The sequence below is a fragment of the Mytilus trossulus genome, chromosome 10 (genome assembly GCF_036588685.1).
Source record: "Mytilus trossulus isolate FHL-02 chromosome 10, PNRI_Mtr1.1.1.hap1, whole genome shotgun sequence".
NCBI lineage: Eukaryota > Metazoa > Mollusca > Bivalvia > Mytilida > Mytilidae > Mytilus > Mytilus trossulus.
Window position 1 is genome coordinate 17,867,434 of NC_086382.1, and position 144,179 is coordinate 18,011,612.

The 144,179-nt window shown below is 33.6% G+C and overlaps 3 protein-coding genes and 1 long non-coding RNA gene across 7 annotated transcripts; 1 reads left to right on the top strand and 3 right to left on the bottom strand.

The window, feature by feature from the left end:
- Positions 1-23,173: 23,173 nt before the first annotated feature.
- On the bottom strand, positions 23,174-77,938 carry LOC134686051 (uncharacterized). 3 transcript variants are annotated; one of them, XR_010101517.1, is made up of 8 exons: positions 77,474-77,697; positions 75,623-75,671; positions 74,556-74,636; positions 33,756-33,856; positions 29,770-29,932; positions 28,484-28,757; positions 26,892-27,038; positions 23,174-23,413 (listed from the first exon to the last, which is right to left on the bottom strand). It is a non-coding gene; the product is annotated as an uncharacterized LOC134686051 (long non-coding RNA). The 3 variants fall into 3 exon arrangements; XR_010101518.1 differs by lacking the exons at positions 23,174-23,413; positions 77,474-77,697 and adding an exon at positions 77,890-77,938 and having other exon boundaries at positions 26,845-27,038; XR_010101516.1 differs by lacking the exon at positions 23,174-23,413 and having other exon boundaries at positions 26,845-27,038.
- Positions 43,308-59,521, top strand: LOC134686362 (uncharacterized). Its single transcript, XM_063546034.1, has 6 exons — positions 43,308-43,311; positions 43,955-44,326; positions 53,021-53,404; positions 54,955-55,908; positions 57,286-57,379; positions 59,220-59,521. The coding sequence occupies exons 1-6, from the start codon at positions 43,308-43,310 to the stop codon at positions 59,329-59,331; spliced, it is 1,920 nt and encodes a 639-aa protein (XP_063402104.1). The 3' UTR covers positions 59,332-59,521.
- Positions 46,278-49,376, bottom strand: LOC134686364 (uncharacterized). Its single transcript, XM_063546035.1, has one exon. The coding sequence runs from the start codon at positions 49,374-49,376 to the stop codon at positions 46,278-46,280; it is 3,099 nt and encodes a 1,032-aa protein (XP_063402105.1).
- Positions 77,939-85,272: 7,334 nt separating the features above from the next.
- LOC134686974 (solute carrier family 22 member 6-A-like) lies at positions 85,273-114,028 on the bottom strand. 2 transcript variants are annotated; one of them, XM_063546871.1, is made up of 9 exons: positions 113,897-114,028; positions 105,689-106,003; positions 103,510-103,934; positions 102,996-103,229; positions 95,337-95,468; positions 94,344-94,426; positions 89,916-90,033; positions 88,287-88,359; positions 85,273-85,878 (listed from the first exon to the last, which is right to left on the bottom strand). In XM_063546871.1, the coding sequence occupies exons 2-9, from the start codon at positions 105,989-105,991 to the stop codon at positions 85,678-85,680; spliced, it is 1,569 nt and encodes a 522-aa protein (XP_063402941.1). In that variant the 5' UTR covers positions 105,992-106,003; positions 113,897-114,028; the 3' UTR covers positions 85,273-85,677. The 2 variants fall into 2 exon arrangements, with proteins under 2 accessions (XP_063402941.1, XP_063402940.1); XM_063546870.1 differs by having other exon boundaries at positions 85,278-85,878; positions 105,689-106,006.
- Positions 114,029-144,179: the final 30,151 nt, after the last annotated feature.

Sequence of the window (144,179 nt, forward strand, 5' to 3'; positions counted from 1 at the left end):
ATCAATCCATTTTGGGAATGGGGGACAAAGGGAATATTTTACTTTTAAGACTTAAAATTTAACTTGTACAAGAGACTTGTTTTTTTTTTTGTTTTTTTTATTTAGTAAAAATGTTATGCCCCCAAGTCAAATCAAAGACTTAAAAACTGGTACTCCAAAAGGAAAAGATAAGTGAACTAACTGTGGGCATTTGTCTTGGTGAACTAGCACCTTAAAGTCCAGCTAACCCACAGGCCAGCTGGCTAGTACAAGCAGACAGGTTTTTAATACCATTTGGCATTTTTAAACTTTGGCATTTTTCATTTGGCTTTTTGCTTTATGTGTTTTAAACTATTTGGATTTTTATACCATTTGGCATTTTTCATGTATGTTTTTTTTCAACATATTTTTTCATCAACACACCCAAACACTTAAAAATGAAAGTTAAATATACACTTTTGGCATTCATAATGTTTATCAATCAAGGTAGCATTCTATTTTTAAAATTTACATTACACAATTTGGCTTTCTGTAACTTTGGCTGTTAATCTTTTGTATGAATGCTATGATAACCATTATGTGTAGAAAATAAGACTACATTTCTAAAAGTGGCTCAGGATCATATTTTTATGTTTGGTATCAAAATTTCCTTCATATTTCTAAAATTTAAGTTCTTCCATATCTGGTACATCTTATAATATCATATTCATCTACTAACCAAATTTTCTCATAGGGACTTAACACGAGGCATAAGGGGTATTATAGGTGGTTGGTGGTTAAGGGTGTCATGAAAGTGTGAACGAGCGAGAAAGAGAGGGAGAAAAATAAAAAGATGGGGAGGGTGAGGGTATATGAATGTAATTGGAATTTAGAGAGGGAGGACATCTGTGAGAGAATGTGATTTCATAGTAAGGGTAGGATGTACTAGTCTAATGGAAGTGCACTTTTTCTGTTTTTCTCATGTAGTTTGTGTTTCCTTCATGTATCTGATAACTTTAAATATTGAAATTGCTGCCGTCTAAAACTTAACAAGTTAACAGCCTTTCTTGTTACTGTTTATGTGCTGCTTATTTATAACTATTGTAGCATTTCTCAGTTACTAGATAGAGTTGTAGCTTTTCATCAGTTTTAGCAGCAGCTAAGTGGTCTATTTCGGATTGACCAGGTTGTGAGACTCAAACGTGTTTTCTTTGATTATGGAGACATTTTCTTTTCTTCCCATAAGCTGATAAGTTTCTATTTTAATCATTTACAGGCTGACCAAACATGATTTTGCACAAATTTAATAACAGCTAGGATAGTTATATAACTGTTGTTCAACTACTGAGTCTGTTTTTGATATGCTCTCTAAATAAATGCATGTGGCATATTTATATATAGTATGCTAAACTGTTGGTAGGTTGGGATATTGCACTTAATATGACCTCTGCCATACATTGTCCGACCCCATGAGGAAATTTCCTCATGGCCGACAAGCATTCGGTTTTCTCTGCAAAGTCCCTTGCGTGATACAAGAATAAGAATAAGAATATTTTATTTCCAATTAAAGGGCCCTATAAAGAGCTTTCAAGGCATGACATTACATACAAGTACATATGATTAGACATAAATTAGAGACATATAATATAAGAAAACAACATTGTTTAGTACTATTAAAAATGCTATAAAAGGCCAGGACAGAACCAGACTACAATTTTGATCTTTAAAATATACCATTTAAAATCATATACCACTCAAAATATGTATATTTGTGGCTAATTTGTATTGATTGTTTTTGAACTTCTGCTTATCTCTAGATTTTTAGATAAATACTTTCCTAAACATTTATACACATTTTAATTTTCTTGTGAAAATAGCCACAAAAACTTTGAAAAATTGTCTAACGATTGAAAATTATTACAATTTAGAGATATTTCAGTAAAAAAATAATTTCTGTTATCAATATATAGTGGACATTCAGTTACAAAGTGTATCTCATCTTCAACTTTATTTAAAGTACAGTATAAACATTTTCTGAGTGTCCTATTCACATAAAGTTTTATCAGTCTCAATCCTTAATGGATGAGCGCTTATTCTAATTTTACTGATTGATTGTCTAATCTAAAATCTTTTAGATCCAAATATTTTTCAAAACAAAATAGAGTTTTACACAACAAAGCGAGGATTGTCGAAAAAAAAATTGCGGAAGGTTAGGAGTAATCAGGTAAAGTGGCGATGGCGGAATTTATAAGAATCATCTCATCGCTTCATCTACTTCAACTAGGATTGTCATCAAATTGAAGTTTAAAAATTACTTTGACGAAACGTGCATCCGACGCAAAGACAAAATTTCAATCCTGGTAACTATGAGGAGTATATTTGAAGCGAAAAAAGAAGAAATTCTATGAATTTTGCCGACAGGCTACATGTAGGCTACGGCAATCTTGAGTCTTTCAAATATTTTATCACTCGGTTAGCACTTTTGATCCTGGTCTTGGGTGGTAGTTGTTCATTCAGCAGCTCTGTGTGCTCCACAAGGGTTTGTTACAATTTGCCGGCTTCATATCTACATAAGAAACCCCCCCCCAAAAATCACACTTCAGTTTACATGTCATAGTGCCGTGCTAGACATATTAATAGAAGATAGAAGCATATCCAGGGACCTTGCCCTCCCTTTTCATGAGAAAAATAATTGTTGATTATATAGGGATTTTCTGAAGCATGACTGGAGTGGGCTCCCTTGGTTCAGTCAGATAACTCCCCCCCCCCCTTTTTATGAAAAGTTCTGGATCTGCCACTGAGGAGACAAATTATCCAGTGGAAACAAAGTACATAGTACATGTAAGTGAAAGTCTTATTGAAACAATGATTTGAAACAAAGTTGCAAAGGAGGTTCTACCCTTGTATTTTTTTTTCGGTTTTTGTATAGATAAAAAGTAAACCCAGCAAATTGTAACAAAAGCCCTCCCTGTGTTCCAAAGTTTTTGCAAAAAGAAAATATTTAGAAATAAAGAAAATCTAAGGTTGGGAATTCTGGAATAAAGTGGTAGGTATAACTACAAGGCCACTCTTAGAAATATTTTGGTTTGCCCAAACCCTACATTCAATGGTTGAGACAGTGGGTAGGTAGCACAGGCACTTGTCTCAGAAAAAAAATTCCTATATACCTTATTATAACACAAGGTACTTAACTTGCATTTCAGAAAAATGTTAGGTGGTGACGAAGTTCCGTTATATGCCGCGGTATAAGGCTGTTTATCCCAATAAAGCTTGTTTTATCGTAAATCTAAATTGATTTATGTTTACAGGTGGGCGACTAGGTGTGGGGCGACTTGCCAGTGGGGCGACTTGTCCTGCTTCCCTCTGCAGCTAGAAAAAGTCTCCGCTAAAAATGTCACATAGTTACCAAAAGTTTTTTTTTTAATTTTAAATCACTTTGTGATTGCAGAACCTGCTGCATTGGTGTTGTTTATCTAGAAACATGTGAAGCATTACAAACCTGCATAGATTATACACACAAATGGAATAGACTCTCACTTAAAAGAACTTACAAACAAGACACAGGCACTTGTCTCAGTAAAAAAAATCCTATATACCTTATTATAACACAAGGTACTTAACTTGCATTTTAGAAAAATGTTGGGTGGTGACGAAGTTCCGTTATATGCCGCGTTATAGGCTGTTAATCCCACTAAAGCTTGTTTTATCGTAAATCTAAATTGATTTATCTTAACAATGGTGTATAACATGCCTACATTTATTGTCAGAATCATCCGTAGCAATCCTACCAAAGTATGTCAATCGTAATAATTTTGCAAACCGCTGAAGAAGCGCAACTACTACCAATCCAGATTAAGCTAGTGTCTGAGGGTAAGCTTACTAGCTACCAGCGCCAGCAAGCCCGCACTAACCAGGCCATTCTTTTCAACATGTGGGAACAGTATATTGCAGACAGCATATCAACAACCAGACTACTACACCAGTGTGGTCGGGTCAACGGTCCAGTTGTGGAATCAGACAGCTATTAAACTTTCAAATGACAATTCATGTATCCATGTCTTCATGTTCTTGTTCCTCATGTTTCTAGTGCCGACACTTAATCTAGTACTTCTTCAAAGAAGTGGTAAGCGGAAGAAGGGATCCCGTAGACCGCCCTACGTCACGATTCATGAATTATGCATATTCTATTTATAGGTTATTTATAAACGATTCTGAAAATACTTATTCTAAAAATAGAATATTCTCAACATGTACAACTATTAAAAAAAGGATTCAATATCATTAACTTTCATGTAGCACGGTGAATTTGCTTTATTTATTTATATCACATGAAAAAAAGGAAAATGTACCGCATTACAGTAGCATATATCATTGTAGCATATATCATTGTGCAAATATCATATACAGATTCCTTTTTAAAATGCACATGATACATTACATATAGATATGATAAACAGTAGTAATTAGTGCCTTAATTATGTTAATTAAAGACCTGCAAATGTCACATGCATGTGGTCCCATGGTTTTGGATATACTATGGAGTATATAATATTTTTATTATCCGTTTAAAAGAGTATTTTTATGTAGGCAAATTGAAAAAAAGATGTAGCTTACACATGTTAAACATGTTACACGTACTAAGGCTATACAGGAGTGTGAGAGGGTGTTTAAACTGGTCTTCGTTTAAAGAAACGAATCTGTAATCTGACCCCTGTTGTCTGACCATTCTACTATAGCTGGACGTTCTATAGGAAACATTGTTACTTGTTTGCAATAAAGCTACTGTTAGGGCGTTCTACATGATCCCCTGGTCGTTCTACATGATCCCCTGTTGTCTGAACCTTATATATCTACTACAGAACGTTCTATAGGATCCCTTTTATTGTTTGTTTATCATGTATACACTAAAGGACGTTCTACAGGATCCCCTGGGCAGTCTACATGATCCCTTGTTGTCTGAATATTATATAAATATCTACTGTAGTATAGAACGTTCTTTAGGAACAAGTTTTTGGTCAGGATTCTTCTGAAAAAGCTCATACCAAATTTATGAAATATATTCTTGGTGTAAACAGAAAGTCAAGTAATATAGCTGTAATGTCAGCGATTGGTAGATTTCCTATGCATTTTACTATAATTTTATCAATGTTAAAATATTGTCATAGACTGGAACGTTTGAAAGAAGGGATTATATTCAGAGAGAGATTGAATACCAAATTTTGACCAATCAAGTGGTTCTTTATGTCAGTATGTTAAAAAAAAACTATGTTAAAGTTATTTCACAGTTTGGAATAAACTGAAGTATCAAACAATTAACTCCGAAAAAGGGAAAAAAATGTTTTAAGAAAGAAAAATATTTAGAATTACAGGACTTAAAAAAAAGACAGTCAATTTGTAAATTAAGAATAAGCGATCACTCTTTAAAAGTTGAGACAAACAGATATTCAAAACAACATATAGAAAGATCTGAGTGTCTTTGTTCTAATTGCTCACTCGGTAAAGTTGAAGATGAGCTTCATGTTTTATTAGAATGCCCTCTTTATGATATTCAAAGGGGCGATTTTTTCCAAGACATTTCTAACAATTGTTATAATTTTATAAATTTGAATAAATCTTCTAAATTTTTATGGCTCTTGACCCAGGAAAATGTTACTCTTATGGAAGAACTGGTCTGTTATAATGGTGATTGTTTTGAATTAAGGAGATCAGGTATGAACACTGACACTAAGTCATGTAAACTATTTGAGAATACATACATATATAATGTAATTTTATTATTCTTTTATTCACAATATATATATGTGGTTTTTGGCTTGATTCTGACCAATACTTATATTCAATATATATATGTATATGCCTCTAGATCTATTATTGTTGTTGTTACCAATTATGCAAATCAATTGTATCTGATTTTATGCCCTTTATTTATAAAAAATATATAGGATTCCATATTGTTTGTTTATCATGTATATACTAAAGGGGGTGTTCTCCAGATCCCCTGTTGTCTGAACATTATATTTAAACTATAAGGATACCCTATTGTTTGCTTTTATGTATCTACTAGACTAAGAGAACGTTCTATAGAATCCCCTGTTCTTTGTTTATCATGTTTATACTAAAGGACTCTCTACTGGATCCCTTGGTCGGTCTGTGGGACCCCCTGTTTTCTCAACATTATATATAAACTATAGACCGTTCTATAGGATACCCTATTGTTTGTTTTTGATGTATCTTCTAGGCTAAGAGAACGTTCTACAGGATCCCCTGTTGTTTGTTTTTCAAGTTTATATCATAGGGCGTTCTACTTGATCCCCTGGACGGTTTACAGGGTCCCCTGTTGTTAATGAAAATTATGCATTTAAGAAAGCTGTTGTTTAATTATCATGTTTACACTATAAGACTTTCTATAGGATCCCCTGTTGTTTGTTGTTTATGTTTATACTATAGGGCGTTCTACGGTATCCCCTGGGCGGTCTGCAGGATCCCCTGTTATTTGTCCTTCAAGTGTTTACTATAGGGCGTTCTACAGGATCCCCTGTTGTCTTAATATTATATATATACACTATAGGACGCTCATAAGACCCCCTGTTGATTGCTTTTCAAGTGTATACTATAGGGCGTTCTACAGTATCCCCTGGGCGGTCTGCAGGATCCCCTGTTTTCTCAACATTACTTATATAATATAAGACGTTCTATAGGATCCCCTGTTGTTTGTTGTTCAGGTTTATACTATAGGGCGCTCTACAGTATTCCCTGTTGTCTTAACATCATATATCTACTATAGGACGCTCATAAGACCCCCTGTTGATTGTTTTTCAAGTGTATACTATAGGGCGTTCTACAGTATCCCCTGGGCGGTTTTCAGGATCCCCTGTTTTCTCAACATTACTTATAAACTATAAGACGTTCTATAGGATCCCCTGTTGTTTGTTGTTCAGGTTTATACTATAGGGCGCTCTACAGTATCCCCTGGGCGGTCTGCAGGATCACAAGTTTTTTCAACATTATGTATCTACTATAAGACGTTCTAAAGGATCCCCTGTTGTCTGTTTTTCAAGTGTATACTATAGGGGTTCTACAGGATTCCCTAGGCGGTCAACAGGATCCCCTGTTTTCTCAACATTATATATCTACTTTAAGACGTTCTATAGGATCCCCTGTTGTTTGTTTTTCAAGTGTATACTATAGGGCGTTCTTCAGGATTCACTAGGCGGTCTACAGGATCCCCTGTTTTCTCAACATTATATATCTACTATAAGACGTTCTATAGGGTCCCCTGTTGTTTGTTGTTCATACTGTAGAGCGTTCTACATTATCCCCTGGGCGGTCTGCAGGATCCCCTGTTTTCTCAGAATTATTTATCTACTATAAGACGTTCTATATGATCCCCTGTTGTTTATTTTTCAAGTATATACTATAGGGAGTTTTACAGTATCCCCTGGGCGGTCTGCAGGATCCCCTATTTTCTCAACATTACTTATCTACTATGAGACGTTCTATAGGATCCCCTGTTGTTTGTTGTTCAGGTACATACTATAGGGCGCTCTACAGTATCCCCTGTTGTCTTAACATCATATATCGACTATAGGACGCTCATAAGACCCCCTGTTGATTGTTTTTCAAGTGTATACTATAGGGCGTTCTACAGTATCCCCTTGGCGGTTTTCAGGATCCCCTGTTTTCTCAACATTACTTATAAACTATGAGACGTTCTATAGGATCCCCTGTTGTTTGTTGTTCAGGTTTATACTATAGGGCGCTCTATAGTATCCCTTGGGCGGTCTGCAGGATCACAAGTTTTCTCAACATTATGTATCTACTATAAGACTATCTAAAGGATCCCCTGTTGTCTGTTTTTCAAGTGTATACTATAGGGGTTCTACAGGATTCCCTAGGCGGTCAACAGGATCCCCTGTTTTCTCAACATTATATATCTACTTTAAGACGTTCTATAGGATCCCCTGGGTTTTTTTTTCCAAGTATATACTATAGGGAGTTTTACAGTATCCCCTGGGCGGTCTGCAGGATCCCCTATTTTCTCAACATTACTTATCTACTATGAGACGTTCTATAGGATCCCCTGTTGTTTGTTGTTCAGGTTTATACTATAGGGCGCTCTACAGTATCCCCTGTTGTCTTAACATCATATATCTACTATAGGACGCTCATAAGACCCCCTGTTGATTGTTTTTCAAGTGTATACTATAGGGCGTTCTACAGTATCCCCTGGGCGGTTTTCAGGATCCCCTGTTTTCTCAACATTACTTATAAACTATGAGACGTTCTATAGGATCCCCTGTTGTTTGTTGTTCAGGTTTATACTATAGGGCGCTCTACAGTATCCCTTGGGCGGTCTGCAGGATCACAAGTTTTCTCAACATTATGTATCTACTATAAGACGATCTAAAGGATCCCCTGTTGTCTGTTTTTCAAGTGTATACTATAGGGGTTCTACAGGATTCCCTAGGCGGTCAACAGGATCCCCTGTTTTCTCAACATTATATATCTACTTTAAGACGTTCTATAGGATCCCCTGGGTTTTTTTTCCAAGTATATACTATAGGGAGTTTTACAGTATCCCCTGGGCGGTCTGCAGGATCCCCTATTTTCTCAACATTACTTATCTACTATGAGACGTTCTATAGGATCCCCTGTTAATTGTTGTTCATGTTTATACTATAGGGCGTTCTACAGTATCCCCTGGGCGGTCTGCAGGATCCCCTGTTTTCTCAACATTATTTATCTGCTGTAAGACGTTCTATAGTATCCCATGTTGTTTGTTGTTCATGTTTATACTATAGGGCGTTCTACAGTATCCCCTGGGCGGTCTGCAGGATCCCCTGTTTTCTCAACATTATTTATCTGCTGTAAGACGTTCTATAGTATCCCCTGTTGTTTGTTGTTCATGTTTATACTATAGGGTGTTCTACAGTATCCCCTGGGCGGTCTGCAGGATCCCCTGTTTTCTCTACATTATTTATCTACTAAAAGACGTTCTATATAATCCCCTTTTGTTTGTTGTTCAGGTTTATACTATCGGGCGTTCTACAAGATCCCCTTGGCGGTCTACAGGATCCCCTGTTTTCTTTACATTATATATCTGCTAGAGGACGTTCAATAGGGTCCCCTGTTATTTGTCTTTCAAGTGTTTACTATAGGGCGTTCTACAGGATCCCCTGTTGTCTTAATATTATATATATACACTATAGGACGTTCATAATACCCCCTGTTGATTGCTTTTCAAGTGTATACTATAGGGCGTTCTACAGTATCCCCTGGGCGGTCTGCAGGATCCCCTGTTTTCTCAACATTACTTATATACTATAAGACGTTCTATAGGATCCCCTGTTGTTTGTTGTTCAGGTTTATACTATAGGGCGCTCTACAGTATTCCCTGTTGTCTTAACATCATATATCTACTATAGGACGCTCATAAGACCCCCTGTTGATTGTTTTTCAAGTGTATACTATAGGGCGTTCTACAGTATCCCCTGGGCGGTTTTCAGGATCCCCTGTTTTCTCAACATTACTTATAAACTATAAGACGTTCTATAGGATCCCCTGTTGTTTGTTGTTCAGGTTTATACTATAGGGCGCTCTACAGTATCCCCTGGGCGGTCTGCAGGATCCCCTGTTTTCTCAACATTATTTATCTACTGTAAGTCGTTATATAGGATCCCCTGTTGTTTGTTGTTCATGTTTATACTATAGGGCGTTCTACAGTATCCCCTGGGCGGTCTGCAGGATCCCCTGTTTTCTCAACATTATTTATCTACTAAAAGACGTTCTAAATGATCCCCTTTTGTTTGTTGTTCAGGTTTATACTATCGGGCGTTCTACAAGATCCCCTAGGCGGACTACAGGATCCCCTGTTTTCTCAACATTATATATCTACGATAAGACGTTCTATAGGATCCCCTGTTGTTTTTTAGTCAGGTTTATACTATAGGGAGCTCTACAGTATCCCCTGGGCGGTTTGCAGGGTCACCTGTTTTCTCAACATTATTTATCTACTATAAGACGTTCCATAGGATCCCCTGTTGTTTGTTGTTCAGGTTTATACTATCGGGCGTTCTACAAGATCCCCTTGGCGGTCTACAGGATCCCCTGTTTTCTCAACATTATATATCTACGATAAGACGTTCTATATGATCCCCTGTTGTTTGTTAGTCAGGTTTATACTATAGGGCGCTCTACAGTATCCCCTGGGCGGTTTGCAGGATCCCCTAATGTTTGTTGTTCATTCATTGGGCGTTCTACACGATCCCCTGTTGTCTTAACATTATATATATATTAAAGGACGTTGTATAAGACCCCCTATTGATTGTTTTTTCATGTTTCTACTACAGGTCGTTCTACAGGATCCCCAGGGCGGGTCTACAGGATCCTCTTTTGTTAAAAATTATGCATCTGAGAAAGGAAATTCTATAGGTCCCCCTGTAGTTTGTTTTTCATGTATATACTATAAGGCTTTTATAATCCCTTGGGTGTTCTGCAGGATCTCCTGTTTTCTCAACGGTATATATCTAAAATAGGACGTTCTATAGGGTCCCCTTTTGGTGTTGTTCGTGTTTATGCGTTCTTTTTCCTCTTTTGTCTAAACATTATATATCTACTATATAACGTTTTATAGGATCCCATATATCTGTTTATCGTGTATATACTAAGGGGCGTTCTACATGATCCCCTGGGCGGTCTACAGGATCCCCTGTTGTCTGAACATTATATAACTACTATGGGACGTTCTATAGCTTAAACTGTTGTTTATTTTTCATGTATATATTTGAGGGCGTTATATTTGAGGGCGTTATATATAGGCTCCCATGGGCGGTCGATATGATCCCCTGTGGTTCAGTAGCTGTGTATCTGTAAAGGGCGTTCTATAGAATCCCCGGGGCGTTTTATAGGATCCCATTGTTTGGTTATCATGTATTCACTAGATTTATCTACCAGCGAGCGTTCTATGGGATCACCTGTTGGGTCTATAGGATCACCTGTTGTGTTATAATCGTGTATCTGCTATAAGGCGTTCTATAGATTCCCGGGGGCGTTCTATAGGATCCTCTGTTGGTTGTTAATCATGAATCTATAATAGGTTGTTCTATAGGTTCCCTAGGCGGTCTATAGGATCCCGTAGTGTTTAATAATCGCGCATCTGCCATAGGGAATTCTTTGGGATCTTGGGTCGGTCCATAGGATCCTCTGTTGTTTGTTCAACATGTTTCTTCTAGAGGGTGTTCCATGAAATCCCAGGGTCGGTCTATAGGAGCCATGTAGTTTTTTCATCATGTATCTTTTAGAGGGCGTTATATATGCTTCCCATAGGCGTTCTTTATGATCCCTTGTGGTCTAATAATTGTGTATCTGCTATAGGGCGTTCTAAAGGATCCCCGGGGCGGTCTATAGGATCCCCAGTTGTTTGTTCATAATGTATCTATAACAGGTTGTTCTATACGTTCCCCTGGGCTGTCTGTAGGATCCCCTGTTGGTTGTTCATCATGTATTTATAACAGGTTGTTCTTTACGATCCCCTGGGCGGTCTACAGGACCCCCTTTTGTTTAATAATCGTGCATATTCTATAGTGCATTATATAGGATCACCGGGTCTGTCTATATGATTCGCTATTGTTTATACCTTGGCGGTCTATATGATCCACTTTTGTTTAATAATCGCGCATATTCTATAGTGCGTTCTATAGGATCCCCGGGTCTGTCTATAGGATCCCCTATTGTTTAATAACCTTGTATCTGCTACAAAGCGTTCTATGTTATCCCTTTCAAAGGTCGAACCGCATATTGTTATTGTTTTTTTTCTTTTTCTTTTCTTTTTCCCCATAATGTTATTGTCCCGAAAAGTTCTCGGAAAAGGATAGACACATTCATTTTTATGGAATTATGGTATAATGTAAACCATTATATAAAGTTGTGCTTTTTAAAAAGGGGATTGTCCCAGATGGTCTCTATTACTATAAACACTGGTCAACAGTATTTTTTTATGTTTATTGTATATAGTTCTTGTATTCCCGAGCATAGAACCATGATATTCAATATACAAAGTAGGTGTCAACAATTTGTATGATCCTCAGAACTACATGTACCTAGCAGTTGGTAGTTTTTTTAGTATAAATTTTATTTATATTTGACGGACACCTAGCAATGGAAAGGTCGTCTGGCAACTTGAGAACAGTATGACATCCGCCTTTGCTCTCAACGGCAATTCTATTTGTTTTCGTATTCTTATTGATTTGTACAGACATGAGAAAAGAAATTGACCCGTCTTTTAATATCCCTTTCCGATAAATTGATGATGCAGTGTCTATTAATAATAATATATTCTATGTAATAATAAAATATAAAATATATCTCATATAATATATAATATATAAGACATTTTATATAATTTACCTTTTATAAGATATCTTATCAACTTTTAAACATAGCTTATATACTTTATACGATATCTTATTAATTCAATAAGATATATTATACACTTAAGAAGATATATAATAAACGAAATGAAAAAAAAAAGAAGAAACGAACATTTATATGCCCCCTTTAAAAGGGATAACAAAGGACGTCCTATAGCAGATGCACGATTATTAAACAAGAAGGGATCCTAAGACCGACCCTGGGATCCTATAGACCGCCCAGGGTATCGTATAGAACATCCTGTTATAGATACATGAACAACGAACAGGGGATCCTATAGAACGCCCTATAGCAAATACACGAATATTGCACAGCAGGTGATCATATAGATCCAATAGGGGATCCCATAGAACGCTCCCTAGTAGATACATGATTAACAAACAACGGGATCCTATATAACACCGTATAGCAGATACACAATTATTAAACCACAGGGAATCCTATAGACCGCCCAGGGAATTCTATAGAACGCCCTATTGTAGAAACATGATAAACAAGCAACATGGGATCCTATAGAACGCCCCGGGGATCCTATAGAACGCCCTTTATTAGATACACGATTCTTCAACTATAGGGGATCCTAAATAGGACACCTTCAAGTGGATACATCTAGCAGATACACAAATATTAAACAATGGGTATAGACCGCCCAGTTGATCATATAAACGCCCTGTTATAGATACATGATGCACAACGAACAGGGGAACTTATAAGCGGTCAAGAGGATCTTATAGAACGCCTTATACTGGAAACATAATGAAAAAAATAACCAGGGGATCCTATAGACCGCCCGGGATCCTATATAACACCGTATAACAGCTACACGATTATTAAACAAGAAGTGATCCTATAGACCAAACAGGGGATTATATAGAACGTTCTCTAGTATATATATGATTAACAAACAACGGGATCCTATAGACAGTCTCGGGGATCCTATTAAATGCCCTCTAATAGATACATGATGAACAAACAACTGGGGCTCCCCTAGATCGACCTTTGGATTATATCGAACACCATCGGGAAAATACATGGTGAACAAACAACAGGGGGTCCTTTAGAACGACCCAAGGATTCTATAGAACGCCCTATAGCAGATTCACGATTATAAAACAATAGGGGATCTTATAGGCCGACCGGGGATCCTATAGAAAGTCCTATATAGCAGATGCACAATTATAATACAACAAGGGATCCTATAGAACGCCCTGTTATTGATGCATGATTAACAACCAACAGGGGAACATATAGACGATCTAAAGGATCTTAAAGAACGTCTTATACTAGAAACATAATGAACAATCAGCAGGCGATTCTAAAAACCGCCCCGGAGACCCTATAGAACGTCCTACAGAATGCAGATACACGACTATTAAACAACAGTGGATCCTACAAAACGCCCCCTAGAAAATATGTAAAGATGATACATGTTTAAAAACAGGGGAACCTATAGAAGGTCCTATACTAGATGCATACAAATCAAACAGGATCCTAAAGAATATATAATGCTCAGACAACAGGAGATCCTGTAGAATGGACTATAGTATAAACATGAAAAACAATCAACAGGGGATCCTATAGAACGTCCTATGATGGATATATAATGTTGAGAAAACAGGGGATCCTGTATACCGCCCAGGGGATCCTGTAGAACGCCCTTTTAGTATATAAATGAAAAACAAACATCAAGGGATACTTTAGAACGTCTTATAGTAGATATGTATTTTTAAACAAACGGGGATCCTGTAGACCGCCCAGTGGGTCATGTAGAACGCCCTATAGTATAAACATAAAAAAAACAATCAACAGGGCATCCTGTAGACCGCCCAGGGGATCCGGCACAAACGCCCTTGGGTTAGTATATAAATACTAAACAAACACTATAGGGGATCCTATAGAACGTCCTATAGTACATATTTAATGTAAAGACAACAGGGGATCCCGTAGACCGCCCAGAGGATCATGTAGAACGCCCTATAGTATAAACATAAAAAAACAATCAACAGGGCATCCTGTAGACCGCCCAGGGGATCCAGTAGAACGCCCTTTAGTATACAAATAATAAACAAACAATATAGGGGATTCTATAGAACGTCCTATAGTAGATATAAAATGTTCAGACAACAAGAGATCCTGAAGACCGCCCAGGGGATCCGGTAGAACGCCCTTTAGTATATAAATAATAAACAAACAATATAGGGGATCCTTTAGAACGTCCTATAGTTGATATATAATGTCAATACAACAGGGGATCCTGTAGACCGCCCAGGGGATCATGTAGAACGCCCTATAGTATAAACATGAAAAACAATCAACCGGGGATCTTATAGAACGTCATTTAGTACATATATAATGTAAAGACAACATAGTATTCTGAAGACTGCCCAAGGGATCTTGTAGAACGCCCTTTAGTGTATACATGATTAACAAACAATAGGGGATCCTATAGAACGTCTTATAGTAGATATATTATGTTGAGAAAACAGGGGATCATGTAGACCACCCAGAGGATCCTGTGGAACGCCCTTAAGTGTATACATGATTAACAAACAATAGGGGATCCTATATAACGTCTTATAGTAGATACATTATGTTGAGAAAACAGGGGATCCTGTAGACCGCCCAGTGGATCCTGTAGAACACCCTATAGTATAAACATAAAAAACAATCCACAGGAAATCCTGTAGACCGCCCAGGGGATCGTGTAGAACGCCCTTTAGTATAGAAATAATAAACAAACAATAAAGGGGATCCTATATAGTGTCATATAGTAGATATATAATGTAAAGACAACAGGGGATCCTGTAGAACGCCCTATAGTATAAACATGAAAAACAACCAACAGGAAGTCTTATAGAACGCCATTTAGTACATATATACTGTAAAGACAACAGAGTATTCTAAAGACCGCTCAAGGGATCCTGTAGAACGCCCTTTAGTATATACATGATTAACAAACAATCGGGATCCTATAGAACGTCGTATAGTAGATATATAATGTTGAGAAAACAGGGGATCAAGTAGACCGCCCAGGGGGTTCTGTAGAACGCCCTTTAGTATATAAATGAAAAACAAACAACAGGGGATACTTTAGAACGTCTTATAGTAGATATATTTTTAAACAAAAGGGGATCCTGTAGACCGCCCAGTGGATCTTGTAGAACGCCCTATAGTATAAACATAAAAAAAACAATCCACAGGGCATCCTAGACGGCCAGGGGATCCGGTAGAACACCCTTTAGTATATAAATAATAAACAAACAATAAAGGGGATCCTATAGAACGTCCTATAGTTGATATATAATGTTAATACAACAGGGGATCCTGTAGACCGACCAGGGGGATTATGTAGAACGCCCTATAGTATAAACATGAAAAACAATCAACAGGGGGTCTTATAGAACGTCATTTAGTACATATATAATGTAAAGACAACATAGTATCCTGAAGACCGCCCAAGGGATCCTTTAGAACACCCTTTAGTATATACATGATTAACAACAATAGGGGATCCTATAGAACGTCTTATAGTAGATATATTATGTTGAGAAAACAGGGGATCCTGTAGACCGCCCAGGGGATCCTGTAGAACGTCCTATAGTATAAACATAAAAAACAATCCACAGGGAATCCTGTAGACCGCCCAGGGGATAGTATAGAACGCCCTTTAGTATAAACATGAAAAACAATCAAATGGGGGTCTTATAGAACATCATTTAGTACATATATAATGTAAAGACAACATAGTATCCTGATGACCGCCCAAGGGATCCTGTAGAACGCCCTTTAGTATATACATGATTAACAACAATAGGGGATCCTATAGAACGTCTTATATTAGATATATCATGTTGAGAAAACAGGGGATATTGTGGAAGGCAGTTTAGTATATACATGATTAACAAACAATAGGGGATCCTATAGAACGTCCTATAGAAGATATATTATGTTGAGAAAACAGGCGATCCTGTAGACCGTCCAGGGGATTCTATAGAACGCCCTTTAGTATATAAATGAAAAACAAACAACAGGGGATACTTTATAACGTCTTATAGTAGATATATATTTTTAAACAAACGGGGATCCTGTAGAACGCCCTATAGTATTAACATAAAAAAACAATCCACAGGGCATCCTAGACGGCCAGGGGATCCGGTAGAACGCCCTTTAGTATATAAATAATAAACAAACATTATAGGGGCTCCTTTAGAACGTCCTATAGTAGATATATAATGTAAAGACAACAGGGGATACTGTAGACCGCCCTATAGTGTAAACATGAAAATCAATCAACAGGGGGTCTTATAGAACGTCCTTTAGTAGATATATAATGTTCAGAAATCAAGGGATCCTGAAGAACGCCCAGGGGATCCTGTAGAACGCCCTTTAGTATATACTTGATTAACAAACAATAGGGGATCGTATAGAACGTCTTATAGTAGATATATTATGTTGAGAAAACAGGGGATCCCGTAGACCGACCAAGGGATCATGTAGAACGCCCTTTAGTATATACTTGAAAAACAAACAACAGGGATTCTGTAGAACGTCTTGTAGTAGATACATGTACATAATGTTGAGAAAGCAGGGGATCACACAGACCGACCAAGGGATCCCGTAGAAAGTCCTTTAGTAGATACATCAAAAACAAACAATAAGGTATCCAATAGAACGTTTTATAGTTTATATATAATGTTCAGACAACAGGGGATCCTAATAGACTGCCCAGGTGATCCTGTAGAACGTACTTTGCTATATACATGATAAACAAACAATATAGGAGCTCCTATAGAACATTTTATAGTAGAAATATAAGGTTCAGACAACAGGGGATCATGTAGACCGCCCAGAAGATCGTGTAAAACGCCCTAATAGAAAATGTAGCTTTATTATAAACAATTAACAGGGGAAACGAAGACCAGCACCCCCGACCCGACCCCCATTACCAACACCCCCTCACACCCCGTAAAGGAAATGTCTCGTGTCTAAGAACGTTGTAAGCTACATGGTTTTGTTTTCAATTTGCCTACATCAAAGTATCTATATCATATATATCTTAAAAAGGAATATGTATTTGCTTAATGAGGGCACAATGATATATGCTACTGTAATGCGGAACATTTTCCTATTTAAGACACCATTTCACGTTGAACGTGAAATAATTTCTGTCATGAACGTTGCACGAAAAATAAAGGATTTAAGGTGAACCTTTTGTGACTGAGTCACTGTCCTCTTGTATATATGAACTCTCTGTTTTACTTAATATTCCCAATTTAGTGTGTACACATTTATGATATAAATAATTTACAGCTTTTAAAAAAGTATATAAAGATATTCTTAACTTTTAAAAGGCAAATAAAGGAACACCAGCATTGGCCTTACCGCCTTATCATTTCATATCACGGAAACAAAATTAAATCAATTTCGTTCCTTACCATGTTGACGATCCCTGTCTAATGTTTTTTTTTTAATTTTTTTTTTAAATACTGAGCACGCAAAATAAGCTTTTAAGCCTTTGAAATTTTCAACTGATTTTTATAGTTCGTTCTTATGTTGTACTGTTATACCACTGTCCCAGGTGAGCAGAGGCGGATTAAGAGGGGTGCCTAGGGGGCCCGCCCCCCCTTTTTTGGAAAAAATTTGGTTGCTTATATAGGGAATCACTGAAGCGTGACTGGAGCGGGCCCCCTCTTAGGTCAGTCAGTGGGCCCCCACTTATGAAAATTCCTGGATCCGCCACTGGTGAGGGTGAGGGTTGGGATACCGCTAACATGTTTAACATGTTTAACCCAGCCACATTATTTATGTATGTGCCTGCCCCAAGTCAGGAGCCTAGCTAGAATTCAGTGGTTGTCGTAGGTTTATGTTTTACATATTTGTTTTTCGTTTATTTTTTTACATAAATAAGGCCGTTAATTTTCTCGATTGAATTGTTTTACATTGTCTAATTGGGTCCTTATATAGCTGACTATGCGGTATATGGGCTTTGCTCATTGTTGAAGGCCGTGCGGTGACCTATAGTTGTTAATTTTTGTGTCATTATGGTCTTTTGTGGATAGTTGTCTCCTTGGCAATCATACCACATCTTCTTTTTTATATTTGAATCACGAAGCACGTATAAAAATTCATTATAATAGAACATGTTGAACACCTAGCTGTTTTGCACGACTGAACGTAAAATAAAAAAGTAAAAACACGTTGAACGTGAAATAAAAAAACGCGATCACGTTCCACGAAAATAACCATTTACCACTCTCCATGAAACTTAATGATTTTGCATCGGTTTTTTTAAGATAGTTTTAAATGTTAAGAAAATTCTATTATTAGCATTAGTATTTTCCGAATCGTTTAAAAATAGCCTATAAATAGAATATGCATCGTGACGTAGGGCGGTCTACGGGATCCCTTCTTCCGCTTACCCAAAGGGTATTATCATGCCAGTGCTTGTCGTAATTGGTCTAATGAATGTTTGTTTAAAATGTTTTTGTTATGCATACTTATGTATGATTTGTGCAAACTTTTGAGAATAAAATTATGTAAACACACATGATTCTTGACTTATTTTATAGAAAATTGCATATATTTACCATGACAAACACGTCACAAAAATGCTGTTCCTAACCTTCTATCTGTTTTATTTCAACTATGCAGAAGAAAAGAACAAACAAAAAAAGGAAGCCTTTCAAACATTCTCATAAGTGGGACCAATTGGAAAGCCAACACACATTTCAGTTTAATTATTTTATTCGTAAGTGGGGTTAGTTTGTAGCCTTTAACTCTATTCATACCGTTGTACTATTCATAAGTGGGGCTAGTTGACATTCATGTTACCGAAATATAAATACTCACTTCTTACTGCTATATTAAAAAAAAGGAATAATATAAGAAGTTTCTATAAGGTTTTCAATGGGATAGCACCTTTTCCATAAGTGGGGCGAGTTGGCAGGAGTAATATTTACGGAATTTAACTTATATACAACGGGATAACATCTTTTTCCATAAGTGGGGCGAGTTGGCATTACTACATTCATCCTGGTTAATAATATATTAATCTAGATATTATCGTTTTCCATAGTTGGGGCGAGTTGGCAGGAGTAATATTCACGGAATTTAAGTTATATACAACGGGATAACATCTTTTTCCATGAGTGGGGCGAGTTGGCTTTACTAAATTCATCCTGGTTAATAATATGTTAATCTAGATTTTATCGTTTTCCATTCAGTGGGGCGAGTTTTCAGGAGTAATATTAACGGGATTTAACACATTTCACAGGTGGGGCGATTTTTTAAAAAGTGGGGCGAGTTGGTGATCCAGGTTGGGGCGGATTTTTTTTTAAGTGGGGCGAGTTGGTGAAAAAGTGGGGCGACTAGGTGTGGGACGACTTGTCGGTGGGGCGACTTGTCATGGATTCGACTGACGCACATAATTGTTTTAAATCTTTCTTTTCTTTTTCTTCTTCAATTTTGAAGATCTCTGAATTTATTATTTTTGAAGGTCGCTCTGAAAACATATTGGTTGCTTTTCTTATTCTCGCAGATCAAAATTTGACGTTCTAATTTCTGGAGACTGATAATGAAATAATTATATTTCTTTGTACAAATGAAAATGTATACTTCCAAAATCTGCTGTAAAAATGTTCATAAAGCGAAAATGTATTTTATACTCGTGATAGTTGACTTGTATTTGTATTATAATTTTAGAAAAAATGTTTTATAGTCTCTCAAAACACTTTATATAGTGGCTGTTGTTGTTATCTTGTGTTTTAAAAAGCTCTATATTTTAAAAGCAACAAGTGGTGAGACTTTCATAAAGTATTTGTCTTGTCTTGTCTTGATATAGGTAAAACATGTACAGGTATGATATAGGTAAAACATATTAACAGGTAAATGTGGCGCAATTTATACCATCAAAATAAAAGAGAGTGGCGTAATTTATACCTTTTCAAAACTGCAATTGGCGCAAATTGATTCTGCCCCATTTGTAGTACCAGTATATTACAATATAAGATACAAGTACGTGGCTCTACCCGATTGATCAATAATTTCATTTCTTCGACTATAAAATGTGATTTGATACAACCGTTTCATAATAAGATGAAATATTTAGGTAATGTAATAGTTTAAGAACAAGCCCTGCAACTGAAATTTTTAAGTTGAGGTAATGAGACAGCTCATAAGCTTTTTTTAATGATTTTGTTAAAAATAAAATTAATTGGACATGTTAATCTCGAACAGAATATTTTCTTAAATTATTTAACTTCTACGTTTGCTGTTAAAACTATTATCCAATAACATGATGTGTTATTATCTTTAAACGAGTACATGGAATTTCTGGAATTGCATGCTTTATCATCACATTTTTTTCTTTCGTCGACGATAATACTATTGCTGCATTCTTTGACAATAAGGTATGTTAGACAAGGCAGGCAGTATTATCAACGTATTATCGTGGTATCAATATAGGTTAGATACATGAATTAATTGTAATTATTTTGGCAAGGACAATTCATCTCTTCCCCTGAAAACTTGATTTTGTAAAATATCACTTATCGGTGGCAAACCAGATCAATTTAATGATAATCTTTACTACAGCATTCTGATTGTTATTTATTGCTACATATTACCTCTTTTTTTTCAATCAATGTTTGTTTACATTATCAACAAAAGGTAAAAACACAAAAATACGGAACTCCGAGGAAAATTCACAAAGGAAAGTCCCAAAGTCAAAAGTTCAAACACATCAAACGAATGGATAACAACTGTCATATTCCTGACTTGGTACAGGCATTTTCTTATGTAGAAAATGGTAGATTGGACCTGGTTTTATAGCTAGCTTAACCTCTCAATTGTATGACAGTCGCATCAAATTCCATTACGTTGTCAACGATGCGTGAACAAAACAGATATACACAATAGGTAAACATGTCAAAAATAGGGCTACAGCAAATGTGAGTTACATTCTAGTTGTACTTCTTAGTGTATAGTTTGTTCCAAACCATTGTTTGTTTCTGTTAGAGGCTGGCAGTTGTTTATCAACAATAAAGCTGTTGCAACTAAAACACATGATATCTTAATTGTGTGTGTGTGTGTGTTTCTTTCTTTTTAAATAGTAATTGTTTATAAAAACAAAATGGTTTAAATACATTTGGAAGACAAGATTGTCATGTAATTGTTATTTCCCTTGTTTCAATATCAACGATTTACATGACACTTATTCAGTACATATTTGTTGAATTTAATAGATATTGCTGTTTTGAATTCATTGTTAAAGATATTTATTTATGTTATAAAGTTTAATATTTGCATCGTTGCTCATCATTTATAACCTTTGTTGAAAGACTTATCATTTTATATAAGTTGTTTGGGAATATATAGTTGATTTACTGACCGTGCAAGGGCTGTATAGCCAGTCAAGGTCGTTAAAAACTTCCATTTGTTGTTGTTGATGGAAAGCACTAAATGGCGTTATACAGGGCTGCTTAGGCTTATGCTGTATATGATTGTTAACAACTGTCAAATGTCTGTGAACGGAAGCTGAGCTCTGCCGGATGCGCTCCTACTCGCTGGAGTCATCCAATGCTACATTTCTCTACTTTTGGTCTACACATTACAAATTGTACTTTTTTTTTTATTTAGATAGCGCTACTACATTCGACATTAATTGTCATATTAGACCAAGTTGTGGTCTGCATCCCCTTCGTAATTGATCGTTCTACATACATGACCCTAATCACTTATTTCTTGGCTTTCAGTTATTTGTAGGACAAGGGGAAATTGATTCCCTCCCCTAATTCCTACTTCACTCCATATTCTGTTCCTCTGCATTCTATTTTTCATCAACATGAAGTATTTCTGTTTAAACAACACTTTCGTCACGATTAAAACCACCCTGACTGAAGCTTTCGTCCATCTAATTCCCATTTCTAGTCCTCTAATTCCATAGTTCCCATAATTCTGACCACCCCCTTATCAGTGTCACAATGACTTGCACTAATAAGCAAACCATCATTCTGCAATAAATTACATTATTCTACTTGATTTGTTTCCTATATGCGAAACTTACGATTCGCTTTTTGTTTTGTTTTGATACTAGTAATAGCCATTTTTTCAAACATCTCGTTTTTTACTCTCAACTGTCAACTATAAGGTCTCACCACACACAATACAAACGATCTCTTCACAATACCACACAGATTACATAGCAAATGCATATTTAAAGTTTAAACTAGAGAGTACTTTGCGAGCCCAAAGCGAAGAATTAATTATAAAACATGGGTATGCAAAATAAATATCTAGAAGATGTTTTAAACAAATAGACTAAAGTTGATGAGATACCTCCTCATGTAACAAGATTTATTTCTCCTGGGATTAAACACATATTGAGATTGAATTGTCTCCCTTTTATAACCACGATTGTTTGTTTTGTGATTTTTTATTGATTAACAATAAATAGTTAGATAAAGGAAAAGGATAATACTTTCCTTTTTCGAGGTATCACAAAGGCTTGTTCACCTTTTATCATAATTTTCATTAAAACCCCAAATTTAGATGAAAAGGCTACACGAAGCATTAATGAATGTGTTTTTATTTGATAGATGCTTGTTCGATTTTTTTTTGTTTTGTTAAATTGTTTGTTTTAAGATTGTGACACAGTGATGACTGCTGTACCCATATTTTGAATATTTTATTTATTATGTCTGTTTTGTTCACATGCACATCGTTGTAAATACATGTATAACGGAATTTGATGAGACTGTTGTAAAAGTGAGAGATTTAGCGCTATAAAACCAGGTTCAATCCACCATTTTCTACATTTGAAAATGCCTTTTTGTTGTTGTCCACTCGTTTACGATTGAAATTTTTCTCGGAGTTTAGTATTTTTGTGATTTTAGTTTTCTTATAACCTATAATTCATTGCATTGTTTTCGATATTCTGTTTAAACCGTCCACTGATTTATAGAAATTTAGTTTTTCAACATTTTCTCCACAAAACTGCTCTTCACAACGAAACATCATAAACCTTTATCTGAAAAAAAATACCATTTACATTCAGTTTAATAATATCAGTTCCTTGGATTTAAATCATTATTATGTCATTTTTTTTATGCAATGTTATGCTTTATACTAGTATCTTTTATATTCTCAGCATTGGAAGAAGATAGACAACTTCAATGTTTTATATTATTGGTGGATGCTCAGGGATGATCGTAGGCATATTACAAGCCTTAGGTAATGTAAAATCATTTTAATTTTCCTTTAAGAAATATAAAAATAAATATGCAAGTGAATAATTCATAAAATGGGAAACCCTAAATTTTTGACACTACAACAGACCAACACCCGATTCTTTCGAAAAAATAGAGTTTAAAAAATGACAAACATCAATGAAAACATAAGATCTAGATTGCGTAGGTATACATACTCACAATTTGGAGAGGTCCAACTAGTTTTACGCGCACGAATCCCATGTTTACCTCATTAAGTAAATATTGAACACACGATCATAAAATTTGTTCATTGTATATACCCAATTAAATTTGACCATTATCATAAACTAGGAAATAAAAAGGATGAAACATTGAAAGTCAAATTGAATTGCAGATAAAATAATTTACACTTGTACGTGTTTATTTGAATTTTTTGTATATATAGCTGTATATGCATTTTATAGTAAGACACTATCAAAACAAACAAAAACATAGCATGCACTTCATATGTTTCTTTCCGAACAAAATTCTCTGATTATGTTTTTGCATTCAATGATAAAATTATTTTGCAGACGAAACACGCGCTAGGCATACACAATTTTAATTCTAGTATCTATGATGAGTTTATGCATACGTTTTGACGTTTCTGATCTAGAAAATAAGGAATATTTGTAACAATTTTTGCACTTTCCTCAAAAGCATTTGTGACTGCTGGCTGAGTATCTGTCATGCTGATAACCGCTGAAATATATCCAACTGTAGTAATTACGGTATGACTGATTTAATGTTAAATTTAATACGAATTGCATGTGCAATATTAAATGAAACCGTGACCCAAAGAAATAAAAAAAAAAAGAGTATAACTAGTATCTCAATTGTTTGTAAAACAATTGAAAGGTCTTTCCTGTAAAAGTGATGTTTTGATAATGTTCTTTGTTTGACCTTTCGTTTGATATACGACAAGCTTACCTTCTGAAACTTTTCGCTTTTTACACTTAATGACCTCATCCGCCTACATTTTTGAGATCGGAAGTATAATATATGTAACACAGGGTAGATGAGCTTTCATTTGATATGCGACAACGCCATGTTCTAGAAAGATTGATTTTTGCACTTAATAACCCCATCCAACTAATTTTTGGAGGTCGGACATTTGATATTTTAAACGTACACATCACGACCTTTCATTTGATATACAACAACCCTATCGTAAAAGAAAAAAATATTTTTTGCACTCAATGATCCCATTCAACCAATTTTTGTGGGACATCAATTTGAAATTTGAAATGTACGCTTATGTTCTTTCATTTGATATGTGACAACCTTACCATCTGAGAAATTTGAATGTTTGCACTAAATGACCCCACCCGTCCCCCTGCGATGAAAAGGGTGTTCAAAACTTTCATTTTTAAGTAGAGTTTATTAAGACCTTCAATTTGATATATCAGATGACCCCATTTGACAAAGTGCAAATAATGATGCAATATCAACTATATAAATAGAAGTTATGAAACTTACAAAGTCAATGCAAAACATGAAAATTTCAAAATGATTTTTTGGTGTTTTTCTCAATGGAATGTTATTGGTATTTGGTCAAACATATAACTATGTTAACCTCTTTAATTTCTTAAACATTTTAAGTGGTAAGCTGTTGTTGATTCAGAAATACATGCCGCCGCTTGCAAAATTTCAAACTGCATTATCTCTAAAACATCAATAGATATCTCAAATCTGTTAAATGGTAAATGATCTACAGTTAAAGGACAACATTATAGAAAAAGAATTGGGACAATTTCAAAGTTCACAAAGGTAACAATTAATCATCAAATATATGATGCAATACCAAACTTGAGAACCGGAAGTCGTGGAGACATGGGACTACCACCATTCAACTCACGACTACTTGACCTTTCAAATATCGCAAGTTCAAGGTCATTGTATACTGTGAAGGTCAAAGGTGAAATTTCATCATGACCTGACATTGACCTCAAATTGAAGGTCTTGAATTACTGATCATCTTAGCAGTTTATAGTAGGTTGATATCTGTTACCTTTAAAAAGATGTACACACAATACTATACTTTTAAGAATCATCCCGTTGTAACGTTTAAACAGACGGTTGGACATTTTTGGGCTTCTTATATAAAATGTAGAGCTCGTCGAGAGGAAAAATTTACACTATGTATGTATGTATGTATGTATGCAGCAAAGTCATATCGTTTTTCTAATGTAAGCTTGAAATTGCAGCGTAATTTTTTTTTGCACTCAGTGATCTTTGACCTTGGGTGCATATTAAAGGTCACACGAATTAAAGATTATTGGTGAAGGTCCCAAGTCTCTTCGACTTCCGGTTCTTGAAATAATATTTTTCTAAAATTATTCACAATTTTTCAAGGGGAATAACTCCTTAAAAAGGTTAATAACAAAATGATTGTATATGTTCATTAACATTGCCATCAGTTCCTGTACATGTTGCCGTTTTCAGATCGATTCTATCACTTATACTTTTTGAGAAAATGCAAAGGAAAGAAATTGTTTCAAGGGGATATAACTCTCATAGGGGACGATGAAAACCTATTCAGCCACACATGGTTATACATCATGATGAGACCTACATTATGTCCGATCAAAGTCATGATATCTTTAAAACCAACGAGGGGGGGCTAAAAAATCAATAAAAAGGAGATAACTCCTAAAGGGGATGATGAAATCCTTAACAGGGTCATTTGGTAATACATCATGGTGAGGTCTAGCGATGGTCCATATGTGGTCTCAATAACTTCAACAGAAACAAGAGGCGGGCATGTCAAACAAATGTTGGAAGAAAAAAAAGAAAAAGAAAAAAAAACATTAGAAAAACAAAACGTAGGGGAAAGACCTTAAAAAAACCTTATTACACTAGTGCAAGTCATTAACTCCTCTGTATTTGACCATGGAAGTATTATATTGACATATAATACTTCCATGATTTGACATTTTCTCTGTCAAATTTGTTAGCTAAATGACTTATAAACCTGCTGTGAACTAAAATCCCAAATCTGTAAAACAACTTTAAAAGTATGCATGGGTCTCCCTAATTGCTCCACAAAACCTTTGTAAGCATTATCAACATTTATTTTATCAGCAATAAAAAAACAGGCGTGAAAGGAGAAGGTCCAGTAAGGACCGATTTTAGCCTCAATTTCATGTTCATCTGATGAAAGATTTTAACCACTTTTAACACTTAAGGTTCCACTAAAGTCAAAATCATGTTCAACTTTAAACTTTAATATCAGACTATATACTGGATAAAACATACCATATCATATATCAAAATCTTCCTTGTGATGAGCACTATTCAAATTAAACAATTCTAAACAACAATATATGTTCATAAGTCAAAAATTCTGTATACAAGTAAGTCCATCTTCTAAAAAATCCAGTAATGTCCTAAGTCACAAAAACCCTGAAAAAAAGAATTTAAAGTATAAACCAAGTGTCTATCTAGTACAAGCTATCATTCATTAACATTAAAATGCATGCAACAGGTCATATTCAGTGATTTAAATGTGTGGTATTTAAGAAAAATTGAAGGCCATTTTTGTTTTGGAACTATTTTTTTTAAAGTATGGAGCACAGTGTTACTATATTACATATATATGAATCTTACAATATTCAAAATATGTTTTTGAAAATGAAAGTTAGTTTAAACATATTTATTTATAGTGGATTGGGAAACAAGTTTTGCAACTTATATTAATCCCTTTCCACTTTGCGGGTGCGAGTGCTGCCTTGTAGCGGCATTAGCCTACTCTTTTTCGAAATCTACAAGGGTGTCTTTAACGTTCAAGAGATGTGGCTCTTTCTTAACACGGGTCAGCCATTTACCGTCCCCGTCCGACGGACTATCATCGTTTCCTCAAGACCATACTTGCAAATGGTGTCAAGGGAGAGCCGAAAATTGAGTTCCTGGAATTTTCATCCCAAACGGGAATCGAACCAGGAACCTTTGTGTTAGTAGTCCGATGCACTAACCACTACACCACGGCTCTCTCAAAATGAAAGTTGGAAAAGGTTCAATACAATTTATGTTTTATTACAAATAATGCAAACAACTGTAGCAAATACTTCTTTGCAAAACTGGATAATGATGTGTGTGTGTGCGGGGGGGGGGGGGGGGGGGGGGGGGGGGGGGGAGGGTGTAACATTACAAATTGATTGATTAAACCCTTCATTTGTTCAAGAATTATAATTCTTGTATAAAAGTAATCTACATTGTGGCACTAAATTCTAGCAACAATAAGTAAGTTTAACAGAATCATATACATGATATATTAGTTCAATAAAAATTAAAATAACTAGAATATCAAATATGATATTTCACAAGAACTTTCATGTCTTTTGACAATCTTTGGGTGAATGGTGACATAATTTTATTAGATGAGATGTAATAGATATATATATATATAATATTTGTTTACCTTCCCCAAACAAGACATTTTTTTGTTTTTTTCTGTTAAATGATATCTGATTTTTCACGTGAAATACTTTGCCTATTTTGCTTTATTATAGGTATAACTATTATTAATGGTATTTTAATTTGAATGTCTGATATTTGTTTCCTTGTATTATTGCTGCTTACTGATAAACCCTACAGTTTCATGAAAATTCATAGATGATGTTAGTTTTAGTTTGTAAATGTTTCTTTTGTGGTGTCTAATTCACATATACCCAATATCATTTTGGTGGTTCCAGACATTAATAAGGAAAGGAGTATGTATTGCAGAACAAAATACTACATAATTATGACAAAAATGTCATCATTTAGTGTTTGCCTTTTGGCCTTTAACAGTCCACACTACAAGAAGCAAGTTCTCCTCTGAAAAATAAATATTTATTTATCAAAAGTACCTTTTTTCTTATAACCTGTTACACATCAATGAACTGCACTGATCCATATTGATAATCCTGTATTAAATGGTCAATTTCAAATGGTTCATCCTCTCCCTCATACAAAACTTCATAAATGACAGTTAATCTTCCATCAGTTCCAGATAACAAAGATACTACAGTCCCTTTATACCATTCTTTTTGTTGTGAAGTTTCATCAATTATCCATTCATGTTTAATGCTTCGGCCCAAAAATTTAATTTGTCTCTGTCTTGTTTTTATAAAATATTAAAACCTGTCATATAAAATATTTGTCTCATAATAAACAAAGAAATATCATTATGGTGTTTATGATGACCAGATCACTTACAATAAATGTTTGCAAGCTTTGTGGAGTTTTACTTTTGTCTATTACGACAAACTGATCACAGTGCAGGATTCTGATGCACCCTTATTATTTCTTGTAGCAAGGGAGATTTATGTGTCTGGGTGATCATGTTTGCCATATCTTTTCTTATATATTATGTGGTTACATATGAAAAAATAAGGAAATGGGAATAGGCATCAATGATACATCATCCCATTTGAAAAAACTTATTGCAAAAACTATATGTGAATATAAGAAGTACATGTAATAGCTTTAAATCCTGGATATTAGTCCACATGCTATCACTCCTATTTCTTGGTGAGAGTTCATGATGGAAGTGCTAATTGTTGGATCCTCAATGCTCTTCAACTTTGTATTTATTTGGCCTTTTAACTATTTTGATCTGAGCGTCACTGATGAGTCTTGTGTAGACGAAACGCGCGTCTGGCGTATAAAATTATAATCCTGGTACTTTTGATAACTATTGAATTGTTATTCTTTTTGTGTTTCTTGGTTCTATGCTTGTTTTTTTTCATTGGAACATTTACATAAAAAAGTTGATGCAAAAGAAACAGCATGTTTATTGCTGTTCTTCATCTTGAGAACAGTGACGTCTTTCATAAGGACAAATGACATTTTGAGCATAATTCTTTCCTAAAGCCGATTGTGTCACACCTGTGATAGTTCAAAATGCACATATGTAATTAGGCAATATCAACATGTATGTAGATATGATTTTTGATAAAAACAAACTTTCATAAACATTTGTTTGTTGTGTTGTATGGCCTGTTGAAGGATAATGTAAATTTTGTCACTTTCTATTTTTTTAGATGTTATCTCATTGACATAATTATGTATAAATATATATATTTTTAAAGGACAAATTCAGAATTGATCACTTTTCAATTTTTGCTGAATTACTATTCAAAAATTGTTTTACCTTTGACTTATTTGACCTGACCCCTGTGGTTGAGAGTGTCAGTGATATCGGAGTCTGATGAACTGGATTTTCTTGATTTTTGTTTCCTGGTTTGTTTATTTGATGAGGTCGAAGACTGTTTCCTCTTTCCTTTTTGTCTCTTTGGTTTTACTGGGTTGACATACTGCAATGACAAAAATCATATTATCACAAATGCATACATGTAGTTTTATACAACTGAATAACAAATCTGAAGAATGACAGCAACACTGAAAAATGTAGCATATACATAGTCATGATAGTAGAAAATCTGCAGTAATTTTAAAGGATTTTAAGCAGTTTTAATAAGATTAACATAATTTAATCAAATAAAAGGGGCTTTTATGGACATTTTTTTATGTGGTATGGCATATTGAGCATTGTTATCATGGTAACGGATTATGTAATATTTTTCTATATTGTCTCATTGACATATAGTGACATACATCATTGTACATACACCTTACACTTTCTTTTACATATGAAAAATGTTACCTCAATGATCATAAGAAGCAAAGTTAATTTCTAACTAAATAAATGAATAAAGATATGTATGTATTTTTGGGAGATTGTCTCATTGATACATGTACATACCTTTGTTTCTACTATTTACTACCTTTATGTAGCATACATTTCAATTTGAGCATGATTATATTTTAAAATCATGTATATAAATGTATGTCAAATATATAATACATCTTGTTCTGGTGATTTTGGTTTAAATAAATGTCAAGAGTTTTGCTATATCATGTACTAACAAATGATAGCACAAGATATGAATACCTACCTTTAGTTGATATTACTTATTAATTAATGTAGCTATTTTAAATTTATTATCTTCATTTGTTATTACTTTACCATATAGGTATAAGGACTCATTTCTTTTTATTATATATGCATTTGTGCATATTTTCAGACTTACCCACATCCCAGGTTCTCTAATTCCTGGACTTTTCCCTTCTCTTGGTGAAGCTAATTCAGGAAGTATTGCCTTGTTGTAAAAAGACTGAAGTTTCGGAAGCATTGTATTTTCCCATAAAGAATCATCTCGATGAATTCTCTGAATAAAAATTTGGTAAGGATTCAATGTGCGGACCACAAAATCAATCCAGTCTTTATTGCAGATGTTTAGAAGTCCATGACATTGGTAAAAGTAGTTGTGGTTTTCTTTTAGTTGCAGTTTTCCTGATATATTTTCTAAGCAGAATGTTTTGTTTGCTGATGCTTGCCAAAGGTTAAAAGGTTTAGAATGTAGTAAGTTTTTTATTTCAATAATACCAGTTTCTCCTGTGGATATAGTAACTATGCTATCTGGGCTAGCAGCCAAGTATTTGTGGGTATGATGTTTGACCAGTCCACTTCGTTCTACAGATACATTTTCATTTTCTTCAGCTTTCTTTAGTTTGTATTCCTCTATTGTTGTATCTTCTTGGTTAACACCATTTCTTGTGTGACGATTTCCACTGAATGACGAATAAAGAATGGTACGGACAAATTTTGCAATAGGCAGAGATGGATTTCTTTTGACAATTGAACCAAAGTTAGATGCAGTTATTCTCTTTTTCCTTTCCGAATGCCAAAGGCCTGACTGATATTGATGAACTGTAGAAGTAGTTATATTTTTACACTGTTGGGCCGAAAGATTGATATGAGTTTGTAAAAATTTATCTTGAAGTTTTTGAAGTACTGTAGTGGAGACATCTTCTACAACATCAGTAGCTTCTGGACCATATGCTCTAGTAGCCTTTCTTGTGGTGCTTGTTTTCAGGCTTGAGAATTTCTTTTTCCATCGAAGTTGATGAACACTTGGTTTTGATTTATACCTGGTGGAATTGGCCAAAGTTTGTTCATGAGGGGCATAAAGTTTTCTAGAGAAAAATCCCGGTTCTGTTCCTGTAGAAGATTCCCAAAACTTGCAAGACCATTTTGGACCTAAGTTCATTCTTAATGCACCACCATAACAACGAGCATGCCATGAACCCCTATTACAAATGTTGTAAACCTTACCTCTATCAAACTTTGTCCTTATATGCATCCAGCTTTCAGCTAGGTTGGTAGTGCTGTTTCCCAAAAGTCTATCTGATTTCTCAGCGATCCTATTCAGTATTAATGTGACATCTCTAATAATATGCTGTTCAACATTGCTGTAATCAATAGTTGTACCACCACGGGCCTCTTCCTGGCATGAAATGGAAGATCCCTCAGTCCAAAAGTCAATTTGGTCATTAATTATTACAGTTTCGATATTATCTGTATCAATTGGGTTAGAAGTTGGTGCAGTTTGATCAGGCCAAAAATCAGAACACTGGTCATGCTGACCAAAAACATGATGAACCGAATTTCTTATGTCATTATTTAACTTCTTTATTGCAGTTTGTTGATCATATTTCTTCTCCTTGAATTCTTTTGAACGTACTCGAATGGCACATCTCAAAGCACTAACTAGCCTTACTCTTGTTGTTTTTGAAAGATGATGCCTACCCTTGTACAGGGGATTGTCAGTCACAAGTTTCTCTAAATTTGACCTGTAGCATTCTGAGACATGATTAGCACATTCCTCTTCTTTTACCGATCTTCCCCAACCTGGTACATCCTCTCTGATTTTGGCAAATACTGATGAATCACCATCACCAACTACCCTCATGTACCTGACTCCATGTTTTTTCTCTGCTTCCAGAAACCCTTGCAAAATAACGTCACTCTCCATTGATTGACTGTCTTGGTCTTTCGTATTATTGGTGCTACATATGTAACAGTACTTATTCCTTACGCCATATGTAACAATTTCTTCGTCTCTTTCCCAATGATTATGGCCACCCCCCCCCCCCCCCCTGCTGCATTATAGGAATGTTTATGGGTACGTTTAGACCATCCTCCATCTGTAATTACCGTTATAGCTGGCACTTCTTCATGAAAATCCTTTCTATCGATGGCAAGAAGTCTTTCCTCTTGCCCAGCTGACAGCATGTCCTTCTCTAGAATAGAGTGCCACCACTGGCCGATCTCTGTTTCTATTGCAGTAAATGAGGGCTGTGATAATCCGGGGGAATTCAGTGTTGCCAAAAACTCATTTAGATGGGACGGACAATTCCCAGTTACCATACTGCCCCACACAGCCCTCACATTGATATCGAAGCGTTTTGACCCAGGAACTTTTGGGCTACTATCTAAGGTAAACTTTTTGTGACACCCTTGACACTGCGCCAACATCACACTGGCCAATCCAAACGAATGAACCTCAGTTTCAAGTGTTATAGGTGGTTTTCCTTGGTTTGTAACTTTAATGGCTTCGACACATAAGCATGCATGCATTGTAATTTCTGATATATGGGATTGTAAACAATCTAGGTTCATTACTCGGTAACCCTTTGGGCTTAGATCTTTCACCTTACGAATCTTCAGTTTAAGTTCACAACCAGTAGCAAAGGATGCATAAACGGATGCTTATGATTTGGTTTTCTGTATGGTGGTGTTGTAGAACTTACGAATTTTTCTAATTATCAGCTTCACACTTTCATTTTTGGACTGCCTTGACTTTTTAATTGTATAAGTAGGTCTTCCTTTGTGTTTTTCTCTCCTTTTTTGCATATGTCTGCCTAAACTTCTACCAAATATCTTACTAATTTTGATTTTTCTAGCCATTTTTACTACTTTGTTGTTAACATGTGCTTCCTCTTGCTTTCCATATAAAATTGTTTTTCAATGTGTAAAATAAATTATTTTTTTTACTTACCTGTCAATTTATGACACTTTTATGTACACTTTTGTGCTTCATTTTGCTTCATACAATTTTATTTGTAGTTTTAAAAAGTTATTACTTACCAGATACTTCACGTGTTGTGAAATGACGATGGAAAAAAATCATACTATTTTTTTCCTTTTTCGCTTAATCCTTTCGTCTGATGGACATATTATGGACTTTTATAACAGCAATATACATGTTAATATAAGGGGACATTAGTGCTTACCAGATCAAATACACCGATTGTCTATAAATTAGATTTTTCCCTCTGTTTACAAGTTCGTGATCAAAGATCAGCATATTTTCTTCTTTCCGGAAGTTGTGTACCTAAAAATAGTACGTAGTTTCGTATTATAAAATCAACATTAAACGTATTGTTTTCCAAAAAATGGTTGAAGAATTGAAACTAACGTAAATGTTCTAACTGAGAAACGATCTATCAAAGAGTCCTTTGGTATATATATCGTTTTCTTACAATGCGAATTTGCGCATTGATTTTAACAACTACTTTCGGTTTCAAAGAATGGAGTGTCAGCTGCTTCAGATGCCTTTTTAACAGTGTAAATGGTAAGGACATTTCGATCCAAACACAAGAAAGAATTCCCAAATAACAAAATTTTAATACAAATAAGTTTCATGTCTGATCAAAATCTATAAACCAGAAAAAGTAAGCATAATCGGTGTGTCGTCAAAAATTAAAGAAAATGGCTGCCTTCATCAAAAAGATATGGTCAAACTTTTGTTGTTTTCAAAGAAACTGGCTATCTACAACAATGTTAAATGATAGCTTGCACTGCGTATACACATGCTTATTAAAATGCGATTAATCTTGTATTTGAATATTCGTTAATAAATGTCCTGGATTTTTTTTTTTAAATGTGTGTTGAAACTTCATTTTTCAATATTTTATTGGTGAATACTCTATTTGTTCATATGAGTTTCTTGGAGTCATGTTTGTTTTTTTCAACCTTATATACATATGTATAATTGGTACAAATTTCAAGCTTCAAAAATATGTATTTTTTATAGAATTTTGACATTTTAAAATGCTCCTACTTTTTTGAAAATTTGACTTTAGTGGAACCTTAAGTGTCTATTTTATTTGATTCAATTACTGTATGTGAAAGATTTTAACGCATTTAGTCATAAAAATGGCACCGATTCATGCTAAAATACGAAAAATCTACCAAATATGCCGAAAAATGACATTTTTCAGATGTTTTTTTGTCAAAAATGAAAGTGGCCGCACCCGTGTTTATCCTCAACCTTTATATATGTTATGTATTATCATAAAATACAACTTCCATTTCAATATTAAGAATGAACACGAATGCGGCCACTTTCGTTTTATACGAAAACCGTCTAAAATTTAACTAAAATGCTAGGATTGTGAAGATTTCAGTAATTATTAAAGCGGCATGACTTAATGGTGCTAGAAACCGATATATGTGCATTATATTGTCAAAAGCAGCCCAACTTTATGTAGCATTCTACTGTCCAATGAAAAACTAAAAGTTTACATTTTAACAATTTTGTGGAACTGCTATATTTTGGGGCCAAAAATGGGCCTTACTGGACCTACTCCTTTTAGTGAAATTACCTTCTATTAAGTGATGTGAATCAGATGTGAATGAAAAAAGTCAAAACCTTTAGTAAGAGTCCCTCATCTTGTATCTATAATACTAAAATAACGAGGTCCGATTTGTCAGTCGTATTCACGTCAAAACGACGAATCAAAGAATTTAACTTTATATATAACTAATATAGTACAAAGGTGTACATTAAAAATTACACCACTTCAGGCCCTTTTGTTTTCCAAGAAATTAATATTGCCAATAATTAGGAAGTTCCGTGTCGAGTCCGATACCGATACCAATAGTATATCCACCTGTTACCTATTACCTTATCTGTATGTTCCGCATCTGACCTTTATATATAAGTAATATAGTACAAAGGTGTACATTAAAAATTACACCACTTCAGGCCCTTTTGTTTTCCAAGTAATTAATATTGCCAATAATTAGGAAGTTCCGTGTCGAGTCAGATACCGATAGTATATTCACCTGTTACTTATTACCTTATCTGTATGGTCCGCATCTGACCTTTATATATAACTAATATAGTACAAAGGTGTACATTAAAAATTACACCACTCCAGGCCTTTTTGTTTTTCAAGTAATTAATATTGCCAATAATTAGGAAGTTCCGTGTCGAGTCCGATACCGATACCAATAGTATATTCACCCGTTACCTATTACCTTATCTGTATGTTCCGCATCTGACAGGCGGTGTATTTGGGATTGTGCTATATACACGGGTCATAATCACAGGGTTGACGCTACTAAATTCGATCAACCACTGTCAAATTGTTACCCATTGTAGTATTTTAATCAGTAAGACTTTATAAGATAACAATACGAATACTAATCACAGGGTTGACACTACTGAATTCGATCAATCATTGCCAAATTGTTACCTATTGTAGTATTTTAATCAGTAAGACTTTCTAAGATAACAATACGAATACTTAAAATCTTGACTAAAAATAAGGCGTATAGTTACAGTTTTCAATTTGTTAGCGGGCATGACGTAAAACGTAACTAATATAGGACAATGCTGTTGATTGAATAATACTCCATTCCAGGACCTTTTGTTTTCCAAATGATTTTAATAATACCAATAATTGCCAACCCGTTCCAGTTCGACGGGTTCAAACAGAAAGATTTGAAAGTAGAGAAAACTGTGTATCTTATGATCAACATGACTTTATCAGATGACAATAATAATACTGAAATAAAGCGTGCGCATAGTTAAATACTTTAATTCAGTCACGGACCCGCGATATCACGGGTGTGTTCTAGTACAATTATAAGAACATATCACATTTTACAGAAGTATTCCTCGTTCTTAACTCAGAAAAATAGACGGAAAGATGATTTGTGTTAAATCAGAATAATGCTTGGTGAAATTGTTTTACAACAAGTAATCAACATGCCGATGAGGTCTTACTGCGGGGCTCTTGATTGCTGACTTGTTCTTTTTTTCTGACGAGAAAGATTTCGAAAATATCGCACTGTCATCTTTATTCATGTGCGCGTAATAATAAGCTACGAATTAATACGACTGATGATAACAATGTGCAAGAACCAACAAAGTTGATGGCCATTGTTTGTTGCTTGTAGAAAATAATTCAGTGATTTTCAACCCCTACAATCTCAATACAGTGGGATTTCCAGTGACACCAGAACAATAGAAAAGTCACTCTTCTTATGAAAGAGATAGAAAAGGTCTAAAAACAGGAGAGACAATTTACGCATAAAACCCGATATGCAGAGGGATGAATATCTCTTAAAACACAAAACCATTATATAACATGTATACAACCACTATAAATAAAGTATATGTTAAAGCTAAATTTGTTACTATATGATTTTTTAATTGCCAAACATGCTGTTAATTGAACAACCTATTGTTCAACATAGGGGTGTGTAAAAAACTGCCACATTTGACTGCATATTTTTCTTTTTTTTTGAAAAAAATATATATCAAACCTTAATAATGTAGCTCTCTGGGTATCCAATTTTTAACGTGTTCCGAAATGTAGTTTCGTCACCAGAATTTTTCAAAGTTGTGTCATTTTGTCTATATGAATGTCGGTAAATTCGTATGATCGAGCACACCGACAAGTATATCGTTGGGACAATCAATATACGATTACCTAATGTGAAGTTTATCAAAATCATCATAACATAATTGATCAACACATTATGTTTGAACAACATGAGTCCTACAAAATAAGATTTTAAAGGTGCATATCATTTACATTCAACGTTTTTATTGGATTTTTTTTTACTACAATGTAACCTCGAGGTTCAACGTTGATAGTAAAAAAAAAATCCCAGAAAATTTTCTGAATGATATTGTAAATGATATTAACCTTCAAATTCTTATAATATCGAAATATTCGAATATGTGATCCGAATTAACCATGCACGTGTGTTACAGAAGATTATGAACTTTTATGATGAACAGGGGGTAAGGGTTTTTCTTAAACAATATTATTATCCAAAATTTAATGAATTTTGTTTGGCAATATTTTAATATAAACACTACATATAGCAAAGTATATATATTAAATCTCAATGTATTATTATTAGGAAAAATGTTTGACTCGGTAAAAAAAATCTCCCCCCTCCCCCCGTATTGCATGTAAAGGTTGAAACCTAAAGAATTCGCACTAACTGCCTAAAAGGGGTCCGCTCCAGTCTTGAATCATTAATTTTGTTTGTCATAAACAAAATATTGTCTCACACTGGAAGGGGCAGCCGTGGTAACCTGTACAGCCCAGCTTGTAAAAAAACTAAGATTTACAAAACATTACAAACAAAAACCATCAGTTGGACAATCTTACTGGAATCTGATTATCTCTACTGATGAATAATGCAACACTTATGGCACATTTAAGTTTTGAAATGATTTTATTCACAAAGAATGTTTCTCATTGGTATACATTTCTATGCTCTTGTCTTTTCGGAATTTATATTGGAAATTAAAAATTGCTGCATGAAAGACACTAGCTCCACATTCCTATGCATATGATTGTCATATGTATGAGAATCATTCTATAAAATATCCGTTTGATATCCTTTCAATGCATGACACTGTCTAGTGTTTTTTCTGCCACAATTACAAGAAAAACCTGGCTAAACTTGTGCTAAATCAACCACTTGAAGGCATCGCTATTGATGTTAAGCAATTATTTAAAGGGCCTTCCGAAACTGTTGGGTTTTATGACAGTCTTCCTTCCATACAGACCATCGCTGCAAAATAATTTGAACATTCAATTAGATGATTATAATATTATTTGGCAATCCAAAGAGAACCTGAAAATATCAGACCACAATTAACAGACCCCCCCCCCCCCCCCAAAAAAAAAGCCAATTTTACTTTACAATGAAATTGAAAAAGTAGTTAGTTGCATGTCAAATCATCTTTTGGCTATCGAAAACAAATAAATAATATATAAATTTCGTAGCATTTACCCCCCCCCCCCTTTTTTTTTTACTGAATTTGTTCAAGGTATGATGGTTTTACCTATTTTAAAATTTCAGTATGTCATCTTTTATAAATTAGATGAATTTCTAGCAAGTTTCTAAGATATTCTTTATCATTTGACAAAATACTATGCATCTGAATAAAATTGTTTACTATTTGAAAAAGCCCGCCTTCTTTTACTTTAATTTACTTCCCTTTATTTCACATAGCAACAAATATTAAAAACTGCCACATTTGACTGCATATCAATTTTTTTCCCCAAAAAAAAATATATGTCAAGCAGCATAATTAACTTTACAAATTGGGAGAAAATCAAGATGTTCCGACTATAGGTTAGTATTAAAAAAAAATATGAAAGGATGGCAAGATTACAGGTTTGAGCCCTGATTTTATTCACAAAGAATGTTTCTCATTGGTATACATTTCTATGCTCTTGTCTTTTCGGAATTTATATTGGAAATTAAAAATTGCTGCATGAAAGACACTAGCTCCACATTCCTATGCATATGATTGTCATATGTATGAGAATCATTCTATAAAATATCCGTTTGATATCCTTTCAATGCATGACACTGTCTAGTGTTTTTTTCTGCCACAATTACAAGAAAAACCTGGCTAAACTTGTGCTAAATCAACCACTTGAAAGCATCGCTATTGATGTTAAGCAATTATTTAAAGGGCCTTCCGAAACTGTTGGGTTTTATGACAGTCTTCCTTCCATACAGACCATCGCTGCAAAATAATTTGAACATTCAATTAGATGATTATAATACTTAAAATCGAAAATTCACTTATTTACCTATCATATGAAAATACGATGATGTGATAAACTTAACAATTAATAATTTACCTGGTGCATTATCATATTCACATTACGTTGACACGTCTTAGTTCGTCTGTGTTAGCTCATTTCAAGCTCGTAAACAATGTACAACATTTTCCGCTGATCTTTACCGATTACCTCTAGTCATAAGAGCGCACCGTTTACAGGGGAGGTAATATTTTGTCACCGGTTCACGCACTGAATAAGCAGATAGTCTATTAAAATGTTACGATTGGGTTTTGGGTTGGTGTTTTTACGACAACCTATTTCACAAAATTGTTAGATGTCGTTAATTGTAGAAACATTGGTTCCGGTTTGCTGAATGCCACGTCTGGAATAGGGATAATGGTAGCACCAATTGTTAATTTTGCTGTAGGTAGTTTGGAAATAAGTAAATGATGATTGCTGATCTTGTTATTGACCCTTTGTCCGTTATTCGGAACCCTCTAGTTATATCTAAGTAGTGCCTCTCAAATATTATAATATGATACCGTGCAATCTGACAATATTGCTGTGGAAATGCATATGTTATAGAGACCGTTTTCACTTTAACCACATCAAAATGTCGTATCGATAACTTCTTACTAAAAACTAAAAAAGATTTGTGAAGTCAGAGCAACAGTCGTCAACAGCCTAATGATCTCTGATCGGGACAGTCAACGGATAGTACGTCTACAACTGACACGTTCAATAAAGCAAGACTAACAACAACAACATTATAATGTAAAGTGTATACACACTTTTTCTTATAAAAAGGAAAGGAAAGTTAATTTAAAAATAAAGCCATTAAGTAGTGCATCATCAGCCTTAAACAGTTCTATTTAGAATAATATTTACCATAAACATGCGTAGAATATTTGGTTGTTTATAAATTTAGATGCGTTTCATGTCAACATTTAGTTTAGTATAGCAATTGGTTTATTAAATGATACGAGCAATTATCACCTCATCAAATATTTATGGCATTTTCGTTATTTTTCAGAGCCAGAAGATTCCTGGATTGCTTTATCTAATATTTGCCGGTCTCATGTTCTTATCGGCGTTCCTTGTGATTTTGTTACCAGAAATAAACAATAAAGCTCTTGAAGACACAATTGACTTTGATCCAAACAACTCTATATCAAAGAAAATAAAAAAATCTTTTAATACAACAGTGCAAAAAGGTTATGAATATCTGAATTAGACAATATGCTTATTGTTATTTCATTTGCTGCATAGAGATATTTGACCTCAAGAACGTACTTATTTTGTTTTAGAAAAATGTGTTCATTATTTTTTTTTTTTTTGTATTTTACTTGTAATTCCTTATTTCTGTGTTTACTAAATTTTATAAAGATACGTTTTTCGAAATAAAAGATACCTCTCAAACCAACTACAAATTCAAGAGGATTGAAATTTATTGGCGGTTTGCGAGTTAAAGTTTTTGTTTACCATGAGTCAAAATTCCAAAACCATCATCAATGAAGCGTTTATAATACAATGGTTTCTCTTTGAATAGCTCTCAATATTTCGATGATTTCTATCGAATGCATTCGTTTTTTTAAGTAAACCAGGATAGGACATATTGATAGTCGAATTAAATCTTTTTATCATAAAAATGGTTTAAGTTATTTAAAAAGATGTTGGTATTGACTAAAACGCTTGAATTTTTTATTGCTTCAATTATCTTTTAAAACCGTAATCGTCGAAAACAATCATGTGTGACAAAACGATGTATATGACACGTACACCACTTAATACCGTAGTTGATCGCACACTATGTTCTCTCGAAAGGTAAACAGGGCTTGATCCAAATGTGACACCGTCGTGTTGGTCATCTAAGTACAAGTTCTGAGATAACTCTTATTCGGTGTTGTCACGTTCTTTAGAAGTCTGGCACTCATAAAAGAAGAAAAAAGGCTCTGTGGTCACAACTTGAAAGGGATAAATAACCGCTAAATTATTTTACTAGTTGATTTGCTTTTAATGCTATGATAGACAACATCCGACGACGACAACAACAAGCTCCTTACTTTGAATTGGGACATAAAGAATAAGGTCACATGATTGTTGCTAGTACATCCTCTTCTCAAAAGAACAATGACTAAACAGCATTGCATGTATTTTAACAAAATGTAATATAATCTACCATAAAATTCTGAACTTCCTTTTGACTTGATCTCCTTTTAAACTACATAAATCCGTGACAAGTGGTTCTTTTAAACAAGATAATACGACGAAAGAAAGGAATATTTATCAATAATTCAACATAACTTGAGGCCCTCTGATGTTCAGTACTTCAGTACTTTGATTTTTTTATATCACGTAAACAGAGTTGACCACCACTTGATTAGAAATACATTAAAATATGTGTTTGATCTATCAAAAACAAAATACGTGATAGAAAGTTAGAATAGACACACATGTTATAGATTCGTCAAACTATAAAACAACTAATGAGGCGTTTAACGTTTTATCTTGTTAGGACTTAAGGTTCGTTCATGTTGTTTATAATTTCATGAAGTACTGTCTTTACATATAATGTTATCAATAGTGACAGTTTTAGTATGGACCTATCTGGCTTTGGTGGGTAAGGTATTTTTAAACTTTTACGTAAGGATATAAATAAAAAAAAAAAGTATAAAAGGGAAATAATTAATCTGTAAATAGTAATTATTCATAATAAGTATATTTTACGTTTCGTTCTTTATTACGTATTTTGCTATCATTACCGATAAACATCGACTTCGAAATACAAGTATTTGTAATAAAACTAATCTCTGTAGATAATCGGATATTGGAAGTTATTATATGCTATAAATATATACATATATAAGACAAAGATGATACCAACAAAATTAAAAACAACTCGTATGAGAAAACAAGCAAGTCTACAAAATACTACAGATAGGTATTATGCGGGGGAAAATCAGAAAACGCAAATTAGTAGTTTTAATCTATATCCGAAAGCTGTCTAGAACCATATTATTAATTTACTAACTGCTGTTCAGCCTAGTAGTAACAACCAAACTTCCGGGAACCAGTACGCTCTTATATGACTTAAAAGTATATTAAAATTTTCGGCCAAAGTCAAGATAAGGCATAGAGTTTAAATGAATTCTTAAGAAATGACTGCTACGTTATTTGAACTGTAAAAAATGTGGACATTGATGCTTGAAATTGAAAAATTTAATATAGTAAGCAATAAGCCATCAATTAGTGTCTTTATTCCTGGAGTTGGTATAATATTTGTCCACGACGTTGTGAATCATTTTATCCAAGGTGGTACACATAAAGAAGCACGATACAGTTTTGCGTCTGATTATGTATAATCACTAGAAAAAACGTCAGGGATTATACATAATAACTGAAATGAAGAAAAAGTTTTATTTATAAAGAAAATGAATAAAAGTCAAATAATGTATGCTACAAAATCATATTAAAACAGCATTACACTGTATAAACATAAATTGTAAAATGTTAAGCACAAAATATCAAAATGATAATCCTATTTTTTGTTAAATGTTGGGCACAAAATATTGAAATGTTAAACACAATATATTAAAATAATATGCCTCACATCTGTTTTTACCACAATATCCACATTTTAGAAAACATTTTCCTTCACATATCGAATTAGATTTTATGAGCCACCTAAGAGAAATAAAGTTTTCAGTAAAAACATCTGTAGGTACCCCCCAAAAAAGGAATTAGCAATCTGGAACTAGTTCGAGCAAGATATCGCTTGTTTGGCCTGGCGATATGGGGTTTTTCAGACTTTTAGTGAACAATTACCATTATGTTTTTTGGGATTCCCTTTCCTTTTTTACCTTTGTAATTGCTATGAGAACATAACACCAAATGCCAGATTCCTCTAAAAAAAATTCTAATAGTCAATCCTTAGTTTTTCTATACATTTAGATGCGTAAGTTCTCTCTGTTTGAATTTCTTGTTCATTTGAACAAAAACAAAAAACAAAAAACAGATGTTCCATAATCTTTTCACCATTTGTTTTTTTTATGTACCACACATAACATGCTCTGTGGATTTACAAATATAATATGAATATTCATTTGACGCCGGCTTTTGATAAACAAACGATACATTTTAAAAAGTTATCGCTATAAAGGAAATCTTAATATTATTAATTTTGAAGTTCCTAACTTTATCTCGAAACCCTGTGTTGGTTATATCTTTAAGATCATCATCTGTGTTTAAAAGCAAAATTATTTCATCTGGCAAGGAAAATGAAAGCAAAAAATGATAATTTGTCTATATTTATTAAAAAAAAAATCAAACAAAGGATCCTTAAAATATTTATAATATATATATTAGGGAATTTGTAGAATTATTATTAAAATGTTCAGTGATTATGTTGAATCACTGGTCATTTTCAGGTTTATGTATATTTACAAATGATTTTAGTGATTCTACATATTCTCAGGGATTCTTCATAATCCCTGATTATACATATTCACTATAAAATATACAAAGGAGAAGGGAACTTTGATACTTAATTGTTTATGATAATTTAAAATGAATTCTGTTTTCTGTTTATTCTATTTCAGAGTCACAAACACGGTATGCTTGTTTGATGTTATTTGATGACGGTCCGTTACCTCTCGGTGGTCTCGGTTCTTCTGAGGAAGTTATCGGGGCAGCAATTGCATTCGGAGGTGGTAGTTCAATGACAGGATCGTTGTCATGTTTGTCTAAACCGAATTCTAAAATTTTAGTTGCACGGATTGTCCATGGATACGGAAATTCTAGATCCTGTGCTAATCCGGATGAGTCTTGTGATATGGAACTTTTCAGCGATCCTGCTATAGCTTCTAACTGCGATGGGAGAATCACTTGTACTTTAGATGTACTTCCAAAAAGATTGGAAAAGTGCAGCTTCACGAGTGATTTTGTGCATGTGGAATATGAATGTGTTGCTGGTAAGATAATCAATGACACAGTTGTTCATTCTCATTGTTTAGGTATATTTTTATTGCTTGGTCTTTAATTACCTGTGTCAAAGATTTGTGGACTGTTGTTTGTTTTGTCGTGTTGGTCGAGGTCAAGGTCAAATAACGTAGATTTTTTATATTCGTTAAGGACATACGATACAGTTTTGATCATGTATTCACAGTTTGATGAAAATTTCTACATAGACCTTTTTTGCCTGATTAAATAAAAAAAATATACCTTCATGTGCTTTTTTTAGTTAAATAAGGTCGAAATTTTGTATATTTGCTCGAAATTCGGATTTGTGGCCGTATTTTCCCTTTCGAAAGATAGCCATAACTTTTTTGTTTTAAAAGATAAACACAAATCGTTTTTTTGTGAGATAATTATCAATTTCTGTATTTTATAGGTATCCTAAAAATGTATCCATTTTTTTATTAAAAAAAACCTCATATTTATCAAGTGGTCACGTAATTTTTAGCTGTATATTTATCAAAATTTAAAAAAAAATGCACAGTTTTATAACATTTGGTCCACATAATCGCCCTGCAAAATGAAACAAAATTTCGTTTTAAAAAATAGGGGTTCATGCACTCGTTTTCAAGTTAAATCAGTTTGAACGATAACAATCAGTGAAAAATGCATCTTTTCCATTATGTCATAGTTTGACGTCGCGAAAATAACATTTTACGTAGTTAACATATGATACAGTTACAGGGGAGGTAATGACGTTGCTAATGTTAGGGATAGTAATGGAAAAATTATATACATTAAAAATAAAAAAATATCAGTATTAAGTAAGACAGATCACTTTTCCATGGAGAAATCACATTTGATTGTTTAATTCGGACAAGAAATGAAAAGACCAATTTTAAGATTATTAAATTAAAGGTATTTTGGGGTCATTTTGTCGATTTGATAGATATCCAATTGTTGGACATATTACGAGTAAATTATTCTACAATCAAAGAGGATCAATATAATTTGTTTTTACTGTTTTTGCACATGGTTAGATAGATATTCAAAATTCTGAAGTTTTTTTTAGATAAAAAATGTATGATGAATTAAATCTGAAGTCTCAAAAGTTCATTTTTTTTCATTTTTTACCCAAAATCTTAACTTTTAGACGTGCAAAAATGACCAATTTAAGCATAAAATCATTTGTAACATGATTTTCTTAGGAAAATATCATATAAAATCGGTATCTTTTAACGTATTTCTATCAAATGTGTATCATTCAAAGTCTCAATTCAAATATTTTTATTAAAAAAAAAAATTTGGTGTTTTTTTTCACTAAAAATTGCATAAAATTGTCTTTATTTTAAAGGGAAATCTAAGATTTTTTTTTTCAAAATTTTTGAGTTGATTTTTTTATCTTCATATATTATTACAAATATTTGTGACAATAAAATGAATATATAACTGTAAAAATAAGTGACAAAAATATTTTTTTGTTATCATGGCAACCAATTTAATGCAAAAATAAAAAATTGAAATTTCGTATTTTTCCAGGGCAGCAATACTTTTTCTTTAATATTTCTACTAGTTTTAAGATACATATGACACGTCGACTTGATTGACTGTATGGAGTGCACCTAAATATGTAACAGAAAGAAAAAAACAGGCTAGAAGGGTATCAATGGAAGTGAATACAACTGTTGTTCTAATACTGTCAATATGAACTCATTAAATAAGAGAAAAATACCAGTGAAAAATGACACAGTTGAATTTTGATAACAAGAAGTAAAGAAGTTATGACATTATAAGTCAATATCTAAGAATGTTATAACATTTACGATAATCAGAAATGCTTCATTTGTGTCGTCTAGGTTTTCTCAAAGGGATTAATACCACATCTCCTTATTTAATAGGTTAAAGAAATAACAGCTCAAATATTATATAATTAACTCAAGGCATCAAGCTAAGGCATTGAACTATATTTTATTCTTCAAGAACACTTTCAACAGATTTCTTTTGATTAGAAAGCAGATTGTCTTTCTTCTCTTTAAGCAACTGTTTTCTTCTTTCATTGGATACTAGTTCATTGTCGTCATTACAGGCCAATAACAAATCGTTTTTTTTATTCAGAATTTTCACAAAATTCAACATTAACTGTTCTGAATTAAATTTCTTTTTATCTTTAGAAAAGAAAAAGAGTTTGTGTTCAATATTTGGAAGGATAATCACAAATTTGTAAAATGTAATTTGAGCTTTTAAGGCGGATTCTTTTTCATTTTCAGTCCTACATTTCTGGAGCATTTCAGTTACATCTTGGACTGTGTTGCATGGCTGTAAATTGAGCATTTGAAGTGTATCTAATGCAGTCTGTTTATTTTTTATACTTTGAGCATCTTTCCTTGCCTTTTCGGTTTCCTTTTCTTTTAACTTTTCAAGACGGGTTTGTTTTAATTGAATTTTACGCTCATGCCATTTACTGATAAATTCAGGCGCTCGTTTCATAGCTAAAGTAATTTTAGCATTTTTAATTTCAGGATCCATTAAATCAAGCCATTCGACAGTTTTGTTGTTAACCCATATTAAAGTAGCCTCTATGTGTTCAATGGATGCATTTGGTTTAAAGTGGCGAATCTGCTTAAAATCGGCAAAGTTCTTTTCACTTGTACGATTGTGTTTTGGAACCGTTAAAGATTCTTCACGTATTGTTTCGTTATCAGTACCATGACAACCTTCGGGTAACTGATTTTTTAAGAGGCGAGACACAGTAAGATACAGATGAGTGGACATTAAACTGGCTGATTCTGAAATCACATCTGTATCTGGTAATACATGGTTTAAAAATACGGCATCAAAGATGTCATCTTTGCATGGCGGAACTTCAGGGAACAAAACAGTTTCACCTGATATTAAGTCACTTGGATCTTTTGACCACTGTTTTAAATTTATTTGTAATTGTAGAAAATGTTGATTTAAATCCAAAATGTGTGTTGCAACTGTTTTGCTATCAATAAGCCTCAGAAATGGAGTGGTAATAATTTGTCCAATAGTTGCCACCGATAAAATCTCCTGAAATATCGTTTTATCTTGAAGATCAGATAGCACAGACTTTTGAAGCATATTAAGGGATGATGATGACGATTTTGAGAAAAAATCAATAATATCATTTCTGTGATAAATCACAGCACCTGCATTTTCAAAAATGATATTGAATCTAGTATGTTCAAATCTTTTCAATCTACAAGTTTTTCCTTTCGAAAAGAGATAAGTTTTGAAATCTTCTGGGCAGCCAGACGATGCATTACCACCGGACACCAAAGCACTGCAAACAGTACGTATGCATCTAACAGCTGCACTGTCCTTGTCAGACCAACTTGAAAATGTTGGAAGTTGACTTCTTCCAAGTTTACCAGTGCCATCTGTTATAATTTTTTCATATTCTTTTAAAGCTTTATTGATACTATCTCCCATATTCGCCAAAAGGTGCAAGTGACAAAACCATTGATGTATTTCAGCCGCTTTTTCTTGTTCATTTTCTGACATTGTGTCCCAGTTACTTTCAAATTTTTGCAAAAGCTCACTCCTCATTTTAACAAATTCATCATAGAAATTTTTATTAACTATATGTTGATCAGACATCATGTTTTTAATACTAAGCATTAATTTTGCATAATTTTCGTTTATATCTTCATTTGATTGTGAAACTAAATTCGCTATCTCCAAAAAAATTTCTTTAATTGTTTCGACCTGAGTCTGTGTGTCACCTCGCACGTTTTCATTCATAGCCAACGATAAGTTTGCCTGGGGAGTTGTAATTTGAAAGCCCAAAAAGTGTCTCTGTGCGTCCGATGTACCATCAAAATGTAATGTGTTCGAATTTTGACTGCGTAATAATACTTCACCAATTTGCATTTTTGCTAGTAAGTTAGATTCCAAAATCATTCTTCGATTAGAAGATTCGGACGGAAGTTTCAATTCATCAACCCCCAATAAATGTTTTAGCACTGAGTTTATAGTTTGGCCGATATGTTTAACTCCTACACCAAAAGAATGCAAGTCTTGAACCACTTGACGGACAGCTGGAAGGTACTTCCCATCGGAAAATGTATTAATAGAAATTTGATCATCAAGAAGAACAGTGACCTGTTCCGTCAAACTAGCAATGTTCCTGTCTCTTTCGGAAACTTCTTTTTGGAGTTTTGATATCAGTTGTTTTTGTTCCGAGTCGTTTTGTTTTAATTCATTATTTTGTCTCTTATAGTAAGTTAAGTTTTTTACTGTCTTCCTTTTTTCGGATTCAACAGTTTTGGATTTGTCTATATCAAGTTTTAATTTCTTTATTTCATTCTTCTGTGAACAAATTACTTTTTTGTGGTAGCTTTCACGTTTTTGAAATTTTCTAAGTTCGTGATAGTTGAATCGATTATTAGTTTCCTCCAGCTTAGCACTTTGAGTTTTGTACTTTGATTCAATTCGGAATAACTTTGATTTTAACGAATGTATTGTATGATCATTGTTATTGCATTCTCTTACAAGAACATCTATTTCCGTTTGCAGTTCATATATTTCGTCAAGTGCCATTTCATATTGCAATTTAAAGTCATCAGCAATTTCAGATGAAATTTCTAATTCAGATTCCATACTTTGCATTTCAGTTCCTACTTTTGATAATTCAATTTGAAATTTCTTAAATGTGTCTAACTTTCTTTTCGTAGCGTTCAAGTTTGGTTGTTTTGTACTGCTGGTATTTGTCGGTAGAATAAAATTTGAATTTAAAAGGTGCTCTAAGTCATAATTTTTCTGATTTTTTTGTAATTTATCTCGCAGTTCAGTGAGTTTCTTATATTTTTGTCTAAGAGCAGCTACAGATGATGGTGGAGATTCCAGTTTGAAGTTTGGTAAAATGTGCTTGTAAATTTCATGTATAGTATGGTGCTTGGACATAGCAGTAAACATGGACAAGAAATCTCTATTTGTCATTCGACCATTAACAGTAAATTTAACATTACAGTTTGTATAAAGTAGGGATACTTTCTGGTTCAGTAGGTCAGAAGATTTGTCACATCGGGAAACAACTTTTAACATGTGCCGTTTCAAAGAATCAACTCTGTGAACATGTATATGGCCAAATAATCTCAAGTGCAGTAATAATATTGTTTGGTGACAAATTCAAAAATTCATTTCTCTCGAAAATTGCAGATAATAGTAAATAGGTTATTTCCATTTTGTTTGTGCAAATGCCTATTTCATCTACTTGTAAATCTGTCAAAACAAAAGAAATGAGAAAATATTTAGATGTAATATATTTTGGTTTTCGTATCTAATAAATAATTGTTATTCAATTTTTTGCAGACCAGATTATAATTATAATTTATTTTATCGCATTATATTTTACTTTCTAACAAGATGCATGCAGAATTGAAGATTCTATCCTGTCTAGATTTTACATAGGATAAATACGGATTTTATTTTCATACCATGCAAGCCAAAAGCCTGTCCAGATTATAGCACAAATACCAATACCAACAACAATGAGAATTGGGGGAGAGTTGCTAGATTTTAAATCAAACACAATTTTCAACGCTTTAGCAATTCATATACATTTAAAGATTTTTAGTTGAAAAGGACATATTACGGACGCATTATCATTTCAAGATAAATCTCCAGCAGAAAGTGTACCTTTTTGAAAATAGTATTTTTATAATTTTATTTTGTTGGACTGCTGTCATGTGTTCCTTTTTTATTGATTTTTTTAATGGAATTAAGTTGCTTGTCTATGATGAGTGTAACTTAAGATTTGATTTTGTTCATAGTTTATTCTCATTATTTTCATCATTGACTGGTTACAGATATATTAGCATGCCTATTGACAGACATTGAACTGAAAAAAAATCTTTATTTAACTGTATCTCCAGCAAAAAAATTGTAACTATTTGCAATTATAATTTTTATACACGTTTATTATGTTGAACTATCCCGATGTATTCTTGGGGGGGGGAGGATATTAGTGTGTATATTACAGGTGGCTGGACGGGAGGGGATATTACATTTCGTTAGTATTTTTTATTTTGTTTGCTGTTTTTTTTTCTCTCTATTATATAACTTTAGATTTCGTGTCCGTTTTTCTCCATTCTTTTGAGTTTTTATATTTCAACACCCCATTATTCTCTAATCTTTATTTTTTGTTTTAGCTTTTCCCTCTTTTCATTTGATTCACAAATGTTTTAAGCCCTTTATTCTGCATGTTTTGTGAATTATTCTCTTTTGATCCCCATCAACGTATCCGGATATCACGAGTTTCAATGTAGATTTTTTTCATACTTTTACTTAATATTATTTTTGTTTGCTAATTGATTTTTTTATCATTTATTTGCCGTATTTTCTTTCTTGTCGAACTCTAACACTGTAAGTTTTCTATTTGTTTTTTCCCACTTAGATTTTAGATAATTATTTTTAGAACATCTCACCCGAATCTGTTGATTTTTAGAAAATCGAACTAAATCTATTTTTATCGTACTTTACGTCCTAGAAATTAACCTCAACATTAATCGGTATTTGTTACTTGAAAATCATTCAAAACAACTCCGATGAGAGTATTCTAAAGCGAATAGTGTGTAAAGAATGAATTTTTGGATAAAGGACCTGAAAATTATTGTTTAAATGTGCGGACTATGCATATAAATAATATAAATTACCCGGAAGCGTGTTGCAAAGTAGCAAAGTGTCGATGGCACTGATACTCCAGCCGGTGACGTTCTCAACGTTTTCAAAATCCATTTTGATGTCTTGTTAACAATCTTTGAGATATTTTCGGGGTAGGTGGCAGACGATGGAGAGAACGAGACATGAGCGTGCGTTTAGGTAAATGTTTTGAATTTTCCGATTATGTTTGTTTCAAGTTCATAGCTTCAAGAAAAGATTGATAAACTTTTGTTTTTAAAGTTTAATTTGGAATTAAGTATTCTTTGAATACGATTTACTTCTGGAAACCAATATAATATGAAAATTTGGAATCTCTACTTTCGTTTTCATACTTAGGTGAACTACCTATAACCCTACCACCTATCCCGGTTTTGCATTGTCCAGCTGTGTTAAAAATACCGGCAACGTCGGCGGTCAAAATAAACGTCATTTGTGCTATTTTTTCAGACTTACGTTTTGTTACGAGGAAATGTTAGTATTTTACAACATATAATATGCAATATATTATACAGTAGAAACATCTGCTTTTTGTAAGCTTTCTTTATATGTAAAATTTAACAAGTACGAATTAACAAAACGATAAGAAAATGCTTGTTTTTCCTGAGTACAAAACGGCGAAAAATTGCTTGTCTAAGAAAATGTTGATGCCTTGCTATCCCTACTGACTCAGTAATGTGTTATTTTCGCGACGTCAAACTATGACTTATCGGGAAAAGATGCATTTTTCGACGGATTTTTATCATTCAAACTGATTTAACTTGAAAACGAGTTCATGGACTCCTCTTTTTTAAAATGCCAATTGGTTTGAATACGCGTGAAGATGTGACATTTTTTATGAAACCGTAAATAGTGCATTTTTTTAGATTTGATAAATATACAGCAGAAAATTGTGTTTTTTTTCTACATTCATGAACATGTGCTAAATATGAGTTATTTCTGAATAAAAAAAAAGTATAAATTTTAAGGATACCTATAAAATACAGAACTTACAAATCAACAAAAAAAATAATTTGCGCTTATCTTTAAAAAACAAAAAAGTTATGTCTTTCTTTCGAAAGAGAAAATACGGCCACAAATGCGAATTTTGAGCAAACATACCAAATTTCGACCTAATTTTACTCAAAAAGTAGCACATGAAGGTATTTTTTTTGTTACATAAGTGATTTAATCAGGTAAAAAGCTATATGGGAATTTTTAACAAAATGTAAATACGGGATGAAAACTGTATATGTTCTTAAAAGCTCAAGATGATTGTTTGTCCGTTCATAAATGTTTGGATTATCTAATTATAAACCGATTAATTTTTTTGACGTATTCAATCTCCATTGCTATTCAATATGTGTCAGTTGGAAAGTACTGGGTAGCTTAACATATCAATAGTTATCAAAGGTACCAGGACTAGAATTTAGTACGCCAGACGCGCGTTTCGTCTACATAAGACTCATCAGTGACGCTCATATCAAAGTATTTATGAAGCCAAACAAGTACAAAGTAGAAGAGCATTAAGGATCCAAAATTCCAAAAAGTTGTGCCAAATACGGCTTAGTTTATCTATGACTGGGATAAGAAACTCCTTAGTTTTTTTTCGAAAAATTCAAAGTTTTGTAAGCAGGAAATTTATAAAAATTACCACATTTAAGTTATTGATTTTCTGGTCAACACCGAAGTGTTGACTACTGGGCTGGTGATACCCTCGGGGGCGAAACGTCCACCAGCAGTGGCATAGAACCAGTGGTGGAAATAGTTATCAAAGGTACCAGGACTATAATTTAGTTCAACAGACGCGCGTTTCGTCTAAATAAGACTCATCATATCCAAATAATTATGAAGCCAAACAAGTGCAAAGTTGAAGAGCATATATCAAATTTTGTTAACCTGTTTTTAAAAACGATTTAAAAAAAAAATTCTAATGGTCAACGTTTTTTGTTTCTATTAATACTTTTTTTATTTATTTTAATGCAAATCTTGTTTGCACTCGTTAACCGTTTATCAATAAAACTCAGGCTTGAATATATTTTTTTCCCCAGATAATTCAGTCTTTGATGTTTGTCGGGAAATAACTACGACTGTTTCTGATACGTCATTTTTTGTCGTATCTCCAAATGTTTTTCGAGGCCATTCATCTGAATTCAATCCATGGAAAATATGCGAATGCATAATACTTTCCAGAAATAACTATGACATCATGGCTGAGTACATTCATTCGGATATTCGCGTAAGTGGATATAATTGTTCAGAAAGTTACATATTAATAGAGAGCAAAAAATCTCCAAGTCAAGCATCTGTTGATAAGATGATTGAATTGTGTGGACGTCGGTCAATCACCAACCATTTGTTTCAAGGGTCTGTTCGACTTACATATTACAACAAAAACTTTCAAACAGATGATGGCTTTCTGACTAAATTTAGAGGTAAGTGATTTTGTTAAATTGCATGTGTTTTATAGTTTCTTTAAGTCACATTAAACGAACCATATGACATTAGTAAACACTTGCTTTTGTACATTAGCCATCTGAATTATAAAAAAATAAACTTGTAAACAAATTAATCCGTTAAAAATCGCTATTTAAAAGTATGAAACTAAGTTGATCAATAAAAAATTGATTTTTCTTGCAGGTATTAATGTCTAACGTATACTAAACATCTGACTTATATAGATATAGGAAGATGTGGTGTGAGTGCCAATGAGACAACTCTCCATCCAAATAACAATTTAAAAATTAAACCATTATAGGTTAAAGTACGGCCTTCAACACGGAGCCTTGGCTCACACCGAACAACAAGCTATAAAGGGCCCCAAAATTACTAGTGTAAAACCATTCAAACGGGAAAACCAACGGTCTAATCTATATAAACAAAACGAGAAACGAGAAACACGTATATATTACATAAACAAACGACAACTACTGTACATCAGATTCCTGACTTAGGACAGGTGCAAACATTTGCAGCGGGATTAAACGTTTTAATGGGCCCAAACCTTCTCCCTTTTTCTGAAACAATAGCATAACATCACAACATATAAAAACATACGATAAAATATCAATTAGCAGACTTAACTCAATCAAAAAACGTATGATTATACAAAGAACGAATAAATTTGATCTGCGATATCTGAATACAAATGCACAGTTAATTAAATATTAGAGACAAACAGTCATGACCAAAAGGCTATCAAACAAATTCAAACACACTGAGAAATATTTAACCAATCAATGTTCACTTTAGAAAAAACCGGTTTTTTATAATCTTGAAGTTTATACAAATGTTGTAAGAATAAGTGAAAAATTGAAGATATTGCACATGCTAATGCGGCGTAAAGTAACCAACAATCAATCAATCAATCTAACTTATATTAAACACGTTAACACACACATATGCCATATTATTAAAATGCACACAAGTTGGTAGTTATAATAATAAATCCATAGGTTTACTTTACATTTTTAAAGTAAAGAAATATTTTTTTATAAATAAAACACAATCAAAGTTTAGTAACTGTTTATCACTATATATTTATATTTATCAAAGAACAGAGGGATACTTGATGAGTCCTTGATGTGTGTTTGATCCAAAAAATCTGCAAGAGGACATTCAATTTACATGTATGACCCTCTTCTAGTTCAAATATGGACAACACATGAAAACAGTATAAACGAATTGGAATTATAAAAAATTATATTTGGTTGATATATGATTAATCTTTTATTTTATTTTTTGGCATTTCATTATGAGCCAAATGTAAAATATATTCTTTTTAATTTCGTTTTCTTGGGTTCACATTGGACTTTAAATTAAAATCCATTACGATTTATTTGTATCGCAAAACATAACAACACATCAGCGATGCATATGACCAATATAATTCTGTCCTTCTCTTAATCCCTCGTACGAGCTAGGTAATGAAATATAGTCTTTAAAATATTTTATCTTTAAGATGTATTCAAATATATATTTCCAGTGACTCAGTCAATGGGTGGACCTGAAATAAAAATGCAATGTGGTCCTGTTACATCAGCAGGACGGGGTACTCCCCGTACCAATTCCCCGAATGGAAACATCCATCGATCATCGGTATGGAGAGATGCCCTTCCGACAACATATCCAAACTTCTTTCCATATAATCGGCCGTTCTGGTATCCGTCGGAGGATATGTATCATCCTTTCAATGACCCATTTACAGGCTATAATTATCAGGGCGGATTTCCCATCAGCCAACCACTAACCTCTACAATCTATAATAATCAGGACAGATTTACCAACAGTCAACCAGTCAGAACAGGTGATCAAAGAACTCTATTGAATCCCTCATCTATCTCAAATGAATCGGGTTTCCTACGGAACGAAAGGATACAATCTACATCTAGCGGTTCTAATCAACCAGTAGATTTCGACAAAACCGTTAACCAATCATTTATTCCGTTCCCCAGGGATCCAAGAAAATTTTCACTGACAAATCCACAGCATATCTTAGTTTCTACTTCACCTAGTGATTCATTTCAATCCAATAAAACTGCGCCTCCCTTGCGACTTTTGGGTGTTGACCCAAGGGTATTAAACAGCAACCGACTTAGTTCTAATAGAACCAAGAAGATGAATCCGAGTGGAAAACTTGATTTTTCCAAGAAACTAACGCTTTCATCATCTTCAAATGAGAATATTGTAGCTGAGACCATGAGAAAGCTTATTAATGTAAATAATAGCAAAGGCAGCTCCCTACAAACAGAAAGAATACAAAAGTTGCTTGAAGATGACGATACCTTACCAATGACCATTAAAACAAAAGAGTCCTCTATATCACAAGGCAAAATAAATAAATCAGAATCAATCATGCAAAACCCAAGGACTCTTCCTCAAACAGGACAAAGACAATTCAAAGACGGCAAAGAACTTGGTGATACTATCTTACTACAAGGTATGCAATAATTAATTTCATGATATTCTTCTCTTTACAATTTTACACAATTTTTGCCATTATCACTCCTCATCGAGTGTGAACAGAAAAACTACGTATTCGTAAAATATGTCGACGAAAAAATGCAAAGAGGACTACAGTTTCATTATTGAAAATTTCAATCGACCAGTTTTTCCAAGTTATTTTCGTAAAATAATGACATTGTAATCCCTAATTTGCTGTTGTTTTGAGGGAGGAAAATCACATTGGTACATTTAAGGGATATTTGCTGTTGGCGTTTATTCATTAACATAATTTTTTTTCAATGAATATGTATACTGCACAAACATGAATAGCGAGTAAAAGGAGGGCTAAAGAAACCAAACAACATGCAAACTCATTAATCGAAAACAAACTGATAATGTCATGGCATTTAATGCACATAGATATAGGAAAATGTGTATGAGTGCAAATGAGACAACTCTCCATCCAAATAACAATTTATAAAAGTAAACCATTACAGGTCAAGGTACGGCCTTCAACACGGAGCATTGGCTCACACAGAACAGCAAGATATAAAGGGCCCCAAAAATTAGCACTGTAAAACCATTCAAACGAGAAAACCAACGGTGTTATCTATATAAAAACAAGAAACGAGAAACACGTATGAACTACATATAAACAAACGACAACTTCTGTACATCAGATACCTGACTTAGGATAGATGCAAACATTTCCAGCAGGATTATACGTTTAAATGGTACCAAAACTTCTCCCTTTTCTGAAACAATAGTATAACATTAAAACATACAAAAAACACACTATAAAATATCAATTGGAAGGCTTAACTCAAAAAAAAAATGAATGTATAAATTTGCAATCTTAAGCCTTTACTAGACTAATCCGTTTCTGCATAGGTAACTTTGCGTTAATTACAATTTAGACTGTTTGTATGAACACTATACACTGATATCAATGTTAATATTTGCTTTACTCTGCTTTTACAATTTTTCAGACGATTATAGTCAGACTTATAGATCATCTGGTCTGTATTTTAAATACATAAATTAAATTCTTGCCACTTCTGTATATGTTATTCGAATCGGGAATATAGTTTTATTAATGTTTCCTAGGATAATCGTTTTGAAATTATTGTTTGCCATGCAGTCACATTTTATTCAAGTAAAGTGCAGCTGCTCCTATTTCAACTACTTACCTCATTTCCTCATCTTTGACATAAAAGGATTTAGTACCAAAATTATGACCATGTTATCAAAAGGATTTAGAATAATTGAAAGTTTTAATACAGATTTATGAACACACATAAAAATGTGAATTCGAACGTCAATTTGCCTTACACTTTTAATATTTAGAACATAATTTATTTTTATTTTGTAGATTCAGAGAGATTATTGGTGTATATAGTCGCTGTTGTTGGGTTTGTCGCAGTAACTTTAGCTTGCTTGATAGGTTTCATTTACTGCAAACGACGGTAAGAGTTAGCTTAACATTTAAAAATCCTTACATTCAACCAAGCCGTGTATGAAATCTAAAGTTAAACCACTTAGAGGATGAATAAATATAAAATCGTTGATCCTTTGTTTATGAGGAAATCTATATTTGTGTATAAGTTACATACTGATAGTATAAAACATTTCAGTTTTAGACGGCGACGTGAAATTCTAAAACAAAAAATAATTTGAAAAGAATATTTTTTTTCATTAATGTATAATAATACAAGAGTGCACACGCTCAAATGTATCGCCTTCTTTATTATTTATTATTTATAGTTAGGCCACGAGCACCACTGAAGAGACATGTATTGTCGAAATGCGCATCTGGTGCAAGAAAATTGGTACCGTTAATTTTATTACTACCACTGGGTCGATGCCTCTGCTGGTGGACTATTAGTCCCCGAGGGTATCACCAGCCCAGTAGCCAGTACTCCGGTACTGGCGTAAAAATACGGATTGTTTGTGTTATTAAAATTTGCTGTTACAAAATATTAGAAATTATCATAAATTAAGGAATATATCTCCCTCATGCAAAGCTCTGATTCCTTTCATGGATTTGGCTATACTTTTTGGACCTTTTGGTTTATTGCTCTTCATCTTTTATATAAGCTTTGGATTTCAAATATTTAGGCCACGAGCATCACTGAAGAGACATGTATTGTCGAAATGCGCATCTGGTGCAAGAAAATTGGTACCGTTAATTTTATTATTAATCATTGATAGCATGTTGATAGTCCTAAGTATAAAGCTTTATTAAAAGCTGTCACGTAAACTAAACATTAACCAAGATAACTAAACAAAGACCAATGAACCATGAAAATGAGGTCAAGGTCAGATGAACCATGCCAGGGACATGTACAGCTAACAATGCTTCAATACAAAACAATATAGTTGACCTATTACTTATAGTTTAAGAAAAAAAGACCGAAGCACAAAAATTTAACACTGAGCAATGAACCGTGAAAATGAGGTCGAGGTCACATAAAACTTGCACGACTGACATATGGATCATAAAATATTTCCATACACCAAATATAGTTGACATATGACATATAGTATTAGATAAAAAGACCAAAACTCAAAAACTTATCTTTGACCACTCAACCATGAAAATGAGGTCAAGGTCAGACAACATCTGCCCGCTAGACATGTACACCTTACAATCATTCCATACAACAAATATAGTTTATCTATTGCATAAAGTATGAGAAAAACAGACCAAAACACAAAAATCTAACTATAACCACTGAACCATGAAAATGAGGTCAAGGTCAGATGACACCTGTCAGTTGGATATATACACCTTACAGTCCTTCCATACACCGAATATACTAGCCCTATTGCTTATAGTATCTGAGATATGGACTTGACCACCAAAACTTAACCTTGTTCACTGATCCATGAAATGAGGTCGAGGTCAAGTGAAAACTGTCTGACGGGCATGAGGAATTTCCAAGGTACGCACATACCTAATATAATTATCATATTACTTATAATAAGAGAGAATTCAACATTATAAAAAAAATCTGAAGTTTTTTTTCAAGTAGTCACTGAACCATGAAAATGAGGTCAAGGACATTGACATGTGACTGACGGAAACTTCGTAACATGAGGCATCTAATACAAAGTATGAAGCATCCAGGTCTTCCACCTTCTAAAATATAAAGCTTTTAAAAGGTTAGCTAACGCCGCCGCCGCCGGATCACTAACCCTATGTCGAGCTTTCTGCAACAAAAGTTGCTGGCTCGACAAAAAGTGCATTTACAGTGTTGTACTTTTTATTTATTTTTATTTAAACCAACTATATGTTTATTGCAGGAATAACGCTAGTCATAATGAAACATCAATGGATGAAGAAAAGAATTACATTAGTACTACGAACACTGTTGTATCCAACAGCCGCCTTCCAAATAACACTTTCAAATACTAAAATGGTACTAATAGATGTCAGAACGATTTGAACGAAGAATAGGACAATCCCAACAGCGAAACAAATGAGATAAATGAGATAAACTAAAGTTTATTTTCGCCATGACTTATATGAGAAAATATTTGCTATTCCACTTTTTTATTAATAAGTTTTGCTTGTTTGAATTTTTAAAATAAAAGCATATTTATTGTTTAATTCATATAAAACATCTTTTGATGTGTCACTTCAAAATACAAACTATTTTTTTTACAAAACGCCATCTGTTTTTACATTTTTTTAAATATATGTTCTTAAATCTTCATCCCTAATCCCAGCTACATCCGCTATCACCATCCTACAGCCTCCGAAACCACCACTGCCTACGCATACACCACTGCTTTCGAGTCAACCATCACCACCACCACCCAATAATTTCCACCCCGTTCTCGTCACTATCAACACCAGGGGGGAGGATATGTGCAAGTGGGTCAAAGGAGAAAGGAGAGGATGGATGGAAGAAAAAAGATTAAAGGTACAAGGAAATCAAAGAAGACTTAAAAAATTGTAAACTATTGCACGACACGAAATCCATTTATCATCAACATACATCGTCAGAAAGAAAAATATATTTTTTCAGATAGTATTTCCTATTTTGAAGATCAGCTTCTGACCAACTTGTCCAAGATTAATAATAATACACGAATGTTTACAAATGTATCACGTCAACAACATACAAGACTATCCATGATCTATTAGGGATTTCTTGTAGATTTTATATACTTTTAATTGACTGCATTAGTTTTAGACAGTTTTGTATATTTTAGGGTACCTGCATTTTTCATTTCTTTTATTTCTGTTTTCTTTTTTTTAAGTATCTTATAAATTTTTATATGCTTGTTTGATTCTTTTAAGTTAGTGCTTTATAATCTATCTGTTATGTATTTTTGTATTTTATATATTTCTAAATGTGAAGCGCTTAGAGTAATTTTTGTTTTTAAATAATGCGCTCTATAAATGTTGTATTTATTATTAGTAGTAAAAGAGGTGCGGAAGATCTGAAGGTCAATGTCGAAAACGAACTGACAATGCCATAGAAAAAAAAAATTTTTTTTTTTAACAATTTAACAATAACATGTATCTCTTAAGCGTAAAAAAGTCCTCTGCCAAAGGTTCATTTTTTTTTTTACATTTTCTTAATTTACTCTCATGATCTATTTTTAAAAAAGCTTCTGTCCAACTTACATAACACTGCATGAAAATAATTAATGACTTAAATACTTCAACCTTAAACTGAATGATGACAGTCGAAAGTCCAGCTATCGTTAAGCTATGGAAAATGTAAAAAAGATATTGTCAAAATTTTGCTTTAGATTATGGCATGGTATTGGTTGCAAAAATTCGATATTTTTCATTTAAATGAAATATTTTATATTTAATTGGTATATTTCTTCATTTGAATGCAATATTTTTTCATTTGAATGGTATATTTTTTCATTTAGATGCAATATTTTTTATCTAAATGGTATAATTTTTCATTTAAATGGTATATATTTTCATTTAAATACAATATTTTTTATTCAAATGGTATAATTTTTCATTCAAATGGTATAATTTTTCATTCAAATGGTATAATTTTTCATTCAAATGGTATAATTTTCATTCAAATGCAATATTTTTTATTCAATTGGTATAAAAAATCATCTGCATGCAATGTTTTTATTCAATTGGTATAATATTTTTTATTTATATGCAATAATTTTCTTTGACGTCTTAAATGTCAAATTTGCAACAACGTTTGTGGTTGGTCGATAATTGTTTGGATTTCTCCCGTTTCTTACTAAACATGGGTGACCAATAATTAAAAAAGCGCTTCAGAATATCGCCCCTCTAACTTAATCTGGTGTTCGTGCGAGTCCTGCACTGGCTGTTTTATTATAATCTTGAATCCCAACTTGTATTTCTTTGGCAAAATTTTTGATGGTCATAAAGTTCGGGCCACTTTTCAAAAAATTCCATTGTATATAGATATATATATGCAAGTATACCTTTTTTTAATAGATTAATACTTTAAATCGTTTTACACTAGTAATTGTTTAGGTCCTTCATAGCTTTCTGTTTGATCTTTAGTGGTTTACATTTACAAATTTTGACTTGGATGAAGAGTTGTCTCATCGGCACTCATACAACATCTTCTTATATCTATATATACAACGTAAACTAGACGTTTCTCAGACTGTTTTGTGTTTTTTTAAACCCTTTGCCGCGCTTGGGTACTGTTTGATAACTCAATCTGAAAGAACAAGATTTATTTCAGTTCTACTTGTTATTGAGCAAATTTCTAGTCATTGAAAATACTCTTATGTGGTGCTCTTTCTATTGTTTTAAAATTCGTTCTTTGTGTGTGTCTCGTTTCGATCTTTTGAGTTAATCTTATTGCAACTGATTATGCAGGTTGCTATTTTTCTGTACTGTTACACCACTGTCCCAGATTCGGGATGGATTGAGTGCTCACAAACATCTTGTTGTACTGTTACACCGCTGTCCCAGTTTAGGGACATGTTTAACCCCGCCACAAAGTCATTATGTATGAACGTGCTTGTCCCAAGTCAGAAGCCTGTATTTCAGTGGTTGCCGTTTGTTGCTTGGTTATACATATTTGTGTTCGTTCATTTTTTTGTACATTAATTCGGCCGTTAGTTTTCCGATTGAATTGTTTTACATTTGCGATTTCGGGGCCTATTATAACTGACTATGCGATGTATGCTTATAGCTTACTGTCGAAGGCCGTAAGGTGACTTATAGCTGTTGATTTCTGTGTCATTTGGTCTCTTGTGGAAAGTTGTCTCATTTGCAATCATACCACATCTTCGTTTCTATATCAACCCTGCCATATTCTTTATTTACCTGTCCTAGGTCAGGAGCCTGTGGTTTAGTGGTTGACGTTGGTTCATGTCTCGACTCATATTTGATATTTTGTTAATTGTTTTTTTATGTATAATTATGCTGTTAGTTTTTTCATTTGAATTGTTTACATTTTCATGTCGGGCCTTTTATAGACGACTTTACAGTATCAAGTTTTTGTCATTGTTGAAGGCGTTATGATTGTCTATAATTGCTTACATCCACTTCATATTTGAACTCCGGTGGATAGTTGCCTCATTTGCAATCACATTCAATATCTTCGTTTTTATCAATCAATTTAAACTTGTGTTGAATAAGAGCCATTTTATATTTATTTATTTGTACGGGACTAGATAACAGCTTAACGTTCAATCATATAATTTGTTGGATACCTAATTATATTATATACTGTATCACAAAATAAACTTGTATACCACCCCCTTTCCTTTCCCAATCAGTAATGAAAAGTAAATTATTTAAAAGTCCTGAAGATAAAATATGTTTTGAAATATGCTCTGCATACTTGTTTAAGCAATGGCATATAGTAATTATTGACCTCCTGAGTGGCTTGAAACAAGTCTATTTACGGGATTCGGAGATGAGAACAGTAAAAAAAAGCCCAGCAACGAATCCTAACTGTAAAATGATTTGCGGTATAATACATGAGAGCACATATCATAGATACATTTGTAGTATTAAATATGAAGTTCACCCCTCATACAGTGAAGTCCTATGTCATAGGACTATTGTAACATGGGTTAGTAACTGGTTTCAATTTATCCTGAAGTATCTTTATTAATTAAAGAATTCGTCTCTACTTGTCGCGGAGTCTCTGGTTCTGCTGTTAGTAATTAGGTGATTTTTTGTCTTCATGTATCAAAAAAGAGGTGACTAAGTTCAAATAATTATAACGTCCTGGAAGGCTTTTTATTCTTTGTTCATGTTTGTCCTCCTGCAACATCTCTGAGGATCAAGAAAAGTAAAAAAAAAAAATATACATGTAGCACAAAAGAAGTTGAACGTCATGATAACATGTATCTGGACTTAGAGGGGGAGGGGGACTAGCTATGTATATTTTTTTCCATTTCAATGTGTAGACTGTATGGGAGTTTCTTCAGTAAGGGTTTTTATCGGAGATGTTTTTACAATGCACGCAAGGATCTGTTTCTATCCATGAACAAGTTGTGTGTCAAATTAATTATTATTACTTGTCACTTGCAATGTTTTGCTCTACCTGGTCATTATTGGCATTAATTGCCAGTGCACGAACTCGCACGAACGCCAAATTTAGTTAGAGAGACGATATTCTGAGGTTGACTCGTTCTTTAATTCTTGGTCACTCAAGTCACGGCAAAAAGGGGAGAAAATCCAAATGAATAACGACCAATCACAAACGCTGTTGCAAATTCGACCTTAAGGCGTCATAGAAATTCCCATGATGTAATTATTGCAAATAAATAAAAAAAAAACCAAAAAAAAACTGTTATACCAATTCAATAAACATGAAAAAATATTGCATTCCAATGATATTTTATACCAATTGAATAAAACAATATTGCATTTGAATGAAAATTATACCATTTGGATGAAAAATTATACAATTTGAATGAAAAATTATACCATTTGAATAAAAAAATATTGCATTTAAATAAAAAAAATATTGCATTTAAATGAAAAAATATACCATTTAAATGAAAAATATACTAGTACCATTGTGGCACCGTCAAAGTCCACAATTCCTCTAAAGTCCACAACACCGCTAAAGTCCACAACCAATTACCGCTAAAGTCCACAACGCCGCTTAAGTCCACAAACTTTCAGCTAAAGTCAACAAGATGACCTTCGCTAAAGTCCACCAGAAAACGGCGTTAAAGTCCACAACAACAAGTTTTATTATAAAAAATCAATTTGCTTCTTTTTTTTTTACTCCCGATAGTATAGATATAATAAAAAGAATGAATTTTTGTTCTTGTAAAGTATTTCTTATCGGCTTGAATTATATTTCTGATAAATGAAAAGATTACAGTTTCTGATTTTGATCCCAACAAATCTGATCTTTGTATTGCGATTTCCTATCAATCAAATAGACAACATTTCGTAAAAGTTATCTAGCTATGGTGCGCTTTTCGTATTCTTTAGTGAACATTTGTACATTCACAAGAAACTCCAACATAACGTTCTTTTTATTTATATGCTAGAGACACTGACATATCTTGGAGCCTATATTTGGGGTCCTTCTAAAAAGCGCCCTTGAGCGCCCTGGTGAAAAAAGAGCGCCCGGGGAAGAAATAAAAAAGCGCCCGGGGAAAATATATTGATATTATATTGGCATGAGACAACTTTCTGTCGGTGAAATAAGTTATGCACATTTTTTGTTATTATTTTAGAAAAGTATTTTACTAATTCAGATAATAGACATTTGTTTTTAATAGAGCACAATCACAAGTATGAATGTTTCAATGTTAACAACAATTTATGAATACTATTTCGAAAGACAGATAATAATGGATCACAGTTAATGCTGAATATTTTTTTAAATGTTAGACATCAAAAGACATGTTTCTCAAAAACGATATCAAAATGAAAAATGCAAAAACAACACAGATAGATTTTAATTTTATCTTAATAATTCCCACATCACGACACCGAAAGACCACTACAATAAAAAAAATCATATAAAGGAAGGTGTTTTAATTTTTGAAATATAGAATTACATTACTTTTCCTATCTTTTAACCTAAACTAGTGGCTCTCAAGTGCCTGTATCGCTCAACTGTATCTTATGTGGTTTTTGAAATCCTGTTAAATAAGTTTAAAATCATTATAAATAGTATTAGATACCCTATTTATGATTGAGACTATGTTTTGTTTGATTCGGCCTAGTAGTTACCTTTCTTTAAAGCAGGTTTTTCTATTGTAGTCTTACAAAAGTTACTGAAGACCCCTTATCATTATTTAAATCAGTTTTCAGGTGAATAACCAAAATAGAGATATAAGTCAAACCGACTTTACCCCTCAAGTTCTATTTTAACCATGACGACTATCTTGGTTACTGGTAGGGGTTATTGGATACATTTTTGAAACTAAATTCACTAAGAGTGATTTAGGCCAAGTTTCGTAGAATTTGGCTTAGTAGTTTTATAGGAGAAGATATTTGTAAAAATTTACGGACGAAGACGACGACAGACGACAGGCGCCAAGTGATGAGAAAAGTTCAGGTGAGCTCATAAAATACGGTCTTGATAAGTACTTTATTATGATCATGAACAAACTTCTGTCCAAATTTGGTACAAATCAAAGTTTTTCTCGTTTGAATTGTTTTACAATTTTCTAAAATTTTAATGGCCCTTTATGACAAAGATTTTACCCTGAGCGATAGCAAAGAAGCCAGTATGATAAATTCCAAATAAAAAAGAAAGTATTCTATGCTTTAAATTATATTTTTATCGATATTAAAGTATCGGATAACGATGCGTTGATTGTGTGTCTTCTATTATTAAGAACAGGTTGTTAAAAACCTTCGAAAAGAGCAAAAACAAGATTAGTTTTTCGAAAATATCACCATAATGTCAGTTCCTTTGCTAATGAAAATTTTGATATTTTTAACTATAAAGGAAAGAGTAATGTAAAAATCATCAAAATAAAGCGGTCCCATGGCGGTCTACCAAAATGTCACAGCATCGCTAATTTGACGTTCACTATAATATTATATAGGCAACGTAACTATTTTTGCGTTATGGTGATTTTCAAACGCTTCTATTTGACGGAGAGAATACATAAATATGAATTTATATTATATTTTTAAAATTGGACACATGGGGAAGAATTATTATATCTCAGAACGTTTTGCGGCAATCCACACAAAGATCGGTAACTCTGGATAAAAGTTTATTTTTGCAGGAAAAAATAAATGCATACTCATATCCAATCTTTTAGAAATCGAAAAATAAGGAGGTGTGGTTACAGGTATGATTGTCGATGGTATAACTCTCTACCAAGGTTCATATGAAGTGAGTGTAAGGAATAAGACAACAATGTGTTGTATTTAAAGACAAATCCCTCTATTGTTTATGCGCATATACCAGCGCAACAGTACTATGCCGTCAGCGTTTTATGACGTCGTGGTTTCCGCGAACTCGAAACGTTAATGAGAGTTATTCCTCTTTGAGCCGATTGAGAGAGTGGAAACGTTTTGAGTAGATTTTCCGAGAAGAAAATGAAAATTGTTTTTATACAATAGACATGTTCCAGAATTGGATATATAAATTTTATTATGTGAATTAAGTGTATCTGAAACAAACAACAAAACAGCAAATTTAATGATAAAATATATGAATAAAAAGAGAGTCAACTATATATATACAGCAAACTAACAACTGTCAAGAAATGAAACAAAAATCTGGATACTCGACAACAAGATGGAGGGGGATATGACCTTTAACGGGACTCCGGGATCGGGTGTTTAAGCTCGGGATCCGGGAATCCTTTTTAACTTTACTTTATTTAAATTCGGGACCTCGGGATTTCGATATTTTTAAGTCCGGGATTTCGGGATTGGCCAATCATATTATAATATAAAAATAATTTCCATAATTTGCTACGTGTATGGATTTTTCTGTTCTATAGAGACAATCTCTTTGGTAGCCTAGGTTTTAAATTGTATTTACATTTCCACAAATCATTAAGAAAATACGAAAATCATCAATCATGTCATCAACATTCAATGTATCTATAGAATTAGAAACCTTACGTACCTATATGGATATGGCAAATTGCACATACGTATTTTGATTGTGTAAGGCGATTACATTTTTACACAAATATAATATTCAGATTTCTGATAAGCACCAACAAATCAGTAACCCAACGACGCATACGTGTAAAATAAAGTCCATCTAGAGAAGTTAACATTTACGCTTCTAACATTGTAGCTTTTTGTTTTGACCACTTCCGAGTATGACCCAATTTGCCAAATTTTATATTTATGTACTAGGTGCGTAATTTTTATGTACTAGGTGCGAAATTTTTATATAAAAAAACAACATAATCCTGCCTGTGTTTAAAAGTTGTCGGAAGGAAAAATTATAGAGGAATGCATATGAAAAAAGAATGTGTCCAAAGTACACGGATGCCCAACTCACACTATCATTTTCCATGTTCAATGGACAGTGATATTGGGTAAAATAATCTAATTTGGCATTAAAATTAGAAAGATCATGTCATAAGCTTCATGTTTACTAAGTTTCAAGTTGATTGGACTTCAGCTTCATAAAAAAAACTACCTTGACCAAAAACTTTAACCTGAAACTTGTACTTTCATTTTCTATGTTCAGTGGGCCTTGAAATTAGGATCAAAAGTCAAATTTGGTCGTAAAATTAGAAAGATCATATCATAAGCAACAAGAACTTCAAAAATTACCTTGACCAAAAACTTTAACCTGAAGCGGGACAGACGGACGGACGGACGAACGAACGGACGCACAAACCAGAAAACATAATGCCCCTCTACTAGTCTATCGTAGGTGGGGCATAAACAATCAATAGTTGATTTGAGAAAAAAAAGTCGGACTAGGTTCCATTCATAATCACGATATGACAACTGTATGAGTATACTTAGACTGAGTTTCTAGCAATATGACGGAATATTTTGATATAATAGATGCCATGGATGAATGAGGAAAACAGTAGTATGTTAAATAGACCCCGTTAACACTTGCACGAAATTGAATCGATCTTTTAAAAGCATCTCTCATTTACGATCTTTTTAGAACTTGTGATTTACATTTAGTATACATTGCAATCCTATAATAATCGGTCATTTCGTTAAAAAATAACTCGTAATGGACCAAATATTTCCTTATTCTATTTACTACGAGTTATTTTTTATTTTATGAGTGGTTTAAATATATGTGTGTCATATTTATTGTTGAGTTGCTGTCTCATTGAAATGTTCTCAAATCAGGTTTTATTAAAAGAAATATAATGTTATCTGGTTTTAATGTAACTAGATCACACCCGCGAAATCGCGGGCATTCAGAGCGTTTTTAAAAGGATGTAAAGTGTTGTAGGAAGAATTGTGTAAAAGATTTAATGACTTGAGAATTTCAGGAAAAGTATCAAAAGTCATAGGTACTTGGGGACAGGAAAATATTTTTTAACCCTCTTTCTTTATTTCCAAAATTCCACTTTTTTGTTTTCTATTAATTTCATTATGAACATAGATTTAGTGTACATGTATTATGAACATTCCAGTCAGGAGCCTGTAATTCAGTGGTTCAGTGATATTTATTTTTCGTTCATTTTTTGAACATAAATAAGGCTGTTTTCTCATTTGAATTATTTTCATTTCGGGGCCTTTTATATCAGACTATGCAGTATCGGCTTTTGCTTATTGTTGAAGGCCGTAAGTTGACCTTTAAATCTTAATGTCGATGTCATTTTGGTCTCTTGTGGAGAGCTGTCTCGTTGGCATTCATACCACATCTTCTTTTTTTGGGAAAACATTTAGTGACTTTAGAATTTCAGAAAAGGTATCAAAAGTCATAGGTAATTTGGGACAGGATAATTGTTTTTCTAGCCCGGCTCCTCCTTTTTCCACAAACAAAAATCCTTTTTTTTTTGTTGTTGTTTGTTCTCTATTAATTTTGATGACACATGAATAATTTTAGCGCTTATCTGTATATTATGAACATTCATTAAAAGGGGGGTCGGGGCAGAGGCGGATTTTGGGTGCCCGCCCCCCCCCCCCTTTTCTGGAAAATAATTGGTTGCTTGTATAGGGAATCACTGAAGCATGACCGGAGCGGGCCCCTCTTAGGCAGTCAATGGGCCCTTGCATATGAAAATTTCTGGATCCGCCACTGCGGAGGGGCCGTGATCCCAATATCCCGGGCTTAAAAACATGAAATTTCGAGGATCTGAATGTATTATACAAATTACATATCTCGACATCCCGAAATTCGAAAAAAGAAATCCCGTATCCCGAAATGGTCAATCCTGAAATTTCGATCTTAAAACCATCCGTTCCAGACGTCTTGAATGTGTATTTTCTTTTTACAGTCAATTCTCAGTTTAATAATTGATCCACAGCGGTCATTGATATATTATTCAAACCCTCTCTATTAAATAAACCCTGTTACTGCCGTGGTAAACTTGAAAATCATGATATCAGACAGAAAATACACTTTATTCGTAGTATATGTATTTGTTTCAAAGTAAAAAGAAAAACGCAAACCGGAGGTCTTAATCTGACTTAAATTTCGTCCAATGACGGATATAAGACAGAAAATACACTGTATTCGTAGTATTAATGTATGTTCAAAGTATACAGAAAAACGCAAACCGGAAGTCTAATCTGACTTAAAATTTCACCCAATGACGGAAACATATCCGGACTTCTTTTTTCTCGTTTTTCACCCAAAATAATTCAATCTGAATAATCATATGAATGGATGACAAATGCGATTATGCACTGTACCTATAGGACACAGAGGCATGATGATTAATTTATTGTGGAAAGAAGAGAAGCGACACCCAAAATGAGGTCTTCTCGTTTAATAGTATAGATGCTATCTTTAGACTTGGTAAACAAGTGTGTTTCATTCTTTGAACAAATGCTAGTATGGTGTCGTTTGTTACAGTTTTTTCAGGTTTTATTGGATTTGCAATCGGCAACTCTGTGATTTCCTTAGCAATTGAAACATGCCTGTTTCGCCTTAACAATGAGTTTTCGAGCTTCAATTTCCGTAACAGTTTTACAAGCTAATGGGGCGTGAACTCCTTGACAAAAGATGCACGGCTTCTTGGTTATGTCTCTTTTCCCTTTCTGATTTGCGTAGTTGCGATTTGTACCCATAAAGAATGCTGAGGTGGGTGTGTAATTTGGCTCTATATCATCACCGTTTACCGACTGACCCGCTTCCTTAATTGTTATCTCATGTTGAATAGTTTGCCGTAACGACGGCAAGTTCCAGTTGTCGCCTCCGTGGGCACGTACCATGTTTTCTCGTATATTCCCAGGTAGTTTATTTAATATTATGGGCACTAAAAGGCTTCCGAACGACGTGTGAGACTCCCTTTATACTTTCAAGGCCACGGATGTAGTTTTCCATGCTGTCGTAGAATTTTTTCAAATGTGTATTATTTGACGTTGGACTAGGAAGGCTGATTAAACTCTGCATGTATGTTTGTACTATCTTATGTGGTTGACCAAATCTCTGTCTGAGTACATGTAATGCTTGTCAGATATTTGTGTTAGTTACTTGTAGACCTGCTATGCATTAGGTGGCATCTCTGAACAGTTGAGATTTCAAGTAATTAAATTTCTGTACATCGTTTAAAGACAGGTTATCGTGTACGGCAGCACTAATCGAATCCCAAAAGGGTTGCCATTCTAACAAATTCCCACCGAGTTAGTGCTTATATAAGCATGGGTCATATTTTAAATATTGTATATAAATATGGGTCATTCTTTCTTAAATATTTATATAACTATAGTAGGTACTGAATTTCAGTGAATGTTATATTAAAATGGGTACGTTTTTGAGGCAAAAATGGCACACACCTACCAAAAAAAAATCGAAGTTGACCACCCCCCCCCCCCCCCCCCCGTGGTTATTAAAATGGCCCTGTTTATGTCCTCGGTCTCAGGGTAATAATGGCCTCGGATGTCTATAATGGCCCTCGCCCTCGGCAAGGCACCAATTCATTTATACTATAATATTTTCTAACAATATTGTTAAATCCATGATTTTACACACACTAAAAATGCCACTTTATTGAGGGAAAAAGGAGGGAAGACCGTTTTCGCCGGGACGTCGGGATCAGGTTCGTTTTTTAAGGTGGCTCGGCCCTTTAACAATGCGCATATTTTAACGAATGTTTCTTACGACGAGTGCCTTGGAAACGGTCGCTTTCAGGGGTCTTCTCAAAAATATCTTTGACGACCTTGGAACGCGGGCGTGTATGAAAGCACCCTTGACGATGTAAACAAGTGACAAAACGTTCTTCAAAACAGGAAATACGAACGGTCTGAAATTCAGAGTGGTTTCTTCATTTTTCGCATAAAAGTCTAAAAGGAGAGAAATATACATGATTTAAGCATAACATTTGAAAAAAAAAGAATATATAAATACTGACAAAGTCACATGTATGACGTCGACGGTGCCGCTTCGCTCCAAAAACGCATTCTCATCTTACACGGTCGCCCCTTGGGCCCGTTCATACCATATTTTGAATTCACTTAAATACCGGTTGAATTAAATGATGTCTTGGAAATTTATTTTTGAAAATGTTTTGCCAATGACGCAATGATTAACTGTAAACAAATGATAGCGATGTAAACAACTGCATGTCATCGTACAGCTTTCATAACGGACAGGTACAACCCGTATAGTATGCTTTAAAGGCATCGGGGCGGGTTCATTTTCAAGCTATCCGTTTGGCGTTTTATTTCAGTTTGTTTCTGTTATAAATCTCTTAACAAATTTGACCATGCCAATTTTCTAACAGACTTAATACTTGACAGGCACATCTAACATTTTCATCTAAAAACTCCAGAACTCTTTATATGTGAAAATAAAAAAAATCTACCGGGGGTCACTATTGGGGTGAGCCACCTTAAGCTCAAGATTTCGGGATTGATTAGGGGGATCCGGGAATTCTTTTTTTCGAATTTCGGGATGTCGGGATCTAAATTTCTTTAGATTCGGGACTTTAGGATTTCATGTTTTTCAGCCCGAGATTTCGGGATCAGGACCCCTCCGTACTGCAGAAAAAAAAAATCAAAAAAATTACAACAAGTGCCGGAACCATTCATATAGTCTAAATAGCAAAATCTCAAATTAGGTATCAAACCCAATGCAATTCTATAACGTGATTCTAATATAAAATATAAAATCATGACCCGTATATAAAAAAGAAGATGTGGTATGATTGCCAATGAGACAACTATCCACAAAAGACCAAAATGACACAAACATTAACAAGTAAAGGTCACCGTACGGCCTTCAACAATGAGCAAAGCCCATACCGCATATAGTCAGCTATAAAAGGCCCCGATAAGATACCATTTCAAAAAAGAAAGTACCACCACCCTTTCCCATTTCCGAAAACCACTATATAGAATACATTTTATTGTTTTGAATAAAAAAAGAAGCTTACCTTACATACATAAACCATTTTGATAACCTCTTTCAAATTAGTCTTCTTGAACACATGGTAATGTCAGCTTGAGCTTTATTCTTCAAACGTGTGGAGCAACATGCAGTTATCTGATCCTACTTATTTTGTGCGCACATTATACTATGTCGTGCGCACAGTATATTATGTTGTGTGCACAAGATATTATTTTGTGCGCACAATATATTTAAGTTGTGCGCACAATATATTTAAGTTGTGCGCACAATATATTTAAGTTGTGCGCACAATATATTATTTTGTGCGATCAATATATATTTTTTTCTTTGTATGTCCCTAGCCTGGCTCCGTAGAAATAGACAATAACTGTTTAGTGTCTATAAATATCAGCTGTATTTGTACGAGGCTAAGAAACAGGTGAAATGCAAGCTTTAGCACGCTATTACTCCTGTTTCGAGTCGAGTACAAATACAGCTGATATTAAAGACACTACACGGTTATATTAGTTATCTTGGTGTAATCAGGGGTGTACAGAATTTTACACCGTTGTTGAAAATTCATTCACCCTGAGGCGCAGCCAAGATAACGAATTTATTTCTTTACTCATTTTGAAACCAGGATGTAAAATTGTAAAAATGGTAATGAAAAATTTCCAGCGTAATTTTTTTTCTATGTCCATGTTGCTGCACATTGTCATATACTTTTTTACTTTATTTTTTGGAAAAATTCAGGAAATTTTTGTGTTTTTTTATTATTTTTTTTAGCATTTTCTTATTATTATTTATTTTCTTATTTTTTTATTTTTTCTTATTTGGCAAAATTTTATATTTTAAATTTTTTGGGGCAAAATTTCATGTTTTTATTAAAATTTTATTCATCCCCGCGTGAACCAGGGTATGGTGTTATTTACGCCAGGGTAGTCACCCAATCAGATTGCAGTATTTTTGCTGCATAAGAAATAATTGTCTTTATCCTGCAGATAATTCTGCAGTCTCCGACGCAGAGCTCACATCCGTTCCGTACTTACTTCGTATCACTACACTAAATAACTCTATCAAATGCAATTGGATCAGACTCAAATTAGATCTTTTACCTATAATTGCTTTGCAATGAATTCTGAAATCTTTTAATGGAGCAGTTTTTAATACAAGTATTCCAAACTGAAGTTCATCTAACAGACAGAGTTAAAACATTACTGTTTGCCCATTTGCTATAATTTAGTTTATTTTCAATCTTTTTTATTTCATTTCTCTTGTTGGCTATAATATACAAAGTATATGAAGAAAGATTAATGTACATGGGTTTTAAATCATTTTCATTGCCTATGCATAAATACCGTTCTTTCATCTCTTTGAGTATTTCTAGAAATATATTAATTTTAGGGAGGTCAAAGATTTCAAAATTGACTGAAAGTCATATCTTATAGATGGTGTCAAGTTGGCCCCTTTGACAGCATCAAGCACACTTTTTACACCATTATCTGTCATCAGCTGAATCGATATTATCAATCACTATCCAGAGCAGTTTCTATATCAGGCACTTGTTCATTAAATGAATTGCAAGTACTAGTGCAATATGCATGGTCACTGTAATGTACAAATTAGATATAAGGTCAAGTGTTCTTTTAAAGCGGAAAGGGTGTTTCATGAAAAGTTGGAATTAATATATCATACATATAAAATAGAAGTCAACATTCCAAAATTCTTGCTTTTATATATTTATCTCTGTTTAAGACTGTAACATAATATTATGGTCCAATTTTTTTTTGGCAAACAAAAACACCAATAATACATGCAAATGATCTTGATAAGTAGGTGGGCATATCTGACAAAAAAACATAATTTTCTAACCATACTGAAACATATTGGTTTTTATATGCCAAAGAAATTAATTTCAACTTTCAAATTCTTACACTATAATTTCTAGGCTTCAGTATAATAATATAGGGTTATTGCATGATTTTTTGGGAATTTGGTCCTGAGTAGAATTTGTTATTGCACAAGTTTGGGAGTTTCTAGCCTTTTATCATGTTTATTGTATAGCCATATAGTATTTGAAAGTGAAAATTGTTTTAAACTTAGATTTTGTTGTTGGTGACGTCATGCAATATAAGAATTTATTGCAAGCTGACTTTTTGGTAACTTTCTGTGGGAAATATTATATTGCTATGCAATAATAACTAATACATGTATGACACATATTTTTTACCTGCAAAATGATCTTTTTACTCCAGATGTTCTATTCACTGGATCCTTTGTGTTAAGCTCTTGTAGAGAGGTACTTGGTAATCTGTGTTTTGATATATTAAGACTATTTGAAAATACTATTAATTCAGACTCAAAAACTTATAAATCAAATAATAACTAATAAATATTGAATATATAAAAACATATTATTAAAATTACATGAATACTCCATTGTAATCCATTCGAATCAAGCAAAAAAGAATCATATTCAAAACAGTGTGGTCCTTGCCATTGATTGACGACCTAAATTATTCCATTGACTGGGACAGATTAGGTGAACGTTTGTCTGTAACGACCATTGCTCACTTCTTAATTAAACTGTGGGGTCACCAAAGGTTCTTTACGCCTTTAATAATAAAATAATTCGAAAAATTATTCAGGAATAACCTTTATGTTTTGATTTATATTATTGATATAAATCAACACATCGTATTATTCCGGATTCGTTTTTCAAATTGCTTTTTTTAGGTGTTGAGAACCTTTGGTGACCCCACAGATTCAGTATCTTTTACAAGTACATAGTGAGCAGTGATTGTTACCGACAAACATTCACCTCATCTGTCCCAGTCAATGGGAAAATTAAGGTCGTCAATCAATGGCCAGGACCACACTGTTTTGAATATGATTCTATCTATAAAAGCAAGGTTGAATAAGTAAGTCCCCCTAATAGGTTGTCAAAGTAATGTACACACTTAGAGGATAGATTAACATGGCTCTGAAGTCAGGAGCTTGGTTGCTGTTTGTTCATGTGGTACATAAATGTATGTTGGTTTCCTGTTTGAATATTTTTTCACAAGTCATTTTTGGGGCCCTTTACAGTTTGCTGTGTGGTGTGAGCAAAGGATCCCCGTTGAAGGGCGTATTTTGACCTATAATAGTTAACTTTTACAAATTGTAACTTGGATTGAGAGTTATCACATTAGATCTCATACCACATCTTCTTATATTTACTTATAGGAAAATTTCAAAGTGTATATGATTATAAATCATTTAGAGATAAATGCATGTATCAGAATAATTTATACTTACACACCGTAAGTTCTTATGCATTGTATACATCCCCATTGTCTTGGACTTCCTGTAAAGATGCCGGAGATCTATATTTAGACATAAAGTTTAAAAAAAAAAAAAAAAACATATTACATACATATATATTTCATATGGATAAAGAAATGTGATTAAAGAAGGGCATAAATTCTATTCATGTATTCAATAGATCAATTAAATTATCTACTCTCTAAATAAATTACCGTAAATTTCAATCTGTTTGTAGAATTTAAAGCTCAATATGGACATTAAAATATCTTCATGTGGGACGACCACAGATTTAAATTTGAAATTGAAAATACAACAAAATTATCACACATATTATATAAAAAAAAAAAAATTTGTTATGTTGTGTCACATGCTAAAAGTATAAAGTGTTAGCTTTAAATTAAATTGAATTGATTAACTAATGCTTTATATATAGTACCTGAATAAGAATGTAAGCTAAAACTCTGGGACTGATATGAAAGGGCATGTAAAAATACACCCTGTCATATCTGCATTTTCATTGTTTTTAATTAACAAGTTGGTGACAATTTGTCAAATTTTAATGGGGATTAACTAACACACAACCTCACTCCTTTTAAGGTACTGTTGGTGAAGTTAATCAGGGTGGGGGAAGTGGCAAAATAGGGAACTGTTCCCCAAATGAGTAGCAATCCCTCATTTGAGTTATCATTGGCCAGTCTTGGTGCTGAATGGCAGCCAAGGCAGCCCAGGCTGATAAAATTGCTCCTGGGCCTCTAAAAATTATATCTACAGGCCAACAGAATCTAACTTAAAAAAAATGAGCCCAGGGCCTGTAGATTTAAGAGTTTGTTGTGAAGACTGCATTGGTAGCTAGATAAAAAAAAAATCTTTTATCTTAATATGACACACATGACACAAATTCTGACATTTTAAAAAAATTAAGCGTTTTTTTATAAGATGAATAGAGCCTATAGACCTATCTTATATGTTAATATAATGAGAAGATACAAGCCTATGAACACTTTTAAAACATGGCAATTTTCAAGACAAATAGCTTTTAAATTTCTCATATTATATAGAAATATTATAAGTTCTTTAGACATTAGAAGCAGTTGAATATGTTTCTTTTTTTGGGACATTTGTGCCATTTTAAGTGAAAAGGCTCATAGGAAGAAAATTTACTTTTTTGCACTATCAAATAATAACTCAAATGAGAGATTGTTACTAATTAATCATACCTGCCAACTGTCACTATTTGCGGGGGATTTCCCCCATGGAGACTCCCAAATTGAAATTTTTATAGAGCAATTATGTTGTTGAAGTTTTTTAAGGAGTATGGCAGCCATCTTGCACGCAAACCCCCATGGGCATTTTGAAAACTTGGCAGGTATGTAATTTGATGAATAGTTCCTGATTTTGTGGTGGCCCCCACCCTGATAAATATAATTCAAAACATTATAAATCTTACAAATGAAAGGGGATCCGATAGCTTTGATATTTCGAAAGTTCAGTTAATCACAAAACTTTTTTAAAGGTACCTGTCCCTAAATATGATATAATTTCATTTTACCAAGGACGTATAACTAACAACGTCCTTGATTTTACTATTCATATATATATATATATATATATATATCATTTTGTTTTGTGTGTTGCCTCTTTTTATGGTTTTCACTTTTGAGGTATCTACCGTTGTTACTGTAATTGAAATTGAAAAATTGTTATTGTCAGTATAAGACTTTTTGAGAGTAAAATTAGTAGGCCACAACTGTGACCTGAGGATGCTATTTTGTGTTGCAATTTAATATTGATTTTGAAGGAGATTGTGTCTCATAATTTTCTCTGTATTTTGTACATTTATACCTTCTCTTTACTACAAAAGTGTTGACCCTTGTCATAAATGATCTACAATTGTAGCAAAGGATGACATTCTCTTGGACTTGATCAACACAAAATAAGGAACAGAATTTTTTGTAAAACACTTCTTCATCTCCAGATATGTTTATGTATCTCCATGCCTTCACTCCTTTACAGGCCGAACAGATTTTCATGATACGTTTGTTTTCTGTTTACATTTTCATGGATGATTGCAGACGACAAAGTCCCTTACTCTCAAAGCACACATACAACTTTTTTATGCGCATTTCCATGTATCTTTATTATAATGCAACATTGATAAAAAAAAATACCTTTAATTATAACCTTATATTTATTTAATGTTTTGAAGCTCATTTTTTTTTTAGTAATTATATCTTTTTAGAGGCTTGGATAGTACATACTTTGCATAAAGAGGCGGGGCTTAAAATCAACGTACGGCAGAGGTCATTGTATTTGTAGTATACGGAAAGGAAACGAGCGCTGTACGGAGATTGCCATTGTATTGTAGTGTACTAAGTATATAGTCTCGATAATCCAGACGCTCCATATGCATATGTAGAGTCTGGATTCAATCGGTTCGAATGACTGTAATGTGAGGGCGTTTCCAAATATGCAAACACAAGCGTGAAATATTTTCGAAATGTTTCTAGACTTATCGTTACTTTCCGGTAAAACTAGATAAAAACAAACGGAGGAAGTAGCCATCACCATGCCTGAAATTTGCAAAGCTTGATTATCATTGATATCATATTTTTGGAAAGGGAATTTAATAGTTTCAGCAGACAACCAATCAAATTGCTTGGTGTTTTGAGACAGGTGAAGGTCATATTAGTTATCAAAGATGCGCGTTTCGTCTACATAAGACTCATCAGTGACGCTCATATCAAAATTTTTATAACGCCAAACAAGTACAAAGTTGAAGAGCATTGAGGATCCAAAATTCCAAAAAGTTGTGCCAAATACGGCTAAGGTTATCTATATGGCAAGCCAAAGTGGACAAAAAGAGCTATTTTCTAATATTAGAAAATCATTTTCTAATATTAAAAAATAATTTTCTAATATAAAAAAAGAAAAAGTCTATTTATTAATATTAAAAAATGATTTTCTACTATTAAAAATGATTTCTTAATATTAAAAAATGAATTTCTAATATTAAAAAATCATTTATTAATATTAGAAAATCATTTTTTAATATTAGAAATTCATTTTCTAATATTAGAAATTCATTTTTTAATATTAGAAATTCATTTTTTAATATTAGAAAATCATTTTTTAATATTAAGAAATCATTTTCTAATATTAGAAAATCCTTTTTTAATATTAAAAATTAAAATCTTCATCATCAAAACGTTTTGACTTGTTTGTTTTATATTCAATAACCCCACACTGTTTACAAACGGAATTTAGAAAATAATGTGCGAATGAACTGAAACAGATTTTGCAAAATGATACAAATGACAATAAATTTAAAAACCAAATAACATTGATCATTAGCAGTAAATCTATAATGGCGGATACAGAACTTTTCATAAAAGAGGGGCGCTGACTGACATAAGGGGGACCCACGCCAGTCATGCTTCAGTGAATTCCTATATAAGCAACCAAATTTTTCCCACAAAAAGGGGGGCTAAGGCCCCCTGGATCTGCCTATGATCTTAAACTGATCTAATCACAAACTTAAATAAATACGTATGTTAACTTATACAATAGCATAACAAATACCATTTAACTACAAATGTACCACTAATGATGTTGGGCGCAGGACATTTTTAGCGAAAATTTTTAAACTACAGGACATTTTAGTGTCAACATTAGTGCCTATTTTAGAGCAGAATTAATTCGTTCACATGTTTCATTAGCCTATTTTAGTGAAAACTGACCTGGTTGAATAATACTCGCCTCAATATAACCATAAACAGTAATTTATACTGGTTTAATGACCTTTAATGTTATAAGCTGTTTATATGTTCATCATGGAAACACATAAGAGATGTGTCAAATTCGCTGATTATATGACCGGATACTATGTACCGGTAGCTGAAGATCCTAGGTTCCCACTGAAGCTTTGGGTAGAAATTTCGTGTAATTCTTAGCAAACAATTGAAGGAACAGAGTCATTCCATGCCATGTATAATAAGCAATTTTATAGTTATCACCCAGCTATTCGCGCTTTCTTGATAATTATCAAATTGCAAACAACAACATATATAAAGGAACAAATGATAAAAGACGAATTTGCACCACAATCTAGACAAGATAAAGAGAAAGAACCGTTCCTAATGCAATTCTATGTACAGTACTGTACAGGAGGTATATCCAGAGCCCTTTAAAATTACGTTCTCTAAGACATAAATTCTAGACTAGAACTTACTTTTAACAATTGATTCAACCTTTTAGACTTTTTGTGCTGTATTTTATCTGGGATATATATTCGACTAGAACGGACTTTTAACATTTGATTTCATCAGTGCTGTATTTTTTAATGAACATGGTATATTTGATATTGTGCTGTCTTGAGTTTATTAAACCTTTTTTATTTTATTTTTATGCCCCATTTAAGAACAGTATGTTTTCAGGTTTGTGCGTCCGTTAGTCCCGCTTCAGGTTAAAGTTTTTGGTCGAGGTAGTTCTTGATGAAGTTGAAGTCCAATCCACTTGAAACTTAGGAAACATGTTCCCTATGATATGATCTTTCTACTTTTAAAGCCAAATTTCAAATTTTATCCCATTTTCACGGTCCACTGAACAAAGAAAATGATAGTGCAGATGTGGCATCCGTGTACTGGGGACACATTCTTGTTTAAATATTATTTGTTAGAATGGGTTAAAAATGTTTCTCTAAAATGGGCATTGACAAATTTAATTTTCTCTTGAATGGGTTAAAAATCTGGCCCTAAATTGTGTTTTATTTTGGTGCTAAAATGTCATTTTTTCTCTCTGTAACAATAACATCTTCATGCCTTATATATCATGTACTGTAGTACGCCGCTAGATTAAATCTGACATGGAAAGGTAACACATGGCCAGCGAAAGCTCTTTTTTGAGAGCCCAGGTGGTCGTGTGGTCTAGCGGGACGGCTGCAGTGCAGGCGATCTGGTGTCACGATATCACAGTAGCATGGGTTCGAATCCCGGCGAGGGAAGAACCAAAAATTTGCAAAAGCAAATTTACAGATCTAACATTGTTGGGTTGATGTTAAGCCGAGTTGTATATATATATACAAGAACACACCTGTGATATCGCGGGTCCGTGAATGAATTAAAGTATATAACTATGCGCAAGCTTTATTTTAGTATAAGTATTGTCATCTGATAAAGTCATGCCGATTATAAGATACACAGTTTGCTCTGCTTTCAAATCTTTCTGTTTGAACCCGTCGAATTGGAACTTATCAATTATTGGTAATATTAACTATTTGGAAAACAAAAGGTCCTGGAGTGGAGTATTTTTTAATCAACAGCATTGTCATAGATTAGTTATAAATAAAGTTGAATTCTTTGATTCGCTGTTTTATGTCATGCATGCCAACTAACAAATTGAAAACTGTACCTTTACACCTTATTTTTACTCCAGATTTGTTATCTTAGAAAGTCTTACTGATTAAAATACTACTGAAGGGAACAATTTGACAATTTAGTTGTGTCAACCCTGTTATTATGACCCGTGTATATAGCATATTAATCCTAAATACACCGTTTGGTGGTGCTCCTGACAGATGCGGAACGTACAGATAAGGTAATAGGAAACAGGTGAATATACTATTGGTATCGGTATCGGACTCGACCCGGAACTTCTTAATTATTGGCAATATTAATTACATGGAAAACAAAAGGGCCTGGAGTGGTGTAATTTTTAATCTACACCTTTGTACTATATTAGTTAAATATAAAGTTGAATTCTTTGATTCGTCGTTTTTACGTGATGACGGCTGACAAATTGGACCTCGTAAATTTAGTATTATAGATATATGAACAACAAACAACAGGGGGTCCTATAGAACGACCTTTAGTAGATATATTTTATATAATGTTGAAAAAACAGGGGATCCTGTAGAACGCCCTATAGTATACACACGAAAAACAAGCAACACCGGATCATATACAAGGTACTATCTTAGCTGCATTGTTTTCGATCAACAGGGGATCCTGTAGAACGCTCAGGGGATCCTGTAAAACGCCCAAGGTATCCTGTAGACCGCCCAGGGTATCCTGTATAACGTCCTATAGTATATATATGAACAACAAACAAAAGGGGATCATATAGAACGATCTATAGTACATATATAATGTTGTATAAAACAGGGATTTCTGTACCGCCTAGGGTATCCTGTAGAACGCTCTATAGTATATATATGAAAAACAAACAAAAAAGGATCCTATAGAACGATCTATAGTACATATATAATGTTAAAAAAACAGGGATTCCTGTACCGTTCAGGGTATCCTGTAGAACGCCCTATAGTATACACACAAAAAACATACAACACCGGATCCTATAGAAGGTCCTATCTTAAATACATTATTTTCGATCAACAGGGGATCCTGTAGACCGCTCAGGGATGAAAAACAAACAACAGGGATTCTAAAGAAGGTCCTATGTGAGCTGCATAATTTTCAAACTACAGGGGACCCTGTAGACCGCTTAGGGTATCCTGTAGAACATTTTTTAGTATATACATGAACAAAAAAAAAACCAGGGGATCCTGTAGACCGCCCAGGGATCCTGTAGAACGCACTATACAATACACACGAAAAACAATCATCACCGGATCCTATAGAAGGTCATTTCTTAGCTGCATTATTTTCGAATAACAGGGGATCCTGTAGACCGCCCAGGGTACCCTGTAGAACCCCATATAGTAACGCTCTATAGTATATATATGAACAAAAAACAACAGGGGATCCTATTGAACGACCTATAGTAGATATACTAGTATACTGTTGAAAAACCAGGGAATCCTGTAGACCGCCCAGTGATCCTGTAGAACGCCCTATAGTATATTCATGAAAAACAAACAACAGGGATCCTATAGAAGGTCATATCTTAACTGCATAATTTTCGAACTACAGAGGATTCTGTAGACCGCCCAGGGTACCCTGTAGAACCCCCTATAGTAACGCTCTTTAGTATATATATGAACAAAAAACAACAGGGGATCCTATTGAACGACCTATAGTAGATATATACTGTTGAAATAACAGGGAATCCTGTAGACCGCCCAGTGATCCTGTAGAACGCCCTATAGTGAACACACGAAAAACAAACAACAATGGATCATATAGAAAGTACTATCTTAGCGTCATCATTTTTTATCAACAGGTCATCCTTTAGACCGCTCAGGGGATCCTGTAGAACGCCTAGGGTATCCAACAGACCGCCCAGGGTATCCTGTAGAACGCCCTATAGTATATATATGAACAACAAACAAAAGGGGATCCTATAGAATGATATATACTTACATATATAATGTTGTAAAAACAGGGATTTCTGTACCGCTCAGGGTATCCTGTAGAACGCTCTATAGTATATATATGAACAACAAACAAAAGGGGATCCTATAGAACGATATATATAGTACATATATAATGTTGAAAAAACAGGGATTTCTGTATCGCCCAGGGTATCCTGTATAACGCCCTATAGTATACACACGAAAAACAAACAACACGGTCTGATCTTAGCTACATTTTTTTTCGATCAACAGGGGATTTTGTAGAACGACCTATAGTAGATGTTTTATATCGAGACAGATTTATTTTTTATTCAAATGCAAACCTAGCATTTTTTTCAAACAATTCAAAGCGAGAATTTATTATTCAATTATTATATCATAAACATGTTAATAGGATGAATTCCGAATGGTCTTTGAATAATGTATAATTGGCTAGATTTTCCTAATTATCAAAATGAAGACCCGATTAATTCGTCTCTTTAAACGCAGATCAGCCTGGCACCGCCCCCTCACATTCCCGTAGAGGAATTTCTCGTGCCGTAGAACTTGTAATCTTTTTAGCGGATAATAAAAATATTATTAACTCCATAGTACATGTATGTTGAAAGCTGATGTTGGGGCTTTTGTTATGTGGATTTTATTAGAAAGGAGCAAAGATTGCCGTCCAGAATATGAACCAGCAAACACTAAATTGAATGATGTGAAAATGATAAAACTGTTTGGCTAAGACGTCAAACGCTATTTGTCATAAATTCCCGAAAAAAAAATTAAAAAAAAAGATAGGGCACAAAGAAGTTCTCTCTCGGACACACACTCCATAATGTATTTCAAAAAGGAATCTGTATTTGCTAAGCAGTGCTATTTAAAGAGAGTACAATGATATATATATGCTACTGTAAAGCGGTAGTTTTCCCTATTTTTCATGTGATAAAAAAAAATAGTTATTTTAACATAAAAAAACTAATTGCAACAGTAAAAATAAATAAAAAAAACATTGTTCAATTTGACACAGAAATGTACAAGTTGTCCTACGCTTCAGAATTTTGAAATGAACTTTATATTGATGCATGCTGAAATTTCACAGGCACTTGTCCCTGTGACTGTGTGAAATTGTCATGGTTAATCTTGTTACACAATCATACACGTTCAAGTTTAGATCGATGATTGTCGTCGTAGAAAATAATGCTGTTCATGTTTGTCTGTAATTTGTTTAATTCTTATTGCTATTAAGAAATGTTTGAAAACAAACAGACCGTATAAAAGCAATGGTTGTTAATTCGCATACGGTCAAACAATGCTAGCTCATCAATGGAATGCGACTGCAATACACATTCTGAGGTCATGCAGGTTCATACAAGACTCGTCAACAGCAATACACAAACGTAGTCCGGCAGTGGGCGGAGCTTTATAGCGATATCTGTACAGTATACATATACATCATAGCGATATATGTAGGGCTGTATCTCTATAGTAAGACACTCAATTGCAAGATAAAGCGTCTTTCATGCATGATTAGTATCGTAATATGGTGAGACAGTCTTGACAAAGTCACGGAAACTTTTTTATTTGCATTTTTTTCCCTTTATCTTTATGACCGGGAGACGGATTAATATTAGAGAAACCTTGTTTCCGAATCCCTTAAATTTATCATTGTATTTATATGTGTATGTCATGTACAGGATTTTTTTAAATAAAATATGTTTGAAAAAAAAACAAAAAATATATCATACGTTTGCACGAAAGAACAAAGTCTTGTAATTCAATTGCATTATACATTATTAATAAGTATTTGAAATAATAGTGCATATATCTTTAAAATTAGTTATTCAGCTAATCTTGTATGTAGAATGATCATCATTTGATATTTTTCAACTACTTATATGCGACCTTGTATACATGATTTATAATTATTTCGTAATATCAGTTCGCGTGTGGTTTTGTAGTCATACCACGCAGGTTCTAGTGGCATTGCTATAAAAATTATGTTTAACTTACGAGTTGCATCATCTATATCCTCTCATTCCAAAAGGCTACGCCATCTTTCATTATAAATCACACCAGTTATACCCTTCGAGGAACGCAAGGACATTTAGATGTAAAAATATACCAACATGGCTTATGAAATAGTACACCAACGCCAGTTGTGCGTCTTTTCAATATATACATGTAATACTCAGTCTTCACTAGATTTTTTTTGTTGGTTTGTTGCCATTATTTATCTTAAATTTAAAGATACTGATGTTGATTTAATTAGTATATTCACATCTTGAACTTTTCGTTACCAACACATGCGTTCATCGAGTTTTCCATTTGAGTTTCCTGTTTTTCTAATCACTTTTCTATGAAAAAAATATGTAATCTTGGTTCTTCCTTTTATGCCTTTATTAATTTTTAAAACCGTTCTAATGTCATCTGTCGTTCCACGTCTGATTTTTGTTTCATTCTTGTAATATCATTTTTTTTTAAGAGTTCAAAATACAAATGTTATGACCTTTAAAACCTTGCGGTCAATTATACCTGAACCAAGACTTTGGTTGTCAAAAAGGTTGGTAACTTTATTTTTAGTAATTCTATTTATTGCGGTATACTGTATGGCAGAAAGTATGTAAAAAATTGAATTACACATTTTATAACAAATATGTACCCCCATACAAATAACAGTACTAGTGTCTTATCTTATATTATCTTAGAACTAGTATTATTATACAATGATAAAAACTTTGAGAAGGATTTTTTTCTAATTCAGAGATCCATAGCCATTCCGTTCTGATTTGTTAAATACAGATTTGATTTTCTTCGATACAGAGTTTTTGGAATCGACGTCAATTGTGTCTTCTAAAGCTTGATTGTTTGTTTCTGGTAACAAAATTACGAAAAATGCTGATAGAAACATAAGGCCGGCAAAAACCATATAAAGCAGACCTGGAATCTTCTGGCTCTGAAAAGTAACGGAAATACAAGTTTATTATTATACATTTATCTCATAGGAAATGTTTCCTTATCAAGCAAAATATACTATAGCTGAATATACGATTAGGTGTTGGTTTTGATGATCATAGTACATTGACCTATAACTGACTATACGATTTAATTGCAAATTCACCCTCTATAGCCCCGATACAAATGAAACCGGACGTTGACGCGTTCGAATCGAACACACTCTGTAACATTGAGTTCAGACCGTAAGGAATTAATATTTTAAAAGAAAATACCATATCTATTCTTCGCATATTCTGCTTCAATATATTCTTTGCCATAATACTCATTACTTACTCCGAGGTTTTTGAAATGTGTGACATTTTTGTACACAAACATCGCAAAACGCAAGACAATATCAATGATAAAACGTGCTCGGTATTTTTAAATATTCAAAACTTAATGTTTTTCGTGCCTTATAGTTTTAAAACATACATTTTTGAAAATTTCATAATTTAGATTAACAAATTTATAAAGATCGTTGGTTTATGTTGAATCTAGAAACTAAAAAATACAAGTTTAAAAGTGTCTTCATTTTCATGTTCTGTACGCTTCGTTGTCATAACCAGGCAGAAGCTAGCGAACAATAAGCCAGTGAACAATAAGGCGATATATCGAGAAACCAAAAAACAGAATAAGACAACAGCGGCCGTTAAATAAAAAAATATTCAAAAAGGCAGAAAATCAGTTAAAATATAGCAATTTTAACTCAATTTTGAAATGGTTTTTATCCAATCCATAGTTTTAACAAGTCGCATAAATTTTTAGGCTAATATTCAGTACCACAATATAGATAAAAATTTACAATAACATACAGAAAAAGGGTCGTCGATGCCATCTCTACCTTGATAAGAAAGTGATTTATGACGGGTTTTGTCTACGAAGTTGAACTGTACAGTGATTAATTTATTCAAAAACGCACAACGAACTCGACACATTTGGTGAGACGAACGATACAGTCAGAGAAAGCTTAAGAAGTAAGATTTTGCGTTTATTTTGAGTTCTAGGGAACATTTGAAGGCACGTAGTAATTCAATGTATAGTTATTCATTATTGCTTAAGGTATAAATACGCAAAAGTGTATGCACGAAAATATATTTAGCATTGTTTATCTCATAAAACGTATGAAATTGCACCATGTATTTGCGTTTTGCATCTCGCAGTTTTATCAAACGTTCTAAGCAATATTTAAAACCTACAACAACTGTATAATTGAATAAATAAACTAACTTGCACATTGACATTTTTATATATACTCAAATAAGTTCTAGAGCGGCATTCAAAATTGTTGTCATCCCAAATGTTGTCCTGATTATCGTTTCGAACGCGTCAACGTCCGGATTCATTTGTATCGGGGTTATATGGGGTGAAATTGTGCCCAAGTTGTCGTTTGCACATTTCTTGAATGATAATTGCAGACTGACTGATTCTATTTGAATGAATTAATTAATGTTGATGATCATTAATGACCCATCCGATAAACGGATTACCTATGACAACAGATTATGACACCAGTTGGAAAAAATAAGTATGGTTCTTTATTATTGGACTTTTTACTTAATGGGAGGATAAATGGTGACAAGGAATGAAAGTTGACTTGCAGGAATGCAAGTGTTGTAGATTATTGCATTAGTAATGTGAATTTTATAAATAGATTTTGTACCTTGGAAGTAGAAGATTTTTCAAAATTATTTTCTGATGTACATTGTCCATTGTCTATTAGTGTGTATGCAACAAATGTAAACGGATGTGAGGTACCTGATTATATAGAAGAAAGTGCAGAAAGGATAAGAAAGTGGGACAGTGATAAATTGATAGGATTTCAGCAAAATATAAACCAAGGTAAAATAAAAGATCTTTTGTACAATTTGAAAAAACAAGGGTTGATGTAAATGTTAATATACATGTTGAGAAACTATGTGAAATTTTTATAGAAAGTGCAAAAGCTACATTTGGCATTTCTCATAGTAAAAACGGGAAAACACGTCAGAAATTGTTTATGAATAAACCCTGGATTAACCGAAAATGTAAATTTGCGAGACAAAATTATCATAAATTTAGACGAAAATTTAAAAAAAATTCGAACTACAGTCAAGAGATCCAATTTGGCTGGATCGGAAAACATATACAAGAAAACTCTCGACCGCTTTTTTTGGTTCAAAATTTAAAAAAAAAGAAGAAAGTAACAAGATATTCAAAAATGGCATTTTTAACTATATGTTAGAAAATCATGAAAAGTTAAGATCAGCGGATTTTTTATTATAACAATATATGGATAAAACCAGAGGATTATGATAAATCTGGCAAAATTTCGAAACAAGAGGCGCAAACATCCTTAAGGTAAATTGCTTTAATTATCATGTTACTTACAGCATAAATGACCATTGGAGCGACCATTGTACCAATTCCACCTGTTGCATTATGTAAACCAGATCCTATACTTCTAAAAAAACGTAATATATGTTGTTAAAGTTTTATTATTGGTATACAAGTATGTGAATAAGCTAAAAACTTACTCGTTAATCTTCGTTTTTTTAAGTTGTGTGGCTTATTTTAAAATCGGCAAGAGTTCCCTTTGAAATACGTCACGTATGTCTGAGATTATTCAGTAAAAAGTAGTTGAAAAGGAATTCTTGGAATTCAAAATGTTTTTTTTTATTTAATAATGGGATGGATGTACAACTCCTCAGCCACGTTCAATTATTTTATCTTAGTACATAAATTTCACTTATTTTTCTAAATCATTATTAAACTGCTATTTGGAAGGCTTAAATACGCAGTCTCTGTTGCAATTGATCTACCGTTGTCAAATTTGAAATATTATACCAACTTAGATCGGATAGGGCCGTTATTTTTGGGACAGTTTTTCCCCGCAGTTGTTGTTACATCTTAACCGTCGTATTCTTTGGAATTTTAGAGTTGTGCCAGTTCATATCGCAAATTACTATATCTATTTTGGCATATCTTTGCAGAATCTTGCGTCGTGTTTGGAAATTTTGAATGGTACCAGCGTCTCTGTTGTTCGCTTAAACTGTTTTTTTTTTGTGTATAAATTTCAAGATTGTGATAGTTTTATAATTAGAAAAGATTGACATTATTCATTTTACATCGTGATCATACTGATGAAGGATATCTGTTATCCGAATTATCTATAACAATTGTTCATTTTTTTGATGTTTTGTGGTGATGTTTAACCCTTTTATATATGCTATATATATTATTTTGTAGTGTACTGTATCATAATTACATGATCCATCGCCCCGTAAGATTTATCGTTGACTATTTTCGGCCATTTTATTATAAATATATACATATATATAACACCTCCCGAAACGATAGCTTATTTTGATAAGCTAGAGTTAGAGGAGGGGACAAGGTCTCTGCGCAATGCTAGGCAGTGTAATCTTAGAAGTTGAAATAAAAAGTACAGAATACAGCCACGGCCAGGGAGGAAGTTATGAATCAATAAAATTGAGAATGGAAATCGGGAATGTATCAAAGAGACAACAACCCGGCCATAGAAAAAACAACAGCAGACGGTCACCAACCGGTCTCAATGTAACGAGAAATTCCCGCACCTAAATCTACTTTAACATCGTTAGGTTGATTTTCTAGGCACTTCCTCCCCGGCGCCGGGACTGGAACATGTACTTTGTGTTTCTAACTTGTTCGACAACACCGCATCACGACAACAACGCCTAGCATTGCGCAGAGACCTTATCTCCTCTTCTAACTCTAGCTTATAAAAATAAGCTTCCGTTTCGGGAGGTGTTACCTTCTTGTAGAAATTAAACAAAGATCTCTGATACAATACACGAAGTATTTATTTTCCCGCCATTTCCAAAAAAAAACATGTCGAAATTGAGGCTAATAACTTATCAATATATTAAGCCCATTTTGATCCATAGCTTATGATTTTCTGACTTCTAGTATCTATTTTAAATTCTAGATTTTTTTAATTTCACCATAGTACATCCTTTATCACTTTTATTACCCTACCTGACAACAGTAGGATATAATTCCGCCGTCAGTAACATAAGCGACATCCAGCCAGTAGTCACACATGATTTAGATATGAGTGCAAAAATAGTGACAAATGTCTCCTTATTGTTTATATCTGTAATGAATGTAATAATAATGGATGAACACATTCAGACTCTTGACCTACAAACAATTTTGTATTGATAAATATACAAATGTGTTACAAAAAAGCAAATATAGAGCAGGCTAACAATTGGAAACACAAGACGCAAGATGCACATTTTGTCTATATGCGACTCATGTCAGTTTTATTGCGAACCCAATTGTACCTTTCCATAGACTAACATGATAGTTATCTGTCCATTTCAACTTTTGGCAGTTCAATTATCTCATTGAACAAATACAGCAGATATTGTTTTCTGTTTAGTTTATTCACTGGGACCTTTAAATTTCTTCTAAGAGAAATCTATCACTCATTGATTATTAAATTTACCCGACTTAAAAAAATATCGGCTATATTGATGGAAATAACATGTTTACTATTAATTAAAAACTGCATGAATTTGAATTTTTTATATTTTCAATCTGTTGAATGTAAACACTAATATAAACATTTATAAAAGTCGATTTTGAAAATTTTTTATTTAAAAATAAAAAAAAAAAACTTTTAAATGATGATGTTTATATATTTATGCCTTCTTAAAAGTATTCTATAACTAAAGAAAAATCTAAAAATGCAACTTTTGACAGGAACAATACTATTTTTTTTAAAACAAACATTTTTTGATTAGATTAGTATTTATTTTGAACAGATTGAAAAAAATATTATTAATGTTGATCATATGTAGTTTTTATACGACCGCAAACAAAATTTGCGTTGTATAATGCTATCATGTCGTCGTCAGCTGCGTCGTCCGAAGGCGCATTTAGTTTCCGGACAATAACTTTAGTTTTAGTGAATGGATCTCTATAAATTTTTACCAGAAAGTTCAATACCACTAAGGGGAGGTCAATAGATTTTTGGGATTATGGTCCCACTAATTTTGGAATTAGGAGGGGCTAAAAAGGGGGCCCAAAATAAGACTTTTTGTAGTTTTCAAACACTTTCTTGTGTTTAAGTGTATGAATTTCTCTGAAATTATATCACAAGTTTCCATACCACAAAGGAAAAGTTGGAATTGATTTTGGGGGTTGTGGTTCCATTAGTTTAGAAAATAGGGACTAAAAGGGGCTCAAAATCAGCATTTTTGTAGCTTTCAAACAATAACTTCTGTTTTAAGTGTGTGAATCTCTTTGAAATTATATCACAAGTTCCCATAGCATTAAGGGATATTAAGGATTGTGTTTTGGGGTTTATGGCTCAAAATGTTTTGGGTTTATGGGCAAAAAAAGGGGAAAAACTAGGTTTTTCTGGTCAATGGACAATTAAGACAATTTAAAAGCCATGTAAAGGTGGTAATTCAAAAGCATTTCACATACAATGTTGGGTATGTTCGGATTTACCTCCCTTACTCTACTTGTAAATTATGTACTAGTATAAAGAAATGTCAGGATTTAAACTAAATGCTAAAAAGGGGGTGGTAGTAGTTTTCAATCCCCCCCACCTAATTTCTCAAATTTCATATTTTTGAATTGTTTAAAGAAATCTTCAATTGCACAATATTGTGCAATAGATTTGTAAGATCTTGACATTTGTTGTGTGTCAGAAATCCATATTATGTCAAAAATTTGATCACAATCCAAATTCAGACCTGTATCAAGCTTGAATGCTGTGTAATTACTTGCCCGAACTGTTCAGGGTTCTACCCTGCAGTCGCATGCGGAGCACCTGGTTTATAAAAAGTAAACATGTTATTTCCATCAATTTAACAGACAACTTTTACTCAGGTAGATTAATCAATGAGTGATAGATTTCTTTTAAATTTAAAGGTCCCAGTGAATAAACTTAACAGACAGAGAACAATATCTGTTGTATTTTTTCAATGGGACAAATGAACTTCCAAAAGTTTAAATGGACAGGTAACTATCAGGTTAATCTATGGAAAGGTATTATTGGGTTCGAAATAAATACATTCTCAAAGATGTGTTTTAGGCTTGTCTAGTAGAAAGTTATCTTCTTTCATTACACTTCATATTAAAATGCCATATTTTGATTGGCTTACACGGGGACTACACGAGGGTGTTAATTTACTCTATCACATGGCTGAGCGGGTAACAGTTTTTATTAATGTTGCCCTCTGGTCCGGACCAATCAAAATCAAAATTTAAAGGACAAAGAATTGAATTTACATCAAGTAATTAAATACAATGCTGAAGTTCTGCGTTTTGGCGCAGATTTTAGTATATAAAACAAAATAAAACACCTTGTCTAATTTTTGTTGTTTTCTAAAGCCTCATTCACACCTTACCGGATAGCACGAACGGACGCCTAACTGATGAAAATAAAAGTTGTCCGTTGAAAAAATTGTTATCCGTTTGGAGTCCGTTGATGTACTGACCGAATAAAACGGATGTGTAACGAATGCATAACGGACACACACCGGATATGCAACGTACGAGAAACGGAAACGTACCGGACAGAACGAATGTCGAACGTACAGACAACGGACGAGTACCGCATAAAACGGACACCTAACGGAAGCGTACCGGATAAAACAGATGAACAAGATATACGGAAAAATTAAAAGCGACAATAATAATACATGTAAATTGCATAAATATTCAAAATGTTTCTGGGTAACTGGTTGTTGTTTGTACTTCAAAATGCCGCCAAAGGGCATTGTCTGGTCTAAATAAGAGCTGGTTGATTGTGAAGACGTGCCTTTACTCTAAGATCGATTATAAATAATAATTCATGTACCTTAAGAAATCTGTCATACCAATAATTGGCATTTCAGACGCGAAATTTTCAATTGGCTTTTGTTCGTTTCAGATCCGTTCATCATCCATTTTATCCGTTATACGTCCGGAAGAAGTCCGTTTCCGAGTCATTCGTTCAACATCCGTTTTATCCTTTAAACGTCCGGTAGAAGTCCGTTGGTGAATTTATCTTCCAGACCTCCAACGGATGTATAACGGACACGTAACGGGTACAAAACGGAAACGAAACGGACGAGTACCGTACAAAACGGACGCCTAACGGACTTTCAACGGACATTTTATCCGTTGGACGTCTGTTGAAAGTTTTGTTTTGAACAAGCTCAAATTTTTTTCCACCGGACAGAACGGACGTCGACGGATAAAATGTACGCTTAAGGTGGTATGGGTGTCTTTCGCCATCTTGGATTGTAAAAAACAGAGAATCTAAGGTCCATATTTTCTATCAAATTAGCAAAATTTGATGCAAGAATGCAGATATTTCATGTGTTTTTACATTTAAAGATCCAATTTATACGAATATAACTTATAAATATAAATATATGTACAAGTGCAGATTATTTTTGGTTGTTTTTAAATATTTTGAAATTGTAATTTTAAGGGGAGGTAACTCTAAAACAGTCCATTTTCTGTTGGATTGTTCATGGAATTTTCCTACTTTGTAATTTAGCCGGAAAAAACGCACGGTGACCCTATCTTTTCTCTTGATATTATCAAAGCATTGTTTGAAAGCTATATTTTCCTAATTTATTTTACAATTCTATCATTTCGTTTAGTTTCTATTCACAAAATGGTGTTTTTCCTGTATAATCCATACAAAATGTGTCATTTTGTCACGATATGTAGCTTGAAAAAATGCACGGTGACCTATCATTTTTATAATATTTTTTAACATGTATCAATAGATACTACATTTTGGCAAAGTATGAACAAATTCTATCATTTTTATTTTAGACTCCCATACCACCTTAACGGACATGCAACGGATGTGGACGGACGTCTAACGGATAAGAACGGACCTCTAACGGACATGGACGGATTGAAAGAAAGTTATCCGTTAGGCGTCCGTTCGAGCTATCTGGTAAGGTGTGACCATTAATCTGTAAAAGACAATAATAATAGGACATTCAGTATAATATATTAAATAACACATAGCTGAGAGGGTGATCAAGCAAATTGTAACCCCTCGAAAAAGCACTGTCAACCTTTGCTGCGCCGCGGTTGACAATGTTTTCTCGGGGTAACAATCTGCTCTATCACCCTCTCAGCTATGCATTATTTATATATTAATGTCAAACTTTTCTTTTCTTTTTTTTCAACAAATACGCTTTGAGTTTTATCAAAAACTGTTGAATTTCATTTGCATTTTCATTTGAATCCCTCTAATGAATTTTTGACTCAATATGCAACATGCCTGATTCAACCTAAATCATCATTTATGAAATTTCAGATGTTGAAAAAAGTCTCAATAAAATTGATTAGAATAAATACAGCGGACACTAAGATAACTACACACAATACATGTCATGTCTTATTCGGCTATATACAATTTAAACGGTGTTATGTTACCTAATGTTCGTAATATGCCAACAATGACCCCCGAACATCCACCAATAACAAAGAACATCGAGGTTGTCCATTTCCTTCCAATGCTGTGGATATAAATTAAAAGGTTTATAACATTTACTGATTAAGGGGCTCAACGAATGGTATGAAGTACTCATGCAATCTTTTTATTTTCACTAAGCCCTAATGTCCACAAACCTGGTTGACCGTAAGTCGCTAGACCCGAATGTCACAAACGCAGGGGACCATAAGTAATTTCACACTTTTAGTTTTCCAATTATGTACTCATAAGATAGGGCTGAAAAAGGTGGCCATGTGCTGTTTTCTGCTTTTTATTGTCCTTATTTCTAACTGTTTTTAGCATCGTTTTCATATTGGAAACCAGGCGGTGGCCATTCGACGTCGTTTTCCTATAGAATTGATAAACTTTAGTTTTATAAACATGTTCCTGAATTGACTTCATTAATATAGCACTTTCAATTGTTAGATCAGGATTGTATTTACTTTGTTCTTTTCTTTATTGTTGTTTGGGAGAGTCTGCATCATCACAAAGAATTCTGTTGAAAAAGGATTATAACAAGAGGCTCTATAGGATTATAACAAGAGGCTCTATAGGATTATAACAAGAGGCTCTATAGAGCTTGTGCGCTGACATGCATCTTTTACAATAATCATTTTTTAGTTCGGCAGGTGTCTTGAAAAGTCTTGTTCATCCAGTTAAGTCGGTTATATTTGATTCCACAATTAAATAATCGCGGAGATACACAATATTTATAAATGTGTAACAGGGACATTAGCTGTAAAATTCATGTTCACCGATTTGACTTCAATTCTAATTTTCATTTATAACATACTGAAACGTATATTCAAATTACAATAAGTCTAAAATAAACAGTTAAAACTGCATGTACTCGATACATTTATATATGTATATCAAAAACATAATTAAATATCTTAACTTATCATTCTGAAAATGCTCTGTGACGTTATACTTACCAGTTAGCAAAATACCATCCAGTTACTTGAACAAATCCAACAACATTCAGAAGAATAAGATTTATGTAAATATTTCCTGCAAGTTGTCCTACTCCAAAAAATATTCCGTATGCTCCGTAACCACAGCTGAACCTTCAATGTAAATTGAATGTACTGTATTAGACATTGATAGTGTAGATTTTAGAAAAATAAATATTGTTGAAGATCATTCCTCTAAAATGAGTTTAAATAGTAATGTTAACGTGTGATCTTTAAAAGTGTAAGTCGATCGTATCGGTACAAAGAAATAAAAATATTATTACTAAAAGTCCATCAACCCGTGGGATGTGTTTAGTTAATTTTAGTGTCTGATGTATGATTTTTTTTTATTATAAATTGTTTTTGTCATTTAACTAGCTTTCAGTAACCACGAGTAACTACGAGTACGCTTAAATCGTACTCAAGTTCGTGGTAATTTGACCTGTTGGTCCAATTTGTTAAGCATTTTCGTTGTTTAATATTTACTTCTTTTTGCGTTATTTGATATAGTGTCACTATCTTTATTACATACCACCTTTGACACGTATTTAGTATGAACTTTAAGATAAATATCCACATCTGTTCTCGTACAATAAACAACACATTTCTTTATTTTGTATTAACCATAATTTCGTACTCCATGTACAGTAAATCCTTACTAAAATTTACCTGTGTAATTTTGCGACATTTTGTTAAAAAAAATGAGCGAGTGAGAGATTTAATTTTAATTAGATTGTTCAACTGAAGGTTTTCTCTAATTTTGTTTTACATCTCACTTCCTTTTTATCGATTTTGTCTTTGCATTGTGTCATATAGCATATGTTATAGTGCAGTGGTACTATTTTAACTTGTTTTTTATAAGTACTTCTTTTTATTGATTTAAGCCATTTTACAGCGGGTTTTCTATGTTGTGATGTTACTAATAATTTCAGGTTACGGTGAAGGTTGGCACCTGATAAATGTTTAAACTCGTTGCATTTGTTTGAACCTGTCCTAAGTCAGGAACCTGTTGTTCAGTTGTTGTCGTTTCTTGATGTGGATCATTAAAAAAAATCGTTTCTAGCTGTTTTTTATATAGAAAAGACCGTTGGTTTTCCTGTTTAAAGTTTTTTATGCTAGTCATTTTGGGGGATCTTTATAGCTTGCTGTTCGGTGTGAGCCAAGGCTCCGTGTTGAAGGCCATACTTTGACATATATGACTTGGATGGAGAGTTGTCTCATTGGCACTCATACCCTTATCTTCTTATATGTACAAAAGATCTAAATCAACATATTTAGAGTTCCTATTTTCAAATCATAAGAATATAAAGTGTTGATTGAACTAACTTAAAGGGAAACTTCGCAAAAAAATCAAAAATTGATATTATGTCCATTCTGTATAAAAATGCTCAAATTTATAAATATTAAAGTTTTATTCCGCTAGATAAGAGATCACCATCGATTTTAAATTTTGAGTATCAGTTCCCTGCCTTCCGCCATTTTGTTATCTTGTCCAAATAAAAATCACGATATGTCTATAAACCACAAAGAAACAAAACTACAGTAACCGATGTAGTCTTAATTACGTGTCGATATCTTGTCAATCGTACGGTTGTTTTATCTGACTAACTAACTTGATACGGAAAATGTTCTTATTTTTTTAATAACCATATAATCTGTTATTTTTAAACTGTTAATATTGGAATTAGTTAAAAAGTCAAAGTTCAAATCATAAATAAGTGTTCCGTGAAAATTGTTTTCGAAAATCTAATTCGTTCATAATTCTTTAAAGTAATATACTTTATTCAAATAAATTAGGATCTTCGCTCCACTGATCACCCGCATGGCTTAAGGTATTACTCCCAAAGGTATTGTGAGGGGTGTAAGGTGACACGTCCAGGTATTCAAGCGATTTCCTGTCGGGCTTGCAAGTTCATGCATCGTTTCACTTCTGTGGGTATTGATCAGTGTACACGGCCGATAACTTATAACTTTCCATTTTGAACTATCAGGTGCATGTATAATATACATCTCTGTCTTGCGTGTCCGAAAGTGATATAATATACTAGTCATTACTTAACTCATACGCTTGTTTATAAATAAAATTTCTGGTGTAAAGAATATTATTTATAAAAAAAAATGATACAAAAAAAAAAAAAAAAAAAAAATTGAAGATATACAAATATACGTATTTTTTCCAAGGGTTAATTTGGAAAAATCAGAGACATATGTGGGAAAATGTAATATTTACTCGTTGTCAATAGTAAAGGACATATATATAGTTGGATCATTCCAGAAATGTTGATTAAAAAAATGTGCGCACTTGTCGACGATTCGTTTATACGCCCGGATAGAAAGTTACGGAACTACAGCGCAATTTAAAATATATTCATGTATACATTGAACATAAGAAAGAAACATACATTTTGTGCAAATTGGGGTAAAAGTTTTGTAAATAGACTAGTCCACGTATACCAACAGTATGTAATCATCCAATTCGATAGACTATTGTATACCAAAAGAAGAAGAAGAAGAGGACCAATTTGATTTAAATACAGGTCGATCTATAACTTGCTTTGGTTCATCGAAGTTATGAACATAGTAAAATCACAGATTTATATATCAATTAGATTGTTCTCGAATAAAGAAAGAAATTCGTCATCACCACAATTGTTCCGACATATGCAACTGGACGTACACTAATAATCCCCGAGGGGTGTGAATATTTTCTAGGAAAGCTATTGAGTATTAAAGTTGCAAATAATTTTCGGGATTTATTTTCTTTCTTGATATTCAAAGACAGCAAATTTAAAGAATAAACTGCTTGTCAGATATTTGCCCGCTTTAAGGGTATTCTTGCTAGTTGAACAGACTTATAATTACATTCAAAAATAGGGAAAGATGACATTAAATTCGTTGTCTTTTGTTTTTAAACATCTTTGGTCAAATAGTTATTAAGTATTATACGTTGTGAGACGAAGACTATTTTAATAAGCACGTCCCCGATTATGATTAAATTTGGTTGACGTTTTTCACACTTGATAAAGAATATCTATTCGTAATTTTTCGATTCCATTCCAAGAAGACCTTAAATTTGCTGTCAATTTTTTAAAACTTCTCAAGTAGAAAAATGTTTTTCATATCATATTCCGCTTCGGTAGAGTTATCTTCATTGAGTTCCAGTTATTAATTTATACGTGGCTTTTAAAAGTCTAAATCTAAGTGTTCTCATTCATTTATTTGCCTAATAAAGACAAATAAAAATACTTTGGTAAAGCTGGGAACAGTATATCTATATTAATATATATGTTCCTGGGTAAAGCTATTTATAATTTCTAAGTTCTCCTTTTTATTAGACATCAATCAAGGACAAAAGGTGTAAATCATTTCAATCGGACATATGATTTAAGTTTCCCGTATTTAACCGAAAATTGTGTATTTCTTAGTAAATTAACTTATTTGAATTCAAATAAATAATAGCACCAAACATAATTAAATAATTCCACGGCGATCAATTTTTATTTGTCACCAACTTGAATATATATTTTAAATATGTATATTGAATGCTCCCTTGTCTTATAATTCACTGATCCGAATAGACAGTCACACCTGGCAAGGTGTGCCCGAGAGGCGTGGTTAAATACCGAAGTGCAAATAACAATTTACCTTTCAACAAGCCATCTACGAGTATTGCCAAAGAACCGTGAATACACACATCGTATCAACCAAGTCATAGCAGAGATAGTAAAAGGTCAATAAGAGTACAACAACATATTGTCTTTACAGATTATTGTACTTTACTTTGTTCACCCCATCAGTCCGAAAATATATTAATTAAAAATAAATTTATAACTTTTTGTGTTGTCTACAAAAATAATTCGAATATATACGTTTAACATAGAAAATTTATCTCATGAATATGTACAATTGAACGCCTGTGCGTTTTATCTTCTTATTATCGGATGGTTATTTAGATAAAGCATAAGTCATCGGCGCGCTTACGATTACGTTAAAATATGATTAAAAACCAAGACTTTTAATGATTGTATTTTAAATCCCGGCATGCAAAAATCAGGAGAAAACGTCACGACCTACAGGAAGTTGTTAATATTTTTTCATTAAATATTGAATTTCTCCTTTATTACTCCACATATAGCGATAAAACTTTGTGAATATATATATTATGTCATAATGAACATATTTAAACCATAAGTAAAAAATCGTGAATTTTCCCTTTAATAGACATTTGGAAAAACTGTCATAAACTTACGATTAGGATTACAATTACACTTTCAGGTAGCATTTGAATCTTGGGTCGTTTCAAAGTCACTGTGCTTAAACGGCCGTGGGTAACTTAAGTTACCCACAGCCCAAGATGGCGGACTCTAAACTCTTTGAGATGACAGTTGATACGAAATATACTTTTTGCAACGTTTTTCATGATCTATGTGCATATTGATAGGATTTTTGAATAAAGAAATCACCTACCATCACTTCAAATTCGTTAATTTTGACTTCACTTTAGCGCAAGGCCAACTTTAAAAAATGTATAAGATGTCCGTAACTTACAAGTTAAAAATAATCGGACTGTCCGTAACTTTATTTTTGGATGTGGGTAACTTTTTTTCAAAATTGTAAGATTAACAATTTCAACAGTTAAAGGACAATAAACACTATCAAACCCCTTAATTATTACATAGATTTATACAATAGCGATATGCTTCAAACTAAACAAGAGAAAAAGTAAACCAGAGTGTCACGGATTTTCCGATAAATTTGAAAAAAATATTCCCGGGATAAAACGGGATCTGACGGTACGGCGAAATTTATCTAACATTCTTCTAGCTTTATAGATTGTTCACTGATGAGTCCTTGGAGGAAAAAAATTGATATTCTTTCCTTTAAATAATTCTGAATTGTTAGCCAAAAAGGTATGGTCTCTACTATATCTAGTGTGATGTGTTGTTGATTGCGAGAAAAAAATGCCAATATCTAGGAGTAGATGGAAGGCTATATTATTGAACATGTGTCAGTTTATTATAGTAATAAAGGTAGATTTAAAATCTGTTAACAGTTTCATTGACCTCAGGGGTTCAATAAGATCGGGTATCAAATCATACATATCTTCTTTAGAGGTTTGGACTGATTCATCTGTATTTCTGCTAAGGATTGACCTCTATGAAAGTTACTGACATCATGCTAAAGTTACGGACATCCCTATTGGTATAAGGAAAAAAGTTACGGACAAGTTGTGTTGAAGTTACGGACATCATAAGTGTTTTGGCAAATCGTGCTGTAATCGTTTATTTTGTAGTAACTAACCACGTTTTACATTGCAGAGTTTCCCTAAAAGATTTGAATAACTTTTTAATTACTGAACATTTCTTTTGTATTCATGGTATTGTAATTATATAGGAGCAAACTTCCTAACCGAAGCCAGGCGGCTCCATCTTTGGCTGTGGGTAACTTAAGTTACCCACGGCCGTTTAAGCACAGTGAAAGTGTAAATATAAACCGTCGGTTCGACACAAAGACTTATTAACTCCTATGATGTTTTTCTATAGTTTAAACAAAGGGATTTTGAAAGATATATCGGTACACTAAATGGAATCTTGACAGCTTGAGGTGGAATCAGGACAACTCGGTTCAAAGCAGACTCATACAACTTGGGTCAAATCAAAGACAAATCAGACTGAGACAACAACTTGGGTCAAATCAAAGACAAATCAGACTGAGACAACAACTTGGGTCAAATCAAAGACAAATCAGACTGAGACAACTTGTGTTAAATATGGGTCAAATCAAAGACAAATCAGACTGAGACAACTTGTGTCAAATATGGGTCAAATCAAAGACAAATCAGACTGAGACAACTTGTGTTAAATATGGGTCAAATCAAAGACAAATCAAACTGAGACAACTTGGGTCAAATCAAAGACATATCAGACTGAGTGGTCAAATCAAAGACAAATCAGACTGAGACAACTTGGGTCAAATCAAAGACAAATCAGACTGAGACAACTAGGGTCAAATCAAAGACAAATCAGACTGAGACCACTTGGGTCAAATTAAAGACAAATCAGACTGAGACAACTTGGGTCAAATCAAAGACAACTCAGACTGAGACAACTAGGGTCAAATCAAAGACAAATCAGACTGAGACCACTTGGGTCAAATCAAAGACAAATCAGACTGATACAACTTGGGTCAAATCAAAGACATATCAGACTGAGACCACTTGGGTCAAATTAAAGACAAATCAGACTGAGACCACTTGGGTTAAATATGGGTCAAACCAAAGACAAATCAGACTGAGACAACTTGTGTTAAATATGGGTCAAATCAAAGACAAATCAAACTGAGACAACTTGGGTCAAATCAAAGACATATCAGACTGAGACAACTTGAGTGGTCAAATCAAAGACAAATCAGACTGAGACAACTTGGGTCAAATCAAAGACAAATCAGACTGAGACAACTTGGGTCAAATCAAAGACAAACCATACTGAGACAAACTTGGACCAAAGGCAAAGACAACTATGTCTTCTTTTATAGACATCTCGGACCAGTTTTTTATAGACATCTCGGACCAGTTTAAAACACACATCGGAACAGTTTGAAAGGGCTCTTTTGTAGTTTTTAAGGTAATTATTATTTTTATTTTTTTTGTTTAGATTTTTAGCTTTCTATAAATACTTGTCAGTTTGTCGCATGTCAATTTTTCCTGGAGAAGTTTTTGTGGACTTTTGTTTGTATTTTCGTCACTTTTTGACATGTTGGAGCCCGACTTATTTCAAATGCCCTTTTGCATCGTTTCCTTGTTTAAAAAACAAAAGTAACTTAATTAGTTGCATTCAACATATATATGCATTTCATTTTAAATCAAATCAAGAATTTTAATGTAAAGACTTTGTTTAAATATTCTAAAAGCAGTCATGTTGTCTTTTTTAAAGTACACGGATGTATATGAACCTAATTTTAGATTAAATGCAATCAAACGATTGTGTTAAACGATGATATTTTTTTTTTTATTTCTTAAGAAACAAAGTTGTTATTTGTTACCAAATAAAACTATAATACATCCTTTCAGATTAAAATGCACTTTGCTTTTACAGATATTTGAATGCACACGGATATTAATTTGGAATATATAATGAACTGATATGCTAACGCGAAGTTATGTTGAATGCAGATTTCTTAGGCACCAGCAACACATATTAATGGCAAATAAAGGAAAAGAATTACCTTTGCCGACTGAGCCAAATTTGTTTGCTGTCCGACAAAATATATCCAGTATTGACAACTTACATAAGACAAAACTTGGAATATGCAGAGGGAGTGTACGAAATTGAAAAGACATATTATCTTCTTTTGAGTAGGACTTGAACACTCCATCGGAGAATTTTTAAAAAAACTGCATTGGTGTGCCTTCGAAAATAATTATTAACGAGATAAAAAAAAATCATTTGACTTTACTATAAATGTTGATTAGGTTTATTTTTTATATTTTCAGACGACCTCTTGTTTTTCGTCAACTGTAATCGTAAGTCTAAGTGTAATTCTAGGTAAAGACATAGTTTCCGCAAATGTCTATGATGCAGTCTTTCTACATTATAACATCAACATTATTCTACATCATTAATAACTTTAGTTAAGTCTTACCATGCGACCATCAGTAAAAGTGTAAACTTTAAAAGTCTAGGATTATCTATGATATCTAAAATACTGTATTTCTTTTCTTCAGACACTAAATCTTCTACTTGTATTACTTCTGCATGGAATTTTTCGTATTCTGGTGATTTTTTATCATTCACTTTCGCTATTCTTTTAATGACTTCATATGCTTTCTGAATTTTCCAATGAGTCACCAACCATCTGAAGCTTTCAGGTACAAACCTTTAAAATATTGTTTTATCATTAATAAAAACTAACAAACAAACAAACAAATATTTTATTTGCCAATCACGGCGCCCAAAATGAGAGACAAAGAAAAGAGATAAAAAGCCAGAAATTAGTATTCAATAATGCAATGTGTATTGTTAGTTGCTATAAATATCTCAACATCATTGACAAATTAAATTACATACTCGTTCCTTTTTCTCCATATTTTTTTTTATAAATCATTACAACATTTTCAAGACCAGCATTTAGTACTGACATAATTTTGTTTACTCACCAAATGATTAACAGCAAAAATGGAACAACTAACGTTGCAGTACCTATCTGGATGTACCGCCAATCATGGAGCCACCAGCAAAGACAGGCATACAATATTCCAAACACTTCTCTACACGGCAGAAATCTTAACAGGGATCGGGATTGTCTTGTTGTGAACTCCAAAACAAATGTAAAATTTACAGAAGAGACAAACCCACATCCCATGCCGATAAAAAATCTTAGTGCTGCTAACATTTGCCAGGATGTTGAGAAGGCAGCCGCGGTGTTGAATACTAATAATGCAGACAATGCTGACGCATATGTTAATTTACGCCCTATTGTATCTGCCATTTGTCCAGAAATAAACCCACCAGCAATTACACCTCCCATTTGTAATGATGTAATGGTGGATGGAATCCAACTTCTTTCACATACCAGGTCCCACTAGAATAAACAATTTACAATTGATATTCATATAAAATAAAACACATACGTTTTATTGAAGATGATTGTTTTCCTTTATTCTTTAATTTTCTTTTTGTTTATTACGTCTATACCATTTTATTGTGTTTTGTTCTTTGGATGTGCCTGGCATGGGAAAATATACAGGATGGATGAAGAGTTGTTTCATTGGCACTCACACCACATCTTCCTATATCTAGGCGGTAACCGTTACTTTTACATCGTTTATCCAAAAATAATTTCTTAAAAAAAGACTACCGGAAGAATTCTTGTGTAATAAAGTATTTCGAAATATGCAAATCATATAAAAAATATTAAGGAATAAATGCGATACACTGCATTAGGCCACATGTGTACACGGCAGTTGTCCCCTCATCACCAGACATGACAAATATCTCAAACGTGACTCATGATTGCACTTATGCTAGTTCAAATTCACATATAATCCGGCTGACCACGTTATTACCGGTGACCTCAACATTGTTAATAACACTTCCCTACGAAATGTGTTATCGAAAGGTCCAATATATCGTGACTCGAAATCCATCAATTGGAAATACAACTTAAAAAATTTTGATGGATTCAGTTGAGGATTATGCCAGGCATTGGGCTTAGCGTGAGTAGGAAGACGTAGACACTCTTTCCAAGGCAGTGAGGTCGTTGATACAAATCAGAATTAAGAATACTGATAACGTACAGTTCGGAGGACGTGTTTTTCAACTGACTATCGGCATTCCAATGGGAACGAATTTTGCCCATCTTCTTGCCTACTTGTTTCTGTATTATTTTGAGGCTGACTTCACAGGAAGAAAGATAAGAAGTTAAGCAATATCTATGGCACGCGGTAACCACGTACATGAGATAATCACAATTTAACTCTACTTTCCGCTATATAGATGATGTTCTTTCAATAAATTATTCAAAATTTGGTGACTACGTCGAACGCATCTATCCCATTGAATTAGAGATAAAGGATACAACAGATACAGTTAAGTCGGCCTCATATCTTGAATTACATCTAGAAATTGACAATGAGGGTCGATTGAAAACAAAACTTTACGACAAAAGAGGTGATTTCAGTTTTCCAATTGTAAACTTTCCATTTCTAAGTAGCAACATTCCAGCAGCACCTGCATACGGTGTATACATCTCCCATTTGATACGATATTCTCGCACTTGCATTTCCTATCATGATTTTCTTTACAGAAGGTTGTTGCTCGCAAGGAAGCTATTGAATCAAGAGTACCAAATGGTGAAGTTGAAATCATCTCTTCGTAAATTTTACGGACGCCATCACGAAATAACCGTTTCACAAATGATATCGGATATGTTCCTTACGTCGTAACTACAATCCCCTTCCCTTTCATAAATATGACCTACCAAATAAGACTTTTACCGGATTTGTTATCTCATTAAACAACACGACGGGTGTCACATGTGAAGCAGGATCTGCTTACCCTTCCGGAGCACCTGAGATCACCCCTTAGTTTTTGTTGGGGTTCGTGTTGTATATTCTTTAGTTTCTATGTTGTGTCATGTTTACTATTGTTTGTCTGTTTGTTCTTTTCATTTTTAGTCATGGCGTTGTCAATTTATTTTCGATTTATGAGTTTGACTGTCCCTCTGGTATCGTTCGTCCCTCTTTTACGTTAATTATACCATAACGTAAAATATTTTAACAAGAAGTCGCAAGGTTAAATATTGATCTGAAATCTTTATTCTCTTATTAAACATACCTCAGAGACAACAGTTGACATTTCAGGTTCAAATAGCCTGGAGTTGCACTTGACAGAACTATTACTTGTAGTTAGCTCACAAAATTCTAAGTCCGATATATTATACTCGTTAATTTCAAGACCGTCTAATGTAGTCAAGTTACATATCCAATTCGGAACGGCACCTCCAAAGGTCATCATCAAAGTGCTCCAGTTATCCGTTATTTTACTTCCGAAAATCAGTATCACAAGTATCCATTGAAAAAGTCCAAATCCTCCAATATCATCTATAGTCTCTTCTAAATATTCATTTAAGTCTGTCATCTGAAATCTGATCTACTGCAAATAAAGAAACGCATTAAAAGTTATTTATACATTAAAATTTATCTTAAAAGTTAGTTATACATTAAAATTAGTTATACATTAAAAGTTAGTTATACATTAAAAGCATCATTGACATAAAATAAAATGTTGACCCATGTCAAGGCCGTAACTAGACATCTTATTTTAGTGAGGCAAAATAATTGAGACGAGCGAAGCAAGGCGAAATTTTTTTTGGAGGGTATGAAATGAATGGTGCAAAATCCTGCATTCTAGGCATTTTTAGAGAGTTTGATAACGTTTTGAATTGGACACTTTTTATATAAATTTTTCATATTTTAAGACTTTTACGAACACCAAATTTTTAACAACTTTATTTAAATTTATATGTAAGATAATCATCCAAATATCACTGATTTAAGTCTGCAGCCAGAACATAGAACAAACATCGATTTAGTGGAGTTTTCAAAATTTTTCTATGGCCGGTTCAGTCAAATCGTTTCAGAATCATAATTGTGTCTGCTGATATCATTATCGCGATGAACATGGAGCATGGCAAGACCGCACAATCTCTCGTCAATCTTGCATGCTCTTTTCCAAGTTTTCAGTCGTTTTAGGGCAGTCTGTGTTTCTAAAAGTAGCCCATCATCATCAACACAATAATCAATGTCTTCTCCTTCTCCATCAGCAATTTAGTAGCAGCATCGGTAGTAACAGTTTTGTTTACAAAAGGGAATTAAGCTTTCCTGTAAGCACCATCATACAGTCGCAGTTACAAAATATTAAACTCGCTTTTATGCTGACAAGGAGAAGACAAACTAGGGATAGAATGAGATAAGATACATGTATATGATTCTATCTATAGAGTAAGTATATATGGGTACAGGGGAATTGGAATGGAGTTTTTTACGTTTGTACATGTAGTTCCGTAGTTTTAAATTATTTCTGGAAATAGTTAATGGTATTTTAGTTCCAGAATCTATAAATTTAGGGGTTAGGGTTTGGGGGTGTCCGATTCCGAAACCCCGAATATAAAGAAATGAAATTAAGTAGTCCCGAATAAGCTAAGACAAAATCCTGTGTTAAAGGTTCTATCATTCTTCAATAATATCAAATTGGAATATGGGATATTCTTTCAATTTTTAAGGTTAAACAAACATCGATAAAAACTAATCCATGCATTCATCATGTTCATGTATCATATTATTTATATTTCATTTACATGTATCTGTAAAGAGAAAGACTAAAGTTCATGAAATGAATACGCAGACAGGACTGCACCTTTCCAAAGACCAGTACTTTATTTGTCAGTCTACTTATCGTTTTTGATTGTTCTAATGAAGTTATATGCAATACTCAGACTCTGTTCACAAAAAAACTAGTTTATTAGAACTATTGCTTCTTTATCTTCAGTGTCGCCTTTCCTTTTTCTTCAAGAGCCTATTTTTAACTGAAGATCCATGATGATTATCGTTACTAGGTTAATGTAATTGAGATTCAAAGAATCACTCGTTGAGATGCTGAGTTATATCAAGGAAGAATAGTTTAAAAGGAATGATAGTTATAGAAATTAAGGTTGAGACAGAAAAACAAATGACTTTTATATTTATATATATTTAAAACATTTTTGTAGATTCAAGACCCTTAATTGGTGTTATCGTTTTGTCCAGAAAGGTTGTTGAATTACCTTATACCAATGCTTTATGAAATCTTCTTTGAAAATTGGATTGATCTTTCTTTGTTCAGTCAACTTAAATCAATGCTATATACAATATACAATGCAATATTAACTTTATTACCAACTGATAAATTAAAGCAGTCATTAATAACCATTCAGTGATTACAAGCACTTTCTAGGGGTATGCCCTTTCACAAATGGAAAAATTGTACATTTTTAGCTCACTTGGCCGAAAGGCCAAGTGAGCTTTTCCCATCACTTGGCGTCCGGCGTCCGTCGTCCGTCGTCGTCGTCGTCGTCGTCGTCCTGCGTCCGTCGTCGTTAACTTTTACAAAAATCTTCTCCTCTGAAACTACTGGGCCAAATTAAACCAAACTTGGCCACAATCATCATTGATGTATCTAGTTTTAAGTTTGTGTTTAATTACCCGGCCAACCATCCAAGATGGCCGCCATGGCTAAAAATAGAACATAGGTGTAAAATGCAGTTTTCGGCTTATAACTTAAAAACCAAAGCATTTAGAGCAAATCTGACATGGGGTAAAATTGTTTATCAGGTCAAGATCTATCTGCCCTGAAATTTTCAGATGAATCAGACAACCCATTGTTGGGTTGCTGCCCCTAAATTGGTAATTTTAAGGAAATTTTACTGTTTTTGGTTATTATCTTGAATATTATTATAGATGGAGATAAACTGTAAACAGCAATAATGTTCAGCAAAGTAAGATTTACAAATAAATCAACATGACCAAAATGGTCAGTTGACCCCTTTAGGAGTTATTGCCCTTTATAGTCAATTTTTAACCATTTTTCGTAAATATCCATGATCTTTTACAAAAATCTTCTCCTCTGAAACGACTGGGCTAAATCAAACCAAACTTGGCCACAATCATCATTGATGTATCTAGTTTGAAGTTTGTGTTTAATTACCCGACCAACCATCAAAGATGGCCGCCATGGCTAAAAATAGAACATAGGGGTAAAATGCAGTTTTCGGCTTATAACTCGAAAAACCAAAGCATTTAGAGCAAATCTGACAAGGGGTAAAATTGTTTATCAGGTCAAGATCTATCTGCCCTGAAATTTACAGATGAATCAGACAACCCATTGTTGGGTTGCTGCCCCTAAATTGGTAATTTTAAGGAAATTTTACTGTTTTTGGTTATTATCTTGAATATTATTATAGATGGAGATAAACTGTAAACAGCAATAATGTACAGCAATTTAAGACTCAAAAATAAGTCAAATGACCAAAATGGTCAATTGACCCCCTAAGAAGTTATTGTCCTTTACAATCAATTTTTAACAATTTTCATAAAATTTGTAAATTTTTACTAACATTTTCCACTGAAACTACACGGACAAGTTCATTATAGATAGAGATAATTGTAAGCAGCAAGAATGTTCAGTAAAGTAAGATGTACATCACAATCACCTAAACACAATTTTGTCATGAACTGTCTGCTTCCTTTGTTTAATTCACATATACCAAGGTGAGCGACACAGGCTCTTTAGAGCCTCTAGTTTTAGTTTCTGATCTCTTAACTTAAGTTATTCTCCACTAAATTTTTCTCATTTCAGAAATTAAAAAGAATGTTTTTGTTTGAAAGGATTAATATTCAACAGCATAGTGAATTGCTCCTAAACCAAAAGCAAAACAAATATTTTAAGTTCATTAGACCACATTCATTCTGTGTCGGAAACCTAAGCTGTGTCATCTATTTAATCACAATCCAAACTCAGGGCTGTTTCCAGCTTGAATGTTGTGTCAATACTAGCCCCAACTGTACATGTTCAGGGTTCGACCTCTGCAGTCGTATAAAGCTGGGCTCTGCAGAGCATCTGGTCCATTCATTTGTTTATTTTCAATTTGTGTGAATTAACATTGTTACAGTTAATGCTAATTACTACACTTTCATACCACAACAAATATTGTATTGGTTTATGTATCACTCATATGTGTATCCATATAACAAACAAAAATGAAAAGGAATAATTTTGCATTACCTTTTTAGATATGAAGACATATTAAGACTAATTAGTAGATGTTGATAATGTTGGCTTAAAATGCTTGAAATTCTATCAGATTACTTTTGGAGCAGTTATGAGTTTTTGAAGTATGCTTACAAAGGTTCATTTGGTGAAATCATTTTCATATTGGTCAAATAATTTTCTTTGCTTCGACCAGCTTTGGAGGAGATATAAATCAGCACATGCGTTTATTTCCTAGATCGTCTATCCCAAAGCATCATGTCAGGCATTGTCATTATTAAAACCCAATAAATGTATTCTAATCTGAGGAACAATTTGACATTTTACTACTAAATTTTAACTAATGATACTGACGATCCACCAGAAAGTAATATAAATAGAACTATACCAAAAACCAATATTAAGCAAATACATATAAAAAAAAGAGGTGGTACATGTATGATTGCCAACGAGACAATTCTCCACAAGAGACCAAATCGACACAGAAATTAACAACTACAGGTCACTTTACAGCCATAAACAATGAGCAAAGCCAATACCGCATAATCAGCTATAAAATGCCCTGAAATGTAAAACAATTCAAGCGAGAAAACTAATGGCCTTATTTTTATTGAAAAAATAAACAAAAGACTAATATGTTACACATAAACAAACGACAACCACTGAATTACAGGTTCCTTATATCATGTTCTTAAAACTAGATATCATCTCCCATTAAGAAAAAAAAAACACGTGAAACCTATTATGTGTTGCTCTCCTAGCTACAAAATGTATCCAAAATCAAAGATGTAGAACATATTCTATCATAATCATTTGGTAACTAATGTAATTACTTGCCCGTCTTGAACATAAAAAAATACAAGAATGTGTCCAAAGTACACGGATGCCCCACTCATTCATTATCCATGTTCCATGGACCGTGAAAAAGGGTTAAAATCTAATAAGCATTAAAATAAGGAGGATTATACTTTATGGAACATGTGTACTAAGTTTCAAGATGATATGACTTCAATTTCATCAAAAACTACCTTGACCAAAAACTTTAACCTGAAACTCCCACTTTCATCTTCTATGTTCAATGGACCGTGAAATTGTGGTCAAAAGTCTAATTTGGCTTTAAAATTAAAAAGATCATATCATAATGAACATGTGTACTAAGTTTCAAGTTGATTGGACTTCAGCTTCATCAAAAACTACCTTGACCAAAAACTTTAACCTAAAGCAGGACAAACGAACGAACGGACCCACAGACCAAAAAACATAATGCCCCTCTATCGTAGTTTAGGGCATAAAAAATTAAATAAATAACACTCATAATGCTCAGATTACTTGTCATCGTGCAACATAGTTAATGACACCATATAGGAAAAACATAGAATTCATTTTGTCATAAGACACTGTCAAACATCCACACATACTATCCACACTCATCTGTGTCCACACTTGTATATATGTATTAAAAAAAAATCGGTGTCGAAATTTTAGTGAGACAATCGCCTCACTTTCCTCAAGGGTAGTTTCGGCCTTGCATGTACAGAGAGTGACAGACGTGCCTCGCCTGTCGATAGAAAATTCAACAAAAGATAAATACTGATGGACATCAACATTGCTTATTAATTCAAACTTGTTTGACTAAGATGATAGAGGATAGCGCGTCAGAATGACCGTCAAACTGAGATGTACTTAAGGTTTATGAGCCCTTCTGTAGCCATTTTTGTACGAATTTTTCAAACTTCAATTGAAAGCTACAGATATAATGAATAATAGAGATATGCCGTTTAGTTCATATACCAAGGGGAAACTTGATGGAAAGCATAATTATTTACTGTTTCATTACATTTATTAGAAAAAGCGTACTTTGTGGCAAATAAATCAAGATTTTTATAGAAAATCCACAGCCTTTAATACAGAGTTTTTGTTATAAAATTTGAAACATAAGTTACTCACTTGATTTTCTATGATGTGCTGATGTTACTTTTTTTACAAAAAGTTCTAAGCAACCTGTAAATTCCAAAATACCTCGTGCTGAGTCACTAAAGTCGAGCGCACCCTAAAAGTTGAACTTGATTTGGTCCATATTTTTATTTGTTTTAACCAATAACAACATTGATTTTGTTTTTAGGAAATCAATGCTAGTACTGCATGCAATAATTCTATATCTATTAGTCATCAAATTGCCAAACATTAGAGTACAAGGATAAAGGCTGTGGATTTTCTTTAAAATTTCCATATGTCTAGACGTTACACGCGATGTTCGTACATGTAAGCGTAACATAACGTCGCGAATATTTCGTAAAGTTCAAACCAAAACTTCGACTGAAACGTTGGTTTTAAGCATGTGCGACATTCTTGTAAGACTCCGCAAAATCGACGGTGCGTTTTAACTACTTATCGAAAATTGATGTACTTTAGATTTTTGAAAAGTTAAGAAAAATAACATTTTGAAAAATAATAAAATTCTATCATTATAAGAGCTCTGATAACAAATAAAATTGAGAATGGAAATGGGGAATGTGTCAAAGAGACAACAACCCGACCAAATAAAAAAACAACAGCAGAAAGTCACCAACAGGTCTTCAATGTAGCGAGAAATTCCCGCACCCGGAGGCGTCCTTCAGCTGGCCCCTAATCAAATATATACTAGTTCAGTGATAATGAACGCCATACTAATTTCCAAATTGTACACAAGAAACTAAAATTTAAATAATACAAGACTAACAAAGGCCAGAGGCTCCTGACTTGGGACAGGTGCAAACATGCGGCGGGGTTAAACATGTTTGTGAGATTTCAACCCTCCCCCTATACCTCTAACCAATGTAGAAAAGTAAAAGCATAACAATACGCACATTAAAATTCAGTTCAAGAAAAGTCCGAGTCTGATGTCAGAAGATGTAACCAAAGAAAATAAACAAAATGACAAAAATACATTAATAACAACAGACTACTAGCAGTTAACTGACATGCCAGCTCCAGACTTCAATTAAACTGACTGAAAGATTATGATTTCATCATATGAACATCAGGCACAATCCTTCCCGTTAGGGGTTTAGTATCATACCATCATAACATATATGAGAAGAACATAACCCGTGTCATGCCAACAACTGTTTTTAGAATAAATGTGTTTAGTTCCGACGCAAAGACCTTATCAGTGACTCAATATTAACGCCAAAATATGCAATCTACAATTTATGTAAATTTGAGTTGCGTTCGTTTTTACGTAAAAAAATGGCGGTGCGACAACCTTGTAAGCCTTTGAAACATTGCTCATAAATTACCATATATCATTTTTCAGGATATTTGTCTTTAAATTCATCAAATTAAGCAAAAAAACATCGATGTAGTAAACACAAATACTAACCTTTTTCCTTTTAGATAAATGTTTTTGATTCTCAAATTTAGAATACCATTTTTTTTCTCCCGTGGGACAGATTTTCCCTTGTAGTATGGAAAACTTTATTTTTTCTATGACGTCATCAAAACATCATAAAAATAGCATAAAAAATGAAGGAACCATTTTGTTAAATAATGAAAAAAAAACGTTTTTCAAAATATTAAATAGTTTAGACGAAAATCACAGTTTAGTGGTTACAATAAAGAAAATATGTTACGCGGGACAGCCTAAAAAATAGCCGTTTTTCAAAACTGAAGCTTGTAGCATGCAGCATAAAACATAGTTTCAACAAATATTTTTCTTTTTTATTTAAAAAAACCATTTGTGTTCAAAATGCGTACAATAGCAAATGAATATGATATCACAAAATAAAATATTTTGGACTTGCATCATGTCAACTACACCGATTTTCCAATGAGGTACGAACATCGCGCGTAACGTAAAGCATTGAATCAACACAAGGGTACATAATCCTTAAATAGTACTATAAGTTGTAAAACCTAATTAAACTATCAGTGTTTATTATACGTAGTTAATATTAAACAAACGTAAGCAGAAAACGAAACATTGGAAATTTGAAATTCATTGATAATACCTGCATGGACCTAGGGATATGACCTCAAAATAGTCGTCAAACTGATACATGTATGCACTGATAGTAACTAATATATATATAAATCTTTTAGAAAAAAAAATAGTTGATCTTCAGATCTTCACAATTAGTTCCTATCAAACTAACTTCAGCAGAAAACTTAGCATTGAAGATCATTGCACATTGAATATTAATAGAATTTCGCTGGACCATGAGCTAGGGTGCTATAAAATTTTAAACATAGATTACTCACTTGTTTTTTGTCTATGATCAGCTAGCCTAGCATTTATTGTTTACAAATTTAAAAGTCCTAAACAGCCTGCAAATTCCATAACACCTCGTGTTGAGTCACTAAAGTCGAGCGCACCCACCCTAAAAGATGTACTTGAATTGATCCATATTTATATTTGTTTAACCTATATCTAAATTTATAAACTTGTTTTAAGGTCAAGGAACAGTAAATGGGCTATGTCGCAAATTTTGCTAAAAATTTGCATATAACCTTGGCTCGTTGAACTACAACTGAAAATCGAAAAAAAAAATACATTTATCTCTTTTATTATCTGAAATATTGCAGATTGATTTCTTTTAATATGGGTGCATATTTGTATAGAAAGCACATAAAAACGGCGAAAAAACTTCTAAAATTTGTCTTAAAATCGCCAAATCTCTAATTCTACTCCATATATTTTTCTTAAAAAACTATATATTGTTGAGATGTTTATGAAGTGTCCTATATTTTGACTTTAGTGGAACCTTAATAAAGCCCTTAAGCGCTATCAATTAAACTTATTTGGTCTTAATTTAACACTAGTATAAAGGTATATCATAACAAATTGGCAAATACAGCCTTATTATCACCTTAAAACTGCTGTGTACGCCGTACTGTACGGAATTACATTTTCGGTTTGGGAAGTGTTTATGTTTTTAGATATATAAAAGTTAAATTTATTTTGCATTTCTGAAAGATAAAATCATTTTTGGTGAAGATCTGGATTCAAAATATATGCTTGAATATATTTTTTATTCATCAATGATCATTAATTTGGGAATCAGAATATTTTTTTCAGGAAAAATACCATTTACCCCTCATGCCTTTTCAAGTTCAATGTTCGTACCCTACACATTTTCCATCTAAACAATTATACTTTTTAGACATAAACAATATATTAATGTAGCCTAGGACATTCGTTCTGAACATGCATGAAATTTTTGCCACTGGACGTTAAACCACCAACAACCAATCAACATTGTCTTAGTTTAAAGCTGGCATTTAAGGTAGCGCCTTCCTCATATTATTTTGAAAAACGGTTTTGTCCATTATTTAACAAAAAGGTTCCTTCAGTTTTTTATGCAATTTTTATGACGTTATGATGACGTCATAGAAAAAAATAAAGTGTTCCATACCACAAGGGCAAATCTGTCCCAGGGGGGAAAATTGGTATTCCAGATTTGAGATTCAAAAACATTTATCTAAAATGGAAAAAGGTTAGTATTTGTATTTACTACATATATGTTAATTTGCTTAATTTTATGAATTTAAAGACAAATATCCTGAAAAATGATATATGGTAATTTATGAGCTTATTATTTTTTTTCTTAATTTTTTTTCTTTTTTTTCTTAATTTTGGCAAAATTTTATTTTTTATTTTTTTTGGCAAAATTTCTTCTTTTTTTTTTTAATTTTGGCAACATTTTATTTATCCCCGGGTGAACCAGGGTGGGGTGTTATTTACACCGGGGTAGTCAACCAATCAGATTGCAGTATTTGTCAATAAATCAGATTGCAGTATTTTTGCTGCATAAGAAATAAAAGAAGTTACTTCTGTATAATCACTAGCCAGTCAACACTGAGGTTGTGAGTTTGATCACCGGTCGTGCGGGTGCACTCGTTTTCAAACCTAACTTCTCCTTTCAATGTTGATCTATTTATTATTTTCATTCTGAATGTCTTCACTTGCAGGACTGAATGCCCAGCCAAAAGGTTTCAATTTTCAAGATTTACAGCCGATTTCATTGAGTGTGTAGCCAAAGGTAAAGCCTGCAAGTTCCGCGTCCTTTAAAATGAAAGTAAATGAAAAGTTTAATTGCCTTAATACACACAAAACAAAACAATAATGATTTATTGAAATTTTGTTATTATTGAATCAATGTAAACTATTATAATTAAAAAAAGATGATTAAATAAAGAGGAATTAAAGGGAATTAATTGTCATATGGGCATTCCATAATCTGTTCGTTGCCTACAAAAATAGTCCAATCCTAAAACTAAAATATACAATACATACGATAGTATACAGATAAGAAAGAAAAAAAAAGAAACATAGTTAATTGAAGGAATATAAAAAATACCAGAAAAGTAGAAACTGTCAATTTCTATTTCAATGAGATAATTCTTCAAAATTACGGAGATCAATCAGAGTCTTTAATCTCAACATTACCAGTCCATATTATTGCCTCTAAAATGGCCCATAGCACTTATGCCCTAGACCCGTACGAGTTAGTCTGGAAAGTATAAGGAGGGTACCCTGGTATATCACAGATTCGAAAATGAACTGTTGCCGGCTGGAAAAACTAAGAGATTCTCCACGTGGGCAATGATACCAGAGGAAGAGGTACGTATTGCCTTTAAAATGGTCCATAGCACTTATTACTTAGACCCATACGAGTTTGTCAGTAAAGGGTTCAAAGGGGGGATATTGTATCCCAGTTTACAACGAATTCGAACTGAACTATTGCCGGCTGGCCAAACAAAGAGATTCTATACTTCGACTATTATACCAGAGGTATAGGTGGATATTGCCTCTAAAATGGTCCATAGAACTTATGCCCTAGACCCGTACGAATTAGTCAGGAAAGGATAAAGTGCCCCCGGGGGGGGGGGGTACCCTGGTATATCACAAATTCGAAAATGAACTATTGCCGGCTGGAAAAACTAGGAGATTCTCCACGTGGGTAATGATACCAGAGGAAGAGATACGTATTGCCTTTAAAATGGACCATAGCACTTATACCCTAGACCCGTACGCGTTTGTCAGTTTTTCAAATATGAAAAATCTACCAAATTAGCGAAAAAATGTCACTTTTCAGATTTGTCAAAAATGAAAGTGGCCGCATCCGTGTTCATCCTCAATCTTTATATATATGTTATGTATTATCATCAAATACAACTTCCATTTCAATATTTTGGATGAACACGAATGCGGCCACCTTCGTTTTACACGGAAACCGTCTAAAATTGAACTAAAATTGATTAAGTAAACGCGGACCTTTAAGAAGACACCCATTGACATGCCTGTTTGAAGCAATATCAAATATAAATAGGAACGTTATTTAATCATAATTATCGTTCATAGTTTCTAACAACACTTCTTCGACTGCAAGTCATCTCATGAATATTATTGACGGCTCATGAATATTATTGAAGGCTGGCCTCATGAATATTAACGCCGGCTGCTATCGACGGCTAGCTTCACACTAGTAGAAAATCATGATAGGAAATTGAAGCACGGGCATATCGTATCAACTGGGAGATATATATACCGTATGCAGGTGCTGCTGGAATGATGTTGCTATTTAGAAATGGAATGTTCACAATTTGAAAGCTGAAATCGTCTCTTTTGTCGTACAGTTTTGTTTTCAACCGACCCTCATTGTCAATTTCTAGATGTAAGTCAGGATATATGAGGCCGACTTAACTATATCTGTTGTATCCTTTATCTCTACTTCGATGAAAAAGACAAACAGACAAACAATAGTACATATGACACAACATATAAAACTAAAGAATTAACAACACGAACCCCACCAACTTTGCCATTGGACTAATAAAAACAAAAACTAGAGGCTCCCAAGAGCCTGTGTCGCTCATCCGACTCTACTTGGGTTTTTGAAATCACAAAAATATTTTATTTTTTTATAAAAGATACTTATATAAATTGATTGAGGGCAAATTTGGTTTAATATTGAAATCCATTCTGTGGTTCTTTTAAAGAAGACATTATTTGTATGTAATTCTCTTGGATCCTATGTTAAACTAAGTCCCCCACTGGCGGATATCTTGGATGCTGGATCGGATACAAAGTAAAAAACACTTGATCAGCACCTGATAAGGAATATTTATGCTATGTTTGGTTTCATTCCATTCGATAGTTCCCTAAAAGAAGACATTTGTATGTACTTCCCATAGGGTCCTATGTTAAACTAAGTCCCCTGATGGCGGCCAGCTTAGATGATGGATCGGCTACAAAGCAACAACACTTGGTCAGCATCTCATAAGGAACATATTCATGCCATGTTTGGTTAGATTCCATCCAGTATTTCTCTAGAAGAAGTTCAAAATGTAAAAAGTTAACGACGACGACGGACGGCAATTGATGAGAATAGCTCACTTGGCCCTTCGGACCAGGTGAAGGGCCAAGTGAGCTAAAAATGTAGAAAAACGTAATGTTATCCTATACGTCGAGCAGATGTTATAAATAAGAAGATGACATAACGCTTAACATAACAAAGTGTTCTGGCAGTAACTTCACATAGGACAGGATACTTTACCCGTTTTGCATGATTGTATTGCGGTCTCAATATTCAATTTGAAATATTTTAAGAATTTCAATTCAAAAGTATGATCCTAAGGCAGCAACCATTTGATTTATGTTTTTTTTTTTCTGTACAAACTTTTTTTTTTGCTTGCGGCGAAAAACAATCTATTTTTTTCGCGACAAGTCGAAAACAATTTTTTTCTTTCAATTCTAGCATTACATATAGTGGCAGCTGAGGGTGAAACAAACAATTTTTTTTTCTTTCTCAGAATTAAAAACAAATTATTTTTTTCTCCAAAAACTGGAAACAAACTTTTTTTTCCAAAAAAAACCATAGCCCCCCCCCCCCCCAGAAAATCAAATGGTTGCTGCCTAAATTCAATTTTTTCTGATCGAAATCATTGGCAGTTAACTTGTGTTTATCCTCTTTATTCAAATTTTGAAGTGCATTCAAAAAAAATGTAAAGTGTTATCCAGGCTTTACTTATTACTAAGTGGCCACCCTCAATTGAGTACATTTCTGATGAGTTGAAAATGTATAGGGGCTCTGATGAACTGAAGACGTATATCATGTATATAAAATGTATAGGGGCTCTGATGAACTGAAGACGTATATCATGTATATAAAATGTATAGGGGCTCTGATGAACTGAAGACGTATATCATGTATATAAAATGTATAGGGGCTCTGATGAACTGAAGACGTATATCATGTATATAAAATGTATAGGGGCTCTGATGAACTGAAGACGTATATCATGTATATAAAATGTATAGGAAAGTCCAAGAAAAAACATTTCATTTCACGGTAAAATGATAATAATAATAATGATGATGATTATAAATAATAAAAATCATTTTTTTGTAAGGAAAACATGACATTTTTCACTGTTTTAAAACATGCCTGGTATACATTCTGTATCTATATGATAATTGTTAACAAAAAAGTATGGAATTCAGGAATGTTATGAGTCTTTTATTTTAGATAATCTGAGTCGTCATCAAAGTCATTTCATTTACCATGCTGCGTGAAGTTTTAGCTTAATTCAAAAATTAAACTAAATAATTAGATACACAATCAGTTTAGGAATTTCAAGCGTGTAGCCACTCCGTATCAATTTAAAACGAGAGACGTTAACCTCGCGAATTACCATAAATTGCTAACCATGCTTGTCCTACACTTGTCTATGACTATGCAATGAATGTCGATGTAAATGAAAGCTTAATTGATATGATGATACAAAGCTATACGGTTGCCTTAATATCTATGTCAAGCAGGTACATCAATAAATGAATCAAAACTGTTGAATATTTAAATATCAATGATTTTCGTAAAAAAAGAGTTAACATTCACCTTTGCTTGACAACTGAATATATAAAGGCAAAAAAACAGATACAAAGTCTAATAAAACATTTTATGAATACTTCATGTGAAATCGCTTTCATGTTTGCATGGTTTGGAACTAAAAGTAAAATACAAAATGAAAAATTCGAATATTGTTATGTAATATCAAAGCAATATGTTAATTTAAACATTAAAAAACTCCCACGTTCAAACAAGTATTTTTTGCACTTGACTATAAAAATCGAATGTCCTTGTAAATCAATCAAGTATTTTTGCACTTGACTATAAAAATCGAATGTCCTTGTATATGATAACATAACTGATATGATGACGCCAAGCGGTTGTTCAATATCTATGTCAAGTCGATGCATCAATAAATGATTGAAAACTATTGGATATTCAAATCATTTCTGTAAAAAAAAATATTCTTCAATTCTTTCCTGTCTTATTTCTCATATTGGCTTTCATGTATTCGGCTTTAACCGTTCTTGATGAAAGTTAATCCAGAAAAGCGCTTCAAACACAGATATATATATAGATTCTTACATTGATACCAGTGGATTATCGGATTTATCCAATCGAGATAGTTAAATTATCTATTTTAAAGTTCGAGCCGCCTCGGCGAGTACTTTAAAATTCATAATTCAAATCTCGAGATTGGATAAATCCGATAATCCACGAGTAACTATGTAAGAATCTGTTTCTCTAATGATTAAAAAGACATTTTCTTTTTTTTGTTTACCGAAAATCCCCTTCGAGTGCCTTTCACATTGCACGAAGTTGTCAATTTCATTAACACCTGTTATCATATTTTGGTTCATCCAGTCAGCCAAAGAGGTCATGACCCTTAAATTCATCCAATGATCTTTTGAGATCACCAGCAACCACACGTTGATTAATTTTTTTTATACAATGGGTTCGAAAAGGGATAAATTTCCATAGAATTAGAGAAATATATATAACGCATTGTTTTAATATTTCACAGCACTGGGTCGATACCGCTGCAGGTGGACTATTTATCCGAGTGTATGATCTGCTTTGTACTCGGTACTTCGGTACTGACATGATTTATAACAACCATTTCTAAATTTGTCCGTTTATAAATTTTGCAATAATAAGGAAACTGAGGTTTGAGCATCGTCGGGTAAAGTTGACCTTATATGTCTATTTTTTAGGTACTTTTGGTCATACAGCTTTTCAACTGAGTTGGTTCTTAAACATCCTTGGCTTTCAAAGGCGTTTGTTGTTCTTGATGAAGGTAAATCCACAAAAGCGCTTTTGACGCAATAAAAGTATAACGTGTCGTTTTGATATTTAATGATGTGGATTTCTTTGATTTTATTTATCGAATGAAATAGAACAATTAAAATTTTGAAGTCAAATGAAACATTCGTAATTGAGTTAGTTAAATTTAACAAACTAAAATACTACGTGAAAAATCGCACTAGTATGTTTGGAAACTAAATATAATTCAAATGTTAAATAAAAGATGTCAAAGCTGAAAATTCTTATTTATTAAATAATCCAAGCAATATGGAAATTTAAAACATTTAAAACATTCCCACGTAAAACAAACTTTTCGCATTTCTTTACTGGTTATGCTGTATATCAAAAGGTACAAACATTAAAGGTTTTATGTACCCACGGGTTCTTAAAAAAAAACCACATTGACTACATATAAGTAGGGATATGAAAACCTCCAGGACAAGGATTTTATGGATATATTGAACAAAGAAAGAACAAATCTATAGCTTTTGGCCCTTGTTTACTGGGGTAAAGCTGATGACCGTAACTGCATTCACGGTCATCCCAAGATGTCGGATGAAAAATTAGGTCAGTTTCTGTTAAAGTGTTTCTATATCATTTTCTTTACAAATGATACATTGAAACGACGCAAATTTATAAAAGAATCACTCGGGAATCACAAATTACTACCGAGAAATATGCTTGAAATGGGAAATTCGATTTGAAAAAATCGTTAAGATGACCGTAAATCATAATCAAAATATTTTCATGCCGATGACCGTAACATATAAAAAGGATGACCGTGATTGGTAAAAAGATGACCTTAACTTGTAAAGGATGACCTTAATTTGCAAAGGCTGACTGTTATTTATAAAGGGCGACCGTCAATTCTAAGAAATATCCGTACTTGTGTTCAAAGCTTTTTGTTGAGTTTGTCGATCTCAACAGGGGCTCGGTTATGAATATGTTTCATAAATTTCTTTTTTTAAACTATTGGCCGTATTTTGGTTCATGACAATGATAGTAAATTGCATATTTTTCGTAAACAATAAAATATTTATTGATATCGACGTTAAAATTTTAATACAAATTGACAGCGATACGACGAAAATTTGAAGAAATATGAATGTGTCCATAGTGCACGGATGCCTCATCTACAATATCATTTTCTATGTTTAGAGGACCGTGAAAATTGGATAAAACTGTAATTTGGCATTTGAATTAAAAAGATCATACTGGTCATATATAGGGAAAGTGTGTACTAAGTTTCAAGTTTTCAAACAGACAAACGAACAGACGAACGGACGGCGCACAGACCAGACAAACATAATGTTCATAAGTTGAGCATAAAAACATTAATAATACATATGAACATTCGGTTATCGAGTCCATGTGTATGGTTCCAGAAGAAGCAGATTAAAATCTTAATTTGTCTTGATATATGCAGGCGGAAACCCAGTTGAAATAGAACAAAAGAATCGTAGCTCTTTGTTAGAGAAGGCGATACCTGTAATGTTTACTATAGTAATAAATTTTTTAAAAGTTACTAGAAACAAGTTAGATGTAGAAAAATGCATAACCTCCGATTTTTTTATTTTACCACGGACGGAGAACATATCAATCTAATAGTTCAGAAATTTTCGTTTCTGTCCTTCCATTATGTGAATCAAGAAAAAAATCCCCAAAATAGGTAACGATTGTATCGAAAAGAGAAAATCGAGTGCACCTTTTTATATAGGGCGTGTTTGAGGTGTATATTTTGTCTTTAAATTGTAGAAAGCAAGATTATTTGATATAGTATCTCGCTTCAGATTCTATAAATTTTATATATAAAAGCTACAGGTTGACTTTGTAACGTAAAAAAATGACAGTACGAGAAGATGAATTATATGGGTCAAGTGAAATACTAGTCTCGATCATCCAGCCGCTTTATTTTTCAAAGTAGAGCGTCGCTATATTTAAATATGCGTCTGGGTTATCGAGACTAGTGAAATACCTATCAACAGAGTAGGTGTGTTCGAATAGCTATGTTTTTTTCTAAAAGTACTTGACAACAGTCTTTTAATTTGGATGATGAAACTGCAGATCTTCGAAAAAATATTTTTATGTGTGTGAGGGTTTATAATGTTCAACCACTGAACATTTTTTGTCTGGCCATCCACGAAATATTTAATCAGATTTTTTTTTAAATGTTCAGGAATTTTCGAAAATTCCACCTGACATCCGATTAGACAATAGTTTTAAGTTGAATCAATGCAGACAAGATCACTAACTGCTGCTCATTAGCTAGTAGATACATTTGTCTTTTAAAATACAACTGACATATAAGGATCGTAATGGTGCTATGTGGATACATTTATCGGGTTTCAAGAGCAAAATTAGCAGCGCGTCATCCTGGCTTCCTTTTCTACGATTGTGAAAATGAACTGCTTGGCGTAATGGGAGATAGTCTTGACGAAGTAGAATCCTGACTGTGTGAATAACATTTCTGATGTATACAAATTGACAAAGTTCCCCCTTGTGATTCGCTATTCGCACCAGACTATTTTAAGGATCTACTTTGCTGGAGCTCACCATCACTAGTTTAGTCGTATGCTATTTTCAAAATATTTTTTGTTATTTTATTTGCACAACAAAATGGAAGACGATATAATATCAATTAGTGTACATGCATTGGCATTTTTAAAAATGTGTATTTATTATACGTCATTAAAAGGAATCCCAGAAATAAAAAAAATCTTTTGTCCTGTGCACAGCATTTTTTTTCTCCATTATACTTGTAAGGTGTCATTGTCTGGCGCTTTTTTTGCATGGTTTCCCCACTTGTTCATGTGCAGGTCTTGTTGCAAATTCATTTTAAAAAATTCAACCTTCTGCTGTTAAAAGGTAACATATGGTGAACTATGCATTTGAAGCACGTCTTAGTTTCTTCTACTTATAGGATAATATTCTCATATTAATACGTTATTACCAACACGATTCACTTCATTGGATACACAAAGGTAGTTAAATAAATACGGATATTTCTTAGAAATGACGGTCATCCTTTAAAATTTACGGTCATCATTTACAAATTACGGTCATCTTAAAACCAATTACGGTCACCTTTGTTATGAATCGCTGATTCTGTTACGGTCATCTCAGATCATTTCAATTGTGATTAACGGTCATCTGAGCGATTTTTTTCAAATCGAAATTCCTGTTTCATGCACATTTCTCGATAGTCATTAGTGATTTCCATGTGAATCTTTTATAAATTTACATCGTTGAAATGTATGATTTGTAAAGAAAATGATATAGAAACACTTTAACAGACAATACAGATACTGACCTAATTGTAAATAACCATTTATGTTGGTAAAAAACATATTGTCAACACTAGCTTCAATTGTACTGTTTAACACATACTTTAATGATTTAAATGCATATTGATTTAAAACTTATACTTTAAAGTTCTATTTATCAGTCAATTTACAGTAGTAAAGTGACCATTGATAACTGCTTTCTCGATAACGTTTGAAATAAGTTTGAAACTCTTCTCCCCTGTATCAAATAACTGTAACACATATTAAACTCTCCTCCCCTGTATCAAAAGACTGTAACACATATTAAACTCTTCTCCCCGATATCAAAAGACTGTGACACATATTAAACTCTTCTCCCCTGTATCAAAAGACTGTAACACATATTAAACTCTCCTCCCCTGTATCAAAAGACTGTAACACATATTAAACTCTTCTCCCCGATATCAAAAGACTGTGACACATATTAAACTCTTCTCCCCTGTATCAAAAGACTGTAACACATATTAAACTCGTCTCCCCTGTATCAAAAGACTGTAACACATATTAAACTTTTCTCTCCTGTATCAAAAGACTGTAACACATATTAAACTCTTCTCCCCTGTATCAAAAGACTGTAACACATATTAAACTCTCCTCCCCTGTATCAAAAGACTGTAACACATATTTAACTCTCCTCCCCTGTATCAAAAGACTGTAACACATATTAAACTCTTCTCCCCTGTATCAAAAGACTGTAACACATATTAAACTCTCCTCCCCTGTATCAAAAGACTGTGACACATATTAAACTCTTCTCCCCTGTATCAAAAGACTGTAACACATATTAAACTCTTCTCCCCTGTATCAAAAGACTGTAACACATATTAAACTCTCCTCCCCTGTATCAAAAGACTGTAACACATATTAAACTCTTCTCCCCTGTATCAAAAGACTGTAACACATATTAAACTCTTCTCCCCTGTATCAAAAGACTGTAACACATATTAAACTCTTCTCCCCTGTATCAGAAGACTGTAACACATATTAAACTCTTCTCCCCTGTATCCAAAGACTGTAACACATATTAAACTTTCCTCCCCTGTACCAAAAGACTGCAACACATATTAAACTCTCCTCCCCTGTATCAAAAGACTGTAACACATATTAAACTCTTCTTCCCTGTATCAAAAGACTGTAACACATATTAAACTCTTCTCCCCTGTATAAAAAGACTGTAACACATATTAAACTCGTCTCCCCTGTATCAAAAGACTGTAACACATATTAAACTTTTCTCTCCTGTATCAAAAGACTGTAACACATATTAAACTCTTCTCCCCTGTATCAAAAGACTGTAACACGTATTAAACTCTTCTCCCCTGTATCAAAAGACTGTAACACATATTAAACTCTCCTCCCCTGTATCAAAAGACTGTAACACATATTAAACTCTTCTCCCCTGTATCAAAAGACTGTAACACATATTAAACTCTTCTCCCCTGTATCAAAAGACTGTAACACATATTAAACTCTTTTCTCCTGTATCAAAAGACTGTAACACATATTAAACTCTCCTCCCCTGTATCAAAAGACTGTAACACATATTAAACTATTATCCCCTGTATCAAAAGACTGTAACACATATTAAACTCTCCTCCCCTGTATCAAAAGACTGTAACACATATTAAACTATTATCCCCTGTATCAAAAGACTGTAACACATATTAAACTCTTCTCCCCTGTATCAAAAGACTGTAACACATATTAAACTCTCCTCCCCTGTATCAAAAGACTGTAACACATATTAAACTCTTCTCCCCTGTATCAAAAGACTGTAACACATATTAAACTCTTCTCCCCTGTATCAAAAGACTGTAACACATATTAAACTCTCCTCCCCTGTATCAAAAGACTGTAACACATATTAAACTCTTCTCCCCTGTATCAAAAGACTGTAACACATATTAAACTCTCCTCCCCTGTATCAAAAGACTGTAACACATATTAAACTCTTCTCCCCTGTATCAAAAGACTGTAACACATATTAAACTCTTCTCCCCTGTATCAAAAGACTGTAACACATATTAAACTCTCCTCCCCTGTATCAAAAGACTGTAACACATATTAAACTCTTCTCCCCTGTATCAAAAGACTGTAACACATATTAAACTATTATCCCCTGTATCAAAAGACTGTTACACATATTAAACTCTTCTCCCCTGTATCAAAAGACTGTAACACATATTAAACTCTTCTCCCCTGTATCAAAAGACTGTGATACATATTAAACTCTTCTCCCCGATATCAAAAGACTTAAACACATATTAAACTCTTCTCCCCTGTATCAAAAGACTGTAACACATATTAAACTCTTCTCCCCTGTATCAAAAGACTGTAACACATATTAAACTCTTCTCCCCTGTATCAAAAGACTGTAACACATATTAAACTATTATCCCCTGTATCAAAAGACTGTAACACATATTAAACTCTTCTCCCCGATATCAAAAGACTGTTACACATATTAAACTCTTCTCCCCTGTATCAAAAGACTGTAACACATATTAAACTCTTCTCCCCGATATCAAAAGACTGTAACACATATTAAACTCTTCTCCCCTGTATCAAAAGACTGTAACACATATTAAACTCTTCTCCCCTGTATCAAAAGACTGTAACACATATTAAACTCTCCTCTCCTGTATCAAAAGGTTGTTACACATACTAAACTCTCCTCCCCTTTTCAAAAAATGTAACACATATTAAAATCACCAAACATCTTAGAAAAGATAGTAATTTACTATCGTTTGAAAAAAAAGAATTTTAAAATGAATGTTTGAGACTTATCTAAAAACATACATACTTAAAACAGTTATATAATCATTGTACATTCGGTCAGTTTTCCGAATTAAAAGAAAATCCTTTTTTTTTTATTCTGCAACATTTATAGGGGAAAACTTTAATATCTAGTATATATTTTATATTAGAAATTGGTCGTGCCACATATTTTTTTCAAATCAGTAAATTTGCGTTTTTCCTTATTAATTTCCACGTTTGATAGATTTAGAGGTTATGCCATATTCTATGGAAAGGTCTATATATTTCATTTTGTTCCGATCCAATTTTGAATTTTTACAACTTTTACAAGAAACAGTTTTAACATGTTAAGATTTTAATATGGGAAAAAATTTAACTAATAAGAGTTGATGCAACCAAATTTCAAACAAGGTTATTTAGTTCATTGTACATACAGTGTACAATTAATGCAATTAGTTTTAAATTTGGAAGAACATAGTACTTACTTAGTTCTGTTCTTGGTGCTGATATCAAGACTAAAGATGTATGATCTTTCAAACTGCTCGTTTAGCTTTTCGCACTACTTCATAATTGAAAGGCATTGTTATGTATATCTTTTCATGTTGACCCGATAAACTATAGTTGCTTTATAATGCGTATCAAACGGATACACCAGTCACAAATGAATGCTTCAAAAAATGTAAAATATCTGAATATCAATGATTTTCAAAATTTTACTTGCACACGATTAACAACGAAGGTTACGTAGATTTAATTTATCATCTTAAAGAGAAAGATAATGCATTCAGCACAAAATCTCTACAAACTTAACAGATGTAACACAATAGATAGTCTAAATACAGAGAATATATAATTCTCAAATGCAGTATAACTATTATTTTTAGAATAGTATTGTCATGAATAAAAAGAAAAAAGATACCTGATCTGAAAAAAAAACCCGCTCCTTTTAAAGAGATAAAACCACCCACTAATAAAAATAAACTATACTGATAAAACTGAATAGTTGTACTAACCATGAAATCTAGTTTCCTTTTATTTTAGTAATTAAATAAATTGTTTGAGTTCTCATGTATACAAGGAATCAAGTATCAAACTGAAAAACAAAACCCATGTCCTTTCACATAATTTTTACTTAAACTACAGATTTTTTTTCGGTGTTTCAATGTCTACAGCAATGAATGTGAAACAATGCACAATCATTTTCTTAGTCAACCTAATGACACCAGCTGTATAGGATGCCGTTTAATGAAAAACACACAACCTTTTTTTAGTCAACCTAATGATATCAGATGTATATGAGGCCATTTAATGAGGGACACACAATCATTTTCTTAGTCAACCTAATGACATCAGATGTATAGGAGGTCATTTAATAAGGAGCACGCAATCATTTTCCTAGTCAACCTAATGACATCAGATGTATAGGAGGCCATTGAATGAGAGACACACAATCATTTTCTTAGTCAACCTAATGACATCAGATGTATAGGAGGCCATTGAATGAGAGACACACAATCATTTTCTTAGTCAACCTAATGACATCAGATGTATAGGAGGGCATTGAATGAGAGACACACAAACAATTTCTTAGTCAACCTACTGACACCAGATGTATATGAGGCCATTTAATGAGAAACACACAATCCTTTTCTTAGTCAACCTAATGACACCAGATGTATAGGAGGCCATTGAATGAGAGACACACAATCATTTTCTTAGTCAACCTACTGACACCAGATGTATATGAGGGCATTGAATGAGAGACACACAATCCTTTTCTTAGTCAACCTAATGATATCAGATGTATAGGAGGTCATTTAATAAGGAGCACACAAACATTTTCTTAGTCAACCTACTGACACCAGATGTATATGAGGGCATTGAATGAGAGACACACAATCCTTTTCTTAGTCAACCTAATGACACCAGATGTATAGGAGGCCATTTAATAAGGAGCACACAAACATTTTCTTAGTCAACCTACTGACACCAGATGTATATGAGGCCATTTAATGAGAGACACACAATCATTTTCTTAGTCAACCTAATGACATCAGATGTATAGGAGGTCATTTAATAAGGAGCACGCAATCATTTTCTTAGTCAACCTAATGACATCAGATGTATATGAGGCCATTGAATGAGAGACACACAATCATTTTCTTAGTCAACCTAATGACATCAGATGTATAGGAGGCCATTGAATGAGAGACACACAATCCTTTTCTTAGTCAACCTAATGACACCAGATGTATATGAGGGCATTGAATGAGAGACACACAATCCTTTTCTTAGTCAACCTAATGACATCAGATATATAGGAGGTCATTTAATAAGGAGCACACAAACATTTTCTTAGTCAACCTACTGACACCAGATGTATATGAGGCCATTTAATGAGAGACACACAATCATTTTTCTTAGTCAACCTAATGACATCAGATGTATAGGAGGTCATTTAATAAGGAGCACACAAACATTTTCTTAACACTCCTAGACACTCAAATCAATCCATGTGTTCGTAGATAGTAGATGTTGTTGTGTCCTGTTAAATTGTTATACGATGATGACTGATGTTCCCATATTTTGACTATTTTATTGATTGTGACTGTTTATTTAACGCATCATGTAAATGTAACGGAATTTGATGAGACTGTTATTAAAGTGAGAGGGTTAGCGCTATAGAACCAGGTTTAATCCACCATTTTCTACATTTGAAAATGCCTGTACCAAGTCAGGAATATGACAGTTCTTGTCCATTCGTTTTTGATGCGTTTTGTTTTTTGATTTTGCCATGTGATTATGGACTTTCTAAATTGATTTTCCTCTGAGTTCAGTATTTTTGTGATTTTACTTTTTAGTCAACCTACTGACACCAGATGTATATGAGGGCATTGAATGAGAGACACACAATCCTTTTCTTAGTCAACCTAATGAAACCAGATGTATATGAGGCCATTTAATGAGAGACACACAATCATTTTTCTTAGTCAAACTAATGACATCAGATGTATAGGAGGTCATTTAATAAGGAGCACACAATCATTTTCTTAGTCAACCTACTGACACCAGATGTATATGAGGGCATTGAATGAGAGACACACAATCCTTTTCTTAGTCAACCTAATGACACCAGATGTATAGGAGGCCATTTAATAAGGAGCACACAACCTTTTTTTAGTCAACCTAATGATATCAGATGTATATGAGGCCATTTAATGAGAGACACACAATCATTTTTCTTAGTCAACCTAATGACATCAGATGTATAGGAGGTCATTTAATAAGGAGCACACAAACATTTTCTTAGTCAACCTACTGACACCAGATGTATATGAGGGCATTGAATGAGAGACACACAATCCTTTTCTTAGTCAACCTAATGACACCAGATGTATAGGAGGCCATTTAATAAGGAGCACACAACCTTTTTTTAGTCAACCTAATGATATCAGATGTATATGAGGGCATTGAATGAGAGACACACAATCATTTTTCTTAGTCAACCTACTGACACCAGATGTATAGGAGGCCATTGAATGAGAGACACACAATCATTTTTCTTAGTCAACCTAATGACATCAGATGTATAGGAGGCCATTTAATAAGGAGCACACAAACATTTTCTTAGTCAACCTACTGACACCAGATGTATATGAGGGCATTGAATGAGAGACACACAATCCTTTTCTTAGTCAACCTAATGACACCAGATGTATAGGATGCCGTTTAATGAGAAACACACAACCTTTTTTTTAGTCAACCTAATGACACCAGATGTATAGGAGGCCATTTAATGAGAAACACACAACCTTTTTTTTAGTCAACCTAATGACACCAGATGTATAGGATGCCGTTTAATGAAAAACACACAACCTTTTTTTAGTCAACCTAATGACACCAGATTTATATGAGGTCATTGAATGAGAGACACACAATCATTTTCTTAGTCAACCTAATGACATCAGATGTATAGGAGGTCATTTAATAAGGAGCACACAATCCTTTTCTTAGTCAACCTAATGACATCAGATGTATAGGAGGCCATTGAATGAGAGACACACAATCCTTTTCTTAGTCAACCTAATGACACCAGATGTATATGAGGGCATTGAATGAGAGACACACAATCATTTTCTTAGTCAACCTAATGACATCAGATGTATAGGAGGCCATTGAATGAGAGACACACAATCCTTTTCTTAGTCAACCTAATGACACCAGATGTATATGAGGGCATTGAATGAGAGACACACAATCCTTTTCTTAGTCAACCTAATGACACCAGATGTATATGAGGGCATTGAATGAGAGACACACAATCATTTTCTTAGTCAACCTACTGACACCAGATGTATATGAGGGCATTGAATGAGAGACACACAATCCTTTTCTTTGTCAACCTAATGACACCAGATGTATAGGAGGCCATTTAATAAGGAGCACACAAACATTTTCTTAGTCAACCTACTGACACCAGATGTATATGAGGCCATTTAATGAGAGACACACAATCATTTTTCTTAGTCAACCTAATGACATCAGATGTATAGGAGGTCATTTAATAAGGAGCACACAATCATTTTCTTAGTCAACCTACTGACACCAGATGTATATGAGGGCATTGAATGAGTGACACACAATCCTTTTCTTAGTCAACCTAATGACACCAGATGTATAGGAGGCCATTTAATAAGGAGCACACAAACATTTTCTTAGTCAACCTACTGACACCAGATGTATATGAGGGCATTGAATGAGTGACACACAATCCTTTTCTTAGTCAACCTAATGACACCATATGTATAGGAGGCCATTTAATAAGGAGCACACAACCTTTTTTTAGTCAACCTAATGATATCAGATGTATATGAGGCCATTTAATGTGAGACACACAATCATTTTTCTTAGTCAACCTAATGACATCAGATGTATAGGAGGTCATTTAATAAGGAGCACACAAACATTTTCTTAGTCAACCTACTGACACCAGATGTATATGAGGGCATTGAATGAGAGACACACAATCCTTTTCTTAGTCAACCTAATGACACCAGATGTATAGGAGGCCATTTAATAAGGAGCACACAAACATTTTCTTAGTCAACCTACTGACACCAGATGTATATGAGGGCATTAAATGAGAGACACACAATCCTTTTCTTAGTCAACCTAATGACACCAGATGTATAGGAGGCCATTTAATAAGGAGCACACAAACATTTTCTTAGTCAACCTACTGACACCAGATGTATATGAGGGCATTGAATGAGAGACACACAACCTTTTCTTAGTCAACCTAATGACACCAGATGTATAGGAGGTCATTGAATGAGAGACACACAATCATTTTCTTAGTCAACCTAATGACACCAGATGTATAGGAGGCCATTTAATGAGAAACACACAACCTTTTTTTTAGTCAACCTAATGACACCAGATGTATAGGATGCCGTTTAATGAAAAACACACAACCTTTTCTTAGTCAACCTAATGAAACCAGATGTATAGGAGGTCATTGAATGAGAAACACACAATCATTTTCTTAGTCAACCTAATGACACCAGATGTATAGGAGGCCATTTAATGAGAAACACACAACCTTTTTTTTAGTCAACCTAATGACACCAGATGTATAGGATGCCGTTTAATGAAAAACACACAACCTTTTTTTAGTCAACCTAATGACACCAGATTTATATGAGGTCATTGAATGAGAGACACACAATCATTTTCTTAGTCAACCTAATGACATCAGATGTATAGGAGGTCATTTAATAAGGAGCACACAAACATTTTCTTAGTCAACCTAATGACACCAGATGTATAGGAGGTCATTGAATGAGAAACACACAATCATTTTCTTAGTCAACCTAATGACACCAGATGTATAGGAGGCCATTTAATGAGAAACACACAACCTTTTTTTTAGTCAACCTAATGACACCAGATGTATAGGATGCCGTTTAATGAAAAACACACAACCTTTTTTTAGTCAACCTAATGACACCAGATTTATAGGAGGTCATTGAATGAGAGACTCACAATCATTTTCTTAGTCAACCTAATGACACCAGATGTATAGGAGGTCATTGAATGAGAGACACACAATAATTTTCTTAGTCAACCTAATGACACCAGATGTATAGGATGCCGTTTAATGAAAAACACACAACCTTTTTTTTAGTCAACCTAATGACACCAGATGTATAGGAGGCCATTTAATGAGAAACACACAACGATTTTCTTAGTCAACCTAATGACACCAGATGTAAAGGAGGCCATTTAATAAGAAGCAAACAAACATTTTCTTAGTCAACCTAATGACACCAGATGTATATGAGGTCATTGAATGAGAGACACACAATCATTTTCTTAGTCAACCTAATGGCACCAGATGTATAGGAGGCCATTTAATAAGGAGCACACAAACATTTTCTTAGTCAACCTACTGACACCAGATGTATATGAGGGCATTGAATGAGAGACACACAATCCTTTTCTTAGTCAACCTAATGACACCAGATGTATAGGAGGCCATTTAATAAGGAGCACACAACCTTTTTTTAGTCAACCTAATGATATCAGATGTATATGAGGGCATTGAATGAGAGACACACAATCATTTTTCTTAGTCAACCTACTGACACCAGATGTATAGAAGGCCATTGAATGAGAGACACACAATCATTTTTCTTAGTCAACCTAATGACATCAGATGTATAGGAGGCCATTTAATAAGGAGCACACAAACATTTTCTTAGTCAACCTACTGACACCAGATGTATATGAGGGCATTGAATGAGAGACACACAATCCTTTTCTTAGTCAACCTAATGACACCAGATGTATAGGATGCCGTTTAATGAGAAACACACAACCTTTTTTTTAGTCAACCTAATGACACCAGATGTATAGGAGGCCATTTAATGAGAAACACACAACCTTTTTTTTAGTCAACCTAATGACACCAGATGTATAGGATGCCGTTTAATGAAAAACACACAACCTTTTTTTAGTCAACCTAATGACACCAGATTTATATGAGGTCATTGAATGAGAGACACACAATCATTTTCTTAGTCAACCTAATGACATCAGATGTATAGGAGGTCATTTAATAAGGAGCACACAATCCTTTTCTTAGTCAACCTAATGACATCAGATGTATATGAGGCCATTGAATGAGAGACACACAATCATTTTCTTAGTCAACCTAATGACATCAGATGTATAGGAGGCCATTGAATGAGAGACACACAATCCTTTTCTTAGTCAACCTAATGACACCAGATGTATATGAGGGCATTGAATGAGAGACACACAATCATTTTCTTAGTCAACCTAATGACATCAGATGTATAGGAGGCCATTGAATGAGAGACACACAATCCTTTTCTTAGTCAACCTAATGACACCAGATGTATATGAGGGCATTGAATGAGAGACACACAATCCTTTTCTTAGTCAACCTAATGACACCAGATGTATATGAGGGCATTGAATGAGAGACACACAATCATTTTCTTAGTCAACCTACTGACACCAGATGTATATGAGGGCATTGAATGAGAGACACACAATCCTTTTCTTTGTCAACCTAATGACACCAGATGTATAGGAGGCCATTTAATAAGGAGCACACAAACATTTTCTTAGTCAACCTACTGACACCAGATGTATATGAGGCCATTTAATGAGAGACACACAATCATTTTTCTTAGTCAACCTAATGACATCAGATGTATAGGAGGTCATTTAATAAGGAGCACACAATCATTTTCTTAGTCAACCTACTGACACCAGATGTATATGAGGGCATTGAATGAGTGACACACAATCCTTTTCTTAGTCAACCTAATGACACCAGATGTATAGGAGGCCATTTAATAAGGAGCACACAAACATTTTCTTAGTCAACCTACTGACACCAGATGTATATGAGGGCATTGAATGAGTGACACACAATCCTTTTCTTAGTCAACCTAATGACACCATATGTATAGGAGGCCATTTAATAAGGAGCACACAACCTTTTTTTAGTCAACCTAATGATATCAGATGTATATGAGGCCATTTAATGTGAGACACACAATCATTTTTCTTAGTCAACCTAATGACATCAGATGTATAGGAGGTCATTTAATAAGGAGCACACAAACATTTTCTTAGTCAACCTACTGACACCAGATGTATATGAGGGCATTGAATGAGAGACACACAATCCTTTTCTTAGTCAACCTAATGACACCAGATGTATAGGAGGCCATTTAATAAGGAGCACACAAACATTTTCTTAGTCAACCTACTGACACCAGATGTATATGAGGGCATTGATTGAGAGACACACAATCCTTTTCTTAGTCAACCTAATGACACCAGATGTATAGGAGGCCATTTTATAAGGAGCACACAAACATTTTCTTAGTCAACCTACTGACACCAGATGTATATGAGGGCATTGAATGAGAGACACACAACCTTTTCTTAGTCAACCTAATGACACCAGATGTATAGGAGGTCATTGAATGAGAGACACACAATCATTTTCTTAGTCAACCTAATGACACCAGATGTATAGGAGGCCATTTAATGAGAAACACACAACCTTTTTTTTAGTCAACCTAATGACACCAGATGTATAGGATGCCGTTTAATGAAAAACACACAACCTTTTCTTAGTCAACCTAATGAAACCAGATGTATAGGAGGTCATTGAATGAGAAACACACAATCATTTTTTTAGTCAACCTAATGACACCAGATGTATAGGAGGCCATTTAATGAGAAACACACAACCTTTTTTTTAGTCAACCTAATGACACCAGATGTATAGGATGCCGTTTAATGAAAAACACACAACCTTTTTTTAGTCAACCTAATGACACCAGATTTATATGAGGTCATTGAATGAGAGACACACAATCATTTTCTTAGTCAACCTAATGACATCAGATGTATAGGAGGTCATTTAATAAGGAGCACACAAACATTTTCTTAGTCAACCTAATGACACCAGATGTATAGGAGGTCATTGAATGAGAAACACACAATCATTTTCTTAGTCAACCTAATGACACCAGATGTATAGGAGGCCATTTAATGAGAAACACACAACCTTTTTTTAGTCAACCTAATGACACCAGATGTATAGGATGCCGTTTAATGAAAAACACACAACCTTTTTTTAGTCAACCTAATGACACCAGATTTATAGGAGGTCATTGAATGAGAGACTCACAATCATTTTCTTAGTCAACCTAATGACACCAGATGTACAGGAGGTCATTGAATGAGAGACACACAATAATTTTCTTAGTCAACCTAATGACACCAGATGTATAGGATGCCGTTTAATGAAAAACACACAACCTTTTTTTTAGTCAACCTAATGACACCAGATGTATAGGAGGCCATTTAATGAGAAACACACAACGATTTTCTTAGTCAACCTAATGACACCAGATGTATAGGAGGCCATTTAATAAGAAGCAAACAAACATTTTCTTAGTCAACCTAATGACACCAGATGTATATGAGGTCATTGAATGAGAGACACACAATCATTTTCTTAGTTAACCTAATGGCACCAGATGTATAGGAGGCCATTTAATAAGGAGCACACAAACATTTTCTTAGTCAACCTACTGACACCAGATGTATATGAGGGCATTGAATGAGAGACACACAATCCTTTTCTTAGTCAACCTAATGACACCAGATGTTTAGGAGGCCATTTAATAAGGAGCACACAACCTTTTTTTAGTCAACCTAATGATATCAGATGTATATGAGGCCATTTAATGAGAGACACACAATCATATTTCTTAGTCAACCTAATGACATCAGATGTATAGGAGGGCATTGAATGAGAGACACACAATCCTTTTCTTAGTCAACCTAACGACACCAGATGTATAGGAGGCCATTTAATAAGGAGCACACAATCCTTTTCTTAGTCAACCTAATGACACCAGATGTATAGGAGGCTATTTAATAAGGAGCACACAAACATTTTCTTAGTCAACCTACTGACACCAGATGTATATGAGGGCATTTAATGAGAAACACACAACCTTTTTTTTAGTCAACCTAATGACACCAGATGTATATGAGGCCATTTAATGAGAAACACACAACCTTTTTTTTAGTCAACCTAATGACACCAGATGTATAGGATGCCGTTTAATGAAAAACACACAACCTTTTTTTAGTCAACCTAATGACACCAGATTTATATGAGGTCATTGAATGAGAGACACACAATCATTTTCTTAGTCAACCTAATGACATCAGATGTATAGGAGGTCATTTAATAAGGAGCACACAAACATTTTCTTAGTCAACCTACTGACACCAGATGTATATGAGGGCATTGAATGAGAGACACACAATCCTTTTCTTAGTCAACCTAATGACACCAGATGTATAGGAGGGCATTGAATGAGAGACACACAATCATTTTCTTAGTCAACCTAATGACACCAGATGTATAGGAGGCCATTTAATGAGAAACACACAACCTTTTTTTTAGTCAAGCTAATGACACCAGATGTATAGGATGCCGTTTAATGAAAAACACACAACCTTTTTTTAGTCAACCTAATGACACCAGATGTATAGGAGGCCATTGAATGAGAGACAAACAAACATTTTCTTAGTCAACCTAATGACACCAGATGTATAGGAGGTCATTGAATGAGAGACACACAATCATTTTCTTAGTCAACCTAATGACACCAGATGTATATGAGGCCATTGAATGAGAGACACACAATCATTTTCTTAGTCAACCTAATGACATCAGATGTATAGGAGGCCATTGAATGAGAGACACACAATCCTTTTCTTAGTCAACCTAATGACACCAGATGTATATGAGGGCATTGAATGAGAGACACACAATCATTTTCTTAGTCAACCTAATGACATCAGATGTATAGGAGGCCATTGAATGAGAGACACACAATCCTTTTCTTAGTCAACCTAATGACACCAGATGTATATGAGGGCATTGAATGAGAGACACACAATCCTTTTCTTAGTCAACCTAATGACACCAGATGTATATGAGGGCATTGAATGAGAGACACACAATCATTTTCTTAGTCAACCTACTGACACCAGATGTATATGAGGGCATTGAATGAGAGACACACAATCCTTTTCTTTGTCAACCTAATGACACCAGATGTATAGGAGGCCATTTAATAAGGAGCACACAAACATTTTCTTAGTCAACCTACTGACACCAGATGTATATGAGGCCATTTAATGAGAGACACACAATCATTTTTCTTAGTCAACCTAATGACATCAGATGTATAGGAGGTCATTTAATAAGGAGCACACAATCATTTTCTTAGTCAACCTACTGACACCAGATGTATATGAGGGCATTGAATGAGTGACACACAATCCTTTTCTTAGTCAACCTAATGACACCAGATGTATAGGAGGCCATTTAATAAGGAGCACACAAACATTTTCTTAGTCAACCTACTGACACCAGATGTATATGAGGGCATTGAATGAGTGACACACAATCCTTTTCTTAGTCAACCTAATGACACCATATGTATAGGAGGCCATTTAATAAGGAGCACACAACCTTTTTTTAGTCAACCTAATGATATCAGATGTATATGAGGCCATTTAATGTGAGACACACAATCATTTTTCTTAGTCAACCTAATGACATCAGATGTATAGGAGGTCATTTAATAAGGAGCACACAAACATTTTCTTAGTCAACCTACTGACACCAGATGTATATGAGGGCATTGAATGAGAGACACACAATCCTTTTCTTAGTCAACCTAATGACACCAGATGTATAGGAGGCCATTTAATAAGGAGCACACAAACATTTTCTTAGTCAACCTACTGACACCAGATGTATATGAGGGCATTGATTGAGAGACACACAATCCTTTTCTTAGTCAACCTAATGACACCAGATGTATAGGAGGCCATTTTATAAGGAGCACACAAACATTTTCTTAGTCAACCTACTGACACCAGATGTATATGAGGGCATTGAATGAGAGACACACAACCTTTTCTTAGTCAACCTAATGACACCAGATGTATAGGAGGTCATTGAATGAGAGACACACAATCATTTTCTTAGTCAACCTAATGACACCAGATGTATAGGAGGCCATTTAATGAGAAACACACAACCTTTTTTTTAGTCAACCTAATGACACCAGATGTATAGGATGCCGTTTAATGAAAAACACACAACCTTTTCTTAGTCAACCTAATGAAACCAGATGTATAGGAGGTCATTGAATGAGAAACACACAATCATTTTCTTAGTCAACCTAATGACACCAGATGTATAGGAGGCCATTTAATGAGAAACACACAACCTTTTTTTTAGTCAACCTAATGACACCAGATGTATAGGATGCCGTTTAATGAAAAACACACAACCTTTTTTTAGTCAACCTAATGACACCAGATTTATATGAGGTCATTGAATGAGAGACACACAATCATTTTCTTAGTCAACCTAATGACATCAGATGTATAGGAGGTCATTTAATAAGGAGCACACAAACATTGTCTTAGTCAACCTAATGACACCAGATGTATAGGAGGTCATTGAATGAGAAACACACAATCATTTTCTTAGTCAACCTAATGACACCAGATGTATAGGAGGCCATTTAATGAGAAACACACAACCTTTTTTTAGTCAACCTAATGACACCAGATGTATAGGATGCCGTTTAATGAAAAACACACAACCTTTTTTTAGTCAACCTAATGACACCAGATTTATAGGAGGTCATTGAATGAGAGACTCACAATCATTTTCTTAGTCAACCTAATGACACCAGATGTACAGGAGGTCATTGAATGAGAGACACACAATAATTTTCTTAGTCAACCTAATGACACCAGATGTATAGGATGCCGTTTAATGAAAAACACACAACCTTTTTTTTAGTCAACCTAATGACACCAGATGTATAGGAGGCCATTTAATGAGAAACACACAACGATTTTCTTAGTCAACCTAATGACACCAGATGTATAGGAGGCCATTTAATAAGAAGCAAACAAACATTTTCTTAGTCAACCTAATGACACCAGATGTATATGAGGTCATTGAATGAGAGACACACAATCATTTTCTTAGTCAACCTAATGGCACCAGATGTATAGGAGGCCATTTAATAAGGAGCACACAAACATTTTCTTAGTCAACCTACTGACACCAGATGTATATGAGGGCATTGAATGAGAGACACACAATCCTTTTCTTAGTCAACCTAATGACACCAGATGTTTAGGAGGCCATTTAATAAGGAGCACACAACCTTTTTTTAGTCAACCTAATGATATCAGATGTATATGAGGCCATTTAATGAGAGACACACAATCATATTTCTTAGTCAACCTAATGACATCAGATGTATAGGAGGGCATTGAATGAGAGACACACAATCCTTTTCTTAGTCAACCTAACGACACCAGATGTATAGGAGGCCATTTAATAAGGAGCACACAATCCTTTTCTTAGTCAACCTAATGACACCAGATGTATAGGAGGCTATTTAATAAGGAGCACACAAACATTTTCTTAGTCAACCTACTGACACCAGATGTATATGAGGGCATTTAATGAGAAACACACAACCTTTTTTTTAGTCAACCTAATGACACCAGATGTATATGAGGCCATTTAATGAGAAACACACAACCTTTTTTTTAGTCAACCTAATGACACCAGATGTATAGGATGCCGTTTAATGAAAAACACACAACCTTTTTTTAGTCAACCTAATGACACCAGATTTATATGAGGTCATTGAATGAGAGACACACAATCATTTTCTTAGTCAACCTAATGACATCAGATGTATAGGAGGTCATTTAATAAGGAGCACACAAACATTTTCTTAGTCAACCTACTGACACCAGATGTATATGAGGGCATTGAATGAGAGACACACAATCCTTTTCTTAGTCAACCTAATGACACCAGATGTATAGGAGGGCATTGAATGAGAGACACACAATCATTTTCTTAGTCAACCTAATGACACCAGATGTATAGGAGGCCATTTAATGAGAAACACACAACCTTTTTTTTAGTCAAGCTAATGACACCAGATGTATAGGATGCCGTTTAATGAAAAACACACAACCTTTTTTTAGTCAACCTAATGACACCAGATGTATAGGAGGCCATTGAATGAGAGACAAACAAACATTTTCTTAGTCAACCTAATGACACCAGATGTATAGGAGGTCATTGAATGAGAGACACACAATCATTTTCTTAGTCAACCTAATGACACCAGATGTATAGGAGGCCATTTAATGAGAAACACACAACGATTTTCTTAGTCAACCTAATGGCACCAGATGTATAGGAGGCCATTTAATAAGAAGCAAACAAACATTTTCTTAGTCAACCGAATGACACCAGATGTATATGAGGTCATTTAATAAGAAGCAAACAAACATTTTCTTAGTCAACCTAATGACACCAGATGTATAGGAGGCCATTTAATAAGAAGCAAACAAACATTTTTTTAGTCAACCTAATGACACCAGATTTATAGGAGGTCATTGAATGAGAGACTCACAATCATTTTCTTAGTCAACCTAATGACACCAGATGTATAGGAGGTCATTGAATGAGAGACACACAATAATTTTCTTAGTCAACCTACTGACACCAGATGTATATGAGGCCATTTAATGAGAAACACACAACGATTTTCTTAGTCAACCTAATGACACCAGATGTATAGGAGGCCATTTAATAAGAAGCAAACAAACATTTTCTTGGTCAACCTAATGACACCAGATGTGTAGGAGGTCATTGAATGAGAAACACACAACCTTTTTTTTAGTCAACCTAATGACACCAGATGTATATGAGGCCATTTAATGAGAAACACACAACCTTTTTTTTAGTCAACCTAATGACACCAGATGTATAGGAGGCTATTTAATAAGGAGCACACAAACATTTTCTTAGTCAACCTACTGACACCAGATGTATATGAGGGCATTTAATGAGAAACACACAACCTTTTTTTTAGTCAACCTAATGACACCAGATGTATATGAGGCCATTTAATGAGAAACACACAACCTTTTTTTTAGTCAACCTAATGACACCAGATGTATAGGATGCCGTTTAATGAAAAACACACAACCTTTTTTTAGTCAACCTAATGACACCAGATTTATATGAGGCCATTGAATGAGAGACACACAATCATTTTCTTAGTCAACCTAATGACATCAGATGTATAGGAGGTCATTTAATAAGGAGCACACAAACATTTTCTTAGTCAACCTACTGACACCAGATGTATATGAGGGCATTGAATGAGAGACACACAATCCTTTTCTTAGTCAACCTAATGACACCAGATGTGTAGGAGGGCATTGAATGAGAAACGCAAAATCATTTCCTTAGTCAACCTAATGACATCTGATGTATGGAAGGTCATCAAATTACTGTTTCAATGAAAAAGCAAATGCGTTTGAAGTTTTAATCCTGATATCTATTATGAGTTTATTATAGTACACAGTTTTCGATGCTAGATAAGATAACAAAGAGTGGCTCCAAGGAATCATTCCTTAATTTCAAATTTTTATAAATATGGATTATAGTCTGGCGTACTAAATTATAATCCTGGTACCTTTGGTAACTATAGTATAGTGATTAAGATAATAACACACTGCTGAATGACTGCTGTACCCATATTTTGTACATTTCCATATGATGCCTATTATGTCTCTTTGTTTTGTTCACACATCATCGTCACTGAAACGACGTAGCAATTTACTGTGGGAGAACTCAATCTGCCTTATGTTTTTGTTGTTGAATCCGGTCAGGTATATTACAGTATGGCATATTGATGAATATTTGAAGACATCAGCAAAGGCAAGAAAATTATTAAAACCTAATACTGAACGAATGTACAACGTAAAATATTAAAATGAAATGGTAACATATATGTATTGATAGAATAACACATATAGTTAAGAAAAGTATGAATTTTAGCTCGGTAACGCTTCATTGGTAATGCTGTTTTTCCTTTTTTTGAAGATCGTTCATGCCTTTTGATAAACAAGTATACATATAGAAATGTCTGGCCGGTATGAGACATTTAAGCGGAATATGTTACTAGCATAATGTGTTGATAACAAACACAACATCATGTACAGATATTCCTGATACTGTCTACTACGTGACGGAAGGTAAACTTATTAAGTTTCTGATATGATGTGCTGCTTTCTATTAATCAACAGCTTAATACATTTCTTGATATATTTATTATGTTTACAGTCCCTCTTTTATACATGTTATCGTTAGTGTAAACTTAATATATATATATATAACATCTACATGCCTTATATATCATGTACTGTAGTACGCCGCTAGATTAAAACTGACGAGGAAAGGTAGCACATGGCCACCGAAAGCTTTATTTTTGTGAAGTCCAGGTGTTCGTGTGGTCTAGCGGGACGGCTACAGTGCAGGCGATTTGGTGTCACGATATTTCAGTAGCATGGGTTCGAATCCCGGCGAGGGAAGAACAAAAAATTTGCGAAAGCAAATTTACAGATCTAACATTGGTGGGTTGATGTTTAGACGAGTTGTATATATATATATACAAGTCTAAATTGAAAACTACGTTCAATCATATGATTGCGTTGGATAAAAACCGCAATTTTTATACGTGTGCATGTAAAACAAATTTCGTTGTAGAAGGGTATAAAAACAGCACGAACATATATATATATATATACTGCAATCAGCTATTTTACTATACAGATAAAGCTACACGTATAAACAACATTTTCCAAAAGACAAAAATAGTGAAAAAGTATATTTAAACAAAACGCATTTGACTAACAGGTCGAACAACTGATGTTCTTTAACCCTGCTGACTGCTGCCATTGGCGATTGCCAAATAAAATTGATCACAAGATGTAACAAAATGGATCTTAATATATATTTAATACTAAACAAACAAAAAAAGTAGTTGTGGCCACGATGTTATGCCACAAACATAAGGTGTCAATACTTTTTAGTACACCAGATCCGGATTTGGACAATAAATGTCTCTTCAGTGATGTAATGGTTCGAAACGGTATTTGGAAGGTCATATAAAAAGTACCCTCATATTTTTAAAATGTACCCTCATTTTTAGATGAACTCTTGAATTTTAGGAGTCAACATAGGATGAACGGATCATATATTCCGGAAGGAAAATATGATACAAGCCCAAACGAATAAATATAAACGAGTCTAAATTGAAA

Bases quoted from the DNA above. Each gene is read 5' to 3' on its own strand.
- LOC134686362 (XM_063546034.1), top strand. The intron at 44,327-53,020 runs GTAAGATAATCA...TTTTTTCCCCAG, and splicing joins GGAATATGAATGTGTTGCTG to ATAATTCAGTCTTTGATGTT. The intron at 53,405-54,954 runs GTAAGTGATTTT...ATATATTTCCAG, and splicing joins CTTTCTGACTAAATTTAGAG to TGACTCAGTCAATGGGTGGA.
- LOC134686364 (XM_063546035.1), bottom strand. From the start codon at position 49,376: ATGTTAAAAGTTGTTTCCCGATGTGACAAATCTTCTGACCTACTGAAC.
- LOC134686974 (XM_063546871.1), bottom strand. From the start codon at position 105,991: ATGACAGACTTAAATGAATATTTAGAAGAGACTATAGATGATATTGGA. The intron at 95,469-102,995 runs GTAAGACTTAAC...TTTACATTGAAG, and splicing joins CTTTTACTGATGGTCGCATG to GTTCAGCTGTGGTTACGGAG. The intron at 94,427-95,336 runs GTAAGTATAACG...TTATATCCACAG, and splicing joins GGATGGTATTTTGCTAACTG to CATTGGAAGGAAATGGACAA.